Raw genomic sequence first — 144179 nt, 5'->3', positions numbered from 1 at the left:
TGGTGAGTGTGTGGGGGGGGCTCAGACCCTTTGCAGCTGAGGGCTAGGGTTGCCTGGGTGGTGCTACTTTGTGATGCTTACATTTGCTGCATGAAAGTAGGGGTGTAGTTGCGCCTCCCACTTGAAGTCATCAGGATAAGGCTGTGGCATGGCACAGGTAATACAATGTTGAAAGATCTCAGAGGTAGGGAAATGCTGCCAGTAATTTAAAGTCTCTCAAAACATGTTCCAGACCCTGGATTATCCCATTTTATGGAGGGTCACATACAGCAGCAAAATGATTAAGGTGGCCTGAATTATATATCAAGAAGCTCACTTTTTATGCTTGTGCCCTAGTGGAGTGGATGATTTTCTGGTCAAACCAACTGCTCTTTGCCTGGCCTTTGCAGGAAAGATTTCTATGTTGTCCCTAGACATTTTCCTAGTCCTTCCTCTAAAGGAAACCAAGGCCTGCCTTATATCATCTGATGCTTAGTCAGGTGTTTGCTGTTCAAGCACTTGGAGTCTTTTTGCCTCAGGAAATGTTTCTGAGGACCCTACAGGGTGAATACATCAAACCTGCTTTATAAACAGGACATATTTCTCTTTCCAAGCAGAGCTTTATTTTTATTTTATTTTATTTATGTATTTATTTATTTTGATGTCCTGGGAATATATCTGCACATATAGGTAGGGTTCAGTTCCATGCAAGAAAGGGCAACTTCATCTGAGGACTCACACCCTAGCCTCTTGTTAGTCATATGGTAGTGTTCTAGCAGTGGCTCTTGGGTGCCTCATAGTCTCTCCCCTCCTTCCTCATCCTCCATCCATTTCTGAGCTCACGGATATTAAACACAGGTGATGTAGATCTGATGGTCCTGTAGTTCCAGATTCTCCTCGTTTCCAGCTGCAAATCACATTTAAAGATGTTAACAATACACAAAATACTTTCAACATAAGACTTTCCTGTGTAAGCAATTGCTGGAGCTGTCAGAGGGGTATTATTAAATTGACAAGGAGAAGAAACACATCCCCTCTGATTCTGAATGGAGGGGAGGTAAGGCAGCTTCTCAAACAAGAGGTGGCCTACGCTTCAAAAGATGTTGAGGGCTTCCAGCTAGGAAATTATTTTTGTTTTAGGGAGCAAAGGCTGAGCAATCTGCTCCTATTGTATCTATTGGTTTCTCTCCATTGTGGTTAGTCATTAAAGTTACATTGCAGGCCAGGTTCTGTCAATGGAAATATTTTTTAAGCACAGCACAGTGACTAGCATCTTCTCCTGTTTAAGTTGCCATATGAGCTTTTTAAAACTAAAATATAAAGCAGCTTTGGGATACGCAACTATACCTTTGGGATAATCACAAGTAAACACATAGTTACCAGCATGTTTGCCGACCCTCTGAGACATTAGCCAACAGAAAACCAGGTTCTGTGGCACTAGAAGAAATATAACACAGATCTGTTGAGCAGTTTGGGATATAGTTTCATTCCTCTTCACACAGTGGATGAGAACTCACCACAAATGTTATGGGATGGTCCTATGTCACATATGCAGCAGAAGAGTTAGGAGTTCCAGTTTCCTATTGCTGTTAGCAAGAATATACCCTCAGAACTACAGCTAGCCACTGACCTGGCAGCCTGTGATGCCACTTGATGCTGCAGGATCAACAGCTTGCACAATAACTGGGTCGGGTCAGAGAGTATATTAAAGGAGCCTGTGCTGTGTTTTTCCTCATCTCAGCTAGCATATTAACTAAATTGCAGTGAACAAGAAGGAAAACATGGGGTAAGATACAATACTTAGGCTTCTGGCTTAATTTTGAAACTTTGTGAATGGAGGAGTGACTTAAAACTGGTTACTTCCGCAGACATAGAACAGCAGATTCTGGAAGTCCTCCTGTAGCATAGTTCTGCCCCTTGCTCTTTGGTTTTTAAAATAGGACATATTACAATCCAGTTATAAGCTGAAGTCCACTAGGGAGTGGAAGCTTGAAGCTTAATACAGTATCATAGAAGCAGAAAGCCTCTTTAATGGTACAGAAGGGACTTGGACTAGAAAGCATTTAACAGAGCCTTGGTAAGTAAACTGTAGTAATTGAGCTAGCAAAGACATTTAGCTTGAACACTTTGTATATGTATAACAAAATCAAATAAGCTCTGGGAAGAACTGTTCTTCAAAGGGATCATTTGAAATACTTTTATTCCCTCACCAAAGAGTGTTTATTTGTTTCAGCATGCACACTTCACTGTACCATGTAACTGCAGTGATTCCTGGTTTGTGAGCACAGAGAATTTAAACCACAATGAATTAATGTCAAACTTCATACCTGCAGATATTCCTAGTCCATCAGGGAATACAGTTCTCTAGCTCTAGAACTTCAAAATGAAAATTCAGCTGATCATGGCATCCTTTGGGATTAATCCTCCCTCTGCTTCTTTCAGCCCAAACTCTCTCCTTTCCCTGAGGATTGCTTTACCTCTGGAAAAGAAACTGGGGAGCTGAAAGATACGGGAGAGGAGAAAAGTAACAAGCATGAGCAATCTGTCAAAGAAAGCTTCACTTTGGCCAGCTGAATATCAGAGCCAGCAAGAGAAAAAGAGAGGGAAGACAGAAAGCTAAGAATAATACAAGCTTTAAGAAAATGACCTCTACAACCCGCAAAATTCTATTGTTGAATACAAAAGGTTGTTAAAGGTCTTAATAACAGTTAGGTCAAAAATTCCCATTGGAATTATTTATGTTCTCCTTGAATTGTAATCTGAGAATTAAATAGAATCTAAGAAGGAAATGGAAGTAAAAAACTGTTATACCCTGCATGCTGCTACAAGGCATTATGGAGGCTGAGCTTTGGTACTATGTAACTACATTCTCCTCTAGGAAGAGGATCTTGCTTAGGGAGGAGCTGCAGGTCTTAAAAGCTGTGTTTCCCACTGTGGCATCATTTAAAATTCTGCCTCCACAAAGTTGAAGCAAAATGTTCTAAGTTCTGTGCTTTAAGTAGAAACAGGAGGTGCAGCTTGAAATTTTAAGATAAGTTTTTCATTGTTATCAGTTTTTTGTAGAAAATCTTTCCCATGCTCAGGGTCAGCTTTATGTGATAAACTGTGATGAACAGGAACTCACTAGACATAAGTTTATTTTAACCTCTTCAGGCTTTCTTGACATTCAGGAGAATTTCAATTCACAAATTTTCATCTGAACAAGAGGAAATGAGATGAAACTGCCAACTGGGGAAAAAATCCCCAAAGCATAACCAAATTTTGGCTACAAAAAGAACTTGTGTGACCATAACTGCAAGGTTTTGAGAAGTGAGTAGATGACAAGTTACAGAAAAGGTTAAAAACAAAGAAGCGAACAGAGACAGACAACAAAGAAGACTCAGTAAAGTGAGAATAAAGGAGCCAACATGATGCAATGATGGGAGCTCATTTCAGAGAGAGACTTAAGTAAGAGAACCAGTTGCAACCTGGATTGGAACCAAGGAAAGCAAGAGACTTAGGAATATAAAGATTGCCACTGTGGTGGCTTTATTGGACCTTCAAATGCTGTAGGAAGATGTTCCTTACCAGCTTGGATAGGCACATCTTCAGATTTACACAGGACCAGCAGTGTTCCACAGAGGAGACTGGCTGATGACTAGAGAGCAGCATATTGTAGCTGAAATGGACAGAGCTACATCTAAAGTCGAGATACTGACGTTGAGTCCCTTTATTAAGCCACCAAATAAGGACAGACCCTGCTTCAACTGTGGAATACTGGGTTATTCGGGTACAGGTGCATGCAACAAACCAACATGTGATAGAATAAAAAGGAACACAAGGTCATTATTGCATCCAGCTTTCCCACTCCCTCAGCTAGCCAGGCATGCAGCTGGTAGCTGGGCTCTGACTGTTCTTTCTCTCCTCTGCTAAATGCAGTTTAGTGAATTTTCTCAGCTCTGCCATCCCAACCCACTACCCACCTTCCAAGAAAGCCAAAGCTCCAGTGATTTGTTTGTAATGTTTAATTCTTACTTGAAAAGCTTATGTTAGTGGGTTTAAGGAAAACAAAGAACACTAAACAACTTAAATGGCTAACATCTGACAAATAGCAAATAATCAAAGCATTCAATTCACACATAAATGAGGCCAGGGATTGCCTATTATTCCGTGTTTGTACAATACCTAGAAAACAGGCAGGGAGGGTGCATTCTTGGTCAATCCCTAGGCACTGTCATAATAAACATGATTAATAGGCTATAATTTACCTGCACAAATAATTCAATGAACAAATACAAAAAAACAAACAAATTTGGGCAGCCGCAATCAGATCTTGAGCAGAATAAAGCAAATTCACTAAATAAATTGATATCAACTGGTGCTAGTAATTGCATTCCATTTCCCAGAATGGCTCCTGGATTACTTACAGAGCCCAAAATCATGTCAAGCATTTTAGAAGCTATCTCCAGTTTATGCCTACTAGACTGAATTGGGCTGCCTACACCCAAATCACTAAGTGCCTGGATTTTCACTGACATTTTTAAAGGGTCTTTTTTCGCCTCGCAAGTGTTTTCTAAGGGGTGAAGTTTAAAATAGCCCTGGTTCTCCCATATATTTCTGATTAAATAACAGGATCAGACTAGGTTTTGCATTCTTTCAGCCACACAAATGAGTTAGTGGGGCCTTAAAACAAGAGCCCATGGAGAAACACATGCACAGGTTATAGACAGTCCCTCAGCACTGAAGTCGCTCTTCTTGTCATTTGTTCTCCCTATGTCTTTGATGTCCTGGGTTTTGAGTTTGAGTCACAACCCAGTAGAAGCCCTGGAAGTCTGTACTGTCTCTAAACAGCTCTGAGAGAGGTTAGTGCCTCTCTTTCACAGACCAATGCTCTGCGGTTGTTCACCGTCTTGTAACTCCCAAGCTGAGCGCTCACACTTTTGAAGAAATGCTGAATGCAGCTTTCCTGGGCCATGCATCCTCCCTCCTCCCCGCTTCTGCCAGGCAACAGTGCCAGCTGCGGTGGGTAAGTGTAGGTTCCACGACAAGGTAAGATAAATGGAGAAACATGTGCTGCAAGAGATGTTTATTGAGTGAGATGCTAAATGAATAACCTAATCAATGCTGTAATATTTAATTCAATACAAACTTCAGATTGAGAGTGTACCCCATTTATATTGTGCTGTCACTGAAATTGTCGTTCATTAGAGCAGGACGCTATCATTAAGAAGCGATTTTCAGGGAGGAGGGGCTAGCTGCAGGCTTTGCAACGGGTATAGCCTTTGCTAGATGATGAGCAACTGAAAGTCTGATACCTTCCTTCTCTGACAGGGGCTTTGAGGAAGGCAGGAGTCATTTTACCACTCTCTTCTGACATGCTCAAGCTCTCTGCAATGCATTGAGCCAGCATAACATTTTCTGCATATGGCAAGGAGCCCTTTGCAGCTGTGTCTCTACCCTGGATTACCTGGGCATGCCAACAATTAAACTGCCCTATATTCTCCCTCTCCTGGGCTCCCAGGCCACTGCTGGGATGCTGCCACTGCTCATGTTCTCAGCAGAGGGCTGCAGTTAGGGGCAGGGGAAGTAGGTGAGGAGCCGTGACATTGTCCTGGGAACTCAAGCAGTGCCAATTCTGCTGCAAAATGAGCAAGAGGAGGCAGAAAAATTCTTTGTGGGTGAAGTCCTGGATGGTAGACCTGTCTTCACTATGTGCTTCCTCTGTGTTAATGTATACATTTCCTCAGCACTGCAAGCCAACTGCAGCAAGGCCAGCTGCAGCATGCCAGCATACCCACCTTGCGTTGGGACTAGTTTGCAGGCAGCCCAGCCTGCTGGCATGCTGCCCTGCCTCACTACTAGCAGTGAAGTGCTCACCCTCTAACACATGTGCATTGAGATGTCATGGCAGGGTTGCCAGCTGGCTGGACACCTCTTGCTTGTAACAGGTGGCATGCTGTCTCTAAATCATCCTAACAATCCTTATTCACTGCACTGACACTCTGTCCCCCACATTTAGAGCTGCTACCCTCATAGACCTCAAATAATCTGGTACAGCTCTGACTCACCTTGTGCTTGATGGGATTTCCTGAATACACTGACCTACCAAATGGTGCCTACAACTCCTTCCCTGTCCCATGCTGCCTCTGCCTATTTTTATTCTGCCTGGCATTTCTCAATGGCCAGATTATGCCAGGATGAAAACATCATTTAAAGCATGGCTTGTCGTCACTGAGGCCCCATTCTTTGAACTGATTTATTCTTTTTTCCTAGGGATTCACATAAAAGCATCCTCAGGTAGCTCAATATTGATTTCCACATGGGTGTCTGAGGAATGCATTCATTCCAGCAAGTTGAATACCTTCAGTGGGTGTTCTTCAAAGCCAATTCCACTCTCAGAGTGATCCCAGTTATCTATTCATTCCCTCCTCAAAGTCCTTCATTCTTTCTTCTGACTCTCTCTGCTCTCTCTAGCAAGTCCTTAATTATCCCCATAAGTGTTACTCAGGTGAAGCAACTGAAAGCTGTCCTCCGATTACCCACAGAGGACTAATGAAATAAGAACAGATTTAGGGAGTTGAGATGCACATGTGTTTGCATACTCATTTAGCTCTCCCTTCATAAAGAAAACTGAATTCTGCTGGCCCCCAGTGAACTTCTCCACTGCTTTGAGGGGGGGCTGACATGGGCACAGAGCATATTTTTGTCAAGCCTCAAGTGTTCTGAAGGTTTTTAATTCAAGGTAATTTATGAGGAACTGTTTTGAAAGGAGAGCACAAAACCTCCATATTAATTGGGGGTGATCTAGAAGGCAAAGCATCTGTCATTGCAGAGATAACAATGTATGAATACAAACAGAAGCAACCCCCTACTCCTCTTTTCTCTAATCTAGACACCCATTCATCCTTCCTAATTCTACCTCCCCTTTTCACTTCTCTTACTTTTATGGCTGCAAGAATCATGTTTCATTCTCATTTCAAAGGCTGGTAAGTAACCAGAACTTTGTCAGCATCTTCATTTTAAACTGAAAAAACAAACAGCACCCCCCCCCTCTACCACCCCCTTCTCCCAGTCTGTTCCTGCCAGAAACATAGCAACCAGCATGCACAGCTTTCTGCAGGCAGCCTAGTTTGCATTTAATTAGTTCTGTGATATCCTAAACTTCTTTCAACCTCCACCCCCAGAACATCACTGTAGAAATCCTCACTCTGGGAATGGCATGATAGAGCTGTCAAAAACCCAGCATCTGTGCCAGGAAGTGTTTAGAGCACTTGGATTCCAGAATCGGGACACAACTTGCCTGGAATATACTCTGCTACTAAGAAATTGAAGCAATATAAAGCTCTGCAGAAGAACAAAGAAAGGAAATCTAAATCTCACTTTATTTGCTAGGATAAATGAACCGAAGATACGAAGTTACTTGTTCTCAAAGCATCTGCATGGTGTATCAGTAGCCATGCTGGGACAGAACCTGCTCTTTCCTGCTAGGAAGAAACAGGGTTCCCCAAGGTGAGGAGAGATCTTATGGGACAAACAGTCCTAATGCCTAAATCTCTTCTTTTCACAGCTATGCATCAGTGTGCCTGCTGTGACCAGGACCTCATGCATCTCATTGTAATGGGGTATATTTTCTTATTGACTACTTTTAGGTACTCAGTCTGACAGCACTGAATGGAACAGAGTAAGTTAACTCTAAAGGGAAGGGATCTCTATGTACCAGTAAGATAACACATCTGGGAACCCTATGCTAAATACTCTGTCAAATGAGAGTGCTTGGGATACTGATCAATATTCCTCCCTGCTTCAACTCACAAAAAACACCACCTCCAACCTTATGAAAGTCCCCTTTGCTCCATGCACTCTTTCACAGACTGGGATCCTTCGCTCCAAGGCCTCTGCTTGGACGCCACAGCAAAAGTAACTAAGAATAACAATACCAATCAGCATGTGATTGAATCATGCTGGCTGCTAGGAATCCTCTTCGCTTCTATTTTACCTCTGCAGTCCTGAAATTCAACCCACAGATCAATCTTTCCCACTCCCCCTCTTCTCAGACAACAACATTTTCTGAAAACAGTGTCAACCCCAGTGACTGTCTGAGATGGCAGATGAGATAGTCACCATTCCTGCCTCCCTTTTCCCTATAACATAACTGATGAATGCCAGCCACAGGAAACCATCTCAGAGTTTCTTGCATTTCTGCTAGCCCAAGCAAACTTGAAAGCTGGAAAGCAGGCAGAGCTAAAGCAGGCATCGATATTTTTAATCACTCCATCAGCTTACTAACCCCTTTGATGCTTCAACAAGGCTTACAGTTGGCAAGAGCATTGCTGACAACAGTACCAGCACAGAAAAAGGGGTCCTTTTTTTCATATGTGATTAGCGCAGTGGAGCTTCTTGCTCTGACCATTCCCAGCCTCTCAGTAGTGGAGGGCAACTGCATTTGCAGCCAGGGCTTTGGGAATTAAAGCACATAGAACAGTTGCCTTGTTTGACTGTTCCTCCTATCCACCTCCTGCCACTCTGGTGCTGTTAAACTCACTGCAGCTTCAGCTGCTTTATCATCTCATTTGCTTTCTGATCTGACACCAGCCTGCCATGCAAGTGATCAAAGGCAGAAACCAGAGTGCAGTCAGGCTGAGCAGCCCCAGAATTCAAACATGCCAGTTTGCATCGCTGTATGTTAGATGACTTCACTTTTTTCTGTGGTTGCCTCTTTTAATCTCTCCCTCCACATATACGCACCACCTTGCTTTCTCTTCATCCTCTACAAGCATTTCCTGTGCTGACACCTTTTTCGTTTCTTTTCTTCATTGTTCCTTTTTTTCCCCTTTCCTGCAGCCTCAAAAGTCCCTCTTTGTTTTCATGTCTGCTCTCATTCCTTCCTTCTCTCTCTTCCTGTGTTTTTTTTTTTTTTTTCACTTTTTTCTTACCTGCCTCTGTTTTTGCTTCTTTTTCACTCTTTTTGGAGATTCCATTGTTTCACAGTGTGAAATCACAGTTTGAGGTGTGGATGTAAGGCTCAGAAGAGGTAGCATTTCCTTCAAATCTTTGGGTGGGCTATTATTAGAATCAATATTATCTTTATTCACGTCCCTTGTATTAGTAAATGACCTTCTACAACAAAGTCCTTAATGCAGCAGAAGCATTTCAGCTCTTGAAATCCAGTCCAGGGAAGATGAAATGGAAAGGGAAAGGGAAAATATTCTTGACTAGTTTGGGGAGTGTGGACAGGTTGGGGAGGATGACAATAAATACAATCAGTTCATATAGAAAACTTGTTGTATAACGTAATTGAATACGATACGAATCAAATAAATCATGTATCTCAGGCTCTACCAGTGATCCTTGGAATCTCTGTAGTAATTCTTTTCATCATTCTCACAGGACTACAAATTAGTCCCAGTACTGGATTTGAGCCTAAGTTTTAATATTTCAGCATGGAACCAGCTATCGCCCCAAATTTGGAAGGAGGCCAGTTCAGACCTGTTTAGGTTAGGAAATAAATGTTGAATCTGACCCCCTCCGACAAGCCTCGGCTCCTGTCTCTGAGGGTAGACAAACCAGCTACACTAGACAAAGGCATAAGAAGTACATGTACAATAGATGAGATAATCCCATCTCCACATCCCTTCTCATTAGGGTTCAGACCAAGCTTTAAGAGTTGGAAAATGGTGTTCCAAGGCTCAAACTAATCTGCAAAGTTTGTATCTAGTTTGATCAGAACATCTCTAAGGTCTTCAAGCAAACATTTTGGTTTACACCTAGCTTAATTAAAGTATTCCTGGGTTCAATAAACTGAATATAATGGGATTAATTCACAATATGCAGTCTGATTTTTTTGTTACAGAAAAGTGAGCAATCGATGATTACAGGACTTAATACAGCAGGTCTTGCTGTTCCACTGGAACTAAAAAGTATTATGAAATCATGATACTAATCATGAATACCTAATCACGAAATTAGATAAATTTAGGCAGAATTTCTTGGGGGAAGCTGGGAACAGGAAGAACAGCTGTGGTTTTTTTTCATAAGGGTACTTTCTATTAAAAAAAATAGAAAATGCATTTTGTGGTACATTATATAATACAAGAGGAAACAATCTAAATTAAAAAATGTTTCTTTTTAATCAAAACTAAAAACACAGTGATACCAGGTATCTCTCCTCACACACACACACAAAATCCTTTTCCCAGAATATCCTCTAATAGAAAAATCTTTCAAAAGATAGCCGGAGTTTTTGTTTCAGCTCCATGTCAAGCCCATATTTCAAGGATCCCAATCTGTGGCACTGAGGTTTGTGGGGTTTTTTTTTTTTTTTTTTTTTTTTTTTTTTGGTATATACTGCCTTTGTGGACAATGGCAACACCAAGAAACAGTGTTGGCATTACATGCCTAACTGTGTGATGAAGCAGCATCCAACTTGGAAGTGACTTCCACACCACTAATAGTGCAAGGAGCACTTTGAAATTCCACCATCCATTTCACTCCTTGCTTTGGTGAAAAGAAATGGTTGCCTTCCACATGAGCCAGCTAGAAAACTTCCACTCTCAGCCTATAACTTGGGACTAGTCCCAGATAAAGTGCTTGTCTCAGGGCTTTGCTAGTCACGGTTGTCCTTTAGTTGAATAACCTGCCATGCATCACATTCTCTTGCTTAAGATCCATGAAGCCCTTTCCATTTACAACATCTTTCTATGGCAGGAGCCAAGGTAGTTCATTTCTATAACCAACAACCACTCCCTAGACATCTGTATATTCTACTGCATGACCATGCTCTAGAATTTATCCTTATGCATCACATTGGGGTATCTCAGCTTGTGGGTGCTTCTTTTGAACCTCCTGATGTTTCCAATTTGACATGACTCATGTATCATGGGACACTCAAAAATGCCCCTCAAGCCCCCAAAAGAAAAGAATTCATAAGCTATGGTCCCTAAATCCCAAGTTCTCAGCTTAATAATACATTTTTCAGCTGTGCAGTTCCAACATTCATAACTAGTGCTGAGAAAATAATTTACAGCCAGTAATTTGCTGAAAGAATTTAGTCCCTTTCTCTGTTCACAGATGGTCCCTGAGCAAAATCAAAATTTCCTCAAATGTACTCATTATTTGAAAATACTCAACACATTTTTGGCATGCTTTCCCCCCACCCCTTAAAAAAACTCCTTGCAAATTGATCACAAAAGCATAGCTTGTGTACTCCATAGTTAGTATTCTAGTCACGAACTGCTGGTTTGCTGTGATTAATCATAAGTTCATAGTATGGTTTTCATTGCTAAACTAGAGAAAAAACAAAACTCCCATAATTCTTATAATCAGGTAGGTGTAGGTCTTGAAGAACCCTTGGGGTTTTTATTTCCCTTGGGAAGAAGGAGCAGGTAAATTGTACTAAGGAACTTTAATCCTTTTATTCTCTGGCTCTCTCAGGCTTTTCCAGATCTCTCATAGAATCACAGAATCAGTAAGGTTGGAAGGGACCTCTGGAGATCATTTAGTCCAACCTCCCTGCTCAAGCAGGGTCACCTAGAGCGTATTAGACAGGGCTGCATCCAGGCAGGTTTTGAATCTCTCCAGAGAAGGAGACTCCACAACCTATCTGGGCAACCTGTGCCAGTGCTCTGTCACTCTCACAGCAAAGAAATTCCCCATCACGTTCAGGCGGAACTTCCTGTGCTTCAGTTTGTGCCCTCTGCCTCTTGTCCTTTCACCTGGCACTACTGAAAAGAGTTTGTCCCCATCCCCTTGACACCCTCCCTACAGGTACTTGTACACATTGATGAGATCCCCCCTAAGTCTTTTCTTCTCTAGGCCCAGCTCCACAGCTGTTCCTCATAGGGCAGATGCTCCAGATGCTCATAGCACCAATTGTTCCAGTTTCATGTGACCTCCATATAAGGTCTTGCAATGGTATGTAACAGGGCCACATGTTTGGTGAGCTTTCAGGGAGGGAGCATGCTACCTGCTGGCACAGTGCCATGTTTAGCCCACACCAGGCCAAGAAAGCACACCTGGCAGTTGGCAAAGTTGGAGAATGCTGTACTGTGAGCACATGAGGTATGGCCTTTGCACAAGGATGGAGACAGACACAGGAGTCTTATATCTGTGAGGCCTGACAAGCCTGTTTTTTAAAAGCATTACTCCTGAGGACAAATAAATAAGGCTTCAAATAATTGACTGACAGGCTGGACCCATCATTTACATGCACCAAGGAGCTATGTGCAAGGGAGGAAGTTGATATTGCATTTCAGCGCCTCAGTGGCAAGACTTAGAAAGGCAAGGCCTGTTTACTTGATGGCTTAAAAGGCTAGACTGGACCCACCAACTGTTGTCTCTCCTGATGTCCTGCTCACCCACTCCCTCTAGCTTTGAGTTGCATGTAAGGCCTGTACTCCTTTCTGATCTATTCTGTTAGCAGGTACACTGGAATTCACCCAGGATTAGGCACAAGCTAAGGTCCCAGAGCAGAAAGGATCAGGCCACAGCCTAGTACAAATCCTCTGAGTCATCCGCTCCATCTATCAATCTATCTGCTCCGTTCCTGTGCTAATGTGTGTTACTGATGCAAGCACAGACAGAACTGTGCCACTCTTCGCAGCTGCTTCAGGGAAGAATCACATTTACATTACTAAATGCAGCTTTCCAGCAAAAACAGAGTGAAGTCAGAAGACAGCCTTTGATAAGGAAGAAAGAGACTTTAAAACAAATAACCCACATTCACCAACATGTATTCAAATACAGACAAGAAGAACAGAGGTAAAAAAAAAAAAATCCCTGACATTTCTGCTTCAAGCAGCCTTTATCACGGAGTGTGCGGCTTTTATTTTAGCTGTTATCTTTCCTTTTGATAGTCTCTTCTGAATCACTTATCAAACAGATATTTCTCCACTTCCCACCACTCTGTGCCCAGAACTCTGTGGCAATGAGGGGTCTTGTGCTTTGCAGGTATCCATTGCAATGCCCAGTCCTAAAGGTGCAAAATGCTTTTTCATTCTCAGACTGCATCCCATGTCCACAGCAGAGCTCTTGTAAGAGATCTCTCTCTCTCTCTTTTTTTTTTTTAATCAGGAAATACAGTGCAGATATACTTGTCTTGCTGTAGCATGTATTGAACTGGACATTCTATGATCACTTATATACATTTTAAAAAATAGAGGGTTTAAAAAACAAATTACATTCACATTCAAATTAATTTACTACAGGGGAGATTCTCTTTGTTAACTGTATATAGAAAAACATCTTTCAAAGGCCCTGGGACCTATAAGACTCACAGAGAAAGCCTGGCTAAATAATTGAAACACATAGCCCCTACATTTTCTGTATGTCAGAGAATTTCTTTTTTAATACGTGTCTAGATAGTAGAAAATGATAAATTTTAGCAGATGGAAATGGGCAGCCTCAATTAGTCTCAAACAGGAAAAAAAAGGATACAATAGAAAACTAAGAGGAAACTAGTTATCAAAGATGGCATCAGTATGTTTCAGAGTTAGCCATTTATTGAGGTTGGTGGTGAGGTTCCTATTCTTAAGAGCTACTGGTTTTGAGCAATATTATAGAAAACACTGGTGCACAGAGTTATTCTCAACTAATATTCTGATAGTTATTTCAAGTTCTTTGATGGCAGAAAGAGCCTTGCAAAAATTGAGATGTAACAAAGAACAATTTAGAGATAGGAGGCCAACTCTGTAGCATTTTCCATGTCATTGGAGACAAAAAAAAAAATCCTACATGCTTTTTATAAAAAAGTAACTTTTTCATTGCCTGAAAATGGTGGGGGAACAATCCTGTTCACTGCTGCCTACCACAGAGGTGGCAAAGGGCACATGGGCAGTAGTGATCCCACAAGCCATCGTCACAGCTTTATAGGTTACCTAAAGCTCTACCCAAAGACCAGCATGTAGATAGATAGTGCCAGTCCCTGAGCCTGATATCAAGCACTTTTGAATAAGCAAGCTGCATAAGCAAAGTATTGCATTCTGCACTGGTTTTAGTCTTCGGAAAGGTAGAGCCAGCAGAGTTTTCCTCTCTTACGCCTCAACTCATTGCTGTGGCTGTGGGTCAGTTATCCTCTGTCACTTGTTTAACCTTCCCACAGCTTTCTCCCTCTTCTTTTCCACAGGCTATCCTCCACTGCTGGAGGAAAGCACAGGTACAAGTCTGAGTGGGGGGTCTTTATGGGAGTTCTTAATTTCAAGAAGTGAGAGTTCATGGCTCCAAATAGTTTTCACACTTCTTCCTACCCAAGTAAGTTTCTACTTATGACCGATCCCACTTACAAAAGGCTCATTCCTAGAACAAGACGTTGCATAACTGTGCAGCAGTTACCGTGCCGTGTCATCCCCAACGCCAGCAATCTCATCTGAGGCTTCCATGTAATATGGTCCCAGGTCATGTCATCATGCCTCATCTTCCAGCTACCTGGCCCTAGCTGATGGCAACCCTCGTTGTTGCAGAGGCAGGCCTGGCCTTCCACAAAGCAGTCTGCCTGAAATATTTAGAGGCCCAGGTCTTATTCAACAGCTTCCAGAGAAGGACCCCACAAATATACCATGCATAAACCAGATAAAGAATGCAGCCTCTGTTTTGAAATCCATTTTATCCATTGGAGATCAAATCATTTCTATTCCTTTATTCACTGTGCTGTGTCCTGGTAACAAAATCTCCAGCTCAAAGCAGTACAACGAAAGCTGCAGAAAGCAACAGCAAAAACCTCACTTGCTGCCTGGAACTGGCTCTTTGCTAAAAGCTGGAGCAATCTCTCGTCTGCTTTTGCACATGTAATTTCTCTGATGCTTTCTGACTAAACAAGACCAAGGCTCATTTATTCTCAGAAAAGTAGCCAGGTCATCTATAAGCCCAAATTTAAGTTCTGATGGAAAAGTTTTTTCTGCATGCTGCATCTGAAAACAGTCCACTTTCAAACCTCACTTCCTATCCCAAAGCACTTTGAGGAAGTTTTGATACAGATCTGAACTTTTCAGCTTGATATAGTCTCTCCCTGTGACTCATAGAATTGTTTTCATGAATATTTAATTTTTTTTAAGTTCCAAAAGGGAAAAAAAGAGAGGCTTAAATAGGGGAAGAAAAAGACTCAAACAAATACCATAGCTGCCAACATTTTGTGACAGAAAGTCAATAGCTTTTAAATCTGCATAAAATTACATACATTTCCATGAAATTACCTGCATTTGCATATAGTGAAGCTTGATGCTACAAGGGACTTGCAGCTCCTCCCCAAGACTCCCCAAATACTGGCTTCCTCCGCAAGCCCAGCAACACACTAATTCTGCTGTCCTTGAGCTCTGAGACACTGGGACAACCCAGAAAGGAACAAGAAAAGCATTTCCACAATCCAGTGGCTCTCTGATCAGGGATATGGGCCACAAACTTCTGAAAGTCTTCCTGACACCTCAGTCCCTTTCTTCTTCCCTTCTTACTCCTCTCATCCTCAGCAGCCCCAGGAAGAGGTTGCAGTGGGCTGGAGAGGACAACTTCTAGCTGACAGAAGAGGCTCTGTTCTCCTTCTTCTTGCCTCTGTTCCTTACCCTATGCAATGGGGAGCTGAACGAAAGGACAAAGTCCTTTGTGTCACCAGCTAGTTGTTAGCTCCATCCCTCTGGAAATCCCCAGTTCTCAAGCTGAGGAAAGGCCACAGTTCCCTGTTAATATCTCGTGTTGGGGAAGGAGAGAAATAGGGCATGGTGGATAAAAACGACAAGACATAGGGGTTTCTGGGATATGTGGAAAGGGAAAGTGCAGGCTGAGAAAGCATGGGGGAGTGTGGGGGTGTGCCCAGAGTGCGTATGCTTGAATTTGGAGCCAAATCCACCTTTGAAAGGACACAGGCAATACTGACTTTTATGCAGAGAAAGAAGGAAAGGGAACACTCAGATACAAGGTGCAGCAAGCCAAGGAAGGCCTGAGTGGCAGCAGTTATACATGGGCATATATTAGGAGTGTCTAGAGTATTGTAAAGAAGGGGGAACCCCAGGTACAAATTCACTTGATTTAAGGACTGCCACTACAAACCATTCACTTTGCCTCAAACGTTAAAAAAGCACGAAGATGGGAAACATATAAGTACACTGGGCTTACCTGCTCAGCTGCAGCATAGCCTTAAGGACTTCTGAGCTGGCATGGCCTCAGCCTTGCTACCTCCCAGCCCTACACTGCTCCCCTCAGTTGTATCAGTGTAGCTCTGTGTGGGGCTGCTATAAGAATGAGCTCCAGGAGTACTATCAAATTGCGGGTCCCAAAGTTGGGGGCCAATGTGGCTGTGGGCAGTGTGCCAGGGTGATGGGTGGGAGCCACTTACCTGGTATCTTAGTGTGACTAGAAATCATATCCTTAGAGACAGCCAGTGTCTGGGGTTAGAAAGAATCTTTTATTTTTCTTGTCTAGCAAAGATCAAGTTTAAATTTAATGGACAATTCTGTACTGTAACAGTCTCAAGTTGTATTTCTAGCATTTTTTTTCTCATTTGTAAACATATGACTTGCAATGACATCAGTTTTCCATTCTGCTGCCTTAACATCCCATAATTCAGTCATGTCTTACTAGTAAGAATCCAACCAAATCCACTACAGAAGGAAAAGCTGCCTACCATAAACCCAGTCTGTTCCATGTTTCCTGCCCCTGTCCTGTTTTTTGTATTTATAGTATTCAGTGGAAAAGCATAGGTTTCATCTGCCTTTGTTCCGTCTTGTTCTCCCCCTGCCTTTCCAGGAGCTGCCCTGCAGGCAGGACTGACAACTGTGGGATCATGGCATAACCTATCCCAGAAAAAGTGAGCATCCTGAACGGACAACTTCTTACATGGTCCTGTGTCAGGTTAGGAAGAGACCAGGGCATGCAGAATGGGAGCGTTTAGTTTTGTCTGTCTACTCATCACAGCATCTCAGCCCACTTGCTTGGTGTATTTAAGTTTCCCCCGGTGATATTTGTCTGATAAAAACGGAGGGAAAACCCACCAGTCTCCTTTCACAGAGGTCACGAGACAGGTTAGTAATAAATTGTATCAAACTGGGGAGTGTTTTGTATCCCACCCCCAGGCCCTGGTCTCCCTGTGTGTAACTGCTGTTGAAATAAATTTGGTAACACACTGAACGTATTTAAAGGGATTGTGGAACTGGCCAATTTTCATGCTAATTAAAGTGCAGTAGATGGAAGTGAGCTGTCTGAAATACATTACAGCACCGAGGAAAACATATTGTGCGCTATCACATATTTTTCAAGAGCCCATATTCAAATCCACTTTCAATCTGTGTGCACTATGCTTCCACTACTGCTTGTATTACCAATCCAAAGGCAGAGTCTGTCCTACTCCGGCACTGGCCCAGCCTTCGGCATGGGATGGTCCTGGATACAGAGTCTGTCCCTGGGGAAAGAGAGATCTAGGTCAGTGGTTTGGAAGGAGATGAACAGCCCAGGCTCCAGTATGGGGGAAGGCAGAGAAGGGAGAAGATCAGTAATCTCTATAGACAGCATAGCCAAAGGGGAAAATATTCATATTTCCCACGGCAGATGCTTGCAGAGGAGAGAGACCAAGCTTACAGCAGTGTTGTTCATGCAAGGACTGAGGGAAGTGCAAGGTTCAATTAAGTGGCTTAGAGATGGGAGAATAGATACAGAAGGGCATTTGCAGTGTGTGTGTGTGGATCCTTTCTTCACCTCCTTGGCTGTCTGCATAGCTAGATGGCTCACACATGCTGTTTCAGGTAGGCAAGACCTAGATCCGCACTCCTTAGTGAGGTGCATAGGTATAGTTTTAGATCTGGGTTTCAGCTGCTGAGCTTTATAACCCACTTTATCAAATACGAAGCAATTTATTTACCTTGCAGGTTTGTTAAGCCCAATTGTTTTGTCCTATTTGCCAAGATAAGTTTAGAAACTGGTTTCTTCGGAGGACACTGTAAACATGGCCATTTTGTTTTTACACAGATTCTTCCAGTACAGGAAGGGGCACTCTCAGAGAGCATGCTTGTGGATATGTGTTAGCTTCAGTGCTTGATTTGGGGAGAATCTGCCTGAAAATTGAAGGATGGGAAGGTCCTTGTGTACTTCCTCGGTTAGTGGCGCACGTTGAGCAGCCGTCCTGTTCCGCTCCCACTAGATGGCAGCGGGCAGCGGGTATGAACTCTCTAGGCACACGTACCCGTAGTCCTAGGAAGACTGTAGAAAGAAGAGTTCATTTTTGTGTAGACACGGCATAGCTGTAAGATTCTCTTCTATGCACAATTGCTCATATGTAAGCAATAGTTGGTTGTTTCCTTTTCATCTCTTTGTCCTCCCTCTCTTGTCCTCTGGACACGGAGGCTGCAAAGATATTTGTCCCTGGGTTTGAGGCTACCAGACTGCACTGTCAAGTGCTGAGCAGTACTTCTTCACCTTCAGGAGGAAACCTGCTTCCTTAAATATTTGTCCAATTCCTTGGTGGATATTTGACAGAGCATCCACTTCCCTGCTTACAACCCAGTCTCAATCAACATTCAGTGGCAGAAAAGACTTCTATCAGGGCACCCTCTACTCGCAAGCAAAGCCCTATTCCCTGATAGCAACAGATCTTCCTTCTTCTTTCAGTTCACATTTAACCCTTGTCTCCTGTGCTGTCTTCTATGAGGGTTTCACTTCCTAAACCAGAATTTGGAGAGACAGATGCCCAAGGGCTGGTGCACAGATTGCAAAGGTTAGGCAGAAGGTGAGGTGGTAACAAAGAAAAGTATTTCCCATTTGTATTCCAGAAAAGGATGGATGCAATGGAATAACAGCAAAAAGAACAAGTCTGTCCTTGTAAAATAAAGATAAGTGTCTCTCTCAAATGTTAATTGAGAAGTTTCTCCTTCCTTCAGAGCCTGGCAGGTGATCTGTGTGGGGGGTCAGTGGAAGATAAGAACTACATAGCAGTATCTAGGAACATCCTACAATTCCAGGGGTTTGGAAGTGGCTGCAGCTTTTAGGAGTCACTTGAAGTAAGCTAGGATGACATATGGGAGTAGGGGAATTCACTAGCTCTGCCAGATGCTGTTTCAGCTCTCCAGTGTGAAGCCCAGATGAAGTTCTTGGCTTTGGAGAGAAACCATCATCACTCTACTAGATCAGTTTCTGACTTAGCTCTATCAAGATGATATGGCTGACTGGCCAGTGCAGTAACAAATTCAAAGACAGATATTTGCATTAAGTCATCACTGAAGAGTCTCTGATAGAATACCCTGGCTTCATGAGCTTGTGGTAGGCTGTCTTTTAATAAGAATATCTAGGTTGCCTTTGTAACATTGGAAATCACTGAATACTTAAATCCTGCTCTACAGGTGCCTGGCAGCAACCACTTGAGTAGTAAATAGGAGTCCTTGCAGGAACAAAGAGATTGAATAATGAATGTTTCCCACTGGAGCAGAATGTAACAGGGTTGGCATAGATAGCCTGTGTATCAGGTTCACATTAAAATCAATAGTGTGATGCTGTCATGATCATTTCTACAGTGTCTTCTGTATGTAAGGGACAGCAAGACCTCCACTAATATTTAGGGTGTTCATGTTACTTTTTGTTTAAACAGACAGTTGAGAAGAACAGTATATCTACAGTGAGCTCAGAGGCTCATAAATTCTTCCAGATTTCAAAGATTATGAGAAAGTCAGGAGTCACAGAGTCTCAGGAACCTCAAGGCAGCTATTTCCAGGCCTTCATGCTCTTTACAATGCTCGGATTAAGAGCATAAAATAGTTTTGCCTTGAAAAACTGGTTCTGTGGCGGAACCACAGGTACTTACGCTCAGAGGCATCACCGTGCACTGTCACCCAAAGGAGGGAAGAATGCTCTCATATGGGATTTTTGGACGGCACTGTCATTGTTCAGAGTGCAGGTGGACTGAGAAGCTTGGCAGATGGCTGCAGCAAGATGTGGACTTTCTACAGATGGTGAATTCATTCCCTTCAAGATCAATGGTGGGCTGGATGACAGCCCAATATGGTACAGACTCCAAATGCCTGTATTCCCACACACACACATGGTTATCATGACATTTCCCTCTTTGGAGAAGGGAAAAAGATTTAGAGAGATAGACACAAATGGGTAGAGTGAAACCAGAGAAAATGGCAGATGGCATAGAAACAGGTATGTAGAGAGATAATCTCTCACTTAGAGAGATTGTCAAGATGCAAAGAGAAACTTATTGCTCACTAGCTTCCCTTGTGGACATTCCTCCCAGCCCCAGTCCTGAAGAATATGTCTTTGAGAACAAGGTCACATTTTTAAATACTGGCCAGCCCCAGTTACAGTGTTCATCTGTCTGAATTTTGATACAATCAGCTTTTAAGAGGCTGGAAGCATTTTGCTAGTAATTTCCAAATTGATGAAACAAGTGGAAATAGACAGCAAATGACTCCCTACTGTGAGGAGCCTCAGATCTGAATGGATCCCCACCTTATGCCTCCCATCCTAGAACAGAACATCAAATCTCAAATTTCCTATCAAATATGCAGCTTATTAGATTTTATCAAGGGAAATTTGTTAGTTTCTTAGTCTTCTTAAAGTCAAAACAGAAAAGTATTTCAAGACAGAAATAGCATTTTTACGAGTTTCAACTCTTTTTGACATTTTTTTGCAATCAAGAAATTTTTGAAGTCAGTTTTCTTCCACATGATATTTCAGGCATGCAAGACTGGAAAAGATCACCAAGTCTAGGGTTTTGGAAAACTACATCCTCATTCATTTCAGGAGGATCTTATGTTGTTTAATGGTAGTAGCAGATATTACCGGAAAGATGTCTGGAAACCCTCTGCCCGGTTGCAGTTCTAGATTCCACAGGTAACCTGTAGCTCAGATCTCAGCAGTTAGCATCTATCAGTCACAGAGAATCTGCCTCACACTTGTTCACATTAAATAGTATCTACGTAAGTTCCTTTCATTTCTGTATCCCCCCCAAGCTTGTAAGATGATACTCACAAGCATTAATACCATATTATCAGGAGCAAGCTTAACTTCAGCAGGTTAGCATTCAGCAAACTTTAGAAAAGTCAGCTGAAGGTCTGGGTTATGATACATCTCCTAACAACTCCTCTGCCCCCTGCACTGGAGATTGCTAGCTGAACAGCACATCCCTTGAAATTCATTTGCTTCAAGTTGAATTGAGTGTTTGCAAGGAAGTTTCACAAGAGGAGTTATTCCAAAATACATACTGCTGCTAGTTTTGGTGACAGAAAAAAATCGTATGATTCAGCATTCAAACACTTTTCAGGAAGCTCTGAAGCAAATCCATAAATAGTCCTCTTTAAAAAGAGGGAAAAAAAGAGAGAGAGAGAAAAAAAAGAAAGCATTTAATGCATGCTAGTAGATTTGGAAAAAGTATGGAGTAAACGTCTTGCTGAACATAAACTTGCTAGTGTGAAGATCTTAGTCTAACATTGATGCAAAGGTCCCTTGTGTTACACTGCTTCCTTGCGTTAAGGAAGTGTGAGAACACCCTGCAGGATCAGACCCATATGAATGGCAAATCCTCAACCTATAAGTATGGAAATGCCACACCAGTAATATTGTTCCTGAGACACTCTGTTTTGGGGAGAAATGCCAATGTTGCTGTGCAAGTTGATTCCCAGTGGAATGCTTCGGGCATTATTTCAGGGGTATTACTTTTAACTTGGTCTCTGAAGTCCGCTATATACTCCCCAATATGAAAACCACAGTGCCATAACGTTAAGATGCTAAAACTACACGAACGACGACAGAGGAAAGTGAAAAAAAGAGGTCAGAGCTCTCCAGTCATGCTCCTTTATCCCTTCCCAAACCTTTTATTCCAGGATATTTCCCACCACTTTCTAAGCTTCACCTTTAAAGAGGCAATGACTGGAGCTGCTGCAGCAAGGCATGCTGTTGTACAGCCACTTGCTCTTCTCAGGGAAAATTTTCCTCCCAGAGGACTGCTTCATTTATTTCATTTGTCTCCTTTCCATCTCCCACCCTCTTCTCAGGGGAATACAGCCCAGACAGATAAGCTAATGAGACAATTAGCTCTCTGCTCCCTGATTGAAGGGCTCTTTATTTCCCTAACCAGCCAAGCCAATTCTCAACATTGTGAGTGCTTGACTTTATTTCTACAATGTGATTCATCTTCTCTCTTGCTCATATATAAAGCTATCATAAAAGAATATTATTAATGTTGCCAAGTCAAGCACTTGCTTGTTAGTAAACACTTAGACCTAAGCTTACTTGGGAAACCTTAAATCACTCAACCCCAAAACCCCACCTTGTATGTGTATTTTACTATGGCCTATAATAAACCTGTCCTACAGCTGTGGGCAAACAGCCCATTCCGCACTCAATACACATATTAGGCAGTGATCCACAAGCACCCAGAACAAGATGCTATTTGGTTTCCTTAGTTGTTCCTGAAATTTTACTTGCTACCTACCTGTTATTGCATACTGGCAAAAAGGGTTATTGCAATGTAGCATACAAAGGTAGGGTACTGACATAGTATAAGAATCATAGTGAAATGTAACCAGCTTACCACAACTGCACTGGAAAAAAAAAAACACCACCACCACCAACAATACAACAACAAAAGCAGTGTTCACCCCAGACTCTGGCAGTAGAGGAAGCTGGAAGTCTGAGACAAAATTTAAGATTTTCTCCAGCTTCTCTTTAGCCCAAAGAACTATCTCCCAGGAGATCACATAGGAGCCCCCACTCTTCATGGCCATGTTCCTCTCTCTTCAAGTGGGAAGGAGAAGGAGATGGCTCAGGGAATTACTCCAGCAGGACTACTCTGTTTGCACCTTGGTGCTAGCAGAGGAGGCAGCAGTGTCCTGCTGCTCCTCTCTCTGTCCCACAAAGAAAGGAGCAGCCTTCCAGGGCTCAGGCTCCTCTGAGGTTCTAAAATGAGTTATAGAAATGGGGTCACTAACTGGATTTGGCCTCTTCTATACGTGGGGAACTGCAACAGTGCAATTTAAAGCATTTGCAGAATCTGGTCAGTAGCAGCACAAGGTCCTTGTTTTCCTACTCTTATTCTACCCTGCAATGCACCTCCTACAGAGCTGTAGAACCAGTTGTGACCCAGAACACACAGTTCTGAACCCAGAAAAATTCGGTTGGCAGCATATTATCCAACTATCAGCCTTTCCCTGGCAGCACTCTGCCTGCCAGGCTGGGAGCAGAAGGCTCTTTTATTTGCTCCTATACCAAGTGGGAAAAAGGACAATGGCAGATTACCTGTGCCAGGAGCATTGCTGTTAACTGCTCAGTGTTTGGTGTTGGTGGCTGACAGCATCCATCAAGCCCATGAGTTGCTCTGTGATATATGCTCTAATCATCACTTACTTTGCATGCTTGATCATTTAAGCTATGTTATATCCTTTTTGCTTTCTTGATGGACTGACCGCCGATTGCAGTCGGAGCTTGCAGTGTGGCCTCAGAGACACATTTGTCTAAGAGCATTCATGTCCTCCCATCTTTTGCAGATGGTCCATTGGAAACAAGAGCACAAAGGGAAGAAGAAAGGTAGAAGCCAATGTCAAAGTTCCACTCGATTCATCTCATATTTACTTAAATCTAAAAAGGACATTAAATCCAGAATAACCCAAATGCTCCAGCTTATTTCAGCCCCAGCCTTCTTCCTTGTTACTGGTTCTTTAAGCAGTTCTTGAAAGCTCACAAATGCCCTGCTGCACGATGAAGAAGGCTCCCACATCTGCACAACAGGAGTCAGAATCATGACACATCAGTCTATTCAGACACATTAGCATCTTTGCCCCCAAAACATCTGTCCAGGCAGAATTTGAGGACTTCGTACATTTAGCATGGAATTTCCAAGTGCATGAACAGTGACAGAGCATGCACTACAGTTCATTCACCATAGGCCCAACGCCTCATGGAAGAAGACTCAAAGCAAAGGTGTTTGTATTGTTTCCACTTTGGATTTCCCAGACAGGTAGGTAGCAAGCCTAGCTACTTCACCACTGTAGCTCTTTATGTGCATGCTATATTACCCTCAAGTATGTTAACTCCCTTCAACATTGTCAAAGGCCAATAGATGCACATAGACTTTTGTTGTAAAGTTACCAAGACTTTTACTACTACAATATTTAGTTTTAAAGGCCTAAAGGGGAGCAAGAGAGGTCTCATAGAAGTACAGTGCACTTGCAGATAGATTCAGTGGCCTTCGACAAGCCAGGGAGTAAGGACAAGAAGGCTGCAGAAATAGTTACAAGGCTTTGGAGAAAAACTTCGTTTTCTTCTAGTGTTCAACAGATGCAGCTCAGCAAACAGAGAGTTAAGGCTTTTCCCCCGATACACTGCAGCAAAAATGAGAGATTTAAATAGACTGAAAATGTAAATCCAACACTTACCTACTCCATAGACACAGAGAGGTAGAGCGGGGGTGGGGGGGAGCGAGTGAGGATAGATGATCACTGGATGTGTAAGAAGAGAGATGCATCACATAGTATATATTTTATGTGTATTAATATTCATACTAGTTCTTTCCTTTCTCCCTCCAGGCTCTGTCTGCTGCTTCAGTTCATCCATCCAGCTACAAGAGCAAGATGGATCTTTCAGCCCTTTCCTGCAACTCTAAGCTAGATACTAGGTGTCAAAGTAGCATGCAGTTCTGTTCTCAGGGACATTGCTTGAGACAGTTGGTGGTCATCGTAATAGAAATCATAGCTTGTAAGAGGGGCCTTCCCATGCCCCTCAAGGAAGAATCCTTTGAGCTTGACCAGAGATGTGCCTAAGCTGCAATATTCAGGAAGAGGAAGCAAAGAGAGTGGTACAAGTTCTTCCCAAGTCCAGATGGAACAATATAATTTGCTTTTCTGGGTGAACTGAGCTCTAAGAAATGCCTTTTCCTAAGCACAGGTCTGGAACAAAACGTGGCAGAGACAGCTTATGCCAGCTGTTCAGATACTGAGCTGTGGAATGGCGCTAAATATACCTTCTGAAAGAGGATGTCTTGCGCTCTATGATTGTGAAGTCATGGTAGACAGATCCATTAAAAAGACAGTATTGTCTTATACGGGTCTGAAAACAAGAAAATCCCTAGCATTGAGCAAGGGTGGAGGGCAGCATCATCAAAATCAGTAAATAATATACAAGAGATAGCGCGTGGAAAAAGAGTTTAAATGTACTGAAGAGAGGAGGACTCTGAAGATTGTGCTTTAAGACTGCTGCAGTATTTTCATTCCAACACTACTGAAGACTTTCATGAGAGAAAATCCATTTTCCTAACTCTGGAAGACAGACAGTAGCAGTCCTGGAAGACTGATGTTTCCCTCAAGACCCAGGTGCTTTGAACTAAGAAGACTTGATGGCCGTGCTTAAAAAGCACTATGTGCCCCAAACAAACATCATAGCAGAGAAATAAATTTCTCTTAACCAAGCCAAAAAAAAGGCAGATTTAACAGCTTTCTCACTAGTCTCTTCTACCTGACATGTTGGTATTCATCCCTAAGGAGCCTCCTGGGAATTCTTACCTCCTACTTGGGAATCAGAAAAACTAGACTTAGATGAGGAGAAAGCTGCAGAATATTATTCATAAAGAGTAATTTAATCCAGAGGAAGAAACGGGCATTAGGTGAAGTCCAGAGCAGACTATTGCATAGCAATGCAGGGCAGCCATTCTGGAAGCCATCTCTAAGCATTGAATAGAGGCAAACCCACTATAGAGAACACTAGGGAGCCAGATTTACAGGGGTAACATGAGCTATAAAAGTTTCTCCAGCTGAGCCCTAAAGATCTGGACAGGTAGCGTGTGCTTGCACTGTCCTAAAATGAAATGAAAGATTTTTTTAAATATTTGTAAGAAGGAAGAATTTCTCATTTTCTCTTACCAAATATCAATGCATTTATGTATTACAAAGAAGTGGTTTTCCACTATGAATTAGCTTTTCTGAATTTTAGGATGCATAAGCTAGATTTCAGAATGGATAAAAATCAGTGCAGCTGTTTATCTTCGGACACGGTAACTGATAGATGTATCCTGATTTTTGGAAAAGTATACCATCTTCCCTCCTACAGAAACTGACAGTGCTCACAAAATTAGCAACCAGAAGGTAAAAGATCAGATCACAACTGTCTGCCAGTTCACACAGTACAATTTAAGTCAGTGCCACTTTATGTGAAGGCTTTTACAGGAAGTGCTCAGAAAGTCTTTTGATCTGTAGATGTAAAGTAAGTACTTTCTACTCTTGCCATTATTTGGTGCAGAAGGAAGAGATTTTCAGCCTACCATGGAAACACAAATTTGTCAGTGCTGTTTGTATTAAAGTCACATCCAGGACCTCCCACTGTGGTAGTTGCTGAATAAACATGCAAGTGGGAAGGTCCACGCCACCTAACAAAGCTATCCAACAGGAAAGAAATAAAACATCTTGTCCAAGATTATAAAACAGGGAAGAGACTGCAAACAGTCCAGACTTCTTGGTCACATATATTACTTTGTTTATGCCATTGCTGTTTGAGGAAGCTAAGTATTTACTAAGTTTATAAAGGCATGTCTTTAGACAAAGGCAACATGCTTTAACTGGTGGGGTTAGACATGGATCTATTTCCTGGTTACTTCATTACTACTGCAGGATCCTTTCAGTGGAGTCTTGTTCTTAGCTGTAACTTCAAGACTACATCCTTACATTTAAACATAACCGAACTGGGTAGGAAGTCATTCCTGCAGGTCTAGAACACCAAGTTCACATGGTTTCATGAAAACGATTCAGGAGAATTAACAATCTAGTTTCCTCTGGGTTATGTTCAGTTACAAGCAGCTTCTCCGACTCTCAGTAACAGTTGATCAAAATTGTCATGTTCATCAAAATATGGCTGTTAACATTCCTTTTATTGTTTAGATTTAGACCTACATTTTCTTACTGTCTTTTTCTTTCATATCTTGAGAGATGGCTGTATAGGGAAAAGTTCATGCTTTTTCATCAGAAATATAAACCTAGAGGTATTCATTTCTTCTGCCATGCAGGAAAGAAGATGTACTTATGCTGCAGCCTTTCTCTCAAAAGAAAGCAAAACCTTTTCCTATCCATACTGTTTGGCTGAAATCAGACAAGGAGTTCAAAAGTTTTTTGAGGATGAGAGGAGTAAAAGTATTCCACAGACAGAGTATGCTTCATTTTTCTTATTTTCTAAGCATGCAAGATAAGACATACTGATTACATTTTTTCCCTAGACCAAAATGAGTAGGGATTTAATTTTCTAATTGAATGAGATTTTAAAATCCAAAATAAGTTTTACTGAACTTATTTTAATCATTTAAAAAAATCTCTGTATGAAATAGTTGGTCCTTTGCTGTAATTAGCATATATTTTTACTTTGACAAAAAGCTTCTGAAAGTTATTTTCAAAATATATTTTCCTTGAAATTTTGAAACACACCAAACTGAGCCCTCAGGCATTTTTTTTCAAATTGTTATTTTCCAGTGGAAAAAAAAGAAAAAAAAGAAAGCTTCCTCAAAACATTCCTGTTGAATTCTAATTAATCATGTTCTAACATTCACTAATAGCGTTTTTTTTTTTTTTTTTTTTTTTTTTTTTTTGCAAGAATGAGAGCTCTTAGCTATGTTACTACTGAAAAGCTCACTTTGGAAATCATTAATCCAGGTCCAATGCACGTGCACGTTTTTTGTGGTCTGTGACTAAACACTGAGGTAGAACATGCTTGGAAAGAAGGTATATCTGTATCTTTTTGGGTGCTGAGAGTATGTTGAGGGGATTGCATGATGACAGAAAAGGGCACAACATGTATGCTTGAAGTATGCATGTAAGAGGGAATTGGCACAGCTGAACGGATCATATGCATGTGTGGGCTGCTGTATGCAGTGACTGAGGCAATGATGAAAATGATGATGAAATTATGACCAGTACAAAATGCTTTTGAGTTACAGATTGTTGCTGTATAGCTAGATTCTTACTTGCAATTTTTCATTCCTCCAATGTTTGTGAAGCAAAAATCAGCTTTCCTGAGATGCTGGTGCTTGCAGTTCACACTGAGTTCACCGGGTAATGCTTCTGAAAAACCTGGCTACAAATTGATTCAAACATATATGAAAATAAAATCTTATTTGATAACTCTGTGTCAAGCTTGATTTTTAAAATATTATTTTAAAGAAAAAGCAATCTCCTGTTTAAAAATATTTCTCTGCTTGCATTAGTCAGAAATAGCCAGATCCATTTTGTCAAAAAAACCCTCCAACTCCTAAACAAATCCTTTGGGGTTACACTAAGCATGAGCAATTTCATCCTAAAAGAAGAATCACTGGGAGAGTTCAGAGAAATGGAAACAGAAGCTTGAACACTGCAACTCTTTCAAGCTCTGCATTTGGTGCGTGCTATGCTACTCAATCTGGCAGCAACACAAAGGAATCTGCAGCTGAATTGGCCAGTTATCAGGGGACAGGATTTTGTTTCCAGAGTTGTTAATACCACTAAAAAGAAGATGACAGAGCATCAAAAAGCAAGCCTGTGTGCGCGTGCAGATGTGGAAGCGCTTGGCCTTGGCTCGCTCACCCCGAGGCCAGCTGGCAGCTCCCATGGCTAGGAGCGGGCCATGCGGCTGACCCAGAAGCTAGGGAGGGGGCAGTAGGGGTGCCTTCCCTCCTGTTATGGAGCATTTTTCACAGTGAAGGGTCCAAATATGCTGCCTGGAAGGTTTCCTTTCTGTTGGAGGTCTGGTTTTCTCCAGGACCTGCAGGCTCATGGTGTGAACTAGACACAGCTATTTCAGACTACAGAAACAACAGGGTTTTCCTTTCCTTCTCTGCTATCTATACCTGACCTGGCATGACTCATTCACAGTACCTGTAAACAAAACACACTACAGCACAGTTCAGTTTTGTATTACACTGAATAATAGGTCTCCTGCAGATGGCTTAGTGATCTACTATAACCTGTGTTAAGCAAGTGACAGGAAGCAGCAAGGCAGTGCTGCTGAAACCTTGTACAGAGAATTACTTGAAGCCTTCATACATCAGGCAAACAAGACTTGGGGGAAGAAGGGTTATCTGAGCAGGTGTTTTCAGATTAAGTTTGAAGGGAGATGGAAATGAGAGATTGCAAAGCAGTTAGCTCTATGCAGTGACAAGATTACGTGAATGGGTCTACTGCTTGGCACTTCCCTCTCTTTCGCAATATGACAGATTTCAAGTTCAGGGACATCTTGAAAGGACAGTTGCAGCCAGCCAGCATGTTGTGTGCTAACTTGTTTTGTTACATTTGATTTTTATCTTAGAAGCTCAGATAAATTTCCTCTCAGTTCTCTGTACTAGTGGATCTTCATTATCACAAACCCTTTAGCTTTTCTCATACGCTATGCTCTTACATTTAAGCATTATTTTCGTAAGGTGCTGCTGGGCTGGTCTCAAAAGATAGTTCATCTCCAGTGTAAGCAAGTCCCACAAACCTCTCACTGTAAAACTGGTTTGGAACCACTCTCTCTCCCTCCTCCCCCATCAAATCTGAATGTCTCAGATTTTCCTGCCCCCAAATTCCAGATCTGAGCACTAAAAATTGCAACAGACTGAGCCATCACACCCATGTCAAAGCACTGCTCAAGACAAGAATTCAGCATGTGTCTGGGGCCTTTTCTGCATTCATTACAAGATTACTCTTTACATCCACAGCTTCAGGGACTGTAGGCTGTGGAAGAGCTGATACTTGAACGAAGTGCTCAGTTTTGAGCGAACAAAAGGCTCATTTACCTAAAGTGGGCGTGTTTGTGCTGCAGACAGTCTGAAGCCTTTGATACGATAACGCAGGAACAACTTGTTCTGAGACCATCCACTTCAGTGGAGGCACGTGAAAATTCAGCATCCTTGCTCCCACTGTTCGCTGTTCTTGCCATACTACAGTGAGTGTTAGCAAGAACTGGAAGTACTGCTCAGAGCCCTGTTAGAGATCTCATTCCTCTCCTCCAGGGAAATAGGTATATCTCCATTTTAACTTGGGTGTACTGAGTAGAGAAAGGAAAGGACAAAAACAGCAGTGAATAGTCTCACACTCTGGTCACCATGGAATAATCACATTTTCTGTGTCAGCCAGGAAATCTCTCTCCCAACAGTCACTGGTGGGGTCAGTGGGACTACAGGAGCCTCTCAGTAGATTTAGAGGACTTCACAAAGCCATACTTACTGATCAGTTCTCAGAAAGTTGGAGCTTTGACAGCTGCCTGTGCTGGGGCAGTACCAGGCAAGCCCACATGCTTACAGTACGGAGGACATAGAGAAGAGCTGAGGATAGGCCTGCATGGCTTTCTTCCATTTATTGTGAAAACTCAGAGGCACCAGTCCTCTCTGATGGCTTTCCAAAGCATTACTGTTCCCTTCTGGGGCTCTGTGTACTAAAAAGGCCTTCTCCTATCTCTGAGACTCCTGAGCCATGGAGCACAGAGCTGCTGGCTGGAGAGCAAAGAAAGCTCTGTGCGGGCACACAGAAGAGAGCTGCTGGGAGCTGCTGGGCACTGCACAAATTTGTTGCCATGAGAGAAGGGACTGAACACTAGAGACAGGGGTTGCACCCTCCCTGCCCCTGCAAAAGACACACTGGCAGGTCAGCATGAGCAGGGGAAGAGACCACCAACAGCCTTTTTACTTGGTATACCCTTGGTCATCCAAGAGAGGCATGATTTGTATGATGCTCAGTGGTTCACGGAGTTGCATGTGGTAATGAAGATGGAGGCAGTGGCCAATCTGTCACATTTGCCCTATTTACAACATGCTACAAATACGTGCTATTTGAGATCAACAGGAGAGAGCGATGAGAGACCTGGCTGCCCAGAAAATGCTCTTGCTTTACCTAGACCACCCAGGGAGTATCACTCAGTAAAGCACTGAAAGCACACAGTAAGTCACTGTAGATTACTGGCTAATGATATGACACCTTGTGTTTTGTTAAGTAATTGCCATTCTGCCTGCTGTTGGGCAGAGGAGACAGACATGTCCCTCTGTGCATCTAGCAAATATATGATCTTTCCTCTGCTCTCAGGGAGAGGAGGCAGAAATAAACAGCTCCACTCTCAGTTTAGATAAATTGGATCAACTCTCCTCTGCTACCGCTGGCTTTTGCCTACCATATTGAGCTACTTTGGCCCAAAGATCCCCCCTGCCAATTACTTCCACTGCTGCATCCATGGCAACATTAGGAGCTTAACTGCAGAGAAGTCAGCTATGGCTATCAGCCACTTCAAAGCCTATTCCCCAGCTTGAGGATCCTTGTCTATTTTAGAGCTCCCCCTGTTGCTATTATCAATGGGACATCATGAATACGGACAACAGAGCACAGGGAACAAGAAGCCTTGTACAATTCCCATCTCAGTTTACTGCTAGTCTCTAGCCTGAAGGCAAACCATTATTTCATCAAGGAGGAACAGTACAAGAAGCAGCAGAGTGTTCCCCTACACATACTCCTTTTGGCAGGAAATTCAAATGAGCAGGAAAAGATGGGGTCATGAGAGAAAGTCTGGTGGAACAGATAAGAGCAAGAAGTCAAAAGCATGAGTAATTTCATACGAATAGTCCAGGCTTGCTCCCAACCATGCAAATGAATGTAAGGAGCATCTCCTTTCACTAGCAAAGGATTAACTCTTTAGCAGTTAACTACCATCATGCCAGCCCGCACAGCTCTCAGCCTTCTTTATCATGGAATTTATGCTTATAAGGTTTTCTTTTCAGATGAAATGGACTGCTCCCAAGCCCAGGTTTCTGTCCCAAGCCCAAGTCTTTATTACTCCTTTCCAACACCAGACTAAAAAAAAAAAAAAAAGCAAACAATGATACTTACGTACAATAGTAGCACAGGACGGTGAATAATATAGGATTACAGGCTGCAGAAGTACTCCAACTTCATCAAGCCCTCCAAATAAAGGCAACCAGGCAGCAGATACCAAAATCAAAAACATCCACAAGAATTAGTACATTCCTTGGTATACTACCATATGCACTAATAGCCCTGAAGAATAACTCCTATTCCTTTCAAAAGGAAAGATGAAATTGAAAGTGCTAGCGATTTGGACCTTCTCAACAGCTAGGCACATATGGTGAAGAAATCTCTATCAGACTTTTCCAACATCTTGTAGTAGATGTGCAATGCCTGTGTAGCAAAACTATTGATACAGGTTTATTCTCTTAGTTGCCTTTTGCAAAGCCTTTAAAGGCAGTTCACAGATCTTCCCCCCTGCCGGTTTTGAGGGCAAGATCTTCCCAAGGCCCAAGATGATCCTGGAAAGTCCATCTCAGCCCATATAGAAATAAAGTGGTGGGGTGGAGTGAGCCCCTCCAAGGCCATGTCAATAGGAATTAGAAGAAATCCATTTTTTCAGACTGTAATTATTTCTTCAACTCTGAAGCAAGACAACATGAACCTAGGATTTTTTCTAGGAGCATGCATGAAATTTGAAACAAACCATGAAACTTGAAAGCTAACTCAAAAGCTAGGAAGAAAAACAAACCAAAACCCCCAAATGTCCTTTTCTCTTGTAGATGAAGCACAGATTAAATACAATAAGTATAGTACCCTTCACACCCCTTCCAGAAATTAGCATATCTAACACTGCAGGTTTCGCATCAACAATTTTAACCTCAGATTTATACCTGAACTGTCACAATTATTTTCATGAATGTGTCAGAATTCACAGTGAAACAGCTGAGGTTCCATACTTCCTCTATTTTTAGAGGTCCAGGCCATAGAGACATTTTTCTGTTGATTAGAGTTTTTCTGTTCAGTTCATTGATCACAAAGACCATTTACAAGGCTGAGTTATCTAAAGCTGATTTCAAGTCCGTAAAGCCCTAAGATGTTCTGAGGTGAGATTTCACATTGACTCTGAATACTGACAAGATGCTCAGAAAACACGAGCAAGGAGAAAAGTAACTAACCTAGGCAGACTTGTCATCTAGTGCTAATCTCACCAAAGTCCTAGGTTACCATTTGAGAATGTGCCTAATTTATGCTAAGGAGCAGAGCAGTCACTCCCCTCTCCCCCAACAGAATCAGACTAATTGTAAAAGTCAAGGGTATAATCCCTTTGAAATACTAGTTAAAACCTGGTACAGCTACATAGAAAAGCCATAGGAAAGTGATTTTGAGCAGAATTTGTATATTTTTCACTTCTGCAAGTGCTTATTAGACCACAGAGGCAAAAAGACCATTTCTTACTGGTTTGGAGGTCACAGTTACACTAGTGAACTACAGTGCTCACAGCCCAAGAAACACTGTCCCCTGCAGCACTGAACTGCTCACATGCTCCAGGCCAGTCATCTTCAGAGACTGAGAGTGAGCACAGGCTGGGGACCACTCCCAGGTAGCAGGCTGGAGGCAGTTACCTTACTTGGAAAGCTAATCATGCTATACCAGATGGTGTCAGAGGGCACTCATTGCTCCTTTTCTGTCTGTCCTAGTAAATAAAATTGAACATATCATCCTAGCATCTTTTCTGAGATATACCAAAGAGATTTTTTTTTGTTTTGTTTTAAACAAATTCTCCTATTTAAGTGTTGGCAATACTCAGAGGTAAAACCTGAACTGCAGCTGAAACCTTAAGCCCCCAAAACTACAGCTCCATCTTGGTGTTAACTCACAGGCATTTCCTATGCATAGCCCATAACTGAAGATACTGAACTATATTATTGTTATTATTTTTTATGGTAGTTTAGGGGATTGTTAATGGGACAGTAGAGCCTTTCACAGCTTGTGCACAATCCACATTCAGCATGTAAGCAGCTGAAAGTCTAACAGCGGGGTTAGAAAAGGCATGATAAGGCATCACCCACAAAGCTCAAAATCCTCTTACCTTTCTTCTCCCTTACATCTTCATGAAGGGTACATTAAAATACAGAAACTGGAATCACAGCCTGGATCATAAATAAACTCTGAAGCGCTCATGTTCACTTTCTCATTTATAGGTCATACTATATAGTACTCCTAAATCCCCATGCCAATTCCCTCAGTGAGGGAAATATACCTCAGAAAAGTATGAGCCCAAAGTACCTCTCTCCTCCATTTCCTTGGTCTCAGATAGAAAACATCACAGGTGTGACAGCAGCCACTGGCAGAAGCCCACATCTACTATGGGTGATTTCTCACCACTAAACCAGAGAAATTATCTGACCATCAGAAAAAAAGGAGGAAGCTAGACTAGAAACATCAGTACTTCTGAAGAGAGAAGACACATCTGCTATGGCTATTTCACACTCACTTCCCTAACAGCTCTCTCCTCTCCCTTATCACAAGCAGGAGACGGTTTCCTAAAAAGGCAAATCTCAGATTAATCTCACAGCCTCATAACTCCCTATTCCATCATAATTACAGCAAATTCTCTGTGTACTGCCTTAAAACCTCCCCCTTCTCCCCAACAACTCAATCCATTCCTCGAAGGAAGAAGAATCTGGCACATAATCCCCTTGCTCTTCTCCTCAGCTGTCTCTTAAGTGGATTCAGGACTCAGTTGAGGCAGGTGTTTGAGCTCCCTCCCCTGTCTCCAGGGTGGCCATTTAGTCTCTCACAAATCATTCAGCGGTATGCTGAGCCAAAGCACAGGTTCTCTCAAAAAAAGAAAGAGGCTATCAAGGCTACACTTACAGTACAGATCAGTTCAGAACAGTCATAATGTGAACTTCTTTTAGAAGCCAGTACTAGTATTTTAGTGCAGAACCCATGCCTAATTATTAACCCTGTAAATATTTCAGATTACACAGTACATCCTATCTTCACTTTATTGATATGTCCATTGATATTCAAATTAATCATTCATTAAACTAATTAATCATGATAGTGATTTGGCAATTATCTTTCGTAAAGTTAAGGTGAGACCAGTTGCAGCCTCTTCCAGTGCTTTTAAAATATGTTCCAGATCCTCACAGAATGCAAGATGGAAGGTACAGCTTTATCAGACCAGAACTGGGTATCTGACATCTCTCCCCTGAATACATATTGACAGCCTTGCTGTCTCAAAAGGCACAGACTGTATGACACCACCTCCAAAAACCTCACATGCACAAGCAAAGAAAGATATGCCTAGATATAACACATAGCGCTGTGCCCTTTTCATATTCCCACAGTGCCTGGAATTAAAGCAGAAGTTTCATCACAGAATCCAGTTTATAGATTGCCCAGAGAATTCATGGAGGCATTTGTTTCAGACACACTGCTACGTTCTTTGACTGGGGGAAGCTTACATCTTGCGCTACAGAATATGGTTTACTAATCACTGCTGTTGGTTTAAATGACTCAATGGATCAAAGCTGACTTTACTAAAGCCATTCCATAGTGGTACTGAATGCATTTGCCGTTCTGCTGTATTGATCATTAGGACATTTTGCTTATGAGGATCATACCGGGAGTCATTTCTTCAATGTGTGCAAACACATCAACACATCAACAAAGCTCAGGCTTTTGCTAGAGCTGCCTGGCTACAGGGAAAGAGTGCCACAGCTTTCAGGAGGGCCATTTCAAGACAACTAGAGCCTGCTTGTTCTGCCCCCATTTTTACCAGCCTAGCATGGGGCACATTGTTTTGATAGGCTGGAGATTTTCTTTCTGTGTTTTGGAAAAGCTCATTCAAGTTCAGCCATCACTCAGACCCTATATGGATTCATTCAGCAGCAGCTGACTTTGATCTTTGTCTTCTGTTCCCTGCTGCCACCTCTCTCCACCTTCATATAAGATAAGCAAAGTCTGCCCCTATGTGACTTTTAGTCACTTTGAATCAAATCTTTCTTCATTTTGAAATCAGTGTTAGTGCTCCCAGTGACTGAAATGGGAAGAGAATTAGAGTTTTAGGCAGCCAGCTCCCTTAAACCATGGTGGACGTGGTCTGCTCATGTTTATCAGCTTTGCAAAAATGTGTAATAATCTGGTTGTGTGTGACTGCCTCTTTCTCCTGTAAATGGCATACCCCAAGGAGAGTAGCTTATAAAAAGGGCTCTTACTTTAGTTATTAGGAAAACAATCACTGACTTCAGTAGACTTTGGACTAGGTCCTTGGCCTGACTTTTTTTCCTGGCACTAGAAGTATTGCCTGTAAGCACATGACAATGGATTCATTACAGACTGGATCATTCCACAGCCTGAGCGCTCCTGCAGTCTTTAGACCTTCTGGGCAAGTGTTCAGCACACTGGGCAAGTATTCATCTCCTTTCATGGCTGACCTGCAGAGAGGACATGACCAGTGAAGCAAGTTCATTGTCCTATTCCCATATTACATGGATAAATTTGAAACATGTATCTCCATTTCTGGCTGATGACTCAACTCTATAATATGCAGCCAAATGTGCAAATTGCACCTCTCCTTTCCCTATCCCATCCTGAGTGTCCACAAGGATTCTCCATTCCCAATTTGCATGACAACATGCTCATGTAAAGTCCATAAAAGAAAATGAGCTTTGTTATAGCAAATCAAAGGAATGGGCATACATGCAGGAAGGGGATACAACAGAACTCCACCGAGAGGGTAACCTCAGATTGAGCCATTCGATTCTGGCTACAGCTTTCAATTGTAAAGTAGGCAATAGCATCCTGGGGACAAGGGAAGCTGCTGGCAGCCAAATTCCTGGCTGCAGCTTTATGTTCTGGAAGAGAAAATAAAATCCCTGGGAGAGAAGAGAGCCTTGGAAAGACTTAGTAGTATACTGAGTTGAAGCATTTATCTTCAGGAAAACTTGTCATTGGATTTTGCTTCTTCAGCTTGGTAGCAAAGAAACTCAGGTGTGAACAGCACTGTCTGGGACCCCCAAACTCACTCAAGTACAGCTAACAATGACTGCTTTATCTTTGCAAAGTTGTTAACAGCATTTGTTGGCTCCACTCATGGTGAACTGATGTTCTCACTGTATTCATGTAACATGTAAATATTTGAGTGACTTTGCTGTTTCAGATGAACTCCCACTGCCCTTCTTCATTATTGAGGAGGAGGCAGCACATCTGGCTTTTGAAAAAACACCACCACCACTACCAACACAAACATATTATTAATATTTAAAAACTAGTTCCTGCATATGAATAAAGTTTATTATCATTTTTAATTGCATGGGCATGTGTAATGGGTTTATGTAATGTGTAGGCTTTTCTGCTGAACTCACCACTATAGGCTTTAAGAGTCTTGGAAACATTAAATAATTTAGCCTCAAAATACTCCCTGGTGATGTGGTTTGTGTAATTTATCTCCATTTTACAGCTAGGAAACCAATGCAAGACATGCCAGTGCTTTCCCTAAGTTTACTCGAGGTTCTTGTGGCACAGCCTCATGATCTTGTACCTCTACCAGACTTCTGAAAAAACAAAAAGACATTGGGTTAAAGCAAAACTCCCAAGTACTGCCATCTGGATTTTGGAGAAATTACAAGCTGCAGTCAAATTTCACCTGATTTCCCAGAGCTCCAAAAGATCTATACCACTGAAGTTTTAGTTTGAATCTAAATTGTGGTGCACATAGCTGAAATGTAACCAGGATGTAATGCTTTCAAAGTGATGAAACTGATGGTCCATCTTAAAAGTGGCTTTCTTCATGATAGTTAAATTGAATGCTGACATTCAACTCCCTACCCTACAATTAGACTGACGATTCAGATCTGGATCTGAAATTTGTGGATTTCTGTCCCACAAGGGATATAGAGCTAAACTTTGCAGTCCTGCTGGATCTACTTGTCCCAGCTTGTGAAGTATAAGTGTGTGCCTGTTCTGCTCCTCAATCTGAATCCCCCACTTTTCACTTACAAAAACCACAAAAGTGCAAAACAAATGTAATCACAGTAATTCAAGCTCCTATGGCAGGAGTGAGAAGAGTAGAAGCACACAGCCAAAAAGATATAAGTAGCATTAAAATAGACAAAATACAGCCTAAATATCAGAAAATAGAGTATTCAACTGGGGAATGACCTTCCTCCCTATGTGGAATGTGCAGCCTTGACAAAGCATTAGTAAATAGCCTAAAGACTTATACCACAGCTCTTGGAGGTTTTGGCATGTTTACAGACTTCATGACTCCACTTATACAGCCCCATCAGAGAGATTCTCTGTCCACTCCTGTTTAATATCTGTATGTAGTCTAACCTCTGGTGAGACAATGTGGACACAGATGCCTCAGTATTTGGACCTATAGAAGTCTGCTTTAATTTCACCACCTATGATGAATCTGTTAGGTCAGGGTGGCACCGCTCTTAGAAATGACCATGTCTTCGGGTGAAGATGAGAGTGTGGAAGTTGAACTTGAGCAAGATAGAGATTATGCTGGTAGGTGAAGTAAAGTATGTTGAATAGTTTCTTGGCACTCTGTGGTAGCCTTTACATATTGTGAAAAACCACAAACAGTCTGCTCAGGAAATGCTCTTGAAGAGTCCTCTGTCACAGGCAGAAGACAGAGGCAGAGCACTCTGCCATCCCTGTTTAGCTAGAGGACTTTACTTCATCCTGGAACATGATGTCCTGGTTTTCAGGTAGCCAAGCTTTTATCATCCTTTGTTTAGATTACTGGACTGCAATGACCCCTTGGAGATTCCAACTAATACAGCTCCCTATAGCAACATGAGCAACTTTGAGCATGTCGTATTTGTCTTTTGCTGCCTACACTGGCTGCCTGTACAACTCACAGCAAAGTTCATGATCTCGTTGTTTATCTCGACGGCTTAGACTCAAGCAGTGGTGTAAAAATACCACAGAAAGCTCCAGGATGCAGACGTGGTTCTTAGCAAGAGACTTTTTCACTATGGGAAAATGAATACTTCCCTGGTCAAGACTTGGAGCTTGGTGACAAGTCTTGATATGGTAACAAGTATTGATACTATGATTTCTGACAGCAGTTCTTCCACAGACCACCTGAAGCTTTATCACTTTTCATTCCTGATACCAAGTTTATTTCTTTAGCTCTGCTAGTTTTTAGCATAAATGTGAAGCAGCAGACTGTATGTATTTAAAAAGGGGAAAAAGAAAAAGCAAAGTCAAAAATGTATTTATGTTAAACAAGCCCCCAAACCTACCACGTGGAAAGCTCTTGAATGCACCATTCTGTTCAAAGGAACAAACTATACCTTAATTGTGCCAATAAATGCCTTCCTGGAAAGTGCCCGAGTCCTGTAGCAAGGACAGAGGTGAAAGATCAGAATAGAATAGACGCTTAATATTAGGTCTGAGGAAGGGTGCACAAGAATGCTCTAAGCACTTCATGACTAAAGTTTATTTTAGGCTGATACTTCATATAAGTGCTCAGATGTAAGTTGCCACAGTTTGTTGTGTGATACCTCTGCTGAGCTGTACCTAGCTGGTGAGTAAGGAAAAGCTCAGTCACCTTTGGTAGAGATTTAAGAAATCATGTTTTACCTGGCATTTGCTGTATATTAAGAGTACATGTAATTGACACACAGTAACTTGTTAAGCCAAACTGCAAAGTAATGTAGTTTCCTACAGAAGCCCACAGAAAACTGCAACATAACAAACAGCCCCTTATCACAACATAAAATGTTTGCTTCAGCCCAAAGCCACTTCTAGTATAAGGTGTGTGTCTCTCCTGGTTCTTCAGTAGTATGTCCTATCCCTCTACTAAAATTTACAGAAGCTGATTGTGGGGGGATGAGACACACTTTTGCTTGAACGAGTTTGTGCTTCTGAGCCATGAGAAAGGTCTCTTTTTCCCAGTCTCCTTGTTCCAGCCCTAGCTTTTCTGGACAGAAACTGTTCTGAGCTGTGTTGATCCAGTACTGTGTTTTGTCATCTGTCCTCTAAGCATATCAGATAATTTTGTACGAGTGCAATCTCATTGTTTCTGAGACTCGAAACAATGGTAGATGGAACTTTTATCTCCTCCACAGGCCTTCCAGTTTTAGAATTTGGAGCATTGCTGATTCCTGTCAGACACAGCTCGTTCTCTCCAGGCCCATATTATCAAATGCCTTTCTGGGGAGTTGAAAGAAATATAATCTGTAGAGAGGAATAGGTGTTCACAGCCATGCTGGGCATTGAGGAACTCTAAACAAGATAGATCTTGGCATTGCAGGAAAGGAATATATCGTGACAGAATGGCCCTGAATGAAAATGACTAGTGAGGCAATGGCCCTCTTTCAGCATAACGTGATGTCCCCAGAACTGGAATGACAAAGTTAAGCAGATCCTTAAAGCTTAGATAATGTTGCAGAAAAATACAGCCACTCATAGATGCCTGTTTTTTTCTTATGAACTCTATCTTTCAATATGAACACTTTTCAAATGCAGTTTCCATGAATGCTGGTGTGATCAATGTTTTTTCTTTTCTTTTTTTTTCCCTGAATACTTCAAAGACCAAGTGAATTTCAATGCCTTTCAAAGCCTTTGGCATCATGAGAGACATACCTATATATCTGTGCAAAATGGAAATGGATAAAATATCATATACTTCTTTAGAACAACTGCAGCAAACCAAAGCTGAAATGAAAAACTGAGTATTCTGAAAGGAATGTTTATGATCAGTAATTGCCATTCAAAATAGCATAACAAAATTTCCCACACTTCATTAGGGACAACAAAGACACTGTAGAAATGTTAAGCTAATCCCAGATATTCTTAGGTCTTTGCAAGGAATGGACTAAACAAGGCAAAGTTTGTAGGAGAAGGTACAATCTTTTAATAGACAAACTGAGAAAAGTGGAAAAAAAGTAGCAGACATGCTTTCAAGTGAGTCCCTTTTTCAGGCTGGAAGCAGAAAATTTCAAGCTATATTATCTTAGACCTAATATCAGCCTAATGAAAGACCTATTTCAGTTTGTCTCATAAATTTTTGCCTTGCTGATAGCCTTAGACCATCACAACCACACAGCTTCTTATACATGTCAGGTACCAGAATCTTTTTTCATAATCAAAGGGCCGGAAGGGATGGTGACAGGTCATCTAGTCCGCCTTCTTGACTACAGTCAGAATCAAATACACCTATGATATTCCCAAACTGTATTTATCTAGCGTGCTCTTAAGGACCGCTAATCATGGAGACTGCACTACCTCCTCAAGCTGTTTTTGTCTAAATTGAATGTTCCTTACTACAATTTAAACCTATTGCTTCCTTGTCCTATCCAGCAAAGCCATGGGGAACAGATTCTTCTCTTCCTCTTTGACACAGTCCACATCCTCACAATTTTCCCTTTTTAAGTTAAACAAACTTAAGTCTCCTAGAATTTTCTCATGTGTCTTTTTTTCCAGACTATTTCTAACTCTGATTTTATGAATTCCTAATTATTTCTGTTGTTATCTTATACACTACATTTGTTCTGATTTTTTCTTGTCATCCTGAAGTACTACTAACTCACCAGTATGGCAGATGCAGCATGACCCCAAAACAGAGTAAATATAGAGACTGAATTCCACTCTTTCAGAAACAGGTGACATTTCTAGCCTCAAATCAATACCCCTTGAACACAGCAGCATGTTTGAACCAAAATTTTAGATGAATATACACACTTTTCTCTTTACTTTTCTTTGATCCCAAGAGAAGGTAGTTATGGCAGACTCCAGCAGGGTTCCATTAAAGGGAGCAGTTCTGAGGCATCTAATAGAAAATAAATATTTTGTAGTAATAAGAATTTCAGTTTTCATATAAGTATGTTACAGGCTCTTAGCATTATGTAGGAGAGAGGAAGTTATTATTAGCATCAACCCTACTTATCAGATGGGAAAAGAACAGTACAAAGAAATAATGAGATGAAGCCCAAAGTCACATAATGAGAAATAAACATAAGTCAGGCTAGAGAAGAAGATTTCCTGATTTTCCTTTTTTCTTTTGTTTTCTTTCTCCTCTAGAATTTGGCACTGATTTTTTTCTCTGACCTCAGGGGAAGATGATTAAGCCTAAGTTCAGGCTGGAGTCCACTGATGGAGCAAGGCAGAGAGGCTGGATAAGCAAGGAAAGTGAACTTGCCTCTTGTACCATGACTGAAGTAATGCAGTCTATTTTGATGAAGCTGTATCGGGGCAATGTGATAGTATCCACCTTCCATCCAGAGCCTGAGTAATGGCTGTACCTTTTCACAGTCAACAGGAAGAAAAAGGTTCAGATTAGCTTTCCCAGGGTTTTGGTTCAAAACAAGTGTGTAAAAAATGATTTTAAGTGACCTAGATGATGCCTTTTCATATCATTGTTCAGCAATATCTGCCTCCGTAGATGATGTAGCTGTTAGTACTTCAGGATCCCTTAGGACAAACTCCTGTTTTAACGCATTTTCTCTGCACCAAAGCCTACATAAATGTTAAATGAAGCCCCTTTAAACAAATATAGGCAACAGAGGGAGAATAAGCCTGTTAACAGAATCAGCATTGCAGTCACTGTCATAATATTTTATTTATTTATTATCTCATAATACCTATAACAAAAGTAACAAGATGCTATAAAATAATACTTAGAGACACAGAAGTAGAAATGACTCAGTACGTCTAGCTCTTCATAAAAGCTCCTCTGACTCAAAAGCATACAATGAAACAAGGAAAAGAAAGTATAGTCCCTTTCCAATTCCAAATAATATTTAGCTGAATGCGTGTCTGAGCTGTAGTGTGTGACGCTCTCCAAACACAGCCTCCAAAAGAACTTTAGGCTCTACCACACAGTACTCTAGATGCAGACCTTCAGGCTATATGGGGAGATAAAAGAAAGAAACAAGTTTTTAAGTGTGGCCTATTGTCAGCTACTGACCTGAAGCAAGGACTATAAGCGGACAACAGGAAGGTTGATGGAGAAGAAGGGAACCAAAGGAAAGGTTCTCAGCACACCGACTGGAAATGTAGCACTATAAAGGGATCAGAAGCACAGTATTTTGTACTAAATGAAAAAACAAACGTGTTTTTCATTCGGTACAAAGTAAGAAGTGTGGGTATGTGTGCATCTTCAGAGTGAGGCTAAGGAAGGCACTTCTGAAAAGACTATCTGGTCAAATACAGAGAAAGGAAAGTTGTTTATAACAGGAGCAGCAAAGGAATCTAAGAGACCCTCCTAGGCTAATACAAACAACACTGGGAAAAAGTGACAATGACAGCTCCTAAACAGAACCTGCACATACAACTGCCCCTCTGTTATTCTAAGCAAATAATCTAATGTCCCTTTTCCTGGCTCTTCTGCTCCATCTCACCCAAATTCAGCCTCTCCTGTTTCTTTAACACTCCAAGCTCTGAGCTTGAATAAGTAGCAAGAGAAAGCGCAGCGAGACAAAAGTCTGTGGCCAATGAAGAAAGGCCAGTGAAAAACAACTTCTTTTAACCATCTCTTTCGTCTATGTCACGCCTTTTTTCTTTTTCTTTCTTTCTAAGTTGAGACACAAAAACAGCATAATGCAGAGGCACTCAAACGGCACTGCCAACGCAGTGCACAGGAAAACACATTCCCTCCCTGGCTCTCTGATAATTTAGCTTTGTTTTAGTTTCAATCTAATGAACATTCAGGTTGTAGCCAATCTTCAATTTATACCCATCTAGTCCAATGAACAATTATATGCCGAGCAGAAAACGCAGCTTTGACTCATAATAATAAGATTGGCACTGTCTGGCAGTTTTTCACATTTCATTTTCGTGCCTGCAGCCATATCAGTTGGGCAGTGTTTTTGTCGTATCTCCTAAACAAGGTCAGGCTGGCAGACAGAAGCAGAAGGTCAGGAGGAGACAGAGTATGGGAGCAGGACATCTTTGGAGATGTCCAGCAAGCTGCAGAAATGGATATGGGGAGAGACACTTTACCAAAGATATGTGCACTTAAAGAAAAGAAAAAAAAAGACATTTTCACTGTGCAAATTGTTCCACCTTCACTCTTGCTTGGAGCAGAATTCTCTTGTTCACATAATCCCACTGGGAAGTCAGACCACCCTTTTATTCATTTTTTCAGTGCAGACCTAGCCTCAAGGTGCACTGAGTGCCAGGTTGTGGTTATTGTGCTTGGAAGGCCATTTTTAAAATGAGGTTTAAGACACAGATGTTGTACGTTCAAGTTTCCCTGCCAGCTATTCCACCTTAAAAGAGAGTTGGTCTTGTGCTTATTTTAGAAGGTCGGGACATATGAATAGTATTCTTGGCTTTGCCTCTGACTTGCTATGAGATTGCAAAGACATCATGTAATCTCCTTCTCTCTGCTTCATTTTCTTCATCAGTAAAATAAAGTTAATGATATTCTTCTCTCTCCCAGGTAGTAGATTGTAATTTATGGAGTTGTAAACATGCTTTGAGATTGCAGAGTGGAAGGTACTTAAAAAGAGAGCTGAAGAAGAAAGAGGTCCTCTAGCCATTCTTTGGATTACTTTCGTTTCAGCCTATACAGCCATTCATTTTCTGTCTATGAACTAGCACAGAGTTGCTGCCACTAAGCAATGTACCAAAACAACTCCTGTTGAAGAAATCTGGATGCTGTTCTGATTGGAAGGTGGCTATGAACAGAAGGATTACTTCTGCTTAGTATTTTCTTTCTCTTGGCTTAATATCAGAGCCTATTGCAATCTCACCTGGTTAGAGTGTTGGGAAGCTGGCTGGTCCTTCATGTAACTTACATTATTTCTTTTTTCAACAACAGGAGAGTTCTTGCTTGGCCTCTTTAGGGGGGATTTCATACACAGTCGGTGGTGCCCAGAAGGGAGAAACAGATGCTGCCGAGATATTCATGGTGTCCAAAATAGAAAGCAATTTATATGGACAATTAAGAAGAGCCACACGGGACTTTGGTGGTTGGAAGCTATGATTCTGTAAGCAGGCAATTTGCAGGACTTTAAAGAAAAAGGAAAAAAAAAAAAAAAGTTGAATTCACCTGAGGCCAGCAAGGGAAGAAAAGTTATACAGAGAGAACAATTCCCAAGTTTATTCACTAGTGCATTAAGTGCCTGATTTGCAGTGGAAAAGTTGTATACGGTATCCTGTCATCAACAGGATTTAGAGGATAGAGAGTACAGTCATCACAAAACAAGTATGAAATGTCATACAAAGTAAAAGCAAAGCAAGCCAGGGTCCTTTGAAAAATATTAAAAGAAAAATCTCTAAAAGACTATCTGTCCTGACCCTCATCTGCCAGTTCCACCTATCATCTTCTCATTCCCTTTGCCTTAGCTCCTCCAGTGTGTTTTCTCTTTTTATTCATGGTATTACAAAGAAGAAGACCTGATGAAAGGAGAGCAATATGGTGGAGTGGGTAATATGCTTAGCATTTATTTTCATGTCATTGTTTTTGCTCTTTAGGCATTGGGCAGATGGGGAATGTCAGCCTTTTCCACTGACCTGACATTTTTCCTTTTGCTTCATCATTTAAGGGAATTTCAGTTGCAGACACAAAAGAGTTAAATCAATTTACTTCAGAACAATGCTAAGAAATCACTCAGCTCTTTAAAAAGGTATTTGGTAGAGTGGTGGCTGTAGCCTGAAGGAGGTGCAGGCTGAAGGCTCAGTAGCTACTGGGATGTTTTAAGACATAAACATTTCGGAGAGGGGACAGAAATTGTCTGATTTCAGCCTTTCTCTAGTTGACTACAGTCGACTTTCTCTAGTGCACTGCCTTTCCCCCAAACATTGCTGTGGGCTGTCTTGTTAATCACTCTGGGAATATGCTGCCTCACAGCAACACAACAAGCCTGAATAAGTTCCTCACTCATCTTTCCATAGCCACAGAGCTGGCGTAGGCTGTGCAAGAGCACTGTGAAATCATGCATTGACTCACTCTTCCCTTGCATATGTGAAATTGGGCCTGCTCAAAAAACCCTCAGAAACCATCATCCTGCAGGATGGTGTGAGGATGGAACTCCAGTTTTTTGGAAACTGAACCAAACTTTTCAACTGAATATTTCCAATGTTCCCAGCTCATGCATCACTGAAGGGAGTAGGGCTTTTCTCCTCTTGTTTCTTGAGTTAAGTCAGAAAAAAAACCCTCTGGAAACAGCTTTCCTGAAGCAGTCAGGCTCTTGCAAGGCTGAAACTATCACTTGAAGAAAAAAGGGAGATGAGGTTGTGGAACTGGGTATATTTGACCCAACTTCCATCATGTACTACTGAAGTTTATATTTCCTCTGCTTTTCTGAGTCAGGTTTCTATTGTGAAAGGGAATATTTGTTAGGGAGTGAAGGCTATACTTTGTTTCAGCGGCTCTTACTTGTCTGTCTTCACTCTTTCTTGCAACCTGGGTTCCCATCAAAAAGCAATTCTGCATGTTCATGTCCCTTTCCTGGCTGTCATGCGACTACGCCTTGGCATTGTCTGAATTAGAGTGTTTTCTTTTTTCTATTTTGCTTTTCCATCTTTCTGAGATAGCATGTGTCCCATTCAGCTTTTCTTCAATACTTTTCCTGACACAACATAGCCATATATATGGTAGAAGTAGGCATCTGTATTTTATGACATCTTTGGTTTCATGCTATACGCTGTTCTTTGGCATTCTGAACAAAAGTCTAACCACTCAAAGGTAACAGTATAATTTGGGGCACTTACGTGATATACAGTTCATGTAGGGTTTGAGTTCTTGGTCTGAATTAGGAAGAACAGGGGCCTGAAGTTGTCTCTCCCACACAAAATGAGCACCTTTATTAATATATTCAGCAGCAGAGCTCTCTCCTTTCCTGAGAAAACTTGCCGAAACTTTCTTTTCTTTCATTGAACCCCATACATTCCAATAAAAATTTCTCTACAAATGCAAATCTTCCAATGGAATATAAAATAAAAACAAGACTTTTGCAGCATAATTCAGAACTAACTCTACTACTAAGCAGGCCTTTGCAATGGAATGCCAAGAGAACCAGCAAGTCTTTTGGATACGTCTTACACTGTCGCTCTCCAAAAAAATGCACTAAAGAAGATTTTATTCCCTCAAATAAAAGGCTAGTGTGGAAAAGTAGAGTTCATGGGCATCATCAGAAATGCAGTATATCTAATCCCACAGCTCCACCAATTTGGTGGGCCTGTGAGATGAATAAAAACGATACCAGCCTGCTGCTACTCAGCAGAATTTCTTGGCATAAGAATATCAAACAGGATTCAGTGTCCTCTTTGTCCAACGACTTTTCTTATCCAGGGCGCAAGCACAAAGATTAGCCCTTGTTTCCTCATTTTAGAACTGCCAAGATAGATGTGAAGGTCAAAAGAATGAATTGAGAGTGATGTGGCATATCTCCATTCAGCATGCACGTACAAACAAGCTGAAAAGACTTATTTCATAGGGATAGAGAAAAAAGGTGAAAGTTATGTCTTTCTCCTTCCTGCCAAGAAGTATGTCTCAGCTGCAATACTTCTGAGTTCCTAGGATCACCAAATGAACCCTGCTCATGTAGACCCTGTATAAAGATGAGACTCTAGAGATTTACCATCCATCCCACAAGCCAGGGATATAAGAAGAGAACCATGCTGGACTCTGGCCATTCCACTGGAAAGCACAACTGGAGAGACTAAGCGCTTAGACCATAGGTTCTTTAGAGAACCTATACTTCATATATTCTTTGGAGTCTGAGTAGCAAACAATGTTTCATGATACTTGAGGGCATAAGACGACGGGGAGTAAAATGGTGATGCATTCTGGAGTCTCCCCTCTAAACTTGTTATCTGAACTTCTGAACAAGTAGCTTACAAACAGCTTACACATTTCTTAATAATCCAGTTCAGGTTTGCAGTGATTAAACTGCCAGAGATGTGGGTATTCGTGAAATATAGAGTTGGTTTGTAAGAGTCCCATCCTGATGAGATTTTGTGCACAAAATTGCCAGGAACGATGGACTTATCTAGAGAAAGGGGCTTACAGGCTTAAGGAGGGAAGTAAGAACAGTAAGAAAGAAAATATTGGCTTGCAGAGAAGGAAGAAATCTAAAGAGGAAGGTAAACAAAGCAGAAAGAGAAAGAAAGGAAAGAAAGAATAAAAGTAGAGGAAAAGGACCCAAATAACTCTAAAATAGTGTCAGAAGTAAAGGGCAGAGAAAATACTCATTCAACAGAGATAAAATTGGGGTGACTATATGGGTTATTAATTCTAGCCTCCAAAAACTGCAGGTAACAATAGAATATACCTTAAAGGGAGAAATATTTGTAACTTCTGCTTCAATCACCATTCCATCTCTAGGTAAAAAAAATCTCAGCTTTACAATATTTGATGCAAAACATCAAATGCCACAGCGACTGCAACGTGACAAAGAGAGACAATGGGATGGATCAAGGGCATTGGGAGGATCTTAGGTTCATGCAATACCACACAGGAGGACACATTTAGATAATTTTGAGTGGATCATGCTCTACTCAGCTGCAGAGGAAGATCAAATAAGCACTCAGTCTAAACAATTCTTGATCTCTAATAAGAGTTCTCTCCTGTTCTCACACCAAATGAACACTTTTGATTCAAGACACATCAGTCAGACAGGACCACTAGGAGCATCAGCACCTACTATCCTGTCTTTAGCCTTGGCCAATTTCTTGTTTGGCCAATTTAATGCTTCAAAGGAAGATCAAATTTGCCCTCTCCCCAGTCCTCATTCCTCCCACCCTTACATACACATCCAAGAGAATAAAGGACTAGGAAATGAAGGGAATTTCTTCCTTACCCCAGTAGTGGTCAGTGGAAGCTCTGAAGCATGAAATTAATTAATTAAAATATAAATGCAGTGTAATTCCTTCTATGAACTCAGCAAGCTCTACTTTTAAATTATTTAAGTTCCTTGCCCTTGCAAGGAATTGCCGTTACGGAAGGCCAGAACTCATCCCTTTGAAGTTTAGAAACCTTCTCTTAATTTCCAAGCTAATTTATACTCATTTGATCTTTTAGCATTGCTTTCTCTTAGCTGAAACAACTCTTACCCATCCTGATATTTACAAATAACTTATTCATGAAGAAAAACTGTATTCTTTCTCATCTTTCTTTTGTTAGTCTAACCACACCTCCTCCACACACATTCTAAAGATTTGCTGCTTCCCCTAATCATTCTCACAACTCTTTACTATACGTCACTTTCCTTTTTCCATCAGAAGTGACCCAAATTGGCCACAGTATTTTAAGTGTGGCCTCCCAAGTTCTTCATATCATAATACTAATACGTTCCTTTCTCAAATTACCCTTGCCTGATACATCCTGGAATTTCATTAATCTTTTTCAAGGCAATGTCATATTCCAGCAAAAAGGAAAGAAATTGTGAAGCAGCAAAGAAAGATGCAGAATAGAAGAATGAAAACATCTTGAGGAACAAAAGGCAACTCTAAAGGGGGGGGGGGAACAACTACTCTGCAAACATAAGGACATGATCAGCTGTGTAGAAAAGGTAATTCGAAGTAATAATGGACTGACAGAAAGCTCACGCAAGGTACATCTGTACAAAATCACTGTGCACCAGCTTGGTTGGACCTCTCAGCTTCAAGCCTGTTTCTGACACTGCTTCCTAATGTCAGCATTTTGGCAAAAGTATGGCTGAGTGTCACACTGGTGAGGGAGGAAGACTCAGAATGTGAAGAAAGCAGGGTTGTCGGATCTGAATCCCAAGTCCTGAACAGGCCCCTTACAGGAGAGTTTGTGGATTCCCTCTCTAGGGTGCAGTCTTTACCGTCTGGTAATTTAGGAATTAGCAGAGTGAGCGTATGCGAGAGAGAGAGTGCATGAGAGTGAGAGTGTGGTGAGAGAGAAAGTGCATGTGAGAGAGAGCGCACGCATGAGAGAGCGAGAGAAAGTGTGAGAGAGCGTGAGTGTGACAGAGACTGTCAGAGAGAGCATGAGAGAGGGAGAGTGTGAGCGTGTGAGAGAGCACGAGAGGGCACATGAGAGTGCGTGAGAGAGAGCATGAGAGAGAGTAAGAGAGAGAGAGCATGTGAGAGCATGAGAGAAGCAGAACGAGAGAGAGAATGTGAGTGTGAGAGAATGCGAGAGTGAGAGAGAGACTGAGAAAGAGTGAGAGTGTTTTTGATAGAGTGAGAGAGAGTGAGGGAGTGTGAGGAGAGAGAGAGAGAAATGGTCATGCCTTTCTTGAGTCCTAAAATTTTAAGGATAATGTTCTCTAACAAAAATATTTCAGTGTATATTGTCCTTTAAGCTGGGAAAGAAGATAATGGAAGATCTGAAAGTGCTTTAGGAATATTAATGAAATGTTACAATAATCCCGCAGAAGCGTACACTTATTTACTTCCTGTGTATTCCACAGGGAGACAAAGTAAGTTCTATACTTAGTCGCCTCACACTTTCCATAGAGTAACACACTTATGCTTCAGATAAACTTCAGCAGTAAAGCATTTTGCAGGAGAACTTTAAAATAGAAGATGTGGGGACAGAAAGCTCTGCATTTTGCTGATGTACTCTAAAGATAATGGGGTTTGCCTTGTCAAAAGATAAATAACTAAATAAAACCCAACAAATTTTCTCATCAGTGGTTCGTATAGCAGCACCTTTGTTTCTGTCAATACAGAGAGAAACCGAACTTGCAGCAGACATGTAATATATCAATTCCTTTCCATTGTATTGGCAACAAGCAACACACGAGATAAATCTATCTGATAGTCTTAAGAGCCAAAAATTCTTCTTCCAGCTCTCTCCTCCCCTCTCTGCTTTTCTCCATACACACATATGCACAAATAAAGGCAAACCTGTCACTCCCGCAAGCATAACATTGTAAAGTTCTGCAGTTTTATTGTGGGTGTTTATCATAAAGCATCCTTATCTGTTATCTGCTTAGAAAGGCGGCTTTGGTATGTTATTTCAGAGTAATAGCCGAGAGCGAGTTAAATTGCATTAACCTTTAAAGCTGGCATTAATGGGTAACCGTGTCAGGAAACTATATTACTGTACAATTTCCTTTTCCTATTCTTATTCCAGCTCTATGTGTAGAGTATTTTTTGCTGTTAGTGCGAACCTTACTTCACAGACTTTGAGCTCCACACATAGCACTTGTGTTCTGAAGAAGCACTCTGCTAAAATAAATGTTGCACTGGCTTTTTGTCCTCACCAATAGATGAGAGAAAGCAGGTTCTCATGGCTGACTTTGTCCATGTTATCCTTTCCCACAGTCAAACAGTTGACTTTGAGAAGTATTCCAGATGGGCAAACCCAATCTAATGGCAGCATGAATGGAGACTGCTAGAGCTACTGCCAGATCTATTACGATATAAATGGAACCCAAGTGTGGCCTACCAATTACCAGATATTTACTCCTATATATTATTTATACATGTTAAAGATCTATATTAAAGAATAAATATAATAACCACATTCAGAAAATTTTAACTGCAAACAACCATTTGTCAGTCATTTCAGATGGAGAGAAGGAGGCTGAGAGAAGGCAGCAGCCTTTTTGATCACATTTTGACTGAGAAGTCTCTTCATTACAGGTTTGGTTTTCCCTCCCCCTCATAACTCTTCCATCCTTTGTTACAAGCTGTTTTTCCAAAGAATATCTGCACCTGACTCACCTTCCATCAAAGTCTTTCCTGAGCTTTGGAGGAAGATCTAATAAGACAATACAGTGAAAGAAACATCTTCATACAACTGAGTCCAGGTTTCTGAAAGAAACTAAGCTGACAAGAACTAGAGGTCTTCAAAACGTTCACAATTGGGAGATTTGAAATCCAAGAACGTAGCTTACCAAAGAGATATTTCTTCAGCAAAGAAAAGGTCTAGAGTGAGTTCTAATACTTCTCAGAAAAAGGCCTGGTAGGAGATCAGACCTATCTGCTTCTTAGAGATCTACATATGGGATATACCTTGGGTAATGCAGAAAAGATGTATGTTACTTAGCTGTCTCAGAGATGAGCACAACATAAGAGCCTAAGCAGAAGAGAATATATTTTGTTATGAAATGCTGATGGAAGAAAGGTACATGTTAAATACAAAGCTGCTAGAGCTTCTTGCCAAAAGCTAACATTAATTGTTTAAATTAACACTGCAATTAACATGCAGCCATTTTTCTTTTTTCTTCCTAAATGGAACTCACAACTGAACGTTTCCTGAGTTTCCACTGAGAATACACACACTGTGCTACCCTTTAAAATGGAGCAGATGAGAGTCTTCTCCACAGCTGATCAGTAAGGCCACTCAATGCCAATTGGGGGCAAGGGAAAGGGGATTCCAGACCTTTAGGCACATCCAGCTTTGTGCTTTTCTTGTGAAGCCTTCTGCAATCAGAGATACATTCAGTGATAATCTTTGCCTTCTCCACAGAGAAGTCTGTCACAGACCGCAGCTAGATAGCCATGTTCCCACCTTTGAACTAGAGGATCTACTATTTTAGCTTAATTCAGCTTGAGGTATCAGCAGGATGGGAGCTGCAACAGCAATTGGGACTGGTCAGGGACCATGAAGGAGCAGGCTTCCTAAGCGGTAGAAGACATGCAACCTACCGTCTGACACATTTTGCCTGAAGCTGTCAGTATGCAGTCCTAAAGAAGTCTATTAAAAAGACTTTTCCCCCTTCCTCCCCCCCCCCTCAAACAGCAGCGATTTACCATATTAGTTCCAGAAGTGCCAGTTACAAGCTGCAGGATATCAGACAAAATGAGTATATGCTCACTTGCACACCAGTAAGCCCCTGAACTGGGGGAATGAATACTGCTCTGCAGCTCCACAGAGGGTTTTCAGACAACATGTTGCATTCCAAATAGTCAAAAGGATATCTCTCTCCCTAAGAAAAATGAAGGGAAAAAAATTACAATCATTGGTAGAAATGGTGTTGATTTTTCTTAATGATAAATGAAATGAAAATCTGGATGAGAATGATGGATGCTGCCAGTCAGAGTTCTTGTTACAGCAGCCAATGCCTCTTTATGTACCCATCTCATAAAAGTGTCAGAGAGATTAAAAAAAAAAAAAGCTAAAATTAAAATGGAAAAGAAAAAGTCATTTCACACATTTAATGGCATAATGAAGTCTTTTTAATGTAATTTTCTTTACTCTTCTGATTACATATTCACAAAGAGGATCTTCACTTCCATCTTTATTAGGCACTGTGTTTGTCATCATTATGGGTTAAGTATTTTCATAAACATTTGATGAATATTAACCATTTAAAATAAAAAATAACAGTTTATTTTCACTGCAAAGTCTGCTGCACATGGAGATATTAATATTAGAGCAAGTTGCACGAAATTGCATACCCTGGTATTCATTCCTGTGTGCAAGGAAGCAGTGCAGAGACTAGAAGACAGGAGACTTTCAACCTACCAACTATGCAGAGGGCCTAGGAAAGCTGTATCATATCTAAATCTATAATCAAGACTGGCAGTGATCAACCAAAAAAAAAAAAATCATTTCTCCCTGTAGGAAACTTGGCACTCCTGGATCTTTTCTACAGGTCACAAAAAGACTGACTGGTTCTTTGCCACTTTCCTAACATGACTACGTTTTTCTCTTCACTGCACTTTTAAGGGGCTCATCCAGTCCAGCATTTAGTATAATTCTGTAGTTAGTTTATATGTAATCTGTACTTGATACTAATATCCCAACAAACATATTTTTAAACATAGTCAGAACTCTACCCCAAGGCAATGGCTTCTTAAAATGAACAATTGCAGCACCAAGTATCACAGAAAGAGAAAGAGAAATGAACACTAAGGAGAAGGTCCATCGAGAAGAGGTTGACTGGAGTTGGGTAAAAACATAACCTGGTTAATCTGTTTTTAAACAGAATAGAAAAATGCAGACAAAGTTTTTGGGGTCAACCAATACACTGAATTTAATTATAACTAAATTTTATTATAATCCTTTCTTTATTTTTATTAAGAAAAGTTTATTTATGAATGAGTCATTTAAAAAAAGAAAACAGTAGCAGGTACCATTTAAACATTGTCCAAATGCTTTCCATCCTCCTGACTTTGTTTCTTTTGCACCTTCTTCTATTTTTCTTCTCCTAATCAACAAAACAAAAACAGCATTGATGATAATCTGATTTCAAGAAAACATTTGAAATCTCTTTTCTGACAGAATGTCATTCTGACAAAAATATCTGACCCGTTTTTTGGTCACAAGGCACCTATGTTCTTCTGCTGATCCAAAGGAAACAGGAGGCAGCTGCTACACTAGGCACTCTCTAACGTGTAAACTGATTTTAGTCATCAAGCACTGGTTTGCTCCTTGACACAGCCACAGCCCCTTGGGTTCTCATCAGCTTGTCCCAGGAGTAGGAAGCCACAGAACACATAAAAATAAATAAATAAATAAAAAGAGAGCAATATGTAAAGGGGAGAAAGTCCACCTTTTGATCTTATAATGCCCCTCGCCACCTACCCAACGCACAATGCAGTGTTTCCCACGCTGTCAAACCTTATTAGAAGGGGAGATATAGGAGGGAGCAGATGGTTACTCTTTTTTTGCCTTCCCAGTCGCAAACTGGGTCACTTTAAATCCCATAGATAGGGGAACCAGAACAGAAGGCTACAGAGCACAAAGACACATTTTAAAAAATTCTGACTAGGCCTTGGCTGGAGAGGGTTAATGGAAGAATTACTGGTGGACGTTTAATTAGGATTTGAGAGATGGGGATTCAGCCTTAGGCTCAGGTTTGTTTAGGGCTCACGTGTGCTCAAGCACCGATGTGATTTCACATTGTTCTCTGCTGCGCCCTTTGCAGCTCAGCCAGCACTCATTACAGGAGCTATACTGACAGCAGTTAGAGTAAAAGCTCCACCTGGAGACAGCAGGAGCCTGCCTGCTTCCCTCACGGCTCACGGCCAAGGCTACCAGTGAGGATTTGCTACGAGCGGAGGGGGCTAAAGTGTGTTCAGCCCTGGAATTAGCTCCTCTCTCTCACTCCCCTGCTATAGCACTGACATTTCTCTTGCTTCTAGCACTTAGCACCTCTAATTCCCTGGTCCCTCAGGGAGCCAGACACATGCTGTGCTGGAACATGAGTAATTGTAGGTGCCCAGCAGAGGGAGGGAAAAGAAAACCTTTCTTGAGCCAAAACCTCCTGCCACTCTTGGACATTGGCCATGGGAGAGGGCTGGTGCCTCAGAGTGCCATGGGGAACTAAGTTTGCATCCAGATCACATGCAGCCTCACTGATAGTAACTCTGTGTCACAGGAGTAGGCAGACACCTCCTTGCTCTATCCACCCTTCTACGTGCTGCAACATGCTAGTAATCAACATGATTCTGTCTCCAAGGAGAGGATCCCACTGTTCCCTGCAGCCACAAGAGAAGCTTTTCTGAGAAAATGAAATTAAAGCTGATTCTCTGCGTAGTTTTGAAACTCATTTTCTAACTCCTCTAATTCCCATCTTAACCGACTGCTTTCCCAAGAAAACTGCTGAGATCACAAGTATAGGAGGATGAAGAAGGAGGCAAGACAGAGTTCCTCGGCACAAATTACCCTTCATTCTATGGGCAACATTTGAAATCCTATCTGGAATTGAAGTTAGCAGTATAGTATAATGTTTCAGTGCCAGGACTAAGACATAACATGGTACTCAGCCTAAAGGTTCTGGATGCTGTGAAGCAAACGGTTCCTCTTCTTTCTGGCTAGTAACTAGAAACAGGCACAGGGAACAATCCTAGGAGTAGGAATTCAACCATTCACACTGCCAAATGGTTAATACAGTCCCTGGTGTGGTTTTGGTCCAGGCTGCTCAGCAGTACCCCAGAGAATTTCTGGGCATGGCTTATGATTTAACATGGGCTAGGGATCATTTCCCATAAGCAGTCTGCACATAGCCAACCTGTCTGGAGGGAAAGAGAGCTTTGTTATACAGAACTAGGACATTCCAGGCCAAGCAGTCTCAGTACAGGGCAACCTTTCTGAGACATGATCTCCTAGTATAGAAATAGGCTTTTCCCCTAAAGGTCTACTCAAGATCCTCAAGATTTTATTACTACTCAAGTAATAAAATGAATTGCCATTCCCCTCAGAGATAGGCCTTCTCTAGCTGGGCTAAGCCCCATGAAGGATTGAGACCTATTCCTGAACGTGCATAAGGCCTTTCAGACTGGGAAGGATATAAGCAGATCAAGATTAGTTCAGCAGTGGAAAAGGAATCTGAGATATGGGAAAAATATCTTTGTACAATCAAAAAGTAGGTGCTGTAGAGCCTAGGTTGCAAGAACAGAGATGACAAGGGAAGCATTCTGCTCTGGTTTGCATGCCCCTATCTGGAAAGCAGGTTTCAATATCTCTAAATAGTTCCAAAAGTGGACTGGTTTGTTATTAGTTAAAACCAAGCCCTTTCATGTTATTAGTCAGCAGATGGTATATAAACATGGTGTTGAGAACCAATCTAGCATGACCCATGGCAAGAAAGAGGATGATTAAACAGGGAAAAGAAATAGAGCCTAGGAATGTCGCAAAACTTTCAGCACAGAGGATCTTGGATCCCCAGGACCCAGGAACATGGAGCAAAGCTTTGCAAAGGAAAAAAGCAAGAAGTGAGTCTGTAAACAGAGGTGACCACAAGGAATAAAGATGAAATGAAAGCAGATTCTTTTACTATCTCACTTAGGGATTTTAAAAAAGAAAAAAAAAATAAAATAAACTCCCTTGCTCCAAGAACTGAGAGAGATGCTGAAGAGTGAGTAATACGTTACTTCCAGGAATAATACTCTAAACACTGTAACAGCTGATAGAGGTGCTGAAATATTGTGAAACCAGACAGACAAAACTTCAGAGAGATCTCTAGGTTAAAAACAAACAAATGAAAGCCTTCAGCAACAGAAAAGAGAACAGATGTTAGTGCCAAAAGCACTAGTACCCACAGGAAACTTTGGAAACTGCCCTCAGCAACTCCTGGTAAAAAAGGTGGGTGCAGCTCTCCTGCATTCTCTTAGAATAGAAACATGGTGGGTTTTGTTTATCCTTGCATACTCACAGCAAGTCCTCACCTTTCTTTATCTCTCCTAGAACAAATGATGGCCCTCAAGAACTAGCCCAAGAGGGCCAAAAAAAATCTTCCTTTTCCTCCCCTCACAGCTGTGCAAGAAACAGGGTATTCATCTTCCTCTGTTCTCCCACTGCTTCTCTGCTCCACTATACTTGATGTTCCCAACAATGTTTTTCAGACAGGTTCGGGATTGGTCGTAAAAAGAAATCTGTATCAGACTCCTCCCAGAAAGAATAAAAGGTATTTTTTTTTTTTTTTTTTTTGATATCTAAGGAACCTGAGGCTCTCCCTTCATTCCTCATTTAACTTTCAGGAAAGGTTTAGTCTCTACCTTCCACTGGCCCAAATGGCGCACTCATCCAGATGGCTTCAGGCAGAAGCCTCCTAACTTTGTTCTCTTGGGGGTCTCTCCTGTTTCGATGCCTTTAAGCAGGCAGAGAATAGGATAAACCAACTCCAGAAGACTCCTGACAGCATAGCTACACCAGGAAATCTCATGCTATATAAAGATACTGGAGTTAGATCCAAGTGAGCTCAGATGCACAGCCATATACAAAGGTACCTTCTGAAGTCTGGTCACACTGGTCCTGGCTAACTAACACTGCTTAGAGTGCTGATCCTAGACAGCTTGACAGCTCCCAGAACTAGGCACATTTGTCTCTTCCTTGAGTCTCTCTTTGGGATTCTGCACTGCATGATGTAAACGCATCTGTAGCGGAAGGTTCTCCAATTTGCAGTCTCTAGCAACCTGGCTCTGAGCTCAACACAGACCCAAGAGGAGGTTCTTTTTGCTGGTGGCAGGTTTATCTTCATTTATTTCTTTCCACATATATACATTTTGATGTATAATTAATGCTTTCATGGTAGTTCTTTGATGCCATATATGATTTTTATTCTTCCCATTAGTTTTCCCTTTAGCACATGCCGTTTTCATTCTCCACACCACCAACCACTCTTTTTCCTGATATCTCTTCTTCTTCAGTTTAGACCCCTCTCCCATCTCTCCAACATAGGCTCCTCTCTTGCCTTCCTCCATTGCCCTCCCTCAAAATAGGCCATTCCCTCCATCCCCCTTGCCCCCCGCCACTTTCTGTCAGCAAAACAGTTTGTTGGCAGTTGCAGTTTCATCTATCAGTTCAATTCATCTTTCCCTGCTGCCTTTAGGGCAGAGTGATAGGAAAAACCACAAGCTGCTTTCCTAAAGAAACCTGTGGCAGCCACGGGTATTAATATGAGAAGCTTGGGAAGGTGTCATTTTTCACTCAAGCTGACATTTAAGCTGTTTCATAAATATGAAATCAAACCATGGGCCCAGATGTGCCTCCACCCCCTCCTCCTTTAACTAAGAACGGCTATGATACTCTCTTCACCAGCTTAAAACGGGGATGACAAGAGCAAATCCCTCAGGGATGAAGGATAGAACAGGGACTATTCTCAGTGATGGCACCTGTGGTGTTTGCACTACGATCAAGAGAGCCACCAAGCAATACAGGAGAGTCAGAATCTATTGGTAGTGGCAAGCTTTCTGAGGTGGGATTTCCCTCTGAATGAACAGAGTAATGGGTGTGGGTATTTTCCCTGCTATCCCCAAAATGCATGGTGGATCTGTTTCTATCAACAGTTCTTTTATCACTGTAACTATTTCAACACAAACAGTGCCTATTTTTAAGAGAGAAGGAGATATCCATTCCTGTTTCTGGTTTGCTTTAGAAATCTGCCCTGCTTATGCCACTCTGGTCCCTATACAGGCTGTGGAACGCCTGTGAGGTTTGGGAGACCTTAAGCAAAGCACATCCCAGTGAACTAGCAGTTTTGATGAGGATTTACTAAACCAGTTGAGGAGGCTATAACTTCCCTCCCCCCTCCACTTTCATTAGGAAGGAACTCCTCTCATGGTTCAGCTAGGGAAGAGGTATCAAGGGCACCTGTTAATGACCATGGATCCTAGGAGCAAGGGATAAAGGTAGATTCTGTTGCTTCTTCCTCTTGGCATGGTATGGGAAGTCTCTGAGTCTGGCTGCAGTGTTTGCTTTGTTCTGCCCACTGCACAAGCACTACTTCAGACCACCATCCACTCCACTGTGACTGTAAATATGAATCTGTACATGCAGGCTGGGGGAGATGGACATAGCCTGAGGAGAGGAGACATGGATATGGCACCTATACCTATGTTACTAGGTATTACTGGACGTGATACATCTTCTTGGGATCTCAGGCATTAATTACAATTGCCCTGAAGCTGCTCACCGGGGTATATAGAATACAATAGCAGAAAGTATCCTCTTGAGGCATTGACCTCTGCCCTTTGGTTTCTCAGGGAACTATGTCATACTGTCCCATCCCTCAACACCACAGGCTCATAACACCCTATGTTCTTTGTTCCCACTGTGACCCTTGAAAGGCTGTGACCAGAGTACTCTCCTCTGTTGGACAGAAACTGTCTAATTTCCAGAAAAAGTTTAGCTGGAAGGTTTTTTGAGACTAGTGAACTTTAATTTAGGCAGCAATTTTCCTTCCCTTGTGTTTGACCTAATTACGTGTTTACAGAGAATAATCATCCCCTCACTGCCTCCATTTGACTAGACTGAACAAGGCAGGCTCATTTCCTCTCACAGGGTGGGCTCACCATTCCCATGTCAGTATCTGCTCCAGTTTTAATTCTTCTCTCTTGAAAATGATTGACAAGAACAGTACTGACTATTCCGGGTGATGGCTGTACCTCCTTCAAACAATAACCATGGTATTCCCCTGTTTCTAGTACATGTTCCTCTCCTGGCACATCATTGGATTTCATCTACCTCTTGTGCGGCCATTTTAAGTTGAAAGCTCATAACTGTACTCTGCAACAATAATTCTGTCCTCTTTTCAACTGATAAGCTTTCAGTACATAGGTGAAATTTTTGCTCACAGTACCCAAATCCATAGCCTTGCATTTCGTACTGCTGCATTCCCTCATATGCCTGTTAATCCAGTCCTTACGATACCCTATGTGATATTCTGGTGATTCTAGGCATTGATGATGCTGCCTGTTAAAGCTAACCCACTCCTACTGTAGGCAAAAGTCGTCACTGAAAACATTAGTCCCAAGACCAAGCCTTAAGAACTTACCAAGGAATCCCTTCCCGCACAGTCCGCTCCTTCCCTCCCTTCACCAGCTCCTTACTTACCCCACAGGTCTTGTACTAATCCTCATCTTCTCTCATTTAACTTAATAATTTCCCAGGTGGCACCATACCAAATTTTAATGAAGTACAGATAGAGGAGATCTATTGCATTTCCCTTCTCTAGAACATCAGTTACCTTATCAAAGACAGATATCAGGTTAGCCTGGCACAATCACCTTTTGATAAAGGCATGTTGCACTATATTCCATTTTCTGTTCCTTGTCTTCAATTATTCTTTCCAACATAATTTGCTCTGAATTCATCTATACCCTTGAGGCCAAAATAAGAAGCCCACAGCTGCCTAGATAACTATCCCTCTCTTTCTTAAATGTGGGTACAGGCAGAAGAACCCCCAGGGATTACATGTATTTATTAAAAATCTCTTCTACCAGACCTGTGATTTCATGGGCCAGTTCCTTTAGTATTCTGGGAATGACGATTTCCCAGGATCCCCAATTTGGGCACAGTAAGCTCTCTAAATTGTTTCCATCTTGCATGCAATCATTGCCCTTTCAGTATACTCATTCCCATTAGTCCAGCTGGCTTTGCCCCCATACTCAATACTACTGCTCTTAGGGGCAAAATATTCCTCTAGTTTGGAGCTGTACAAATTTTTTGCACTATGTAAAGAGGCTGCACTTCTTTTTATTTATAGTGTTAAGGATCCTTCTGCTGTTTCATTTCCTTTGCAGGGACTAACTCAGTTTGACTTCTGGCAATTCTCACTTCATCCCTGTACTTCCTGACCTTCCAGGACACACCTTCCTTTGCTGCTTTATCCTCTTTCCAAGTCTGGCTGATGTGCAGGCAGAGTAAGCAGTTGTCAAGAACAGCAGGCTGCTGGGGAGGGGTAATAAAAAGGCCACAGACTCATTGCTTGCTTGGCATATGCCAAGAGCTGCAGAATAAGCCTTGCTGCTATTGCCAGGAAGAAAAGGGTCAAGATGGCAGATACTACTGTGGGAACAGGCCCTCCAAACAACAGGAGCTTCTACCCTCTATTCCTCTGGATGGCAGCGAGAGTAGCAAGACTTCTCTCTCACATTCTCATCCCAGTCCAGCTTCTTTGCATCTTCCTCGTAGCATAAATCCCCTCAGTATCCCCCTTTCATACACTCCCCTAGAAGCTGAAGCCCATAAGGGGTAGCTGCTTTGGGGTCAGAGTGGAAACAGAATGCTTTAATTCCTTGGTGAGGGGGCAGAGGAGTGGGAAATAGTAGCAGGTCAGTATTTTGAGACCATAGTGCAAGAAGCCACTGCAAGTGGCTTCTACTATAGAATAGTAGAAGAGAGAAAGATTCCTCTCTAAGTATATCTCCCTGAAGCCTCCCACAACTTTTGCAGCCTCCCAGCTGATTTCAGCTCCACTCATTTCACATCTGATCTCTGCAGCCACCAAAATGACTTCTTCGATCATCTTCAGAAATGACAACGTTCAGGAAATTGCTAACATTGTTGAGAAAGTGCTGTCTCTGCCTTCCTCTGTTCCTTCTAGGCTTATGTCTGAAAAGTTTTAAAAGCTAAACTTCTAAAAATTGTTTGTTCAATCTCCTACAGGTTTGCAAATTCTAAACTAGTTTGAACTACCAGTTTAAATATATTCTCAAGCTCTTTCTCATTTAAAGTTTCTCTGAGTTCCCAAATCCATCTGATTTACTGGTTTCTTTGCTTATTCAAAGTTTGCCCTTTGGAAATAAAAAGAAACTCTCAATTATGATTCATTCTTATTTATCTAGCCATTCAGTTTGAACTGAACCATATAGCTGTAGGACTTGAATAGACCCTGAGAGCTCACTTAGTCCTTATCTCTGCATTTAGTCGTGGTCCAGGCCTCTATCATCCCTGACAGGCATATGTTTAATCTGCTCTTCTAAACCTGTAGTGGCAGAGGCTCCTGTAAGGGTGAGGCAGAGACACAACCTTGACTCCCAGGAGGGAGAGCTCCTCTAACACAAGGCACCTCGTGGTTGATACTGAGTGTTTATTACCTCTGAGTCTAAGTTGGTGTTCCCCAGAAGTTTCCTGGTCAAGGCAATAAAGGAGTGGGGGAATACAAGGCACTGCTGAGCATCAGTCCATGGCGAGGAATATCGCGGGGTTTGGGGGGGCACTATAAGCAATTTCTATGTACTATACACATGCACAGTATTGAGCTCCTCACTAATCTCAATTCAAGCCCATGTGTAGCACAGGCCCAGCCGCTGGACCATGGCTATGGGTCAACATGCCCTGTTGATGCTCTTTTTCCCACAGAATTGTCTGGCTGGCTTCTATTGCCTATCTCCTTGAAATTCTTCCACATTTCCCCATACAGCTCCATAACCTCTCCAAATGATCTATTCCTTGTATGACTCTCCTTACCCTTAGAAAGTGTTCTGTAATGTCTCATCTGAATCTCTTTTGCTGCAACTTAATACCATTATTTCTTATCCTCTCTACCACAGGAAAACAAAACAAAACAAAACAAAACAACAAAAATAACTTTTGTCTTTGTGGTAGCTTCCTCCTTCCTTGTAACCCTTTTCAATCTTCTCTTCCCAGATCAAGCAGCTCCTAGCTCATTTCGTCTTTGTCACTGATTGCAGTTTCTGCATCTCTGAGCAGTCCCATTTTTCTTCTTCTGGAATAAGTCCAGGTGACCCATATGTATCTTAAAATGCTGTTCACAAAATACAGTGCAGTTGAGGCTGAGTCAAAAGAGAATTACTTCACGTCTCATACGTGACACTCCTATCTATATATCCCAGTGTGATGTTTGCTTTCCTTGCAACAGTTGACTTACTATTGTTGACTCAGTTTGTGATCCACTGTAACACTCTATATCCTTCTGAGCAGAACTATACATGGTGACTCCCATCTTGTGCTAACACTATTGATGGTTCCTCAGTTCAGCACTTCGTGCTTTTTCTTATAGATCTGCACACCATTTTTTACAACTTTTTTCTCCAATCTGTCCAGATCATTTTGAATTTTGTCCCCTGGACTACACACAGGCCTTCCAATGAGATGTTCTATTATTTATTAAAGGCATACATTATTCCATGACCTAAGTTATCAATGACTATCGTACTCAGCTGATAAATCCTTCCAATCACACTATAAATCATGGAAAACTGGCTTATAAGTATGGTTTTCCAAACAGTGTTGAATCCATATTATAGTAATTTTATCTAGGCTGCAATGCTCTAGCCTGCTAACAGAAGTCTCGCATGAGTCAGTGTGAAAACCTAACAAGTTAAGGTGCTTTGCCATTGTCTACAAGGTTTGTTACCTGTCAGAGTGGGAAATCAGGTTGTCTTTATACAATTTGCTCCTGACAAAAATCAAATTTTCTATTATTCACCATGTTGCTACCCAATTCATGATCAATCTACTGTTAGGTCCCACATAAAGCTCTTCTGTAAAATTCCCTCTGCTTACTGAAATCACAGCTAAAATAGTAGCACTTCTGATGGGGCTCAGTGATTACTCTGTGATGAAGTCTTTTAGCTGTCATATTCAAGAATAACCAGGCCCTATTTTTATTAATAGCATTTGATTTACAATCTACATTTCAGAAACTAAAGCATCTACGCTGACACAATTCCTACTTACATTTTTTTTTCTCTCTGTCATATATGTTAAAGCAATTCATGATCCTGCGGAGTACAGCAGACATCCAGAAGTAACAATGATACCCTTTTTACAATTCCTCCTAAAGTGAGTTTGACCCAAGCTGCTTCTGTTTTAGTTTTGTTGTTACTTAGTTGCCCATCATACCACCAATATGTGCAACATAAATAAAATCTAACTAACTTTGGTCTTTGTTTCTTTCTTTCCTGAAGAGCACATAGCCTTTCAGTCCCTGTGTTCTAGTCATGACTGCTACACGTTCCTGATGTTTTCATAATAAACAGTTAATATTAATCAGGTCAACTGGAGGGGAGGGAGCTTAACCAAGTTTTAGCTACAAAAGGAACATGTGTGACCATAATTGCAAGGTTTTGAGAAGTGAGCAGAAGGCAGGAAAAAAGGCTGTCACAGTGTTGATATTATCAGGAAAGTTTAAGACAGCTAAACAACTGAGAGGCCTCCAAAAAAGTAGAATCATCCTCCAGGAAGAGGCTCCTCCTGTATGCCTGAGAGACTGATTTCTGGCATTGATGTAGCACAATTAATAAGGTGTTAGTCTGGGAAACAGGGTGTGAGTTCAGGGTAGGCTTGTATAGTAACTGTGCTTGTGTTTATTTAATACACAAAACAAACGTAGGTAAAAGAGATGGTCAGCAAAGTAAAGAATAGAAGTAAAAGACAGGAAAAAAGAGTAAAAATGTTGTTTGAAACACTGGTGAAATTGGTGATACTGTTTAGGAAAAACTTGTACATCATTTAGGTAGAACACTGGGCAAGATTAGACTGAAATGGCCAAATGCATTAACACTAGACCAAGAAACAAGAAAAACAAACTGAAAGGTGCTTCCATTCAGTCAGCAACATGGATCTGCAAGTGTCATAAACCCATTTCTACTCCTCGTGGAGAATTCTTCACTGAACAGAAGTGAAGTCTAGTGGCAGCAGATGAACTGTTCTGCAGAAAAGTTTGTGATAATGCAGAAAGCAAAGTATCAGTCACCTGAAAAGGCTTCTCCAAAGCTCAGAGATACAGGTTGTCAAGAAGTGTCTAACAGAAATTCTAAATATTCTTAAAAGAAAATTAAAGGAGAACTCCTCTCTAAATGCCTACCTCATAAATTATTAAAACAAAATGTTATTACAGGCCAGGAAAAATGAGGTGAGATCTTCCTAAGTGTAGCTCAGTAAGGAAACCAAATTATATTCCTATAGCATCTGGAACAATACATCCACAATAAGAGGCAGAGGCAGGAGAGATGTGCTATTAAAAAATTAAATTTAGAATCCCAGGGTCTCTGAGGAACAACAGACATACAAGTCAATTATGCTGCCTTAAAGGGATATTTTCAAATAACGTACCTAGCAGGAAATCACACAGGCCTCACTCCCCACAAGCTTGCAGCTCCTATGATCATTTCCATTTCACAAGGTAATTGTAAATCCCTCCCATTCTAGATTGGCAGCTATTTCACATAAGGTTTAAGTATAATAAACAGTAGTATTGTACACATCTAGTACAGTCATTAAACCTATCTGAACAAAGTTTGGAATCTCTATGCCAAGGGAGATTTTGCAATTTCAAATTTTCTTTTTTTTTTAATTAAAAAATTAAAAATGTAGAAAGTCCTAATTTAAGTCAAGTAAAATAGTTTAACTGTATTTTAACTTGAGCATTGTATTTGCAAACAGAAAATAGAAATCCAAGCAAGAAGTCATAAGAAAAGAAAAAAAAAAAACTAAATGAAACATTTCAACCTCCTGGAAGTGTTGATGTGTTTTCTGGGTGAAATTTCATCAATTGAGGCACATTTCCACAGTTCCTGAAGCTTTCCTAAAATTAGCCTTTATGAATGAAAACCTGTTATACATAACGAGGAGAGGGAGAGCAGAGGAGAGGAGAGGCAGAGGAGAGGGGAGATGAAGTACCTCTTCTGTTGAGTTCTTCAGTACTGGAAGTACAATCACTGTGGCTTGTGTCACTAAACAGCCGTGTAGGTGTGAACAACACACTCAGCAGTTCCTCCGGCCAGTCACTCAAGAGAGTAGGCTCATACTCATGTGATTTCACACTTGTGACCTATGGGCCCTTGCAGGTCCACCGTCTGTTTTTAAGAGTCTGTGAAAGGTACCTAAGAAACAAAGTGTTCTTTGATAGGTTTGAACTTATTTTATATGGTGAAATTTCTGCTGGAAATGTTTAGCTGTTTCTAATTAAAAAACCCAAATGAGCAAAAAAAAAAAACCCTCCAAAATGTGGCAGTCACCAACACTCAGCTGCTCCATAGGCAACATATGATCAAGAATTAACAGCACTGAACCTTACCCTGACTCAGAAGCAGAGTGTTGCAGGCAAAACAGTGACTTGGGGAATTTAAATTCATTTATTTTATTGCTAATTAACAAACATAATTATTGTTTAGGGTATTAAGAAACAAAGAAAATATAAACAATTATACAAACACTTAAATGCCTTGGAATCCCCTGGCTCAACTTTAGTCCAGTAACTCTCCTCCTCCCTTCCTAGTCTCCACTCATTTCTTCAGTTCAACGCATGTTGCACTCCCTCCCTTTGGTAAAGTGATGAGCAGTGCAGGACATTGAAGTCAATGCAAAATAGTCTCTCTCTGCCACTCTTTGCCTCACACTCTTCCCTTCCACTGCTCTGGTGTGGGTCCTCCATAGGCTGCAGTCCCCTCAGGGCTGTCTCTGCTCCAGTGTGTGTTCCTCCATGGGCCACAACCCCCTCAGAGGTTTTCCTCCTGCTCCCACTATTTATAACTCTGTCTGTGCCTCCTCTCACATGCATCCTCTGGCATCTCTTTTTCTCTTCCTCTTTTGGTTTTCTTTCTCTTCCCCCAACTCCCCATTCCACAGTCGTTACTTACTGCCTTTCTTAAATGGATTTGAGCAGAGATGCCGTAACTCCTCTGTTTGCATTTTTGGTGTGGTGGGCTGTCCCCATCTGTCACAGAGCCAGCTGGAAACAGGTGGGACTCGGCAGTTTCACGACCTCCTCCTGCACAGGCCACTCCTGCAACCAAAACCCTACCATTTATACCCAACACATTCCACCTCTCACCTCTGCAAAATTTAAAAACTGCTTGAATATGCTTCCATTATAAACTCTACTTTTGACATCACCACAACCCTAATATACATGCACTATAATTTCTACCCTTCCTCCCAGACAATAGAGGCTAACAGTGTAACAATGTGCACCTACACTCAGTAAAATCCCCCAACCCTAGGGAACCAGATTTGTGAGGTTAACTTTATTACAGGCAGAATAGGTACTCCTCACAAAACTCCACCCCTCATCCCTGTGAGCCAAACCACAAAGTTTAACATTGCAACAAACTGAATGCATATCTATTATAAACTTCACCCCTTGCCTCTGTAAAGCACAAAGCTAAGAACACTATAGTGTTTTCAATGTTGACTACAGCCTACAAGCTATTAAGACGGTAGCAGCAACAAGCAACATCACTGTTGGAGTTATTAATAGGTTTGTGATTCTGATCCCTGTAGGGTTTCATTCAGACCTGAAATGGGTGGTGAACAGTGCTCACTTGATGCAGGGAGGGCATTTCCTTATTTGGGAGTAAAATGATGCACTAAGTGTTTTTGATCTCCTGGAGCATGCTCCATATCCTGTAACAGCATTAACTGAACTCTGAACTTTCCTCTGTGCTTGCAATTCCTTAACTCACAATTCTGTATTTCTGTCTGATTTCATCATATCTTACCCCTTTTCCTTCAGGAACGTCCGTATGTCCCAGCATGCAGGCGAGGAGCACGGAAAATTTGTAGCCCTTCTTCCCAACTTTTTTGAGATTGAACATACTACTGGACTCTACAATATTCTTGGCCGTGATGCTAGTCTCACACTTGCCTTCTAGTATACCCTCCTCTATATGGTACATCCAGGTCACTGCTTGATGAGTTGAACATCTTACCAGCTTATTAGAGTAACCGTGACCAGCAGTCAGAGCTTTTTGGGCCGTGGTATTTCTGATCTCTACCTTCTTAGGGTCCCTTCTCGCTCACTTGTAAGCACATTCCAGCAATCTAGACAATTGCAGTAAACTACCTCCTTCTGAATCTCATTCACTGGACCAGCAGGACAGCACCATTGCTCCACTTATCTCTTCATCAGCTGATCCCAAAGCCCTCCTCCAGCATTTACAAGCAGCATAGGCCTGATTGCCTCAAAGCAATGCTTCCATGAGCTGTCAATTGTATTGCAGCAGCTCCAGTCCCCAAGCACTACCACAGCCAGTAAAGCAGCACTTCCCTGGGGCAGGGAGCAGGACTCATCCCAGTTCATCACAGTCACCTTCCCATCCGTCAAGAGATCTCATGGGAACCCTCAAACTCTGCGTTCCTCCCATTTTACAGTGTTCACACCTACCACCCCACATGCAAGGGTTGCGCCACCACCGCCACAGCACACCACTACGAAGGCCCAGTACTGGAATCAAGGCTCCCTCCTCAGGTTCAAAGTCACTGCAATTACTCCGACCCCAGGCTGTACCTGCCCCAGGTACTGCCCGCTTTCTCAACCAACTACTGTTGTGAGCAAAACAGTCTTTGACTTGGGGAATTTGAATCAACTTAATTTGTTGTTAATTAACAAAATTTTAACTACTGATTCACATATTAAGAAACAACCACAACAGAGAAGACAAAAGCAATTAAACAAACACTTGTAGAAATGCCTTTTCTTCTCTCTTCCCAGGCAAGGGCTCCCTCACAGGCTGCAGTCCCCTCAGAGGTGCCTCCTGCACCTCCTCAACATGCATTCCCCCTCAAGGCACCTGTTGCCTGGTGCCATGTGTCCCCATTCTGGCCACTGGAGCTTCTGCACATGGTGGACTGTTCCCATCTGTAACAGAGCCAGCTGGAACAGGTACCTGATGGTTCAGGACCTCCTCCTGTAGCCTCCCTACCCCGAAACTCTACCACTTATGCCTAACACACAGAGGAAGAAGGACAAGGTAGCAATGCAAGAGCCCCTAGAAAAATATTCTCTAAGAGAAAAATCTTCTGAATCTGGGAGCTGACAGCTGCAGCTTCTTTCAGTAACCACTCTCTTCCCTCTGACTCCAGAGCAAGCACAGATCTGAGGTTATTCTTCCCTTTGGCTTTCCCAGTTAATCTCTGCTGTGTCTCTGAAGTTACTCTACCTTCTTTGTTGTGCAGTTAAACTTTCCAGCATTTCTGGAGAATGACAAATGAATTAAATTAATTTCTCTGCCTATCAAACCTGGAAAACAGAAAAACTACAAATGTAGAAGATCAAACTACCTACAAATCCTAGCTGCTGAGATGCAGCAGATGAAGGACTTTGAAACACAGTGGCTGTACTGGATAGTTAAAACCTCAGTGAAATATTTAGGCTGTTGGTGCATCAGATCTATAACCCGTTTTCAACAAATTGTACACTGCCTAGGAAAATTTATTGAGAGGCCTAACGCACTGTCCACTGTTATCACTGAGACCTTTTTTGCTTTGTTCAGACATGACCAAGTCACACCTTTATCTTCCAGAGAGAAAGCACGTCATTTTAGATCATACAGTGATCTAGTAGCAGTGAAGAGCAAGTATGACAAAAAAATGGGTCACAGTCTAGCAGCTGGTGGGTGGACCATTAGGAAAATCACTATGGCTTGCATTTCTCTGACCATTTTGGAATGGATGAGAAGGATTAAGTGCAGTATGGACAGTGGGATTTATCTGAGAAAATATGGGGATCTATGGTGTAGAAATTTGCATCTGAGGAAACTGTCCTATGCTTCCCTTATAATCAGCAAAGACCTAATCAATATAGTCAATGTTGTTTTAGGTGCAGTTCATCTTGTGCTAAAATAAACATCTATGTTTTATCTGCTGATCCACTCTCCTTAGTATCCATTAACAATAATGCAGTCCAGACATCTAGCAGAGATATAGACATCTGCTTTGTAGATACCCATCACTAAGTTGGACAAGTCCTTCCCTGCATTCATTTCTGAACTATACGGGGGCCCTGCTAGGCCAGCGGGTAAGAGGCTTTATCTGTGCACAATTTGTTAGATAAGCTGACTTCACTTCTATATCTTCTTGCAGCTAATGCTCAAGTCCATTAATTCCTAAAGTTTAGGAGACCTTGTAAAGCTAAATAAGCACATTTCTCAAATAGAGCATGGCAAATACATGTATACACACATTCAGATATATGTGAAAGAAATTAACCCTTCCTCACTCACTTATTTCTCACTTAACCTGCAATGCCAAGATAAATAGAGTTCCAAAACTTCATACAGGCATAAAACAACATGAAAAATGTAGAAAAAAACAAGTGGCTGGCTCCTTTCCTGCTCAGAGAATAAAACCAATAATTATTTCCATATTAAAACAAAAAATAAATAATTTCTTATCTTTCATCCTTTTCTGTCTTTGTTATACCATCTCTTAAAATAAAAAAGGAAACATGAAACTTAATAAAAATAACCCAAATTTGATGCAAACGGAATAATTGGCAAGGCGTGAAAATACTGCTCGTATCCTGGAGACAGACTGCGTTGTCAGTCGTTTCTTAATTTTCACTCTATTAAGGTAATTTCCTGTGACTATGGCTTTTTTTCCAGCAGCCATCCTCACATGCTGTCATCTCTGCCTTCTTTGCATGCTGGAGAGCTAGTTTGTTGGGTTTTTTCCTTGATCAGGGAAGTCCGTTTTTGAGAATTCAAAAGGCAGGCCTGATGGTTTCTTGGTCCAAGTGTATGAAAAGGAGAGCAAAAAGAAATTTCCAGATTTAACTGCCACATATTGTAGTACTTGCCCAACAGCACCTTTACTGGCTATCTCCTTTGATAAACTAAGCTTTAGGGCCCCATTGTACACTAAAAACTTTGAAATTCTACCCAGCAAAATGTTTGCACCATTGCCACACCTTAACTTGGACTCAGATCTGGTTCTTAAGTTACTGCAGACTCAAAGCAATTTGTAACCAGGCTAAACCTGGAAATATGTGAAAAGTTGCTATGGTCATACTGACAGCCATTTGCAGGTTTTGTTCATTGTTTAGTTTCTTTCCTTGGTGGTGACGGGTTTCAAATACTCCCAATAACAGGAGATGCTGATACAATCTATCAAGGCTATTAGGTGCACCCACCCTAAGACAAGCACAATGGAAAGATTAGAACTAAATCTAGATTTTAATGAGAGCTGTTCCAGCTTGAAATGAATGGCTTGTTTTCAATAATGTCACGAGTGACATAAGGCCACATTAAACTGATTTTAGAACCACAGTGACATTCTCATATTAAATAAGACCAACACTTTTGCCTAAATCTCAAATTACTCCACCTGAAACCATTTTAGAGAGTTTTGGAAGTCTGTAAGTAGAAGTGTCTTTTATTTCTCCACCTCTTTTATTGTTTTTATTCTTACTTCCAGCTAGAATCAAACATGAAAGTGTGGAAATGTTTTAACTGGAAGGAAGAGGTATCAGACGTTCTCAAAATTTACTGCCTAAGATCAGAACCTGGCATAGAAGAGCAGGCAAAGCAGTCCTCCATAACTGTTTGCCCTTCCTCCTCTGATACTTGATAGTCCTCTGTTTGCACGTGTATGTGTGTGTGTGACTTTACAATGATTTTGAAAATCAAAATGAATTATTTTCTAGATGAATTATACACAAACTTCCCTGAATATTAGCTATTTTCCACAATATTTGTCTTGTGTTCACATTCACCTGTGCACAGGAAGAATTGATATGCATCCTGTTAGCTGGCATAACCTTTTGGTGATCTAGTAAAAGATACTCCCTTTCTTTACTAGCTTTGTTCCTCGGGAATTTCTTTGTTTGATCCTTGTGCCAGTGGTACCAACAGCTGATATTCTCTTTTGAGCAATTGGCAGGCATAAAAAAAAACAGGCAAATATTACTGAATCTACTTTCTTTTTCAGATGCACTGACTATAAGAGACAGTTCCTTTATTATCTGCTGCGTATTATTAGGAACAGGCATGATCTGGATGATGCCCCAAAGTGAGGGAAGGAGGAACTGGGTTCCATTATCAGCTCTTGTCACTGATATGAGATACAACCTTGCAGAAAATACTTCAGCTCTCTGCCTCCTTTCTACTCTCCACAGCGCAGTGCCAAATGGAAACTCACTATTCTATTGCATTTTCGGTTTCATAGGTCAAAAATACTAAATAAAGACCATATGTTCACTTGCAGTAGTGTCAGATTTTCTGTGTTCTCAATATTCCGAGGAGCAAAGTCACTTCTACCACTCAGGATTATACACAGACTAAAGAATAATACCATGTATATGTCTACAACGTACAGCAGTGTAGATTGACAGAGAACAGCCTGAAACAAACTGTTTTAGATTATAGAAACAAATCCAACCATGATGACAAGTGGAATAAATGAGCTAGTGAAGAGCTCTGTACAACTGGAAGCAGGTTCTTTTCATTACCTGAGGTTTAGGTAAAACCTAAACTACCCCAGCTCCTTGGATATACCTATTCATCTACAGTTTTTGCACTGACCTTGTTCATAGCAGCTGCCATTTGGAAGAGCAGAAGGTAGAAAAGAGGCAGAAAGAGAAGATAAAAGAGGATATGAAAAAGAAGGACAGAAAGCTAGTGATGAAATCGAAGGCTAGAAATATATCTAAAATATGATGAGGTAGACTTTTACTGCCATGTCTTGCAAAATTCCTAGAACAAAGCACAAACAGATAGGCACACTGGGGTGGGAGGGACCACCCAAGCCACCAAGTCCCTGCACTAGCTCCCAAGAATGCTTTCAGTATGGATGGCTCCAGAGAATATGTACTCCAGCCTTCCAGTCTCCTACTGAAATTCCACTCTTCTAAACACTCCAAAAGACTATAGCAACCAGGAGAGTGTTCATACCAAAGACAAAACCACACCAGTACCTACACCTAACCATGGGAAAAGAGATGGAAATAACAAGAGCATTTCCCAGATTTAGGTCCTAAATTAAGCCCAAAAGAGAATAAGTCAGGACATGCTTAGATGGTCCTTAGGCACAGACCTGTCCCATACTATAGAAGGAGAAACCTCTCCTTGAGCAACATAACTAATAGTCTATTTCTTATTTTATTATGCCATAGCTCCCTGACTTTCTGCAGATACACTGTCTATATTCTACAGATGCATTGTCTGTATTTTCCTTTTTATTTTCCTTCTGCTCTTTTCTGTCTTGTATTTCACATTCACTGTTTTTCACTTTATCTTACTTCTGACTGCCTTTTCACCTTATTTTTATGATAGCTGCTTTCTCTTTCTCACCAGTCTCTCTGTTTTTCTCTTTCCTAAGAGGAACATGGACTAGGAAACATCTGAATTAAAATGTGTGCACATATAATGCATGCATGTGCTTGATATGAGGCACGAGAAGTTTGCCACATCCTTAGTGATTAGCTCTTTGACTGCAATCTTTCTAGCAACAGGATTTTCTTCAAGAAGAAGTATATGGCACAATCAGTCAGCTCAATTAGATGAACCTGGGATAGATAAAAACCCACACAATCAAGTTCTGAAAGAGTGAAGGGAGATGTGTTTCTGGTATCCAGTCTAACTCAAATTATTTTTCAACACTGAAAGTAAAACATATCCCATTTAAAATGCAGAAAAAAATATCAGAGTACCATGCCTGATGTATCCTGGACAACTAACACTTAAGATGAGAATATAGATTTAGAATTAGTGTAAATTCAAAATGATTCTCTGATATCATATAAACAGTTAATTACCTGCATCAGTGAGTAGATCAAACAGCACAGAAACTGTCTACTTATTGAAATTAACTAAAGTGGGGGGGAAAAAAAGAGAGATAGCAAGACAGAGATGGAGAAAATATTTTTTTCCTGAACACCCGATAATGAATGGCATGCTGTAAATTAGTAACAGAGATCCCTCTCCTGCCAAGAGTTACACCTATATAACAGAGGGCAGAACTAGGCCCGAGTGATGCGGCAGGGATTTTTGCTGAGCCCCTGTAAAGTAGACTTGCTGCTGTCACCTTGTATTGCTTTTGTTCCTCTCCCCTCCTCCTTCCCCAGGAGAAAATCCTGAATCAGCCTTATGTGATCAAAGCATTTTGCCACTGTGCAAGCAAAATGGGGAGCTCTCAAATGCTCTCGTGGCAACTGTCCCACATCCAGCTAGTATATTTCAGCTGTCAGGTGGATTAAATACCATCCTTTAAGCAAACTCATGAAAATGTAGCAGCCTCGCCATTTTGTCTTTCCAAGATAAGTTCAGTCTTTTCCTCAGCTCCCTCTACTACTGTCAGTAGGGCCTGCCATCCCTCCTTCTAAGTCCTATTAGCCTGTCAGCAAACTCCTGCCTCAGACTAAAGGTGGGCAAGTGACAAAAACTTTGTGTTATTTGTACTTGTTAAATACCCAATGGTTTAAAAGTCACATAGTCAAGAGTTCGGATGCAGAGATATGTCCGATGAGGCACCCAAATAAAGGACTGATCTTTCCAAAGATTTCCACTCACCCCTTATTTGTCCCTGGCAGTAAATAGCTACATTTTGAAAGCTCTCAAACTCCATGCACAAGAACTGCAGATGCTGAGAGCTTATAAAGACCTTGCATAGCTGAACCACTCGGATAAATGATGATACCAGAAAGCTCATGCTGACCAGCAATCATGTCTCTTTAGCCAATACCAGAGAACTAGATTGGACTGTTCAGTGTTGCTCTGCAGATCCCATACTCACATACTGACAGCTCAGTGATACAGCTGCCACTGAATATGGGCTCCATTTAAGCCATTTAGATATGTAAGTACTTGATTGTGCTTGAAAATCAAATATTTAGATCTTCTAGAAGTTCTAACCTTGGGTGACAGAGAGAACTGCCAGCATGAAAGCACACTTCAGCTGAAAAATTGGCCCTTTGTTTTAAATTTTTTTTCAGAAAAGTCCATAATATTAGCAAGAATGGGAAGGTGTTTGCTTTGTGCTGGGATGCTCTATTTCAGTCTAATCACTCAGGGATTAATCATCTGCACACTGTCTAAAGGCCACTGAGGCAAGTTGTTCCATGCCAGCAGGAGCTAGGAACTGACTTTAAAAAATTGCGTCAGCACCATCTCCATCTCAGCATCCAGACACAAGGATGACATTCTTTCTAGGGCAGCAAAAGTCCTCGAGGACATCATACTCCACATACATAGGAAAGAGTCCAACAATGGGACAAAATCCTGCCACTTTACATTGGCCTACTTGGCCAAATCAGACTTTGGTATTAGTCCATGGGGAGATGGGTTTTTCTGTATCCCGAAAGAAAGCAAAACTCACTTGGAGTTACAGGCTTATGGTCTTGGAATCTTTCTGCTTCAGCTGATATATTGTCTAAATCTAAAACTTATTTAAAAACCTGTCTGGATGCGACAGCTTTTAATTAATCTTCTCATAGTTTTTATACCATATAGTACCTTGAAGACGCAAGATCAATCACTGTTGTATTGTAATGTAGAGTTGGGAGACAGAAAGATAAATGAGCTATCAAGTTTAGCATTTTGATAGCTAAGTTTAATTTTAACTAGCTCAGGAACATACTGTAGATAGGTGGATAGAGTCATGAAATGGAGCATTCATCTTTAGGCCCCAAGCTAGAGTCCATCAGAAAGGAAGGGAAAGAGTTTATTAATCTATGGTTAGTCTCTTGTGGAACTGGGTATCTAGGCTTACATAAGCTATTACGTTAACAAACATACATTGCTTATCCTTCAGCTCTATTGATCTTTCAAAAGCATAAGTAATCCTTACAAATGACAAATATCATCAAATAGTAAAAATAAAAATAGCACAAGTCTGATGGGATGTGAGGATGTTAGGTAAAATTGCATGTTGGATAGCTTTCATCCATGTAGCCTATAAATTCCACTCTGAAAAGACTCATTCATAAAGGCACTGGAACTATTTACAGTGCATAACGTTAGGCACACACAAGAGTCTTGGCAGAAACAGGTCTCAGTACTTTAAAAAGGGTGAATTCAGTTTCACGTGCATGATAGGAACAAAGAATGATGTCACTCAAGGGTGCAAAATGAGTCAGCGATAGAGCTGGCAGCAGAACCAAGGAATCCTGACTCGTCGTTTACTCCATCCAGGAGGCTATTCAGAGGGCTGCAAGTAAAGGATATAATAGCCAGCCGAATCATTCATCTTTCTGAAAGCATCTATGTAAGGCTGAGGCACATTCATGTCCTTGTGCCTTTCATGACTCATGGTGACTCAAATTCTTATGTGTTTAACAGGATCTATCATGGAAACTCTAATTCCAATGTTTTCTTCTTGGTCCATTGTAATGATTCTAATTCTAATGCACACCACACATCCATCACGGTGACTACTTCTAATGTGTTCCACCCAGCCTTACTGCAATGACTAATTCTAATGCATTGCACCAGTCTACAAGGAATTTCCATCATGCATCATTTTAAGATCACATTCTATTCAACAGAATGTTCAAATTAAGGCAGTTCTTGTATGTACGGTTGCTCTGAATCTTAACTCTGGCCTTTTCCTATTAGACTACTAAAAAGGTTGAGCAGGGGACTAAATGAAAAGCAGCTCTCTTTCTGTCTGTCTCTCCAAGACATTTAGAAAATACCCATCACTCCAGTTTCTGTATGTTGGGCAGAAGTGTTTTTTGCTGGCGGTTTATTCTGATCCACTGGGGTGAGAATTACTGAAATAACAGTAAACCAAAACAAATGCTGAAATCATTGCCTCTTGCTCAACCACTCCAGTGGTAACGTGTTAAGACTCAGTTTTGAGGGGGTTTGGTTTTTTGGTTTGTTTGTTTGGTTTGGTTTGTTTTTTTGGCTGGGGGTACTGCATAGTTGTAAATCCCTTTTCAATTCTGTAATTATCAGCGTAAAAAGAAAGTGTGTACGGTGGATATGACTGACAATGTACACCTCACACAAATAACTCAGTTTTCAGTTACTTCTCTGATACCCTACTGAGATTCTGAGCACATACTTAATGATACATAGTAACCATTACTCTAGCAATTGACTGAAAATGCTGGGGCTACATGACACAAAGAAACACTCTGGTATTAACACATTCAGTTAGTTCAAAATTTGTTAATCATATTTCTGTGGGTTGACTGCTCCAGAGGACTGTATATGGTATCGAGTATCATCTCTCCACCTCAACAGGCCAGCGTAAAAAATGTCAAAGCCATCATAAACTCTGTAGTATGTACTCTTACTAATTCAACAGACAGGTACTTGTGTGCCCACATCTGATTCAGATAAAATAAAAGGGAACCACAATTGATGCAGTAGGACTCATGGCTTTAGAGCTGAGAAAGACTATTTTCTCCCCAGCTCACTCCATTTCTTTTCAGGGACAGGATTATTTGCTGCCGTTGCACTAGTACAGGCATTGTAGCTAGTCTGTTGCAGACTGTGGTATATGATGGGGCTTTGGTACTGCAAATATCTTCGAAGGACCTGTCCCGAAAGAAGCCTTGTGTTCTGTAAAAGCAGGCTTTCATTGCGAGAGCACAGCTATTTTTAATAACTTGGAAACAGAATTTAACTTGGGCTAGTTTTACGCTCTGTTTATACTTGCTTTAGGGAGCAAGCGCACATGCAAAGCCTCCATGGAACAAGAGTTCACAGAGAGTAAATCTCAGGCCTGTAGCTTAGAACCACTTAATCACACAACAGACTTCATTTCTGGCAGAAGTAATTAACAAAGGTTCAGCCATCTAATCAGGGAACAAAAGCACGGCTGTGACACCTCATTGACCAATCATGCCACCTGAATATTGAATCACGAATATTGACTACTTACAGCAAAGGGTTTTGCAGGTAGCTCTCAGACCAAAATATGCATAAACTGAGGCTACAGGTCAGTCAAGGCAAACCCATTGCATAAAACAGCTACTGACTGAGCACAAACAATTGGTAAACAGAAAAAACAAGAGAGAGAAAAAAAAAGGCAAAACAAACCAGCAGCTAAATTTGCCAACTGCTGCAGATTCTGCTTGACTGAGCATAAAACAGAGACCAAGAAAAAGGATGTCAAAAGAAGAATGGGAAAGAGGGTGCTCCCAGAACATTCCTGAAAAACACCCTCCAGAGGGAAATTCAGAAGCGCCCGAGTTTGTAAAGGGCATGTTGAATTGTGGTAAATTCTTGCGTAGAAGCCTATCTTGCAGGACTCCACACCATGTACCGACCCCCCAGACAGCGTTCTTCATTCACTTTTCCTTTTTGCATGCTGGTTTTGTCCAGTGTCAGGAAAGGGCATGCTGCCAAAGCTGACTTTTTCTGCCCTCCTTGGGAGCTTGATCTTTTGCATAGTATCCAGGCTTCCTTTTCTACATTGAGAGGAACTGCACTAATGTGGAGTAAATAAAGCAAAGGGTGGAACAGGGGGACGCCTGGGGCTCAGTATTATGGAATTTCATATGCACTGACTTGTAATTGCTTGGACAGAACTGAGGTCAAACTGTGGATGTCAGCATTCCTATAATATAAGAAAGCTCTCATCCAGAACAAAGCATCACACTGTGCTTCTGCCTTTGCAGTGCACTGAATAACAACATTATCATCCAAGCACCCTGTTTTGGGGGTATCAAAAACAGACCAAACTGAGGAGCTTCAGGTTCATCCTAACTTACCACGCAATGCTGACTCCCATACAAACACTATATTCAGAAAGGATTTGCATCTTCAAAAAGTAGCCCCAGCACCATTCTGGGACATCAGAACCAAAACCAAGGAAATCCTGAAAGAGTATGGTATAGTGGAAGCATGTGATAATTCATTCAATTCAAGAGGATGTTATTTAAGTAGCAGTATCTTCCAGAAGGTCATGGTTACAGCCACAAGAAAGCTGTAGTACAAAAGATGACAAATAGAGAGTAAAGAGCTGAACAGAGAACCTAAGTTCATGCATCCAGGTACAGCAAGGTAGGCAATAAGAAATTCTAAGGCTAACCTGGTCTTGCAGTCAAAACACTATGTAGAGATATTGGAGAGCTGGGATTTATTTTCAACCCTGGCACAGTTTTTATGAATGACTTGGGCACTATCAGTACACCTCGTTGTAAATCTTTACCTCCTCAATTGCAGAGGAGAGAGGGAGAATGCCAATAAACTACTTAAAAAAAAAAAAAAAAAAAAAAAAAAAAAAAAAAAGCAGTAAGGACATGGTAACATTTGCAAAGTGTTCAGACACAGACATTGGGTGACTGATAAGACAGAAGGCAGGAAAATAGGACTTTCCCTGATCCTCTTTTGTCAGGATACAGTCAGGCATGGTGGGATGTGCTCATTTGGACACACAAAAGGGCAGTGTTGGGTCTTATCTGGCTGCTGTTGGTCATGTAGATTAACAACTGCGGTCTAGGTGCTAGGCTTGGTTTGCAGAATCTGAGGTCCAGTTCCGTAGGTATTAAGCCAGAGGACTAGGTGTTTAGCTAAGCAGGACTATAACATGCTGGGTTACACTGAAGGTCAGGAAGGCTTCAGCACAACTGGGTGAGCAGAATGCACAAATGAATGCACAAAACCAGGAGACCAGACCAAAATGCTGACAGCAGAACCAGGGAATCAATACATAGTTTCAAAACCAAAAAACATTTCATCTCTCTCCTCTCCCTAACACTCTTTCCCCCTGCAATGCGATAAAGAGGGAGGACCAAAGTAGAAAAGCAGAGTCTGATACACAGGTCTGGGTAACTGTGATGGAGACAGGAGGACCTGCGCACCCATGCAGCTCTTCCCAGCAATATCCAGTTTCATGCTGTGATATAAGGAAATAAGTGAAGAACTAGGACTGTTTGAATGCATTGTTGATAGTAATGGGATCTGAACAGAAAATTAATAGGGTCAGTCACCAGCATCCTGCAGAATCAGTCCTTCGGAATGAGGGTCACCACAAGAGTATGTATATAGGCAAACAGTCCTCTCATAGGGCTGTGAAATCAGGCAACTAAGAGGATGTAACAGAATTTGCCTATATGGAAAGCATCATTTCCCATTTTTTACCTCCCAAGAGTCTCTCCTCCTTTTACTTCTCCCCGTTCTTATACTTCTGGAAAGGAACAACTTATTTGATTTATTGCTTCTCTTAGCCTCATCACTTCAGCTGCTGAGGGAACATGAATTGTAATTCAGTGTCCTGTGCAACAATGCAGTTGGTACATGTCAATATCTTTGAATCAGTTCAAAGAGATGATCAAGCGAGAAGAACATTTCCTAGAGCCATTGCAGCTCACTCATTGCCAAAGACACACTGAGCCATTCACATGAGGACTTCACTGTTACAGAAGTTCTCTGTTCTTACAGAATTTTGATGTTTCTTAGTATACCAGTCATGACTATTTCTGAGGTCAAAAACAGCATAGCACCTTCCCTCCAGGGTAGGTGCAGAAGAAGAGAAGCTGTAATTGCCCTCTCCAGGTGATTATCCTACTTAGGGAACAACTAAATACTTTTAATTGCTGGTAGCAGTTCAGCTTCTCCAGAGCAGGAGCGTGAAAGGTACAACCAGTTCTCACTACTTCTCACTCTATCAAGGTATCATATGAAGAGAAATGAGACAAATAAGAAGGGGCAGTGTTTGCAAAAAAATAAGAAAGATTGGGATAAATAAAGTAAACAACAGCTGAAATGCCACATTGATTACCCCCAGATTGCTTGGCAGCGGAAATCAGTCAAAGAGCAAGTTTAAGTGGGGAGAGAAAGGGGAAGGAAAGCCAACTTTTTGCCTTCTGTTCCCTCATTAGCTCTTGTCTCCTGCTCACTTGCTGTAGCACTAGGGCTACCATATTGCTGTGGACTAGAGAACTCGATAGTGCTGCATAGGGAACACTTATGGTACCAAAGCTGTAGCAGAGAAGCTGGAAACCCTCTAGGATCAACCAGGAGTTCCCCCTGAGGCTGAAGGTGGGGAACAGCTCTTACTGCAGCAGTACTAATGTGGCCAGGCTTCTATGAGAGTAGTTTGGGGTCAGGATTGTGATGGAGAATGTGGTCTCTGACTGTGCCATCCACCTACATTTACATCAGGACTGTGTCTACCCCTGGATCCTACCCACACACCAAAGCTCACAGAAAATAAAGGAGAGCGCATGCCGTGTTGTCAGCTTTTTGCTGTGTGCCAGGATAAGGTGGTTCAGAGGCACAGTCAAAGACAGTGAGGAACAGAGAGAGAGAGAGAAACAACAGTTTTCAAGGATATAGCAACCTTCATACCCAATCAAACCAATTGTTCAACAGTTGTAACACCTTGTCTCAGACGGAGGCTAGCATCAAAGATAGATGTAAAACACTTAAAATGGGAATTAACTAACTAATTTGTCCATAGGGGAAGTTTCTTTATAACCCCAGGCAGTTAGTGGTCAGATTTATTCCCTGGATCTCAAGGGCTGATATTTCTTATAAATTTTTTATTTTCTCTAATGTAATTGTGAATGTTCTCACTATCCACAGAAATAGCCCTCTTGTTTTTTCTTTTTCTTTTTCCTTTCCTTTTCTTTTTTCTTTCCCCCCTTTTTTTTTCTCAGTCTATGGACTCAGTGAGTATTACCCTGTAGCAGTGAGTTCCACAGTTTAAGTGCGCCATAAAAAATTATTCTTAACATTTCCAGGTCTGTTGCTTTTTAGTTTCAAAGGATATCTTTTTGTCCCAGTACTGAGAACCTTTCTCATGATTAATTATTTATATCCTTCTAACATGCTCCTTCCTATTCATCTCCTCTCTGAATATCTTCCTTAATCTTTTTCAGTCTCTCCTTATCTGAAAATCCTTCCAAGCCACCAAACCTTTTCACTGCCTATCTCCAAGTCCTGCTATATTCTTCTTCTTAAGAAGGGTTGATGAGAAATTAGCTAAGTATGAAAGGTGAGGGTTTATCAGTAACTCTATGATGGTATTATATTTTTAATGTTAATTTCTATCCTACGCTGTAGATATTTTTGCTGTGCTAAGTCATGCTAAGTTCAAGGAAGGAGTGTGGGGGGGTAATATAACTTCTCTGAATGAGCATATCTGAGCAACAGCTATCTCCTGCTGCTTCCAATGCCTCTGAATACTGTTCTCATCTTCTGTCTTAATACATGTTATCAAGCTGTGCTTCTTGTTGGGGATTGTCATTAGAATGGTGACCTGCTAGGGTTATATAGCTGCCCAACTCATATCAATCAAGAACTTGAAACATTTTTCTGTTATTTTTAAATACAGTCGTGCACCACCTTGTTTAACTTTAATGTTCTGATTAAATGCATTTCTCTGTAGTCATCTAAGGGAATGATCCATAAGGAAAAAAACACTGAAGAAGTTGCTGTTTATTTTTTCCTCTCTGTTAAATGCTGCTCTGAACTAAGATTCAGAGAGGAATGACAGTGTAGGTGGCAGGACTAGTGCACCATGGTAGAAAGTTGAGTCTCTGTTCTGCTCACTCACATGACCTCATCACTAACCGAGGCTATGGCAGGCAATCATAAGTGACTGAGTTCCTGACACTTAGCAAGTTACTGTTGATCAGCTGAACTGTAGAAGTAAAGATGTCCACATTTCATGTCCCCAGAGAGAGCAAAATAAAATCTGTTCACTTAAACCACCATCTAGGAGCACACCACAGGGCAATTTAATCTGGCCAGATATCACTTAATCAGCTATGAAAATATGCCCATCCTTTCAAAGTTCACAGAATTACACAGAATCACAGAATGGTTCAGTGCTCTGTCACTCTCACAGTAAAGAATTTCTTCCTTGTATTCAGGTAGAACTTCCTGTGTTTCAGTTTGTGCCTGCTGCCTCATTTCCTGTCGCTTGGCATCACTGAAAAGAGTTCAGCCCCATCCTCTTGACATCCTCCCTTAAGGTATTTGTATATGTTGATAAGATCCCGTCTCCATCTTCTCTTCTCCAGGCTAAACAGGCCCAGCTCTGACAGCCTTTCCTCATAGGGCAGATGCTCCAGTCCTCTGATCATCTTTGTAGCCCTATGCTGGACTCTCTCCAGAAGTTCCAGGTCTCTCCTTTCCACACCTGTAATGATTCCCTAATTCACAAGAGAGTGGGGAGAAAGAAGTAGGAAAATCTGAAGTACATATATATAGAAAAATGTGTCACAGCAGCACTGCAGCCACATGGCTACATCTATATTGCATGCCTGGGAATATAAACTAGCAGTGGGCTAAGTCATCAAACAGATAGGCACCTCCTTTGGTCCCAGATCCCCTTCTGTCCTCCATTCAGTAAATATTATCTGAGGACAGTTGCGGGTTAAGACTGGTCAGCTAAAAAAAGAAGCTGTAGAGGCAGAGACCTTGGACCCAGGGTGATGCTCCTGACACTGCTGGGGGAGAATGGCAGAAAGCACATATGGTAGGATGGACTCACACCATCCCACCCACCTCTGTCCTCCCTTGGCAAAGCCCATGTAGAAGCAGATGCCACCTGCTGCTCATAGAGTCAGGCCCTCACATCATCCAGGAAAACCCACAGGTTAGCAAGCAGTATGACTAAGATCACCTCTTGGTGAGAGCAGTACTTTCTAGGAGCAGCCCATTTTGCCTATACTTGAAGCCATCCCCTGAGCTGTCATGACACAAGTGATGTTTGATTTGATGTGAAAGAGAAATGTGGCCTTGACAATGCTAATAGGAAGTGGGAGTGGGGTGGGGGGGGGGAAGAAAAAAAAATCTTCTCTGTATTGCTCCAGATTATTGTATTATTTTCAGTTTTTTTTTTTTTTTTTTTTTGTGTGTGTGTGTGTGTGCATTGGAAATAAACTTTGAGCTGTTTTGAAAACCCTTCATATTCAGTGCAAACATCTTATTTTATTATCTGTGGTTTTGTTGTTGGTTTTCTTTCTTCCTCCTCCTTTTTTTTTAATCCATTCAACTATTTATTGGATCTTCAATTCTCCAGTGTGCATTTCTTCTTTGCTACACTATCTCCTGCTTTTCACAGATAAACACCTCACACCTGGGAGACAAGCTCTTCTAATTAGTATTAAAACCTGAATTTTTTCCCATCCAGCTTTGAAGCTTTCTAGGATGCCTTTTTGTGAATAATAATGTCCTCAATTCAACATAATACAATGCTCAATCAAAAGTAGCTGTAGCAAACACTTCCCAGAAAGACACACTACCTCTTTCTCTCCCTCTGTACATCTGATGAGGCAAGAAAAAGTCCAGACTAGAAGATGTGATCAGAAGTGGAACTTTTTGCTTGTGACAGTCTGCTCCCCTCAGAGCCCTCTATGCAGCCGTCTCTTGGTCTTTTGTCACTTCTCCAGCTCTCGTCTGCCATTCTCCAGATGCCAGGAGTTCTGGCTGCCTGACCTACCAAATAGATGCCTTTGAACAGCAGCTCCCTCACAATCAGCTAGACTTCCCTTCTCAGCACCACCCAATAGTCACTGGTTACTGGACACCTCCCAGCTTCCCATCTCTTGGTAAGGACTGCTGTCTGCAAGGGCTCAAGACCCCAGGGACCAGTCTATGCTGGCTCCTGACTTGCTGTGCTCCTTCTAGGGAAGAGGAGCCAGAGTTTAGGCATATATTATTAAAGCATCTTGGCCCCCTGCAATGTCTCAGACAAAATCCTGCACTGAGACTGTAGGAGAAGGGAACAGAACAATCTATTACCTATGCAGCAAACAGAATAATAACTAAATGGGACAGAAAGGCCTCAGGTCATCCACAAATCTGCTTGTCCAGTTCCACAAACCACCTGCGGTCTAGGTCATAAACTGTTGCCCTCATGCTTCTACTTCCGCAGCTGCCTGCTGAAGACACCATGGTCCAAGCAGTCCCATGCTGCAGACCATTTCCAGTGGATTCTACTTTCAGGAATTCATAGCCTCTGCTATCTTCCCACACAGTATCTACCCTTCAATGTATAGAAAAAACAACAGTCTCCAACAGGGACCTGTTTCCCTGCACCTCTCCGAAACACTTTTATTCAGAAATTAGCTAGGGTCACTGCAGTCACAGCCTCTGCTCTCTGAAGCCCTTCAAGTGATACCAGAGCTCCCACAAATGGTATTGCCAGTAGCATGGGATCACTGTAGCTAAGGTTAGCTAATGGCTATTGTGACCTAGGGCATTTCTATTCCCAGGATCATAAGGATGATTATTCCCTGTATTAATGTTTAACAATGAATTTCTTTGCTTTATGTTTGCATGCATGTCCAAATGCATAAATAAGTGTTTGCAAGCATATGCTAAAACATTGACTGTGAAACTTGAATGCTATTGTAGGAACATTTATAATCTGGTATGCTTGATCAGGGATCAATCCTTTTTCCCTTATTCAGGTGGGATGGGAATTTCAAGAGAGTTTAAGTGACTTAAGAGCACCAGCCTTCCCCTTGCTTTCAATTTTCATTAGAAATGCTCTTCCAGTTCCATTCAGCTGCTTCCAAAAAGCCCACTGATTGAGCAAGGCTTTACTCTGCTTTACATAAGAACATTCAACTCAGTGGGGAAAGCTGCAAAGTGCTATTTAGAATGACAAGACCTACACCTATACTGTAAAAATAACTATGTTTTAGAATAAAATATCTAACTCAGGATAGTCTTCCACTGTGAAATCAAAGCAGGGGTCCTGACAATTCTTATTATCTACAGTAAATTTTACAGTAGCGGTATAGATTGCTACTTCTTGTCACAAATGGTGGAGGAGCCTACGAGGAAGGGTGTCTTGCTGGATCTTGTCCTATCCAAAAAAGAGCGACTGATTAGAGGTGTGAAGGTTGAAGGCAGCCTTGGCTGCAGTGACCACGAGATGGTGGAGTTCAGGATCCTACAGGAAAGAAGTAAGGCAACAAGCAGGCAATGTCATAAAGGTAAAGGACCACAAAACCCCACCTTCCCAAAGCCAGACACCAGCTTTTCTTGCCAGTGAGGTAGAACCTCTAAACAGCAAGATCTGTCCTTCAGTCTTTAGCCAGTCCTTAAGAAGAGTCCTACTAACTCCAAGTAGAATTTTTCTAAGATGTGAAGGAGGTCTTCAGTACAGGGCTTCTGCATGAATGGAACCTTCAGGACTACACAGACAGATCAGAATCTGTGCCTGAACAGTGTTACCTTCTCAGGTGCAAAATAACAGTAAGTCATGGCTCACAGCGAAGTCATGGTTCACAGTGCAACACAATGGTGCAGGAAAACAATCAGCTGTGAAGCAGATGTCATTCAGAGGATGGTTACCTCTGGCTCCAATCCCACAAAGCCATGAGGATCTTAACTTTCCACTGAACCCAAGGTGAACTAAGATCTAAAATAGAGGAGAGGGGAGACTATGTATTTTCTGGACCTGGAAGAACATGAATGAATCCTGCAGACATCTGGGTAATGATTTAAGTCTGTCAACATCATGTGACATAGAACCCATGGGAGAGGCCTGTCCTTCCAGAGCAGCAGCCAGGGGCAGCTGCAATGCCCTAGAGAACTGCTCGCAGGTGTCTTAATTGTTTCCTTAGAATCTGTAGGCAGTCAATGGAGAAAGGCAGTCTGAATTTACACAGTCAGATTTGTGCTCTGTGGGGTTTCTTGTACCTTCTTAGGCATCTGATATTGGTCATTGTTACAAGGCAAGATGCCAGACTGGACAAACTGCTGGTCTGATGTACAAAGGCAGTGCTGGATGCCAAAGAGCCTCACGCTTGATTTAAAATGCCAGGCGGAACATGAACACGGTACATATTTATTACATTTTGCTTTTCATTAGATGTTTCTTGCCATTTTTCCCCCGAAATAAAGAAGTAACTAGGCTCAATGCAGTTCTGAACATTATCTAAATGTCCACTGGGTTGAGGGGTCAGTTCACTAAACCTATCAGTTAAATTCTGGCTATTACCCTTTCTTTATTACTCAACCTAATCCCATATATCTAGTGAGCTGGTATGTGTTTTGGTGACCTCATACTCATTAAAATTCATATCATTAATTAGAGTGCAATCAACTCTGCTCTGATTTGCAGTCCTCTTCTCCCCACCACCTTCCCATTTCTATGTCCCATTACTCACCCAACTCCCGGTTCCCCTCACTCCTGCCTCACAGCTCCCCCTGGTACCGCAGTCCTGGGGTCCCTGTAGAGCTCTGCAATTTCCCTTGTTTTTCACTTGCTATTTTATCTCTCCCATAGCTGTCTCTCATCCTAAATTTGAAGCCTCTCTCTCTGCTTTTCCCAGGCCCTTGTCTATTAAACCAGCTGTTTTTCTAGAACAGAACCAGCTAATCACGTTGAATTGTGCCAGATTTTAATGTAGCTTCCTAACATAGGCATGTATCCACAGGGACCCAGGCTGAGAGTACCAAGCCATATCATCTTTGATCTAAGATACTACAAGGTTTAAACTCTTGATCATATTTCTAAAGCTAATTAATCAACACTTTCTCTTTCCTAATATATCTATGTCCAAGAACAGTGTTGTTGATTTGGTCAGAGACAAATTAATCACTATATATGCAGTATACAGTGGCATTTCTGTAGGAATGTTTAATACCAGTGAAATAGATGCATTGAATCAAAAATTATGAATTTTTCCAGCTCTCTTATGTTGTAATTCAGGGAGTCATTCTAATACTAAGCCTTCAAAAGGAGCAGAAGCGTTTTTATAATGAGAGTAAAATGTCTTCCATGAAAACCAGGGCCACTCAGTTCTTGGAAGAAGTCTGTGTTACACTCTAAGATGCTCGAACTCAGACTCCAGCCCTATAACACTTTATTACTTTCACAATTTTTACATATAAACAACAACAACAATTAAAAATTACAGTAACAATGCAGGTTTCCCCACTCCCTTTACTTTCGCTGAATGGGAACATTTCCCCTAGTCGCTAACAGGAGTCGCATCATAGTTCATGCTCTTATGCTACTACAATATGATCTCACATAATGAACCACATACAGTGTAATTGATGGAAGTCATATAACTCATGCAATCAAACAAATGGATGTCTAACAAATAAACACATTGGAAATGAACTTTGACTGTTTGTCTGTTCAGCTAAAATATGAATTGCATCAGTGGCAGATGACAGATAGGAAGTGACAGAGACTGGCAAGAGAAAATTAAAACATAAATACATACTAATTTAATCAGTTCTTCTCTTGTTCTTTATATGTTTGGTAGAATCTACTGACTAGCAATCTTAATTTAATTTACTAACATTTTGCGGGATCTAGTATACAGGTGTCAGTGCAACTCCACAGTTAGAGTTATGAATTGAGATTTCCACTGGCTGACATATAATTATTGAATTCACTTTTCAAATTTAGCACAGGGGACAAGTGGATTTATTAAATAATTTCTTCAGTCAAAGATTTAGAAACTCTTACAAAGCAGACATTCAAAGATGTCCATTGAAATTCAGGCCTGTTTTTATCATATTTCTTTGCGTTTCATTACCTTAAATCATATATGCTGCACACACATCACATTTCACCCAGTATCTCATCTTTACAATCTTTCAGACATTGGGCAGGTATTCGAATTTGAAATAAAGACTTTTAAAAGTTATTTCTATCATTTTTTGCAACTGCATTTAGCTTAGCAAAGAAAACAAACAGATGAGAGAGCTGTCATCAACACCATGCTCTGCTATGCATAAAGGTGTGAAAGATACCTTTGTGCACAATGTTGTTTATGGACATTGCATTCCACTTATTGAAAGGGAGTAAAATAAAGATGTTGTTTCCAAATGGCAGAGTCTCCCCTTGCTTCCCATTCAAGCATATTGTCAGCATAAATAGAAACAATTAAAGCCTAACTCCAGGTGGACCTTGTCTTTGAAAGAGAAAAAAAAAAGTTCTTAACTCACTGTAATTGCATAGATGTAAAATGCTTGTGAAGATGGAGCCATTTTCAGAAAGTGTAAACTGGAACTAGATACCAGCTACTTACTCATGTGAAAACAACTGCTTTGTTTCTCTGAAGATTTTCTCTCAGGTTAGCTACTGTCCTTTCTTGTCATGAGAAAATGCTGCCAGGAGAAAATACTGCCAGGATGTCTCTCAGCTAACACACAGCCGCAGAAAATGCTGTGGGAATCTGACTCAGACAAACATAAGCAAACAGCTGTGGCGGTCTCCAAAGTCACCTCCCGCAGCTGCCTGCTCCCGTTTGTGCTTGCTTGCCACTACTGCTTGCAGTGGAACTTGCCTATGCCTTAGCCACTGCAATGTCCATTGGCTCCCAAGCCTACCACCGCTAGCAGTTTCTGCTGGCGTTCTGGACTGCCAATAGCAGTGTTGAGAGAACAGATGTACCACCTCTCTGCTCTTTTGGTTCCTGGGGCAGATACATCCAGCAGACGAGTGGGGCAGGCACCAGGAGGTGGCCACAGTGACAATAACATCTGCCAAACATTAAACAGAATGGCAGAAACATCAGCTGTTAGCCACATTGAAACAAGAATCCAAAATCCCATCTGAGGTCTTGCCTGAAAGGGGAAGCTCCAGCAGTTATGCTAGTGGGGATACAGATGGACAGTCACAGCAGAATGAATCCTAGTGTGAACACCATTATTCTTATATGAGAACAGGAGAGTTGGGGCAGAGAGCTGGGTTATTATAGATGCTTTCCCAAGTGACGTGAGCTAACCTGAAAAAGACCCCTCCAATAGCCAAAGGAATGTACCCCATACAAGGATTATACCTGTAAACCTTATCAGTTTAAATCTATCTCTGCAATCATACCAGAAGATTGTCCCCACACAGACAGACTCTAAAGAAGGGATAAAACAGATGCCAGGCAGAGCTGGGAACATGGATGCCAGGGTCAAGGGGAGAAGGGCTGAAGCACAGCTTGAGAGGAAAATCGAGGGGCAGGTCTGACATACCAGCAATGAGGAATGTGTGGAAAGATAAAATGCCCTTCAGGAGGAGGTTCTTGGGGATTATAGCTCTATACCCTTGAGCACACCGCTGTACAGCAGTCATGGTAATAATTAATAACAAGGAAATGATTCTTGCCCTGTTCTGGTCACCCTATTAAAGTGAGGATATTGTGGAAATGGAAAAATCCCAGCAGGACAGCATCTGGGATGATATATGGATGGGATGCATTTTTAACAGAGCTCACTACATTTCAGGAAACATATTTCTGATGGGAGAGTGGCTGCAAAGCTTTTATACTGCTTTCCCATTCTGCTGCTATCAGCTGCTGTGAGAAACAGGATAGGCTGAGGCTAGGCGGACCTTAACACTGACCAACTGATGGCCAACTATGCTATGCTGTTTGGCCTTAAAATGCTTGGCTTAACCCAGTAACCTTGTCTTTATATTTTGTTGTCATTCTCCTTTGCACTTGAGGTTCTTAACTGAGATAAGGAACAGAAGCTGTTAAAATAATGCAAGCCAATGTCTGATGTGGCTCACAAAATTTAGAAAGAGATACCATTTGCCCTAAAGGACTCCTAAAATCTAGATTTTGACTGCTAGGCCAAGGTCTAGTTCCTAGTTTGCTGAGGGCCAGCAATTAAATCAGAGATGCTCTCAAGTGGTCTCAATGCACAAGCTGAAACAGGCTGTGGATAAATATTCAAATATGGCAAAGCCGAGCTAAACATAAACACAGGATTCTCCGAGTCACACAAACGCACACGAGTGGATAGTTTTAGCAAAGTTGCTCCAGCCTTTAATCATAAATATTCCCCTTCAGGGACTCTACAAAGCCCAGAGGTCACTTCCAGCTAGGTGTTTTCACAGTTGTTTGAAAGCAAACTAAGAGACCAGTAAAGAAAACTTTCTGTACAAGCTCTGAATGCTTTCTGATCTGTCCCTGAAAATGCTCCCTATGCTGCAGCTCCTCTTGCCAAGGCTTTCAGGTGGCATGGTGGGCTAACACAGAACAGGCCATTCACCCTGCTCCCCCTGAGTCACAAAGGAGAGACCTTTTGCAAGGATCTTTATTACAGTTGAAGGGGAGGGAGAAAAAAAAGGAGAAAGAAACAAAAGAAAGCCTCAGCCTCCAAAACAATTGAACAAATATCTCCCCTGGTTAATAAATAACAGGCTCAGCTGGGGAATTGTAATTGTGTGTATAATGTATCTCAGATCTACGGTATAATTACACTCTGGAAACCATTGACTAATAAAAGGCACCAGCCAGGGGAAAGGATGCCTTCTTGCCATGGGTTGACAGGCAAGCAACAAACAAGATGCACTTTTTCACCTTCTATTCAATAAAATTGGTGTATTAAATATGCAGCCAGAGCACCTCCATTAAGCAATTCACTTTCTTCCTTTTCTTTCTCTTTTTTTTTTCTTATCCTCTTTTTGTTTTCATCAAGAAGGGGAAGTTTTTTTTAAAAAAAAAACTATATATGAAACCCCCAGTTATATGTGATTTGTGTTTTAATGAAGCTACATCTTGGTCCCTCTGTTACACTAAGCAAACTTGTTCCTACCCCTGCAAGGAAAGGCATGGCCTGCCTGGGCCAAAGGGAACAGATCTTAGGGAATACTATGAGCCTTTTTTCTCTGCTCCCACTCCTTCATTCCCACTAAAAGCAAACTCTTCCCTTCAATGCATGACAAGTGCTTAGTCAAAAAGTAAGGTCAATATAAGCTATTTCCCTCCAACCCACCATGCATTTGGACATTTAGAGGAAATTAGAGATGAGAGAACTCATTTGAAAGTCATGTTTTAGTTTCAAAAACTTAGGAAATCACATCTAGATTTAAACAAAACAGCTAGCTCCTTCTCTCTAGCATGCTTTGAACCAAAGCTCTAGACTCAGGGGTGTACCTCCAGAGACTCTGGCCACTTATGATTTCAGCCTTGACATGAAAACTGAAGAAAAGTATTACATGAGTATTTTAAGATTCTGTGAAATGTCTGGTATGACACTTTGGTATGGGAGGCCCTGCATGATACAGAACAGACAACTTGAAGATTTAGTATTCAAGTATAACATAACTCCCTTTGCAGCCCTTCAGTGTATCATGAACCTGGACCATAGCCACATCTTTGCCTCTTCTGCTTGGGAGTCTAGGACTCAACTGCTGGTGTCATGTCATGTCTTTGCAAGGAAAGTGGGGGCCATATGAGCCAGCATGATTCCAGCTGCTCTCACACAGGCAGGAAAGAGAGCATGAACATGAATCATGAACAAGTGAACAGACCAAAGCAGGCTCAGCTGCTTCACCTTCCCCATCTCCCCATTCACCCGCTCAGCTTGTGACTATGGCATATTGTGTGTGTCGGTGCTTGCTCCTCCCTTACTCCTGAGGAGAAAAGCAAAAAACCCATGCTTTGCATAAATGGAAGAGTTAGTTATTAAACTGGAAACTTGCACACATATGCACTGAGTGGGTGAGCTGCTAATTGAGAAACTCCAGAGTTGGCTAGCAAGCACTTCTGGTTTCAGATGCTTCCAAGTGATGCATCTCATTTCCCACTTGTGCCTCCAAGAGCAAAAGACCATAATGACCCCACTGAGCTCCCCAGGTTGCAGGGCCTTGCCTTGAAAGAAGCAAGGGAGAACAGCTGAGCTGCACTTGCTGTCACTTCTTCCCTCCCCGAGGCCTGGGGAGGGAGCAATGAAAGAGCAGTTGAGTTGAGAAAGTTTCCTGACACAGCAGTTGTGTGTTCATTCGCAGAGGCGCTGCTGCTGCCACTGCTAATAGGCTGTGGTAATGGAGAGGCATCTCACAGGCAGGACGGTGGGAGGCTGATCAGCTCCAGTAGAAGAAGTGAGGTTAGTGGTAATGAGCGACAGCGAAGAGGAATGCAAATTACAGGAGGATTTATGGAGCAGTTTCTGCTCAGTGAGCAGATTCTAGATAAGTGGAGTGTTAATAAGGCAGGCAAGCTCTTTGGCTGTGCCAGCTGTTAGATGGAGACTGGCATGCTTTTTGACTGGCATTCACCCACAGCACGGACAACAGTGCACAGATATTCTCTCACTGCATACACATGGTGGCAACGTGTACACATGCTGACATGCACTGCAGTTCTCTGTCATTATGCTTGCAGGGTATGTACTTGTGCCAGCCCCAAGGGAAGCTGAGAGAAAGCAGAAATAGGTGGCTGTGGGCTGCTTACCAGCACGCAAGGGAAAGCAGAAAAAGAGTGCAATTTATCAGGCCTAAGCCCTAACCAAAGCCATTTTTATCCTCTCTTCTTTCTTTGGTCCCTCCCTCCTTCCTTCATCTCAGAACATACTGCAGTGTTAGATGAGTATCTCTCACTAATCCTTCACATTTTCCAGAGATGAAGTGACCTGAAGTTACATACAGCAAATCCTCGCAGAGCCACAAAGGGTAAGCTTACATTGCCCATCTCACACCTGCCTGGGCTTGAATCGCTTGGGAGCATTGCTGCTGTGAATAGCTAACAGAAGCTGTCATGGACTGTCCTGGGGAATGCCACACTCAGGCCAGACAGTTGTGAGTTGGTGAGTCTGTTCTTTTAGAACTTTTTCTTCCAAAAGCTGCAGGATTTGATCACAATAAGCCTCTCAGCATTAAGAGAACAGAATTTTTTCTCAACTATAGTACTGCCACCCTCAGCTGACTGGTGTGGTAACACTTCAGAGTCTACAAAACTTCCCTTCCCATTGCTACCTTTGCTTTTGCCTTCAAGCAGTCTGCCTGCCTGCATCTTGTTATGTTGTAGCCTCTGGGCTATCTAAGCCTCACAGACTACTGGCCATTGAGCACTCTCTGGCCTGTTCGTAAGGGCAAGTCTGCCCCAGCAAAGGGAAGTGAGCTGTAAGAGCTTTACAACGGCACTCACAGCAAGTGTTTTATGACAGTAAGTGCTTGTCATAAATCCTGAGCTGTGGCTGCCCCACTGGACTGTGCCAGGAAGATCCTGAATCAAGGAGAGGTGTTATGAGCAGTCACCTTCCAGCCATCGTCCACAGCCACAGGAAACAGCGAGGGACCCTGTCTCACACTGACCAAAGCAGAGCAAGGCCTGAGGTTAAGGAGGTCCTTCTCTGCCACCTCTGTTCTGGGCCAGCACACAGGGCTCCTTCAGACACGCATGTGCCAGGTAATGTGATAACGGAGCTGGGAAGCTCATGGATGCCTGAGCTCTGGGTCATTTGGCAGTGGTTACAGCACAGACTGGGCTACTTGCAGGACTGCATGAGCCATGTGTGCTCCTTGGCTTCCTGGCAGCACCAGATTGTGTAGCTACATTTAGACAAGCCTTTCCGGAGCAGCAGAGTGCTGTGGCACTGCACATCCGCATCTTAGGGTACCACAACAGGAGAGTGAGAGACAGGAACCAAATGAGCTAATTTCATTCTGAATACGTGAGTCTTGACAAGTTTATTAAAGAGCTGGAGCCTATCTTGTCTCATTATGAAAAACCAGTGCTGTCCTATAAAAATACTGGATACAGTGCATCTCTTAAGGTAAGGATGTCTTCAGGATACTGTCTTTTCTTAACAGGTCCTACATTATCAAGGATGTACATACATCAGGAATGAGCCAAGGGATTTGGGGACTGGGAGCTGGTACTTCTTGAGTTTGCCACTTTTGAGATACTTACTTTAGTCTACCCTTCTCTTTCTGCTTGAACAGTAGAAGCAGGAGTAGCCAAGTATGAAACAGACCAAAGAAGGTTTTTGCTTCTATGTTTCAATGTCTCACTGACAAATCCAGTGATAAAGAGATTAGGCTGGTTCAAACAGAAACAAAACTTTGTAGAGCTTTCCATCAAAATAAAAAAAAATAAACATTTCATCTTGGGCCAACCCAAATTAGGCCAATCCAAATACAATGTTTTTCTTTTCTGGGTTATTTAAATTGCTGCCTAATCTTTTTCTTTTAATTTAGATCAATGTTAATGCTGTTTCAAAAAGTAAAGCTATTTCTGTGAAAAGAATGTCAAAATTAAACATTTCAGTGCTTCATCTCTGAAATACTACATTCAAAAACAAAATGTTATGACATTTTCAAAAATTCTCCACTCTATTATTATCCTACATTTTTTTTTTTTTTTTTTTTTTTTTTTTTGGCTAAAACTCTTTCCAGATTTGGCTCAAGCATATCCGGAGTTTGGTTCTCCACTTCTCATCCCAGATCCTGCTCCACATTTTTTTACTATTTGTTAAAGATTTTCACCTAGCTCTATTTGCAAGGCTAAACCTTTTCATGGCTTTGGGGACTGATCCAGTGTAAGATAAGAGAAAAGCATATTTCACTCTCTCTCTTCCCCAGCACCTGGGAAAAATCCCAGAGACACAAGCATCTTAGTGCTATCTAAGATCTTTGGAAGTATGTTCACAGTTTTGCTATGACTATAGGAAAACAAGCTTATTATTTATATGGAGGCAAATGACCAACAGAAAAGCAGTAAAGAACATCTTTATTGGAGGAATGCCTAAGCCTAATGGGAAAAAGAAAACTAACTGCCCATGTTGAAGTTCAGCAAAGCCTTTCCAGCCAAGACAGTTGTTCTTATACTTGGGAGAAGGGCTGGGGCATCACATGCAATAATGGATGTGTGCTGGATTGGTCAGCACCTTCAGACAGATCTTCACCTCAAAAGGTTGTTCATTCAAAGTTTAATTCAGTATATTTTGTTGACCTCTTTTCTTAGAATGGAAAGATTTCTCCTGCCAGCTGCCTCTCTAGGAATATTGTCTTCAACACAGGCAGAACAGAGAACATGCATGACAGCTGGAAGAGCTCAGATAAACTAAAGTGCTTTGTCTCACAATAGAAAAATACAAACGAACAATTTGAGTACCATCAAAGTTGCTCTGTGTGTATGTGTTAGAGAGAGAGAGAGAAATCCCTTGTTAGAATCTGAGCTCCCTGGAATTAGGCCATGTTAAGAAGAAAAGGGACCAGTGTTTAAAGGATTCAGAGAATTTTCCGTTTCTTCAGGCAACTCTTTGACCTTCACAAAGAAAACTACAAAGAATCTAGAGTATAAAGAAATGAGGCTTTTCTGTCTTCCCTTCCCCTTCCCCTTCCCTTTTCCTTTTTGTTTTCCCTTTCCCTTTCCCTTTCTCTCTCCCTCTCCCTTTCCCTTTCCCCTTTCTTTCCCCTCTCCTCCTTCTCCTTTCCCTTCCCTCTCTCAGCATTCTCTACAGAAACAGATAATTGTGCTGCTGTTTTTTGGAAAGATGCAGTTCTCTCTCAGTTAGAGCTTCATATTAGAAGTGCCAATAGTACCCCCACAGGCCTGACAGAAAATCTAAATGAAGAATACAGCTGTATGAGAGCTGCCATGAAAAAAATGCTTCTGAAGTATGTCATGGACCAGAGGTGGAAAAGATCCATGGGCTGGGCTCACACTAACATAAATCCATTGAAGTCTAATGAAATTGTCCTAACACAAATGGACAGTAGCTACACAGTTATTATCTCTATTCAAATGCTTCATAGCTATGCAGGTATGAAATAGCCAGAGGCATGCATTTGAGTTCCTTATGAGCTGGTGCCTTGCGTCCACGGATGCTACAATCATTTGTTGAACCCAGGTGAGGCTTTTCTGTCAGTCTAGCACAAAGGTTTACATGACTGGAAGAAAATCCAGCAGTAGCTGGCTATAGAGAAGTACCTAGCAACTTTGTACATGAACTAAGGGGAATGGGGAGAGGATGGGGAGGGAAAAGAATTGTTTGCTATGGAAAGAAAGCGTATATCTCTTCCATAGGTACAGATATAGAGAGCACTGTGTGGTCCCAGGAACATCGAGCAAAACATACCCATCACACATATACAGAAATAAAGGTACTCTGTATGGTACCCCCATACCCATTTATACACAGTTTACACGGGCACACAAGTGAGTGAAAATACTCAGAGAGACACCCATAAACAGATGTAGTTAAAACCCAGACTAACACACTGACCATTATTATTAGAAATTCAAATATGCAGTGAAACTTCTAGGGGCATTTGGTCATTTACACAGGCAGAACCAGTTCCAGATATGTAGACCTGCAACCACATATACAAGCTACCCTTGCTGCTGTGTGATGGACCTCACGGTTCATCACATTACCCTCGGTAGTATTCATGAGTTCCTTTTCTCAACACTTACATATAGTGATTGATTCATAGCAATACATCAACACACACACCTGTTTCTGATACATTTCCACCTAGGCTCGGTAATAGACATCCACACCCATTTGGACAAATAATCTACATCTGCAGGTATTGCCAGCCACAACCTACATGTGTACAGGTGAATGTAAACACTCTTGGGAATGCTCAGCCAGGTGCAGAATAGTCGTAGGTGCAGGGATACTTCCTAGATGTAGACTTCTACAGCAGTCTACAGTTGATAAGTGAATTACACTTATCAACATGGATCAGATCCTCATTGGTGCAAGTCTGCCCAGCTCACAGAGCTCACAGTCTGCCCAGCCCATTTCTTGTCAAGATTCAGTTTCTTCATCATCTTGGTGTTCTTCTGTGTCTGCAAGGCTCTTTTCCTCCTTCCCTCTCTCCCTCTGAAGTTGTCCACAGAGTAGAATAATACTGCTGTACTAGTATCTTAGTATATAGTTATCTAATGCCCTTCCCTTCATGCCCGCCACTTACCCACACAGAAAAATTCACATCTAGCTGCCAGTTACAGCACAAACTGAAAAATATTAAGAAAGAAATAAAAGGAAGAAACACTTCATGGATAAATCTTTCACTGGGTGCTAGGCAGCTGAAATCAACAGCATAACACTAGGGCTGAACTTAACCCAGCATGTTATTTTGACAAACTAAACAATTAATTAACAGCTATCACCCTGGCAGATCTCTTCTTGTGACTGAGTATGTGAGGAACACGCAGATCCATGTAAGAACTCTATCGTCACCATTACATGCTGAAGAATAGCATCTAATTAATTATAATGATGGCAAAGATTAGATCCAAATTCCTCTACACAATGTGTACACAGCCCAAACAGACAAAATAAATCAGAGAGCTGTACCCTAATCCCCCAGCTTCAGAGGATTAAACAGGTGCATTCTAATCACAGGCTCAGTGCAGTCCCTTTCAATATGCACAGAGTTGCCCTGACGTGCAACCCTGTCTTTCAGGGATGCTGGGAAAGGTATCTCACTTCAGATGAAACACATAATTCAAGCCTTGCCCACCTGTAGTCATATAAGATCTCCTGGCTTGCTTTCTACATGCGGGTTTTAGCCTGTACATCCAAGACAAATTCCATGGGTAATAATTTATTTCTCTCTAAGCCCCTCCTACAATTTAATTAGAAAAGGCATTAGTTTTCATTGCTCTACTAACATGTTGCTGTGCTGTGCTGTCTAGCCAAAGATGTTCCAATTTAGAGGTGGCAGCATTTCAGACAAGGAATGAGAAGATTTCTTTTTCTATGATATTTCTTCGAAATGAAGATGTTCTGCTTTTCATAAGCCCATTAATATGAACTACATGAGAAGTCTGGGATTCCACTGATCATAAAGCAAGTAGGTCTGTTCACTGTTCCATCAAGACTGGTTTCAATTCTAGTGAAAAAAATTACTTTTCAGGAGTGTGGGGGGGAGAAAATAAAATGAAAATGAAACACAGCTTTTCATGCAACTTGGGTAAAATTCATTAATTGCATCACTAATCTTCAGTTACCTTCCCCCCAGGGGTGGCTAAGACTGAATCAATCCTATTATACCTAGTGTGAATTTGGGCTCTGATGCTAGCTGGGAATAGATCTGTGTGGTCCAGCCCTTGAAAAACACTACTATTTGTCAGAACAAAAAGCTAAATTAATACTTGTTTTTGCGAAGGAACAATTTTTTTGAAAAACTCAGCTGTAAATAAAGTCATTTTTCCACTTTTCCAATTGAAACCATGCCTTTAGATACTCCTTGTAGCCAAACATTTCATTTTGGTGTAACAGACTTATTTCTGTTTTCACTATACTGGAATTCATCTTCCATAATGTCTGTTTTGACCATGTACCATTCAGCTCCATAGTGGAGACGATCCACGGCGTACTATAGTAAATGTATTTCGGACAAGCAGACTAATCCATAGGAGAGAGTTATATGCAGAAGGCATCCAAACTACAGTTCCCATGAAGCACCATAGCTACTTAAGCAGGTGCCACTTTATATCAAAGAAATGTACAGCAAACTGCTTTGACTCATTTCAGCGAGTGCAAATGTTTGAACCAATACAAGTCAAAACATTCTGTTCAGTTTCTAACATTTAAAAGCTGTAAAATGTTGCTGTGTATTATTTATTATGGTAAAGAAAACGGTGTTCTCCCTTGGGGGATCATTTCTATGGGAAATTTCATGCCTGGGGAAGTTGTGGAAGCTAAGTGACTTGATAAAGACTCTTATTCTCTTTGACATAGGGGACATCTTTATTGTAGCTGCAGGGATAAATTGCAGGAAGCATGTACATACATAAGCTACCTCGATCTCACATGAGTTTGAGATGAGTAGTAATAAAATTACATGAATTTGGTAAAAGTCCATATAGAAACTGAGAACATAAGCAAACTGCTTATGTTTGTGATGTTGATACTCATAAAGTTCATCACTACTGACTTTAATTTAGCTAGGGCAGTTGTTTTTATCCATCCTGAAATCTGCAACACAGACATGCCATTCTTAAGCAAAATCCGTATCTGACAAAGAACTGGGCATATTGTTTAGGAACATCCTAAATGGGTGAAATGAGACCTTCCAGAGAAATTTTTCTGAGAATAGATACCCCACGTACAGCCGTATAAAAAAGGTGGCATGGTACTAAAGTAGGGTGAAAAGATAGTATGAATCATCTGGGCTCCATAATACACCTGAAGAACTCTATCCACTTCAGAGGGGAAAAAAAGGAGAAACTAAATCCACATGTTTCTGCATCTCTCCCATTCTCCTTTTGTCTTTCTTTACATAAAAGGTGTAATGTAACTATTCCTTCCATCACTTCATTTCAGCCTCATGCTGTGAACCAATCAATACTCTTTATTATTACTTATTACCATAAAAGCTGCAACACTAATCCATCAAGTATCATAGAATCATAGAATTGGCAAGGTTGGAAGATATCTGGAGATATCTAGTCCAACCCTCAAACAAGTGGTCCGTATGGGAATCGAACCCATGACCTTGGCATTATTTGCACCACGCTTTAACCAACTGAGCTAACCTCCTGTATAAAGTATGGGACAAGGTCCCATTCAATTTGGTGCTGTACAACTATACAACAGAAAGATCATCTTTGCCCCAAGGAGAATCTAAATATAAGACAAAAGAGTGAGTTGCTAAAGAGATAAGGAAAGATTCTTTTACTATGAGGGTGATAGAGCACAGGAACAGGTTGTCCAGAAAGGCTGTGGAGTCTCCAGCTTTGGAGATATTCAAAAGCCTTCTGGAGAGGGTCCTGAGCAAACTGCTCTAGGCAACCCTTTTTGAGTATGGGGGCTGGACTAGATGATCTCTAAGTGACCTTTTCAACCTCAACCATTCTGTGACTCTGTGTAATTCTGTGAGATGGAGAGGAAGGAAGTGATGAGACCACACATGTCACCATAGCAGGCAGACCTCTATATATTGGGTGCTTAACAGTTATCTTGGTTTTGGTTTAGGACTTTCTTTCTCTTTCTCTCTCTCTCTCTTTCTTTCTTTCTAGGAGTGGGGAAGATGTGTTTCAATAAAGTTGGATTTGAGGGTGGAACATAGAGGTGTCTTTGCAGACGCTGACAGGGAGCCAAGAAGAAAGTAGAAAGGTGCTCTCTGCAACCCTGACAACTGGGTAACTGGTGCCAGCACTGAGAAGCAATCAGGAAACACAGCTCACCTGCTGCAGCTGGGCAGGGAGGACATACCAGGCCCTGAAAGCAAAAGCAGGGAAATTACATTAGAAAGGGGCTAAGGAAAAGCTAGCGAGAGGAATGACATAGTCAAAGCAAAGGAGCAGATGGTAAGTCTTGCATCGGTGTTCTGCAAAATATTTTTCAAGATCAGAGCCAATAAGCTGTGATACCAACAGAAAGGGGAGGGCTTAGTTCTGAGGAAAGGTGCTGGCTTAGAGATGCTGTTCTTCATACGTTATCTTTGGCTTTCAAAACTGGGGGAAGGAATTTAATATTTTGCCCTTTAACCTTCGTGCTGGGAGTGACTATTCCCAAATACAGGTGGGAAGAGGGGTGAGGAAGCAGCATCTATTGTTTTTTTCTGAGGGATTATTTGTTTTCCACAAGTGGCCTCTACCTTTCTATCGATCTGAATCAAAGTCTTGATCCCAGCCTAGTCCCAGGTTTCAAGGGTGTTCGCTGCATGGGTCAAGAGTTCATGAGAAGGCTGAGAGCTGAATATTAGGAGAACAGCAAGCAAGGCTGGATAGCAAGTGCCCTGCAGTCATGATCAGGGCTTGTGTGCAGACAGCAAGAAACATCTTCTTCAGTGAGCACACAGAGCAGGCAAAAGGAAGTCAGTGAAACTGGTAGCTGACTCAACGGACCTTAACTGGCAGTAAATATCACTCAGGTTCAACACCAATAATCTTTGCATCAGAGCTGGGAAGACAGACATTGTACAATTCCAGGAGCTTAGAGGTCAGTAAAACTCTAGCAAACATTCCCTCCTCAGCTGCACTTCATGCAGGGTGGTATTGTCACCTTATCACCTCAGGAAAGCAAAGTGCAAAAGTGCTGGATTGACACTCAAAATGAATGGCGGTTTGTCTTGTCATTGCTGAGGGAGGCTTTCTAGCTGTGTAAGAAAGTTGCAGCTCAGTCCAGGGCTATCTTTCTCCACGAGGGCTGCTGCACTTTGATCCTGAAGTATGGGGACGCAATGGAGGAAAGAAAAGCAATGAGCAGAGAAAGTATGGTGAAAATAGGGCAGGTCTAACATTCACTGTCAGAACCTGGTGTAAGTGGAAAAATGCAGAGCTGAACAGAAACATATGTGGGGGCAACATGGATGTGGGTGAACATGGGCACGCTGAGCCCAAAATTGTAAAAGACAGAGTTGGAATCAGACTAGGAGAGGCTCATGGTGGACCAGCACCACAATACAAGTTGGCAAGCACAAGAAGGAAAGAGGGAAAGGGAATAGAGGTCATAAACAATATACACTGCAAAAAGGGAAAAGATGCCAGGATGGGAATAGCGAATTGGCTGCAGGGTAAGAATGAGGAGGGTGCATTTTTCCTAGAAAGGCACCTCTAAATGGGAAATTCATTCCATGATCTGTTTTCTCTTCTTCTTAATAACATGCACAAAAAAAAAAAAAAAAAAAGGAAAAAAAAAAAAGAAAAAGAAAGCCAGCCCAAAATCTGAGGCACAGAGGACTGTATTCTGAAATTTGAAATGCACTTTAAATAGGAACTGTCCCAGAGTTCTTTTCTGAGCTAAGCAGAGAAGCATTTGGGCTCTCTCCTTCTTTTTCAATCTTTCCCTTTCCCTCTATTTTTCTTTCCTTTGTGAGGAAACACTCAAAGCAGAAGGAACTCTAAGACACCAGGCCTGACCAAGCGTGGGGCAGAATCTGCTCATTCCAATTATTTGCCAGCCTAATCATAAAAACATCACGGTGCACGCTCCATATGTCATTTTTATTGAATTCATTCAGGAGTTTCTCGATTAATCTTTTATTATTCCTTTTCAAATCCCAAGGTTCCCATAACAGGGTCTGATCAGCTAAAGCAATTCTTGCACAGAGAGGCAACAGTAAGAATTATCTTGGCTCTCTCATCCATTTGTCATGTCACAAGAACTCCTTACAGCTTCTTCTTAGAGCGCCTCCTGCCTGAAAAAAACTATAGGCTCTACATTCCTCAGCACCTTGGCCTCCTGACTCCTGACTCCAGCTGGGAGAGCCTGACCCACGCCAGGTTGAGTGCTCACATGTGACCCTAACAGTGCCCCTGGTGAAATGAACACTGAGTACCTCTGAACACAAGACGTCCCACTCACCACCTCCAGGAGGAAGACAGGCCCGGACAAGCAGTGTATGTGATATATGCACTTGTGCCAAACTTAGCCACAGTGGCACAGGGTGAGTCCAATGCAAAGAAAAAAATGGGACCCTTTTTCAACACAGCACTTCCCTCCTCCTTTCCCTCCTCTGTGAAGCTTAGCTCTTCCACAGATCTATGGCGCCCCTACCTGCATGCTTTTTTGCTGCTTCCCTGCTTATCTCCATAGCAGCAATACCTATGCTGCCATCTGCTAGGAGAGGCTATTTCCTTCTTATTATCCCCAGCAAGAGCTTCTTCACCTATTCCAGCTCAAGAGAACATGGAATAAAGGAGCTTTCCACCCCACTTCTAGCTACCTGAGCCATTCCCTTCAACTGGGCAGTATGGGACCAAAAGGTGCTATGAGCTTCCCCAGATAGTAGTGTTGCTAGGAGAAAATAATACTGGGAGAACAGTAACTAACTATATGTTATCTCTGGGGTGGAGTATTCCAGTGTCGGTAACTTGTTTGGCATCTTCATCACTACCTCATTAAAGCTTCAGTTCATTAATTAAATATTTAATACATTAAATGAGGTTCTTTCTGTACTGAGGAGTTGAGATCTTGTTGCTAGTTTGCATGATGCTGTGTATCCTCCTGGGAAGCTCTGATTTGCCAAACTAATTGCACAGAGACTTTTCAAAAAACCCTATGCTGTATTTTCTGCTGCTGAGCAAATTGTACATTCCATCTCAGCAGGAGGAAGTCTGAGCTGGCAAACTGCACAGAAGGACAACTTACTCTTCTTCATGGCCCCCTGAGAAGTTTGCAGAGCTCACCCATCTGACAGGATCTGACAGGACACAGTCCAAGACAGCAACTCCAAGACTGAAAATAACCTCCAGTCCTCACCTACATGGATGTTCAGAAGGAGATAGAGCCATTCCAAGTTTTGCAAAACAAGAATGAGCCATGCTAAATCAAGCTGTTAGGTGGGAACCAGTTAAATCTTCTATTAACATTTTAAAAGCTTGCACTACCATCACTAGAAACTATTGCCCTCCCCCCCACCCCGCCCTTACATTGCAGCTGTACTACCCGTTCACTGAATGCAGCAAAGACAGAGAGAAACCTCTGGCGAGACAAGAGGTACCTAAAGGGGAAACTGAGAGAAAGGGAGGGATAAAGGGATGCCCCAGAGCAGATGGGCTAGTGGTGGAACAGACAGCTTTCCCAGCTGTAAACCATACTGTTGCCCTACCCTGAAATTGTCTACACTTTCTTTACTGCAGCCTGCTGTTTGCTTCCACTTCTATCTTTGTGGTGAGAAATCAACTAGTCATGTGGCTGAATTGTAACAGAAGGGTGTAGTGAGAGCACCTGCAGAAGATTTGATGAGGAGTGAGTGACTGGAGAGTACATGGTAGCAGGCCCAGCATGTGAAACTACACGCTGACTAAATTCCCATCAGGGCCAGGTATGCCTATTCCATTTTGTCAATAATGTCTAACTACTCCCTGGGCAGTAGCCGCTCAAGGTTAGCACAGCTGAGAAAAGGAAATAGTTCTAATAGATTTAAGGAGCCTTTATGAACAATGAGTTGGGTTCTGCCCGGATGCCTGACCTGTGCCTCCAATAGCTTCCCGTTGGTGATCCCTCATTGCAATTACCAGGGCTTCCCATGCAGTTTGTAATGTAAGTAAGTCCTTTATTAAATCTATCCTGTTCAATCTCTTATAAACTTTGAGTATCTCTCTGCTGGTATCTGACCCTCTCTCTCCCACCTTGTGGTCACAAGAGGGCTGATATCTCTGGCAAGATAATACAGAAAAGCTACTTATTAACTAATTAATTACACCTATCCCTGATCATACCTACAAGTAGAAATTAACAGCTCTCTTTTTATTGATACCCAGGTAAGGCTAAGGATCCAAATACCCTAGGGATACTGCCAATGATCTTAACATGTGGTTTACCTAGTAGGCTCATCTCCTAGATAGAAGCTTGAGAATATTGTTCTCAAAAACATATTCTGTTTCATGGTCATAAATGTAATTCTCAGTATTATGCTGGAGTTCTGTCAGAAGTCTAGCAGCTAGAACTGCAATGTCTGTGTAAGGCAGAGATTGTGACCTCGGGCTTATGGTATCAGAAATATGTTTTTTGTAAGACAAAGAAATTCTATGTGGGCAGATGGCAGAAGGAATCTGAAAGGGAAGAGTCTAGGCTCTCTGTGAGAAAAGATGGCAGCTAGGTGTGTGAAATTTTAATAGAGAACACTCAGGTGGGAGGATTAGGTAAGAGACTTACCATAAAGAACTTAAAAGGGTTGCTGGGTTTGAGATTTGAGGTGGGAGGGCTTTCCAGTGAGGTGAAAATGTAGGTGGATTAAGGCTTCTGTCTGGGAAGGGAGAGAAGGAGGAGGAGGAAGAACAGGAGAGAGAATATGGATTAGGATAATTGGCTGAAATAGTGAATACTGATTAAGAAACCAGCAGTAGGTATGAGGTTGTCTATCACAACCTAGGGCACTCTTTAAAGAATTGTCAGGCTACTGAAATAGGACCAACAATGGCCAATGATACAGGGGTCGTCTTCTCTGTGACCATCTGCAGCCTCAGAGAAGGTTTGTCATGGCTACAGGTCACTCTGCCCTAGGCTGCTCCTTCTGCCTCTGCTCTTCAATCACCTTTTCCAAGCTGAGTTCCTCACAACATGAGAGGGAAAGGCCCTTACGTGTCCAGCTCTCAAGTAGATGCAGCTACAACATCTCCTCCATCCTCTCTCACTGATCAGGGGACTGAGCTAGATGGTGGAGAGAGAAACATGTTACAAGAGCTAGGTCACTAAACAGGCCTCTGCAAACTACCCAAATGGACCAGTTATCAAAATATCAACTTCTTGGTACTCGAGTACAGACTTGTACTTGGTACAAGTACAGATAACTTTTGTTGGCTTCTTTTCTTTTTTGAGCTCAGCAAACAGAGGCATCAGTTTGTGCAGAACTGTCTGGGCTCTGCTTAAAACTTTTGAGGATCTTGTGGAACATTGTGGGGGCTTTCTGTTGACCCCAATGGAACTAGAGGGTGATTCCACTAACAGAAAAGGGGAGCTAGGCAAGGGCAACTGCAGGAGACCTTAACTTCTCCTGGGAGAAGATCTAGTGCCTAGCTCTAATTAGATGTAGCTATTGCTAACAAGCTGTCTTGATTGCTCCTGACTAGAGGAAGTTGAGGCCTTTGATCCAGGTGGTCTTTTATTAGGGTGGGTCAAGCATCCTGTGAGTCAGTGCTAGCTAGGGAGAGGCCTATATAAGAGCCAGGCCTAGAACACAGCTCCCAGAGTACAGTGAACAGAGGTAGCAGAGTGCACAGGAAAGTGCAAGAAGGCATCTTTGTTTCCAGTCTTAGTAGTGCCTTGTTCCTCAAACATGATCATGACACATCACGAAACGCATTTGTCTGTAGCTCCTGGAGTTGCTGCATCAGCTGTGTCAGAAGCCTTTACCCAGACAGAGCCTCTGACAGCAGATGCAGCTTTACAGGTCTCAGGCTGCAGGGAGTGCTTAGGGCCTCTGCAGGAGGCCTGGTCTGATAGTCAGCTCCCCTGCAGAAGGTATGCTGTTGTTGACAAGTCATGTCGTCAGGTAAAGGCGTTATGGGAGAAAGTCAGTAGACCGTGTAGCATCCACAAAAATGAGCAGGAGATAGACAGGGTGTTCTCAGAGTCTGTACTGCTCCAGGAGTCCCAATCTCGTGCAGCAGAGAAGTTGCTGGAGGGCTCTGTGCTGAGTGAAACAGCACATCACAAGGCTGTAGAAGAAGGCTAGAAACTGGTCACCTCTCATGGTGGGGAGAAAGGCCCTTACTCCTCCTGAAGACTTGCAGTTGAAGAACCCGTTTAGTGCCCTCAAGGCTGAGGAGGAGCTGGGCACCGCTTCAAGGGAAGCAGCTGGGCCAACAGACCCTGTGCCTTGCAGGAAAGCTCAGAAGAAGCGCTGAGTGATTGTTGTGAGTGACTCCATGCTGCAAAAGATAGAGGCATCTATCTGCCAACTGACCTCATGTCTAGAGAGGTTTGCTGCCTGCCAGGGGCTTGGATATGAGAAGTCATTGAAGGACTGCCAAGGCTTGTCCACATGTCAGGCTACTGCCCTCTAATGCTCTTTCACATGGGTGCTAATGATATCAAGGGCAATTTGGAAGCCATTAAGTGGGACTTCAGAGCTTTGGAGATTGTGATCAAGGGTCTGCAAGCCCAGGTAACTTTTTCCTTAATTCTGCTAGTGAGGGGAAGGATAGGAGAAGGAGTAGTGATTTTTTCGAAGTTAGCTGGCTGTGCCTCTGATGTTGGCAACAAGGTTTTTGTTTCTACGACCATGGGACCCTGTTTGAAGTAACTGACGGGAAGAGGTGGGATCCACCTTACTAAGCAGGGCATGTGTGTCTTTGACAACAGATTGGCCAGCCTAGTAAAAAGGGCCTTAAACTAGAAAGAATGGGGTAAGGGGAGAGTTATAAAGACAAGATAGTCAAAAAAAACCCACAGATCAAGTCAAGAGGCCTCCAGCAGGTACAGGCAGCTGCAGGTGTTCATACGAGACATGGCTATGGAGAATCTTCTCATCCCAGGAGGTACCCCTCCTGGGAAACCTGCATGCATAACTACCTTTCTGAAATGCCTGTACACCAATGCATGCAGAAAGGGGAATAAACAGGAGGAACTGGAGGCTTGCGTGCAATTGCAGGGCTGTGATCTCATTGCAGTTACAGACACATAGTGGGATACCTTGCATGACTGGAATGCTGTCATGAATGGCCACATACTTTTTAGGAAAGACAGGCCAGGTATTGGGGGCAGGTTTAGCTCAGTTGGCTAGAGCATGGTGCTGCTAATGCCAAGGTCACAGGTTCAACCCCTGTATGGGCTATGCTGAGGGCTGGACTAGATGATCTCCAGAGGTCCCTTCCAACCTTACCATTCTATGATTCATTCTATGATCTATGATTCTATGATTCAAGGTAAGGTGTTGGAGTTGCTCTTTATGTGAGAAAGCAACTGGAGTGTATTGAGCTCTGCCTAGAGGTGGATGAAGAATGAGTCAAGAGTTTACGGGTGAAGATTAAAGGGCAAGCTAACATGGGTGACACTGAGTGTTTACCACAGGGCACCTGACCAGGAAGAGGAAGTCAATAAGGCTTTCTATAGTCAGCTGGAAGTAGCTTCACAATCACAGACCCTGGTTCTCATGGGGGACTTCAACCACCCTGACATCTGCCGGAAGGACAACACAGCTAGGCACAAACAGTCCAGGAGGCTCCTGCAGAACATCAGTGATAACTTCTTGTCACAAATGGTGGAGCAGCCTACGAGGAAGGGTGTCCTGCATGTGTCCTTTTCCTAACCAACAAAGAGGGGCTGGTTAGAGATGTGAAAGTTGACGGCAGCCTTGACTGCAGTGACCACGAGATGGTGGAGTTCAGGATCCTGCATGGAGGAAGCAAGCCAATTAGCAGGATTTGAAACCCTGGACTTCAGGAGAGCAGACTTTAGCCTCTTCAGAGGCCTACTTGAAGGGATCCCATGGGTTAGGGCCCTAGAACGAAGGGGAGTCCAAGAGAACTGGCTAGTATTCAAACACCACTTCCTCCAAGCTCAAGAGCAGTGGATTGAGAACTGGCTGAAAGGCAGAGCTCAGAGCACTGTCATCAGCAGTGCAGAGTCCAGTTGGAGGCCTGTGGCTACTGGAGTTCCCCAGGGCTCAGTACTGGGTCCCATCCTGTTCAGCTTTTTCATCAGTGACCTGGATGAGGGGACAGAGTGCCTCCTCAGCAAGTTTGCTGATGCTACCAAGCTGGGAGGAGTGGCTGACACACCAGAGGGCTGTGCTGCCATTCAGAGAGACCTGGACAGGCTGGAGAATTGGGCGGAGAGGAACCTCATGAGGTTCAACAAGGGCAAGTGCAGAGTCCTGCACCTAGGGAAAAATAACCTCATGCACTAGTACAGGCAGGGGGCTGACCTGCTGGAGAGCAGCTCTGCAGAGAAGGACCTGGGAGTGCTGGTGGACCAAAAGTTGACCATGAGCCAGCAATGTGCCCTTGTGGCCAGGAAGGCCAATGGTATCCTGGGGTGCATTGGGAAGAGTGTTGCCAGCAGGTCGAGGGAGGTGATCCTGCCACCATACTCAGCCCCGGGGAGGCCTCATCTCAAGTACTGCATCCAGTTCCAGGCTCCCCAGTACAAGAGAGACATGGATCTACTGGAGAGAGTCCAGCACAGGGCTACAAAGATGATCAGAGGGCTGGAGCATCTGCCCTATGAGGAACAGCTGCGAGAGCTGGGCCTCTTCAGCCTGGGGAAGAGAAGGCTGAGGGGGGATCTTATCAATGCCTACAAGTACCTTAAGGGGGGTGTCAAGGGGATGGGACTGGACTCTTTTCAATAGTACCAAGTGATAGGGCAAGAGGCAATGGGCATAAACTGAAACATAGAAAGTTCCACTTGAATATAAGGAAGAAATTATTTATTCTGAGAGTGACAGAGCACTGGCACAGGTTGCCCAGAGAGGTTGTGGAGTCTCCTTCTGTGGAGATAGTCAAAACCTGCTTGGACACAATCCTATCTAATGAGCTTTAGGTGACCCTGCTTGAGCAGGGAGGTCGGACTAGATGACCTCCAGAGGTCCCTTCCAACCTCAACCATTCTGTGATTCTTTCTAAGCAATTCTTTTTTAAGGAATTTCTAGCAAATTTTCTTTCTTCCTTTTCTTTTCCTTTTCTTATTCTTCCTTTTAATGTTGTGATTAGAGGGGAAAAACAGGAAACTCTACTCCATTTAAAAACAAAAGATTGCAAAATGAGGAGGACATTAAAAGCTGCTGAAGCCTTTGGGGAAAGACTGCATTGATTGTCCTTTGGGTCTGGGAAGCCACTGAATGGCTTCCTGCTCATCAGAGACTTTCTGAGGCAACAAAGGGCTGCCCTCCCTGGAAACAGAAGGTAAAGGGGGTGCTGGTTTCTTCTTTTTGGATATCAAAATGGAAGCCAATTGCCTGGGCACCAAGCAGCACAAAGGAGACACAGAGACAGATACAGTGGATGAAGAAATTTTTCCACAACTAGTAAAACATGACCACAAACTTAATAATAATTAAGTGGAGCTTAATAAATAATATTTAGTATGCTGATAGTACACAACACTTCAAGAGCTATTCAGACGTGGGCAAGGACCATTAGCTACAGATGTAGGAAGTAAATCATATATATGATGCAGGCTTTCTCCAAGGTCATGTTGTGGATCAATGATGAAATCAGGGCTCTAACCCAAGTCTGCTGACATTCGATCTCCTGCTCTACTCACAGGAGCACAGAAGGGAACAGACAAACAAGTGAACCACAGAGCCTCAGGAACTGTATCATTTCTCACTAAATCCAAATGCCAGATGGGAACAATTCTCCTGAAGCCCATGGTGTTACACTGTTTTACATTTTGTAGCACTGAGAGGAATAATCGGAACCGAAGTTTTTCCTTAGCCCAAAAGACAGGATGGGGGAGAAAGAAAGCCTATTGGTAGGGCTAGGTCTGGATAATGGAAAATTTGCTTGTATGAAACTGATTATGTAGTAATAGGAGTGTATCAGTCTTCACAGTCATCAATTTGGCCTCTTTTACAAAAATAAACTTGCATGAAGCTATGCATACTTGAAAAATCTCAGTGATGGAACAGCTCTGGTGTTGCAGATCTTTCCCAAGTAAAACTGCTGCTGCAGTAGAGTCTGAATAGCTAATCACAGAAAGGCCTGATCCCTGTCTGAGGGACACAAACTTAAGGTCCTCTGTAACGGACTTTAGAACAAGGTCTGAGTATCCTGGATCACAGAATGAGATATGTTTGAAAGCGGTACCAAAATACCTCTTGTTATACAAAAGTGAATATATACCTAGATTTCTATCTGTCGAAGCCACTGTGACATGTACTGTCTAAAGCCACATTGTACTGGGGAAGAGGTTGAGGTTTTGCCAAAAATGCATATGATTTTTCCTGCTGTCTCTTTAAAAAAAAGGTTCACAGTTGTTACCACTTTGGATTGACACATTCTATTTGCTAGGATCTAATATTTTTCATACCCTTCCTGCTGCTGATAAAGCTTTAGTGCACAGCAGCAGTAATAAGTTAGGTAAATCCCAGACTACTCTTAAACAAACACAAACTTGAGGTTATGAACATTTCCTTCTCAGTCCTTTTGGGGAAGGAAAGCAGAAAGGGAGTTTTCTTTGTTCTGTCTCTTCCTTCCTGTAATGTTGAATGCTTTGAAAGATGATACCCATCATCTGCTTTTTATAATCTGAATCACAATTCTACATCTCCCTCCACCAAGAGTCTTCCTTTTAAGGCTGTTTTCTCATAAAGAACAGAAGATAAAATTTTCCCAAGGCATAACCTAGTGAGGTGATACCAGCAGAGAACTTTATCATGCAGAATTCTGAAGCCCATTAGACACCCAGCTCAAAGTCCTGGCTGGGGTCAAAAGCCATTCAGTCAGTGCCTGTGCTAAAATGACATCCCTGATGATACTTTCCCATCAACAGTCCATGCCCAATCAATTTATTGCATTTGGATGCAATTGCAGGCAATGACTTAGCTTCTAGCATGGACACAACAAATTACTTTCAGCAACATGTCAGCTCTCTATGATTAAATTGTGGATCTTAGAAAGTCCAGCCATGTGGGATCTGTATATAAGAAAACCCAACCTTGGGTGTCACCAGTGTCACATCCAGGCATGAAGTGGATAGGGCATGGTTCTGCACAGCTATGCAGCTGTTCCTGTGCCCCATGCCTTACGGTATGGTGTTAGGCAGAATTAATGAGGGGGGAATAAACCCGTCTGACCCTCTCCTTCAGCCCATGTGGGAAATCTATGCCTCTGTTACACAGAGAGATGCCATCTACCATTTGTTTAATCTAGGTCAAGGATATGCTACTTGTTGATTGGGGCAGTCCTAAGCAAAGAAGTGGAGTAGGGCTAGAGCCAGCAGCAGGGAGTTAAAAGGAACTGAATATTTTATGTTGTAGGTGGGAGGAAGAGGAGGAACTGCTAACAGAAAGGAGCATGGAGATAGGGCTTGCAGGACCATGGCTCTCCTGCACAGAGAATGAGAATAGGAGTGACGAGGAGTAGGGAGCTCCTGACAAGGGTGGACCCCTTGGCTGTGCCACAAAGAAATAAAATTAACAAACAGCTCAGGTACTGACTGTAATGGTGTTAGCCAGTTCAATTAAATCAATTTGAATGCACAATAATGATATTTATCTTGGTGCTTACAGGCTGCCCAAAATCATAGTACCTAACTGCTTCATATAGATGTTGGGAGACCAAGTTAGCCCCATGTTTGCTTACCTGATGTACTATCCATTGTACATTCCTATTCCATTGTATAGATGCCTAGAGAGAAGGCCGAGATGTGCGAAGCTGCTAGAAAACAAGATGTACAAGAGAAGATTGGATCAAACAAGTATAGCCTTCCTTTTTATGTCCATAAATGTCTGCTGTCATGCATGCATCTTGCAAATCCAGAGCAGAATTTGTTTTGCAAATGAACAGAAGCTGTAAATTAACAAAAGTCTAAGCTAAGAAGATGGAAGTAGTTGGAATTGTAAAGAGAGATATTCCCTTCTCTCCTGCACAGACAGCATGTAGCTAGAGAAAGAATAAAGACAATTCTAATCTCAGTTACTGAAGGCAGTCCAGTCTTTCAGAAGTGCACTGGCATGATTGTGATCAAAACCTACTCAAAGGCTACTAAGAGGATAACTAACTTATTTTCCTTAAATACTCTGGATCTTGAAGAATAACTGTATCTTCCTGTAGCAAATCTGCCTCTTGCAATACCTCTAATATAGAGCATTAAACTAAGCAGATAAATTACTAAAAAATTTCCCAGAATCTGTGCAGGGTTTTTTGCCCCTTCAAATGAAGGCCTAAATTATTAACCCCCAGTAAAACTCACGATTTCATTTTGATTGGATATAGCATGAACATTTATAACAAGGTCTACAAAAGAAAGTCTAAAGCCTTTCTTTGGCATGATTGGAAGTTTTGTGACTGAGTGAACTATGATCTGGCCTCCTAAAGTGCGAGATAGACATGATCTCTGCAAATAGTGGAGTTACTAGAAGAGATTACTGTCTTCAAGGCCTGCTACTGCAGAGCTACTGCAAAAGGCAGATCTGCAATGGGAATATATGTTTTTCTGCACCCTCTCTCTACTTGAGACCATAGGTCTGCTGTTGTTGTAACTGCTCTTTGAGATTTGGGATATTCAGAGAGACCTGGACAGGCTGGAGAATTGGGCGGAGAGGAACCTCATGAGGTTCAACAAGGGCAAGTGCAGAGTCCTGCACCTAGGGAAAAATAACCCTAGGCACCAGTACAAGCTGGGGGCTGACCTGCTGGAGAGCAGCTCTGCAGAGAAGGACCTGGGAGTGCTGGTGGACCAAAAGTTGACCATGAGCCAGCAATGTGCCCTTGTGGCCAGGAAGGCCAATGGTATCCTGGGGTGCATTGGGAAGAGTGTTGCCAGCAGGTCGAGGGAGGTGATCCTGCCACCATACTCAGCCCTGGGGAGGCCTCATCTCAAGTACTGCATCCAGTTCCAGGCTCCCCAGTACAAGAGAGACATGGAGCTACTGGAGAGAGTCCAGTGTAGGGCTACAAAGATGGGCTGGAGCATCTGCCTTATGAGGAACAGCTGCGAGAGCTGGGCCTCTTCAGCCTGGGGAAGAGAAGACTGAGGGGGGGGATCTTATCAATGCCTACAAGTACCTGAAGGGAGGGTGTCAGGGGGACGAGGAAAAACTCTTTTCAGTTGTCCCATATGACAGGACAAGAGGCAATGGGCAGAAATTGAAGCACAGGAAGTTCTGCCTGACTGTGACGGGGAATTTCTTCCCTGCGAGAGTGACAGAGCACTGGCACAGGTTGCCCAGAGAGGTTGTGGAGTCTCCTTCTCTGGAGATCTTCAAGGCCCGCCTCGATGCAACCCTGTCTAACATGCTGTAGGTGACCCTGCTGAGCAGGGAGGTCGGACTAGATGATCTCCAGAGATCCCTTCCAACCTTACTGATTCTGTGATTCTGTGATTCTATCATTTAAGGAAAAGAACTGCCTGTTACCAAACCCATAATGCAAGGTGCCACCTCCTCACATCTACCAGAAAAATTGCTTTTGTGGTTACTCCCTAACCCATGGCAGTTGAAACAAGCAGATTAGAGATAACTGGGATCGTTTTGATTGACAGAGCTTAGGCAAATTGCTCACAATAACATCTGTGTGGCATAGCTGGCTATAAAGGGTAGGCAACCTCTTCCACTGCTCCAGCTGGATCCAGAAAAGGACATCTGTTCTGAATCAGACAGGACTAATCTTCTTATTTCTGCAGAAGAACCAAAAATGTCCTTTTGGCTTAATCCCTTCATTTTTTCTGCTACTTTTCTGTCTCCCTGGACGCGCTGCTGCCAGTTTTCAGAGGAATGGTGACACATTCCTACAACACAGGGTCAGACTTGCATGAAAGGTTTCCAGATTACTTGCTACAGTGCTGAAAGATACAGAAGCTGCACAGGGGAAGCCCTTGCTATCTTTCCCTGTAAAGTTTATTGGATTCAGTTGCTTAAATATAGTCATCTAGAGTCATGGGACAACATTCACATAACCTCACGCTACCATTCTAGAAGGACAGGTGTAATCTTGTATAGTCCACCAGCCTCATCTGGATATCTCAGATACCCTAACCCTAGGGCACCTTCAGTGGGAGTAGGCAGCTAGTTTACACACCTGAACTGAGTTATTAACTCAGCAATTCCTAATCATTTTGTGACAAGTGATGGTCAGAGGCCAAAGGTTCTAGGCCACATTTAACAAATCCATCTAAAAACACTGATACGTGAAACAATGTGGACACCTGAGGAATCTAGATCTGCGTCAAAAGGCCAAAAGGTGCAGACAGATGTATATTGGGATTTTCAAAAGTGTTTGTCAATTAGTATCTCAAAGGCATGCTGGATTCCATCTACCAAAATCAATGCCAAGACACTTTCAAGCATACTTTTAGATACCTTAAGTGCCTTTGAAAAATCTAGTTCCTCACATAGACAGAGCTCCAAGTGGAAAAAGTCTTCACAAACCCCAGACAGAGGCCTAGTACAAACGCAGTCAGGCAGAACAGGCAGAACTCATAGCTACACCCTCAGGAGCTAGTGCTGCACAATGCTCTGCTTTGGTTGTGAAACATAGGCACCTAGACCATCCAGGCAAGGATAGAGCCAGCCAGCCAAACCAGGCAAGGACAGAGCCACAGCTCTGCTGCTAGTGTTACGCAATCTGCTCCAAGTGCGATGGGAAAAAATATTTCAAATCTTACTCCAGAATGTGACATGATTTTCTAGCAGTAGGGCCTCAAATCTTAATCCAATTCCCAAAACAGAAAAATCAAGCCTATTTCACTCCTCCTCACTCTTCAAATCATCCATTTCCTCTCTCAAAGCACGACAACTTAACAATGCTTTCTCCCTTTTATTAATTAAATCTACTCAACCAAAGACAGGGAAGAGGGAGGCCAATGCTACGTGAATGGAGCTGACCAATCATCCTTCATCGTGGCATTACCAAATAACAAATACAGTTAGGATACCCAGTTAGTGAGCAATTCGCATGTTACGATTTGTTCATAAGCAGCACTCATTCAATATGCTAGCAAATACATGTGTAAAAATTCAAGTTTGTTCAAGAGCAGATATACAAGCTGCATTGATTAGATAGTCTGCTGTTAAAAGTTTGTTTGTTTCTCATAGATTAGTCAAACAAGAGGATAGATAGACAGGTGAATAGGCTGACAGACAGAATTGTTTCTACAAACCTGAAGGTTGCATTTTCAGGGAGGCAGTTTGGGTGAAATCAATAAACCAATTTCTGGAAGCCAGAGTACTGCTGGTAATTAGAAAAAGGCCTCTGCAACCACCCCATGCTCAGCTGTGAGATCTGCCTTCATGGATTTCAATGAGAGTGAAATTGAGTGACTTCAATAATTTCATGCCGGGTTATGGGAGGGAGGTTAGGAAAGGTGAGTTCCCAACCATCTAATAGGTCTCTAACAGCTCAATAATTGGCCCATCCCGTGGGTGATTAAGGATGAAAATAACTAATTTCCGCTCATCTTACAGCCTAATCAGATCACCTCACCCCTATCATTTTCTTATCTATTTAAAGAGACAGTCTCTTTTTCTTTCTGGTATCAAAGGCTAGCAGGATGTGATCATTTAAGTTAGTAAAGAATCTAATTCAGACCAGGCTAGAATTAGTGGATTTTAGAGACCAGCTCTTCTATTGGCTGATGTATAATAAACCTTTATTTCTGATTTCTGCTGCAGCATTCCAGCCTCCTTACATAGAGGCTGTGAATTCTGTTCCATGTACTGAGTGCTGCAGACTAGAAGGGGAGAAGGATAGGTTCAAACCTGAACCAAAGCTGGATGTCAAAAGGCTTGGGAATCCACCCCTGGCCTTGACTCTTCCTACGCAGCAACCTTTTCAAAAGCTTTTGTGACAAGCGATTCTTTACCAGAAAAGGCCTTCCTTCAGCACTACTGCTATAGTGAACTTTTCCTCTCCAGTGCATACATTTAGTGCAGCTCCAGTGAGGCTTCTTGGTCACTGGGAGCAGGCAAGATGTTATAAAGATGATGTAAGGGTTGGGCAAACATCACTTGGACAGCGGATCTCATTTTATTCTTGCATCAAGGTTCTGTGCCAAATCCAGATTGTGTTACTTCCTATTTTGCACAGTGCAATACTACACGTTTTGTCCTTGTTCAGGCAGTCCTTTGTCTAGATTCACTGCTGTGCCTCTGTGGACACTGTGCTCTTAGAATGATTCACAGAAATGCGTCCTTCAAGTTCTGGCCATATACAAAGCTCCAAATAAGTACCCTTGTTCATACGGACACTAAGTAACTCCTGTTGCAGTTCCAAACTGAGTTCTGTCAGAGAAGGGTTGGGAAAATAAGTCTGGTCAGTACTCAAGAAGCAGCTTGTCTTGACTAATCCACAGTATCAAAGTCATAGCGAAGTCCTTCTTCAGTCGAAAGATTGAGACCTTTTACCTTCTTCATGGCTCTTGGGAAGAATTCATGAAAGCATCAGAGAAACATAGGAAACTCCCCAAGCACCCATATCTCACCCCATGTGAGAAGCTTGCACTACACTGCTCTGAATTGTCCACAGAATTCATTCTCAAGGCTCTGCAGGGAGCCTTGGAACAGCCCTTTCTCAGCAGGCTACAGCATGTGGTAACCCACGTCATTAAGGAAGAAGAAAGCAAGAAAAGGCAAAGAAAAAGCTAGAGAGAGAGAAGAAAAAGCTAGCTGACAGAGTCCCCTTCTACCATGTTTGCCACCCTTGCTTGGTACGAAGCATGCTCTTCTAATGCCTAGCAAAAGCAGAATATGGTTCATAGAAAAAACTCAAACACAGCTGTTTTATTCCCATGAACCTCTGTCAGGAGAACAGAAATCAAGACAGGTTGAGATCTCAGTGGTGGCCTTAGTACTACTGTTCCCTTGCACTGACCAATTAAGCAGATGGAGAACTCCAATCCTGGAGTTGTATTGGGACAGTTCACTGGTATAACCCTGATTATTTGCAAAGAATGCCAGTGTCAAACCCCATTTCGTTGATCATGGTAGAAACCAGAATGAACAGCAGTTTTCTCATTATTTTCAGGTCTGCTTTTCCAGTTAGTTCTGTGTCCAAGACATCCATTCAACTTTCTTTCAGTGCCACATTCACAACTGCTTCCTCCTTCGATCATATACACTTACAGAACATTCTCTTCCACACTCAATTTACCCCTGCTTTTACTGCTATAATCTGGGAAACCTCTTGGCCCTCATAACTTACAAGCTGTGTCTTAAGTGGTAGCCTTTTCTTCACCTCCAGCTAACAACAAAGGACAGTTCCTTTTTGCCTGGAAGCAAGGATTCAAGTTACAGCCACAGATTTCGATCAAACCTCTGCCAAGAAGGATGCCACTGTTTTAATTTCTCTGTGGGACTTCTTTTCCAGGTACGTCCTTCATTGTTTCTGCTTTGGAACTAAAATTTCTTCCTCTCCCCAGAACCAAACTGCTGATGTACACATAATGCTAACATCCGTGTCCTCAAGAGATGAACATGACTGCAGATATGGCAAGAAAAAATTTTCCACCATTCATGCAGCTCTCATCAAAAGCATGGCTGCGTTCAGGACATAACAGTTTCGTAACTAAAGTAGCTGCTGTTATTCCTTATTGCCACAGCTTCCCGATTTCTCACCAAATCTCCTCCGCCTCTAGCTACTACATACAGCCTGTGCAGTCTGTCGGCTCATTCTACACATGCTGCTCTACAGTGTTAGAATTTTTAATCAGGAGCATTTCTGGTAGTTAATGGCAAACATGTCCATGCAAGGACAACTCCTGCTGTCTTGAACTTCAGTCTGAGCTCATATGTGTTTACTAACACCCTTAGAAAGCCCATCAACAAAAATGATGGAACATCAGTCATTTGTAAGCCAGTGAGTGAAGGCTGGATTCAGCTTTACCAAGGTTTTGGCATCCATTACAGTACACAAGAACATTTGTGGCTGCTCCCTGGGCAATTGTTTCAGAGATTCAGAGAAACATAGCTACAGTGCTGTGGAGCTGTGACAAACTGAATGAGGGAGAAACGCGAGTGAGATTTTAAACTTCTCAACTTGGAATGAATGTCAAAAATACACCTCAAAACTGTAGTCTGAGAGAGAACTCTCTTGTCCCTTTCAAGGGCCGCAGAGTCTCAGTGACTATAGAAGGGCTACTACTGTTAACTATTTCACTGCTGGTAGATAAAAGGAGAAAGCATTGTGTCAAGAACTACAGTGTGAATTTAATCTCAGCATCTCAGTTTGTGGCTCATGGGTGAAGCTTGGGAAAACATTTTTGGTTTTATTTCCTTTTGGTTCTATCATGCCTGCAACATTCAGGTGAGTTTGAAAGAAGAACATAAATAGTCTGGGTTTCCCAAAAGGTTAATTTAGCCTTTGAAAAAAATCAAGGCTGAGTTCCAAGGAGAACTGAGCAAATTATTAATAATAAACAATTTACTCAATGGAATTTGAGTGTTTATTCCCATCATTCCCATAATGTCCATGTGCAAATGGCAATTTCCTCACATCTATCTGTTATTAGAATTTATATGAGAAATATCCATATTTTACCATATATTTCTGTGGTGGAGTGACCCCATATATTCAGTTTGTGAGCTGCAGTGCTTAGTTCCATCTGGCCAGATTTGTCACTTGGTAATGTCCTGTTTCTCCATCGGATGAGCTCATAAGCATTTCCTGTGTGAAAATGCACTTGTGGGGTTTCAACTAAATTCCCTTGATAGCAAATTATTTCTATGAGTCATGAAGTTAAATGAGTTAGCAATTCACTTTGGGGCTCTTCTTTGCTTCGGTAATACCTAGATCCTCCTGTGTTCACAGACAGCATGGTGAGAGAAAAAGAGTGTAGAGGAAGAGAGGGAAACTGCATGTTGAATGAGCCCATTTTGTGTTGAATGAGCCCATTTTGTACAGTGGAGGAAAAATTCACATGCTTTTGTAGTTGTATTTTTTTAAATGGCTTGCCAGGCTCCAGGGTGGAGTCAGCAGCAAGATAAGAAATGCAGGGAATTTTACCTACTTTCAGGTTTCCTTGCATATTTCTGACACAGCTCAGTAAACACTTGATTATGTGCTTAAAATTATTCCTGCTGGCCAGAAAGCTAATTCCAGCTTTTCCAGAAAGTCCTATGCATAAAAAGTCACATGCTTATGCATTTCATTGAATAAGGGAGTGCTGAATTGAGGCCTTCATTACTAATGTATGTATGTATATACATATATGTAATATACATACACATATATGCAGGAGACATGGATCTGCTTTGCCTATTCTGATACATGCAGCTGGGCTTGCATCCCTTCTCTAGTACAATGTGCCACATTCACTCACAGAATTGATCTGCCCTGAAAACCACTTCTCTCATATGTCTAAATCTCTTGGCATAAAACCTGTTATTCTCTTGGCATTAGGCTATTCAATACCTGTCACTTCCCCTTCTTAAAAAAATTGACTTCCGAGTGACATTATATGATAAGCAGTTATATACTGCGACTTCTAACCAGATGGAGCCCTTCTATCACTTGAGACAACTCAGAACACGTGGGATAAATGTTCCCTGTCGTACAGTCCCTCTGCTCACTGCCTAGCAGACGGAGCTGTTTGTTGCCTCGCAAAGCCCTGGCATCTGAAACCTGCCCCACAGCTCTGAGGAGCAGGCTGTCCACTTGGACATCTGTGATAGTCCCGGTGTTGGAAAGGCTGGTGCTCTCAAGGGAATTTTCACAGCCAGGTTCACCCTCTGCTTCTGAGATCAACTCAGGACATATGCTTTTACAGTCTCTCCCTTCTCCTGGTCCATCTTTTTTTTTCCATTGCCACTCAGGCAGTTAGACTGGTAATTAACTTCCCTTTTTTGCAACCAACACTAGGGAAGGGGAGTTGTGTTTTACCACTCTGTGACAGTGCACAGCTGGATTGATGTCTCTCGTCTCTTTGTAGCAGTCCCTTGTGTGTGGGCACATCTGGATTTGCTTCCTCTCTCTTGAGTACTCCAAGGCAGAGCACACAGCTGGACACACTCCACCCTAACAGTCCCTAGGTAAAGGCTCCGCTCTGACTTTCTCTCTTGCTAGTGCTTTGTGGAGTGGCTGGTAGATAGTTGCCTGTACAAGTGAGCAGCTGCACTGCCTAGCAAAAAAACAAAACAAAAACAAACAAACAAACAAACAACAACAAAAAATCTGGTTTGCTGCATAGGAATCAAACACAAAAATCTTGCAAGACTTTTCCCATTTGAAGATGGATATCAGCACCTGTTGAGGATACCTATGTTCATTTCTTTCTTTTCTCCTATCCTATTATTTTAATATATACCCTGTCTTTCAGCCATTACTGTTGAACATAAACCTGGCCCAGCAGCTTTTACAGCTGAAGCAAGACTCCACAAGCTGTTCTGAACCCAAGAATGCATCCATGGTGTATCTCGGCCTGAGGAAAACCACGCTTCTTTCGAAACGAAAGGATTAAAGAACATTCAACACAACAGGAAAAATGTGCCCACCTCCAGACTGCAACACAATCCAGAGCCACAATGCACACGAGATGTGTACTGGAAACAAAGCAGAGTTAGTATTTCACTAGAGGTGAACAGCAAACTGTAGAGATAGACTGGGTGTAGCCAAAGACATTAGGACTAAAACCCTAGGTTTCTGGTAAGTGAGTACAAGAGACCCCATAACACACTGTGCCAGCCTGTGGCATTTCTATTTGTACAGCTGGAAGAAATGCCCTCTACACACTCATGTCAGTCACACAACAACTCCTGCACCATCTTACCTTTTTACAGGAGTGCTAGGACCCCTCAGACTCTTTATGGTCACTAATAATATTATAACAATAGCACTCACAATAAGGAAAATGAACTAATATTCCTGCATCTTAAAGTAGAGTTTTCTGGGTTGTAAAAACAGCCCACCCAGCCAGTCGTTTGTCATGGAGCTTAATTCTGCCATAAAATGCTAATCAGCCTGAACAGTCACGTCCCCCTTGCGCCATATCTTTTTATGAGCACATTAACACGGTCGTTAGGGAAAGGGGACTCATATGGACACAAACACGTACAGCAATCATTTATTTCCCCCTCAAACTCCATCCCCAAAGACTCTAATTCATGTGCAGGAAGCATTTTTCCTTCCCTTTTGCTCATATGGTTTTTGGTTTCCACTGACCCAGACATGCCCAGACTGTTCCACTACGCTGTTGTGCCACTGCATTGTGTCATTTGCCCCCCCCCCACACACACACAAACATCACAAAAATAGGCAGAGCCAGCTCCTTCAAAAGACAGGTTACATATCCTCTCTGAGATGTTAATGTAGAGTCATGTCACAGCAAATGAACATAGGAAGGCAAGTAGCTATATATGGCCACCTTTTGTATGGAGTAAGGGCCTGGCAAAGGTTTGAAAAAAAAGGTCCCTTTTTCTTTTGAACATCAAAATTCATCCCTCTGTACTAAGGAGCTGGGAATAAAGTTTGGTAATTCAGCTACAGTGATACAGGTCACTGCCCTGCCTAGCTAAGAGAGAGCTAAAGTCAATTCTAGGAGTAGATAGCCAGTCTCTAGAGGGCACCTTCATACACACAGTCGATGGTGATGCAGGATAAAGGACAGGGAGTAACTCTTGCATTCTTGCTGCAAGGACCACAAGAATATTTGTCCCATGGGTGCAACTTACTCATTGGCAGGGAAGGCAATAACCCCCACATCCAGGTTCACAGCCTCCAGAACAAAAGCATTGCAAACAGACCTCCGATGTCACTGAGTCCCACTTGCATAGTCCCTTTCTTACCAGAGTTAGCAGCATCTGCCTGGGTGAAACAAGAATAAGGCAGTAGTAGCTTTAGTGCAAATAATTTCTTTTTTTCCTAATTCTTTCTCTTTTCCTCATCAGTGAATTGTCCCCTCCTTCCATCTCCTATTCACTCTCTATCTCACTGTATGCAAACCACAATCCCTCTTTTCTTCTTTCTGCTTTATTTTCCTGAACACTCATTAACTACTCACAAAGGACCGTGCCTGGCGGATCCGAGCTGCAATTATCTCCTGGTTCTGACCCGTGTTCAGCGGTCAGAGATTAGCATCAGCAATAATAATGGAGTGCTAGATGCAGGCAGCTGAATGCTGGGGATTTGACAAGTATTCTAGAGCTGAAGTGAGGGGAAGGCAATCCACACAGGGGCCTGTGTCCTCAGGAAGGCGGACATTTCTACTTTGTCAGGAGGAAATTCCAACACATCCCATACTCCTGTTAAGGGAAGATGATTAAAATCTCCAATATTCCAGCTGTAAATCCTGCCTCCACTCCCGCTCATTCTGATGTGCCCATGAACCAAAGAGAAGTTGAAGATCTTTCCTACTACAATGACCCTACTGCCTTTAAACTTCACACATTATTGTTCATTTGACCCATGCAAAAATACTTGGAAAATGGGTTGTCAAATTGTTGTAGATAACTAGCAAAATCATGTGTATTAGCAAGGAAATCTCCTAGACTGCTCAAATAAACAGCCCTGACTTTTCCCACCCCGGTAAAAGATACCAAAAATATTAAACTGGCTCTACCAGACCAGTAGAGTCTACTGACTCTACTTTTAGAGTGCCTGTGCACTGACAGTCTCAGTGCACCTTTCATCTTTTCAGTCCATTCACTCACCCGTTTAAGGCATTCATCCACCTCCACAGTCCCAAAGCACAGTACTTCAATTAAGATTCCCTAGCAGGTTTCAGAGTGGGTCTCCTTCTCATTTCTCTTAGATTTTGGCAGCTTTGTTTGCTAAACTGTGTGGTTTTGTTTGTATATGGGTTTATGATTTCTTGTCTTCAGTTATTGCAAGCAGGCTCTGACAAACAGGCAAGTCTTGTAATATGCTTAGAAAAATAGTTGATCTTTGGCTCAGTCTTATCTCCTCTATCCATCAACACTATTAGTGCTGTCTCTATGTCACATCCTTGGCTGAACCTTCATCACAAAAAGTCCAGGGTGTCAACATTTTTCCAAGCAATGTTGGAATTTGCTTGTCACTTAACGCCTTCTTGATACTGAAATATTTTTCTTAATGGGAGTTTTGAGACAAGATTCCAAAGTTTGGGAGCATCTGAATTCAGGATAAAGATTCACTTGTTTCCCTGTTTGGGAATGACATTATATGCTTAGCTATCAGGCAGGGAAAAAAGAAAAAACATACATACATACAGGCACAGATATTTAAAAGCTTGGCTCTGGAGTTTGTTCATACTTATTTCCAGTTCTGATGCTTGATCCATTCCTGACCTCATTTGAAATTTCCAGTCTTCTAGAAAATGGGGACAGAATTCTCATCAGAGCAAAATTTTTCAAGAAAAGACTTCAAATTCTTCCTGCTTTTGATTAGTTTAGAAATAACACAAGAATAAACCCTATCAGAGCATATCAGTGCTCTCTGAATCTGCTATCTGCTGGCACCTGGACATTTGGAAGCGCAGTGATAATGAAAAGAAAAAGATGAAAAAGTTAATTGAAACTTTCTGAACCTCAAAACCTATTCAGTTAGAGATTTGGAGAAAGTTCAGATTTTATTTGTATTCTAGCTGATTAAGCTTGCTCATCCTAAAAATATTCCAAACAATATTTTACAGCTTTAAAACATCCAAGAAAATAACGCAAAGAAAATGCTCAGGAGCTATTGCTCAAACTGCTAAATGAATGCAATTCAAGTAGACTCTCATCCACTTTTACACACTTACTGGCATAGAAACTTTCAACAAATAATTTTAACGTTTCACATGCAAATATGAAATCAGAAGCTCCTATCTTCTTGCCATCCTTAATAAAGAAACTATACTGTAAGTTACCTAACCAATCACAAATGTAGCTTGAATGAAAGAAATTGCTATGGGGCAGGAGGGAGGAGAAAAAAGAAAAAAGAAAAAAAAAGATAAAGCAGTGTCATTCCACTTTCTTAAGCATATATAAAAAAGATTTGAACAATGCTAGGTTTGTAATCATTTCCAATCAGCCAATTTCAGAAGCAAAACAGGCTCAAAAAGATTTGTGACAACATCTACAGTTTTGTACATGGAGGACACATGTTCCAGGCCAACCACAGACAGAAGCAACATGATATATTTTATCATGTAAACTTTCTAGTTATGGAAGTGAAATCATTTATTGATCATTTATTGCCCCCTTAGAAATCAACGATCACTACCTCTGCTTTTCCTTGCTACGTAAGGAATAGCAAGCACATCCTTGCTATTCAGAATAGCACAAAACTTTGTCATTGAATGGGCAAGGGAGATAACCACAGTCCTTCATATAGTTGCAGCCTTCTAGCTATAGTATGTCCGAGACACACTGACAGTACTGAGTAGAAGTCTGCACTCCCACACATTGGTTATTCTCATTTGGTATGCAAATAGAGGATGCTGCTTTGAAGGGCTGACAATCCAGCATGAAACTCACTTTAGAAAACTGTTTTGAAAGAAGAGTATATCTACATGGGGAAGGGGAGGGGTGGGAAAAAAATAAATCTCCTGGTACTTTAATTCATTATTTAAAGCAACCGTTATTTTCTCTCTCACTTTTTTGTTTCCAATTTATATCGAGCAGGAAGATTTCTTTTAGTAGGCACCACAAGGGGAAACAAAGCTTGTGATCAGAGTTTTCAGAGAATGTTTCACTGTCGCATTTCAGTCCAGAAGAAGTTCCAGAAGAGATGGAACAAGCTGCAACAGGGAATCTCAAAAGACTTTGAAATGCTACTCTGATCTCTACTGGTTCAAATCTCACATGCACAATTGCTTCAGGTGACTATGCATCTCATTCTAGAAATTAAAAGACAGGTTTCTCAAAGGAGTACTTCAGGTGGCACTGGGTGGGTAACCAGCCTCACCAGTAGATGCATTCTGAGCTCAAAACCGAACTGAGGACCGCACACAAAGTCAGCCCTGGTGATACTTGAGTGCAGTGCCATAACTTAACTTTTCAGCTGGTCCCAACCCTAATGAACCAAACAGGGACCCAGATCCAAATATAATTAAAAACTGATAGTTAGATCCAGACTGAGTGTCTATACTACTTTGCACATTCACCCTTTTGAGATCAGCAGTTTACTAGGGAGTAATTCACGCACCATCAACAAGGCCATCAGATGAATGAAGATTGCATAAACTGATATGCCTTGAAGAGGCAAGGAAAAAGCCAGTACCTCACGGGATCTCAGGTAGGGGATACTGCATCAGCAAGCTGGAAGGGAAAGTAAATTATTAATGAAGCCTTTTTCATTCAGCTACTGGATAACTGGCCAAGTGGAGCCTGGAGGACACACTAACTTGGCGCTTACACAGAATGGGTGAGACTTCCTGCCTGTTAATGGAGGTTCCCTTTGTAAAACTATTTCTCTTAGTGAGCCCATCTGTAAAACAGGATTACTGCAATTTCCCTCACTTTCTAAGATGCTTTGAATCTTGCACTTGGAAAGTATTAAGTGCTGGTATTACATCTATAAAAAATTACATCTATAAAGGCATTAAAAAAAAGTCAAAGTGATCAGCTTAGTTTTTATAATGAGTATTGAGCAAGACTAGGATCTGAGGGCATCTGATTAGATAGAACTTATAGTTTTCTTCTGCTGTCTGTTCTACCTTCTTTTGATTATCTTTTCTCCCCAGAAGGTTTATGTATGTATTAAGTTAATTTTGTGGTGGCATAAGATATCAGACTGCCAAGTCTCAAGAGTAAAGGGATCCTGTATGCATAGATCTGTGAGCAATGTCAGCACTGGCTTCTCTAGACAAAGACCCATCTCTCTTTCCCTTACTCCTTTCCTACCCTAAAAAAATAGGAATTAAAGTAGAGAAAAGATTCTTAGAAGGAAACAGAATTACAAACTCTGTGACCTGTTCTATTCTTGCACTTTCTGGCTAGCCTCCCACCAGTGAGGCTATTAACAGTAGCAGGATTTTTTCAGCAGGCTGATGAAGAGCTCTGCTGTATCCCATCTACTCACCTGATAAGCAACTAATCTGACATCAAATCAAGATGGCCTTCATACAGTAATAATGTGGAGCAGAGTCAAAAGCCAAAGGTGAAAAGCATTAGGTATCTGGCCAATCTGCATACATACAACCAGTTCTTGGGCTCTAGAGGATAAAAGGTAATATCCACCAAAGCATGCATGAATATTCAGATTGAGGGACAATGAAGACAACATCCACTTCAGCACACACTCAGCGCACCACTGCCATTGCAGCCTCAGAAGAAAAGGCCAATAGCTACGTAGGCTTTTAGTGTGCCATGCTAGACAGTTGCAATGCCAATAATATTTCAGGGCATACCAAACCCAAACCACTCAACAAACCTAAACTACTACAACAAACTTGTCTCCTTGGAAATCCCAGCTTCATTTGAGTCAGTACAGGGAGCTCCTGTGTTATTTATCACACAGAAAAACATTGCTCTGCAAGACCACCAATTCAGCATGAAATTCACTATATGAAAAGGAGAGGAAATCTGCATCATGAAAAACAAAGGCAAACCAAAATACCTCTTGCAGAAAGCTGACATCAGGGGAAGCAAAGATGTGGTTGTCACATCTCAAGGCAGGGAGGAAGGTAGTTTGTAGTGGGTGGGGGAGGAGAAAAATAAATATGCTAGAGGGATGCTTCTACAAAAACTATTATCAGTCAAGTTTCTGAGCAAAAGGAAAAAAATCTATTGGGATTAGCAATCTTCTACATACATCTGAGAGGTATCTCAGGCTGTTTCCAAACTCAGGTGGACCCACTACTTACCAGGGCTGATTTATGTGGGCTTGAGTTTCCCTTCTAAGCAGAATGAGAAACGCATAAGGCTTGGCAAAGAGCATGTCTTCAACAACCAGCCCCACCTCCTTTACACTTCTTTTGGCCACAGAGGCCTTTCTTTCGTGGCCCATTGACCTTAATCCTCCAAATCATGCTTCAGAATCTACTTTCTTGTAGCTTCCCAAGAAGCTGGTGTAGAAGTCATTCCTCTTAAGAAATAAAATGCAACAAAAAATATCCTGATGTGAAAAATGACATACGAACACCTAAGAACTATTTTGATGGATATCACAATGTGTTCAAGTAATCATTTGCTCGCTTCACCCATCATACTGCTGGCTCCTCTAGTCTCTAAAAAAGGATTTCCCCTTCCATGGATGAAGGAGCTTATATCACTCTTTCCCTCAAAGAATGGGATATGAGAACAGGAAGTTTCCTGGCTCCTTTCATTAGACAGCTTGGCTGAAAATAACTGCCCCCTAGCAATGAGAATCGTGGCAGCTCTCCACAGACTGCAAAGGGAGGCTAGGAAGATAAGTTCCAACTTAGACATCCAATTTGTAGATGTTTCAAGTCTGCACAGATGAAGCCCAGCCTCTGTCTCCCATGAGATGTGTTGTCAGCTTACCAAAAATTTGAACTCAGGGATAGAGTTCATTTTACCAACCCTACTACAATGACACTCAAACCACAGCTTCCTTGATTCTACAGCAGCACTGTGGCATCAGATGATCTTGGTTTTCAGCCTAAATGCTTCATTTCCTCCTTCAAAAAACTGTTTTCTGTCACCAGCAAAGAGAGTCCTATTTTCCAATCAGCTCTTGAAGAAAAACTGATCTGACAGGAGTCAATAGGCATCAGGGCTGCTTTGTACATCTTTATCCAGCATGTGAAGTGCTGTACACTCACCACAGAGCAGAAAACTAAAAATTAAGGGTAATTAAAGGAAGAAGATGGCTCTTGTAGAAAGTTTGAGATTCTTAAAAATTTCTTTCTTATACATTCAGAGAGCCTCATTCAGGAAAATAGAGAATAAGTGACCTGTGATTCATCTATACTTGTCTCTCCTCTTGCTGTGACTTACAGCTTGATAATACAGCAGAATTCTATTTTACTGAACTTCCCTCAGAGGGATCATTTTACTCTAGAGATCAAACCTAACTTCCCAAAGACACAGTCTCCACATGTGGGCAGATGTCTTTGCCCTGCTGATTAGTTAGCCATCAGCTGGATCAGATTAGAGGTGATTCCTTTTGATGCTTTCCAAAGGTAGGAAAGAATTTGACATATCCTTTGTAAAATCCACTTGGATGCAGGTATAGAATGTCACAGCTTGTGGGAGTGCTAATTAGAGATGATTAGAAGCCAACTGACCCATGCTGGAATTAAAATGCCTTGCACAACCAAACCCTGTCCTTGCAAAATAGGGATTTTGCATTTCTGCATACAGCTCATGGCAAGGGGGAGAAGAGGGAGGGAAGCTCACTGCTTTATGGATTCCCATTCTTTGCCTGTAATTCAAAAGAGTTCAAAAGGGTGCCTGGATGACATGAATCCTGACACTGAAATTCAGCTGTATATAGACTGCCAGCTTGCTCCAGCTTTCTGCATACTCCACAGGTCACACGGAGGAATTCAAGCTCACACACCACCTCAATGCAATCATTCTCAAAATGACTGTCAAAAGAATGAGAGCAAATACTCAGATCTGTCTCCTGAAAACCATCTACTATTTATGTAATTAACTACTTTTTAATTATTCACCTAACCTTCATTTCTTAGCACCACCACCACCACCTAAGCAAAAGTCACTTCACAGTGCTCCTGGAAATGCTCTGGACCCTGCCTTGCAAAAGTGGTAGGCCCACAGAAAGCCGTGACCTGAGAAAGAGCAATTACCTGTGTAATTATAAGGGAAGACAGCAGCCTAGAGCTGCTACTTTAGTACTGGCTGGGATTGCACATGTGCTCAGAGCCAGAGGTCAAAACATACTTAACTCCAGACTTAGAAGTGAAGGTGCAAGATATTTCCTCTTTTTCAAGCCTATATGTAAGTTTACAAGAGAAGCAAGACATGAATTGGGCTCTCTTAAGCTCTAGACTGATATACTAACCACAAGGTTACTTTTTGCTTTTACTGATTACTTCAGATGCTACTTTTGTTGCTGCTGTTACAGTGGAGGAAATAGTACAAAACAGTATCTGTAAGCCTTCATCTGAATAAAACCAATCCAGGCTATTTCTTAGGATTCATGGGCCCGTTTTCTTCCTTTATCTTCATTTCACACAGCCATTCAGACCAGGTAAGTTGCTTCTGCCAGAAAGCTTTTGGAAGGAGAAAGTGTCATGAGAACTGCTGCAATTACAGATCTAAACTCACACTAGCCGGATTGGTGTTGCCCTTTTGAAAAATTTTTGTGACTAGAACCATGTGTTCATATTCATATACACCTACTTTCATGCATGTTTATTTCTTCTGCTTTTCTTCATTAAGGCTACTACTCTGCAAGTTCACAATAGCTTGCTAGCAGACTAGGTGTTTGCAGTAGCGTGATGTTTGCAGACTCAAAACAAACTCACTATGCAAATTCTGTTTTATGGCATGTGTGTATTTTGGAGTGGTGCTCCCTGAACTATGCTCAAGAGGTCACGCAAAGCATTCCTCAGTTGGCCCACACAATTGCACTAAGCAATGACACACACAAATGCAGCAGGTAAGGTAAGGAGATAAAGAGGAATCTTGCTGAGCTATAGGAAGGGCTGAGTCTTGCCAGAGCTTTGTTATTGGTCTGGCTCTAAGCAACTACTTAAATATAGGGTTTCACCTATCCCGTTCTAGGAAGCCAAGCTTAAAAATAATCCTCTCTCCCAGATGTGCCTGTTTTCTCCGCTTACTCTACAGGTGAACAGAACTTTAAATCTACCATACAGTTCTCTTCCACAAGCTCACACTAACTGACAGCATGGCAGAAGGGGCAGCACAGGGGACAAGAATTGCTTAAAACTGCTTAGAAAATGCATAAAATACACCAAGGAAAAGCTATGCACAAACACACACAAGGACAGAAAAACAGCCTTAGGAAGACACATCCTTTCTTTATTTTCTCATTTGCCTACACATAGCTTCACCAAAAGGACAGAGAGTGCAAAATAGAGTGAGGTGGGCACAGCTCAGGGCAATTCACAGCCTGGGCAGGGGCCAAATGGAGTCATCAAGGCAGAAGTAAAAATGGAGAACTTGGTTGCTCCAGGGTGAGTCTGTCTCCTAAACCACTCCACATCACCTATGCTGTTGAATGAGCCTTGAGCTGGTTCAGGTCTGCTGCCTTAGAACATTTCTGAGGCGCTCTTCTGGAGCATGCTCTTGAGCATATCCTGGCTTTCCACAGCATTATGCAGACTCATCATGCAAAACTGTCCTGAATTCTATCAAAAAAAAAAAAAAAAATGGAAATTTGGAGATGAAAAAAACACCAATGCTTTCAAAAGGAGTCAGAGTCTGATTTATGGCCTTCTGTCCAGCCAAAGCTACCTTGGTATGGAGATTCAGAGTTTCTCCAAGGAGAAGCTTGTTTCAAATTCTCCTGAACATTTCTAAACCAGAAGGTGGTTTAAAAGAAAGCCTTATTGCATTTTGCTAGTGGCCTATGCAATAATACCCCCATCCCCACAGAGTGATTTGCTAGGCAACAGAAACAGAGGTTCAATCTTTCTGCATCAGCACAGAATACATATACACACACAACATGTTACAGCTCAGGATGGATCAGAGCAGGCTGTATGGACCTGTCAGAGCAAAAGCAATTTGCCAGGCATAGGAGGGCTTAAGGGTGCAGTGGCCCCACCTTTGCATAACATATCCACTCCAGATCAGGGTGCAGGGGAGATAGCAGCTCTGTGCGCAGTCAGCCTCGTGCCTACAGACCAGACAGGGAAAATCCAATGAAGATAGTGCAGGACTGGGGCCTTGACCCCTTACATGCATTTGACAGAGGTTGGTTTGCCAATTCATGTCAGCTGCTGCCCTCCTGAGCCTTGCAACAGACAGGACTGAGAGAATCCATAGCACCTGAAAACATATTAATCCTCTTGCACATTAAACACTGAGGGTTATTTTTACAGCTGTCATTTTCCCCTGTTGCTCTTCTGCCTGCCTTCATTGTTCCGTCTCTCCAAAATCTCACATCAAATGCTTGGATGAAAGAGTCTACTAAGTTCATTCTTGCCGCCCCTCCCAGTATCACTGCCTCTCTGGTACCCTGCTAACTGCATTGAAGCCTCCTATGAGAGGAGCATTCCTCAGGATATCTCAGACTTGCAGCAGGATGTACCTCACACAGACTGAAAGAACCTATTGGCTGCATCTATCTGAGTATGCTGTCCTTACCTGCATGCCCACCAAGACCCTGTCCATCCCCTGTGCAATATTCGCTTCAGAGATCCAGTCATTTTGTCCTCCCATAATTCTTCTAGAAATGTTGACTTACAGGGTGACAGGCAGAATGTGTGTGTGCTTGTCCCCTAATTCCCACAACCCTCCCTCTTTCTATCCCTGCCAGGCAGTGATGATGTGTGGTGGTTTCAGAGCAGTACTTTAAAACCTCATGAGTCAAACCCTAGTATCCCTTAATATTCGCTCCCAGCATGTAAGTGGTTGCCTCATGCTGTTTCCCTCCGTGACCTCAATATCCAATTCCTGTTCCCCTTGGTTGCTTCACTTGTGGGAATAATACCATCTGTGGTGAAAATAATACCCTGTAGCAGCTCCTAAGTACAGGCAGTAGTTCTAATTTCTTCCACCAAACCCCACTACAAGGCAGATTGAGGTGCCATGTGTAACTCACATGCTCAGCTAACACAAAAAACCTAAACAGCAGTTCTTTTAAAATCTCACACTAATCCTATTAACTCCTAGCAGCAGGTGTGAAGGGGTTGATACACCCAGCCCTACACCTCCCACAGGTATAGAGATGCATACAAATCTCTCATACCCTCACAAACACACAAGTGTTCCCCCACATGCAGACCTGCTCACACACCCCACGCAGGGCTCACATGCAGTTCTGCTCAAAAGTATTTTATTGAGAGAGATAAGCTCTACATATGTTGCTACTGCGCAAAGAGGAAGCAAAGCTTCAGGTCTCTGTCAGAGATAGATACAGGCTTCTCAGAACAAGGCTTCAAAGTGCAGTTGAGATTTTATCTCTTATGTCTTTTGTCATTAGCCTCAATTCTGACTTGATGGCATGCGGATAGCGTGATGCAATCTCTGTTGCCTCTCTTCTTTCCCTTGGGGTTAGGTACTGCTTTTTCTCATTACTTTTTGTTGAAAAGTGTTTATCATGGCAGATAATCTGAGAAAAAAAGCTCCTTCTTGAAGTCATTTTTCTTTGGCCATGGAAATAGGAAGTGTCTCCATTTCAGTCCCTTCTCTCATTTTAGAGCTGTTCTCTCTTATAGTTGTATACTACAGCTCTTGGTGTCCAGCCCTAAATTATGGTCTATGCTTTTCAAGGTGCAGCAAAAAACCTGTTTCGATGCAAAAATTTTGAGGATGCCCATTCCTTACTTCAGCTATCTGCTGGTCTAAGTCTACTGGACTTAGAGAGAGTTGGTGGATGTTGATGCCAGTCCACTCTCCATCACCTCTGAAAGATCGTGGAGAACTGGAGAGGTGCCTGAGAAATACAAGAAAGCCAATGTCACTCCAGTCTTCAAAAAAAGGCAAGAAGGAGGACCCAGGAAAATGCAGGCTGGTCAGCCTCACCTCCAACCCTGGAAAGGTCATGGAACAGCTCATTCTGGATGTCATCTCCAAGCATATGGAGGAAAAGAAGATGATCAGGAGTAGTCTTCGTGGATTCACCAAGGGTAAATCCTGCTTAACCAATCTGAGAGCCTTCTATGATGAAGTGACTAGCTGGGTAGATGAGGGAAGAGCAGTGGACGTTGTGTACCTTGACTTCAGTAAGGCTTTTGACACTGTTTCCAACAACATTTTCCTAGATAAGCTTAGGAATAGTGGGTGAGACAAGTGGACTGTGAGGTGGATTGAGAACTAGCTGAAAGGCAGAGCTCAGAGCACTGTCATCAGCAGTGCAGAGTCCAGCTGGAGGCCTGTGGCTACTGGAGTTCCCCAGGGCTCAGTACTGGGTCCCATCCTGTTCAACTTTTTCATCAGTGACCTGGATGAGGGGACAGAGTGCCTCCTCAGCAAGTTTGCTGATGATACCAAGCTGGGAGGAGTGGCTGACACACCTGAGGGCTGTGCGGCCATTCAGAGAGACCTGGACAGGCTGGAGAGCTGGGCAGAAAGGAACCTCATGAGGTTCAACAAGGGCAAGTGCAGGGCCCTGCACCTAGGGAAAAATAACCCTAGGCATCAGTACAGGCTGGAGGCTAACCTGCTGGAGAGCAGCTCTGCAGAGAAGGACCTGGGAGTCCTGGTAGAGGACAAGCTGATCATAAGCCAGCAATGTGCCCTTGTGGCCAAGAAGGTATCCTGGGGTGCATTAGGAAGAGTGTTGCCAGCAGGTCAATGGAGGTAATCCTGCCCCTCTACTCAGCCCTGGGGAGGCCTCATCTCGAGTACTGCGTCCAGTTCTGGGCTCCCCAGTTCAAGAGAGACATGGAGCTACTGCAGAGAGTTCAGCATAGAGCTACAAAGATTAGGAGACTGGAGCATCTGCCCTGTGAGGAGCAGCTGCGAGAGCTGGGCCCGTTTAGCCTGGAGAAGAGAAGATTGAGAGGGGATCTTACCAATGTCTGTAAGTATCTGAAGGGAAGATGTCAAGGGGACGGAGACAAACTCTTTTCAATAGTCTCATGCAGCAGAACTAGAGGCAACAGGCAGAAACTGAACCACAGGAAGTTCTGCCTGAACATGAGGAGGAATTTCTTCCCTGTAAGAGTGACAGCACTGGCACAGGTTGCCCAGAGAGGTTGTGGAGTCTCCTTCTCTGGAGATATTCAAGGCCTGCCTGGATGCAATCCTGTCTAACATGCTTTAGTTGACCCTGCCTGAGCAGGGGGGTTGAACCAAATGATCTCCAGAGGTTCCTTCCAAACCTACCCACTCTGTGATTCTGTGATTCTATTGGACTTCAAATGGTAATTGTGATGTTGGCAGAATTACAAGTACCGTTACCCTCAAATAACGGATATCGGCTCCACTGTTTCAAGACAGGGGTAGGTGTGCTGAGGTAAGTGGACAGAGCTCTACAGAATAGATTATGCTTTCATTTGGATTAAAGTTTTGAACTCCTGATGCTTTACAGCATAGTTTTCTGCTTTGGATCAAATGGCATAAAGTGTAATAGTCTTTTCTGCATTTTGATTAGAAAAGGGGAAAGAAAATGATTCTGTTCTGCAGCTAATTTTCTGGGAGTCACTGTATAATACAGAGAAAAAACAAGTAAAATTCACGTTTTTTCATGTCTTGGGAAATGTTAAGATTTTTTAGTATAAACTGATGATAAAAAATTGAAATCTCTTTTCTTTACCAGAACATTCAGAATGTTGATAATTTTGATTAAAACAAGGTTTTTTGATATTCCTCAAATCAAAGCGTTAATTTTACTGAAGTAATATGGAATGTTAAGTTTCAATTTGTTTTAATAAACTACATGTCCCTTGAACACAGCTGCTTACAAGAGTTGCCTGTAGGCTTGGCTTCCTGGTCAGGTTACAACTCCAGTAACACACTTATACACATAGAACTCCTATAGCGCACTTCCTCAGTAGAGCAGACAAAAATCACTGCCTTGCCTCTTGAGGATAGAGATCTTTTGTTGTACCTCAAACACAGTAGAGAAGGCAGGAGTTGAAAAGGCCAGCTGTGAAAGTAATGCACCCCTGGGACATAAAATTTGGAATCAGTTCAGAACAAAAGTACATTTTCTACTGGAAAAAAAAAAAAAAAAGCATTCCTAAGGAACATTTCCACACGGGTCTATTATGGATGGCACTGGAGGACAGAAGGGGAGCAGGAGCTATTTCTTATGCAGATGTAACATTATAGAATTCTGCTGCTGCTACAGCAGTACATAAAGTTTGCTACCTTCTAAAAATCAGCGCACTCTGTATCCTTACATGGTAGAGTGGACCGATATGCTACTTCATTTAGACGGATCCACACACAAAGGCATGCTTCTACAGGCATACATAGAGCAGAGCTCTCTGTGAGATAGTTTGGACCCACACCACCGAGAAACCTGCATCATTCACAGGCATATACACAAAAGTCAAGAGCAGGAATAAGATACTCGCATATCATTTATGAACATATATATACCCATATACACACACATATCTGTGTGTGTATACACATATATATACACACACACAGATATACATATATATATATCTGTGTGCGTATACATACACACACACACACCCCTACACAGCTATGGGTTTACACATGCACACACTAAAATGCATATAGGATTCAACACATTTTCCTATGTTTTCTAGGAATTATCCTAGGACACACAGACACACTTACTCATGGATTTAATCCGAGAAATACATAGCCTTCAGTCCTGCCATTCACAAACATCCTGGCTTCCTTGAGAGAACAGATCTCTCACTGGTGAGACAGAGGCTGTTTTATTCCGACAAGGAGAGAAATCCCACCAAAAACTTTAGGACAGCCTTGGGTTTATTCACATTTTCCCTTGTGCCTGAGGGGGAAAAAATCCAGCTGTGAATTTATTGACTCTCTCTTAAGAATCTCTGGAGCAGTAAATTCCACCTTCAAAGTGCCTGCTAGTTAGGCATTTATTTAACTCTGTTGCTGTTTTTTTAATGACTCTTTGCTGTTGTTTGAAGTTCACTGTCTATTATTTGTAATAAAAACCTGTGTCATATCTTTACTTCATTATTCCTAACAAATAGTTCATTTCCTATCCTTCCTTCCTTTACTTTCTCCCTCTTCTCACCATTCCCTGCCACTATCACCTTTCTGACTAGTGCTCCCAGAGTTTCAAAGACCAGCTGTTATCTTTTTGTGGATAGAGTGCTTTTGAGAAACTTCTGTCACGGGCTCCAGCACAGCAGGGACTGCTGAATAAAATATCAGCCCTTCAAAAGGGAATTAAGGTGGAGAACAAACCAGCAGGGAGAGCAACCCCCCTTCTACGCAGCAGTTTGAAACAGGGAGTCCTTCAGTGTCAATCTGAGACAGTGACCTGCAGATGCACAGGACAGCTGTGGTGGCCAGTCATTGGTAATTGTCTTCAGTGGGAGGAAGGAAGAACTAAAACATTCCTTTTATTTCAGGGGCATCAGACTCACGAATGCAAGTTTCATCTGCTCCCAACTTCAGCTTGCAGCATATGACTGCTCTCCAACTTCCTTACGCTTGCCTAAACTTCTCTATGGAACTATTTCTTCCAACCCAAGAAAGAGCTTCAAACTTCTTAACATGATACAAATCTTCTTGAACCACGGAATTAAAAAAGGGAAATGGATCAATACATCTGGTTCCTACTGATAATTTGTAGATCAGCAAATGTCATTCATCTTCATGAAGCACAAGGAAAAGGATTTGGGGATCCATAGGCCTGTTAGCCTTACCTTGATCCCTGGGAAGGTGATGGAGCGAATGCTTCTGGAAGCCTTTTCCAAACATATTAAGGACAGGAAAGTGATTGGGAGTATTCATCACAGATTTATGAAGGGGAAATCATGCCTGACCAACCTGACAGCCTTCTACAGTTAAACCATTAGTTCAGTGGACATGCGGAGAGCAGTGGATATTGTTCATCTGTACTTTAGTAAGGCTTTCAGCACAATCTTCCATAACATCCTCATAGACAAACTGATGAAGTACAGACTAGATTAGTAGACATCGGGGTAGACTGAAAACTGGCTGAACTGCCAGGCTCAAAAGGTTGTGATCAGTAGCACAAAGTCCTGCTGAAGACCAAGCACTAGAGATGAACCACAGGGGTTGATACTGGGGCCAATACTCTTTACCATCTTCATCAACTAAAAATGAGACAGAGCAAGTTTGCAGCTGATATAGAACTGGAGGGAGTGGCTGATACAACAGATGGCTGGAATGACCTCCTGAGAGACCTCAACCAGCTGTAGAAATAGGCTCATGCAAATCTGAAGTTCAACAAGGGGAAATTCAAAGTCCTGTGTCTGGAGAGGAATAACGCCATGCACCAGTACAGGTTGGAGGCTGACTGGCTGGAAAGCAGCTTTACCAAAAAGGACCTGAAGGTCCTGGTGGACAACAAGATGAACACAAGCCAGTAAAGGTGTCCTTGCAGCAAAGGCTAACGACATCTTGGGCTGCATTAGGAAGAGCACTGACAGCAGGTTGAGGGAGGTGGTCCTTCCCTTCAACTCAGCACCAGAAAAACGACACTTGGAGCACTGTGCCCAGCTCTGGGCTCTGCAGTACAAGAAAGGCATGGATATACTGGACTGAGTCCAGCAAAGGGCCACAAAGATACTCCAAGCAGTTGGAGTATCTGTCATACAAAGAGAGGTGGAGAGAACTGGAAATTTTTAGCCTCAAGAAAAGAAAGTTCAGGGGATGCTATCAGTGTGCATAAACACCTGATAGGAGAGTGTAAAAAGGACAGACCCAGAGTCTTCTCTATGATAGCCTGTGAAAGGACAAAAGACAACAGGTGCAGGATGAAATACAGTAAATCCCAGTTACATATATATATTTTTTCTTTTAAACACTAATAAGGTGGTTGAACACTGGAACTGGTTGCCCAGAAAGGTTGTGAAGTTTCCATACTTGGAGATATTCAAAACCTGACTGGACACAGCCTTCAGCTGCCTTGCTCTACTTGACCTTGCATTGAGCAAGGCAGCTGAACTAGACAGTGTCCAGAGGTCCCTTCCAATCTCATGCCTGGAGGTTCTTTGAACACTTAGAGCTTCAGCCAAATTTCAGAACTTTTTAATGAGAATTAGAAATCCAGAATTTTTTCCTTAATGTCAAAATGAGATGCCTGAACAAATTCAAAATAATTCCAAGTTGAGGAATTCATCAAAATTGACCCTTTTAACCATAGCTTTTCTTTGAAGATTTTGTAAAAGGAAAGTGACTCACTGAAACCGGTCCAAGTCTACTCTGCCCTACAGAGAAGGGCAGATTTCCTAGGGATCATAGGAAGAATGTTCCATAGTAAAGTGTTTTCACCTAGAAAAAGGCGTGTTAGCTCACTTGGAACCCTCGGCCACTGGACAATAGCTTCCACAAGGAGGGATAAGTCCCCACATTTACTGCTGCTCTTCTTCAGGCACATTATAACTCATACCACAGGATTTGTTCTGTCTCACCTGGAAGACCAGTCCACAGGTAAAGATCTCTCCATCATGGAACTTTCTGCTATCTGTCCTAAAACTCTTCATTTTAGCGTAGGCAGTTAAGATGCCTTAATCAGGCCTGTGCTTTCTAGGCATTACAACTCTCCAATCATATCTAGAGTATTAGTGCAGGCACCTTCTTCATAATTTAACCAAGCTGTACCTATCTAAATGTCTTCATAAAAAAAACTCTATGCCAACTCTTGATTGTGTTCTTGCTTTGCATTACATTCAGCCTTTCAGCTAATCTGGAAATGAGGCATCCAAAATGCCATGCAGCATGTTGTAAGTGATTGCACTAGAGCTGTGACACAGTATCTCCATACATGAAGCCCCAGACTGGAGCACTCTCAGACTTGCTATCTGCTTAGCAGTGCCTTTAGCTGTTTTCAGCATCAGAGGCTGTTTCATTTTTACTTCTTGCAAAGTACATGTAACATTTTGTATGGAAAATTATTTTATTTTTACATATTCTGATCTTTGAAGGGAAGCGATTTGGAGCAGAGTGTTTCCAGAATTCATGTCCACTTTACCCAGGTATACTGGTTAAAAAGCACTTTCCTATTTCAATACAACATCTCACTTCAACATATTAAAAGTAGAAAAAAAATGCTTTGAAACATTTTATTTAGAATTCTACTTATCTTTCCCTTAGAACTTTAAGGGTGCCAAAGCAAAGTATTTGATTTAGCATCCAAAATGTGTTCCCTTCCAGAACTGAAGCTTTTTTCAACTTCTCTCAAGATCCTATGAATTGCTTTAAAAAAGGAAAAATCCACAGTTTAAATACAGCCCTAGTTCTGTATTCAGCCTTCATTATTTATAGTGGCCTGTGTTTCCCATTAAATGTCATCTCACAACTATCTGTGTTTTGTAATGGTCTACCTCCTCTTTAGTGAATGTATGCTAGCTTTTCCACACTATTCAGTGCTGTAAAATTGACATTTGGAGCACCACATCTAGTCTAGGGATACCTTACATCAAGAAAGACACACATCAATGGCAGTTGTTTCAGTGGAGAGCAGCAGGCATTTTTGGAGGTCTACAAAATATAACTATGGCGAAATGTTAAGAATTGAGTTTGCTTAGTTAAAGAGATGAAAAGAGAAGTTGTTGTGTTGACACATAAGAAGTCATTAAAAAGTGGAATTATTAAACATTCTCTTATTCTGCCTAGCAGAGATATAGAGCCTACAGTGTTAAAATTGCAGTAAAAGATTTGATTTAAACATTAGCAAAAGCTTTGTTATTGGAAGAATAGATGGAGAATGAAGCTGATTACCTAGAGAAAGCACTGAGGATATACACCAGCACTGCGTAGGGCTGATAGTTTTGGAGCATGGTAGAATAGGAAATGTTTGAATGTTGTAGTGTCAATCTGAGCTCTCCTAGGAGAGGAGAGTGCCTTTGTGTTAAACAGAAGACAATTTCTCTTGCGCAGTCATTCCCACATATTCCTAAAGCACCAGACACATGACTGTGATTGCAATGGAAAGGATGACAACGGATGCCAATTGTCCAGATGTAGACTGTCTCTCGTTTTAGTCTGTCTTCCCCTCTCCCTTGCCACCCTTGACCTAGGTGTCCTGAGAAGCTGGGAAGAGCTGTGCTGGTGCTATCAACATCATACCATTCCTATAGCTTTTCTTCTATACTCTGATCTTCCAATTCCCTTCTTCATTCATACCAAACTCGGCATGTCTGTTAGCTCTCTGCAAGCCCTTCAGTTCTCTTGTATCCTTTTAAAGTTGTTTTAGTTACATTATTTTTCATGTACCCTTTATTGTAGCTCCTCTCTTTCTAATACAAGTAAAACGTGTTTTTAGTGTCCCTGGTTCTCTCACAACAATCAGGGACATCCACAGTAAGGATGTACAAGGCAGTCAGTGTCATGGATAAATTGGAAGGGGCCATCTCACAAAGTAGTGGGGAGCCAGTTCCTCAGACAGAGAGAAGAAAAAAACAACCATCTAAGAATCTCTCTCCCAAGATTATTATTTATAACATGTCACAGCCCAAAGGCACTTTCACACATTGTTTCCTGTTTAAGAACATCACAGCTAAATAGCTAAACTGAGAATGTCTTCCTCCAAGAGTGTTGGCTGGAGCACTTCTGTGAATACCAAACTAAAGGATATTACTCTCTCATAAATAGCTGGATGGGCATGGAGCGAACCAGAGCATAAAATCTTGCTCCTGAACAAGACAGACAATATGGATATATAGCAGCATGAGCACACATGGCTCTGTAGCTAGCTATATCAAATTATTTTCTGTAAAGAGAAAAGTTTAAAGGTTGGGAGATGTATTTGGATTTGTGACAGATAAATAAATAGGGGGCCACTTTTCTGCTTAGAAGAGAGATAAGCCCAGCACTAGAGCACATGGAAACAAGGTGATCCACACCAATGTGAACGGATCCTTGTGTTAGAACTTTAACACTGTTGGGGAAGGCAGAGTGGAAGAACCATTGACTACTCTGCCTATATCCTAACACAATACTTTTCAGCTTGATTCTTGGAGATTCAGATACTATTTCTGGAGGATCTGAGAAAGGTACTTTGAGAAGTAAGTTTATTACCAGTGGTGGTCAGTTCACTGCATAGGAATCTGTGTCACCACTGGAGTGAACACAATTGAAGTGTCCACAAACAGAAAAAGGTTCAAAATTGCCACTGTAATGATGACATTTAAATTGCTGATCAGATTGGGATTCAGGAAGCCAAAACTTCAGTTCCAAACATAGCTTGAGGCCAGAGCATGTCTGAAGCACAGGGCTGACAGAACACGCTCTAATAATACTTCGCTTACTAATGAGATTAAAGGGTTTTCATTAAATCAGTTGTACTTATAAGGCTTTCACCTTGATGCACTCACATCTTGAAAAGTCAGGCATTACTGCATGATTTGATAAACATGACTTAGAAAAGATTAACAGCTAGTTTGAACTCTTCCATTTAAAGTAGTCCAGTATCAAAAGCCTCACTTGAACCCTTAGAATTTGGGGGAGCGGGTGTTTTGAATTTGGGTATTTGGAAGTGAACACAGATCTTTCCTTCTGGCTTCTGATCAACTGACACGCTTTCCAAATGAAAGCTGCTTGTCTAAGTTCTTACAGGTCCGTCTATGAAGAAATTTGCCATGGCTACCCCAGATTATACAAGCAGGGAAAATGAAAAGAGTTTCAAGGCAACTCAGGTCACAAGCAGGAGTCTGGCAACAGAAATAGTTAAAAGGCAACCGATACGAAACCCTCATCAATTAGTCAAATGCTACATTTCCTCCTTTTCCTCCTCAGGACACTACACTTTCCATTACATCTGAGAGATGATCTACTGTCTTTTTTTTTAGTCTACCACTGGAAAAAATAATTCTGGAATTTCACAATGAATTTGATGATGAAACTCTTAGAAAGACACTGAATGTAAGATGAAGTACCTTGGCTAGTGGTTAAAGCAGATGAGGGAATAGATGAATCTAAACCTCAGAACTCTGTCAGCTACTCAGAGTGTGTTGGGTACCTATTAACATAAACATGCATATCTCCAACAGTACATTTCCTCAGGTAAGAAGAGGAAGGCTCTACTTTATCTACATAGCATTAAGCTTACACCTGCCACAGGAAAGATGTCCAGCGTGACAGTTGCAGCCTGACTAAGCATCTCAGGTTGTTGCTGAGCTACTAGCATTAATAGAATATGATACCTTTTTCACCGTAGTCTCTGCCTACTAAAGCTTTTGAGACACACATTAGAATGCAGCAAGATATACATGGAGAAGGCTTAATTTTCTATCAGAAAGCACCAAGATCTCCTCAGGCAGTCATATCAGCAACCGTATACTATTACTATACATTTAAGAAGAAAACAATGAGTATCTTTTGTGACAGTTCCTCATGGTCACAGCCTTAGCTACGACGGCTAGCCAGAGATTACCTAGGCTTTATCAAGCTGCCAGAAATTGTAACCCTATCACCATCTTTCCTTACCCCATCTTTGGGCTATTAGAATATAGATTCTCTGGCACGTAAGTGGCAAGGTAATAGTCTTCAGCCACTCAGGAGGAGCACAAGTTTTGAAGTGTCAGCAGATGTTTTATCAAGCAGCTTGAGTAATCTTCACAATACATGGCTGTTACAGTTAGCACAGTACAAAAACTGAATATGGAAGTATTTTGAAAAAAACCAGCCATTTAGTATGTACTACGAAAGTACTTCACACTAGGATTATGAGCTAGCTCCGGATGCCAGGATGCTCTGTGCACCCTATTCCATCCCCAGATGATTGCTGTCATCTGGCAGAGGGGCTGTCAGATCAGGGATCCCTAGGACTTCACTTGTCGCTGCAGTAGATCAAGACGACCTTGGGAACAGCCAAAGTCAACATTTGATACTGCAGACCGAAGTTCCCCGGAATATTCTGGAAGATCATTTTATAAAGGAGAGAGGACTACCTCCTGTGAGCCCTGCAGAATTCTTTTCATCTCAACAAGACCCTCTACCTCTCTTCACCTTCACAAGGGAAAGGCTGCCAAAATTATCTCTATATTCATTGGGACAATGAACACTCATACCTGCTATGAGAGCTGTGCTTTGGATGATATGTCATGCTTCAAGAGAGCTCCCAAATAACTACTGGGAAAAACAGGACTAGTCACTTCTATTGCTTGTGGCATGTCTTTCTTTTTAATCAGGGCATTTCCAAAGCATCGCTCCAAACACTTCTGTTTCTACAGTCAGCACTTTCACCCAACCACTGTGGCCTTTTGGCTACTGCCCTGCTTTTCAAGGAAGATGACCTTTGTCAAGGTATAAAGTGAAAAACTGAGCAAGTTACTAAAGGAAAAAAGTAATGTAGAAAAATAGTCTGAAGATTCTTCTGCACATACAACAATTTTTAGAAAGGTAACTGAGAGCAAGTCACTGACAGCAGAGGTGAGAGGGAAGGAAAGCATATTTCAGTGATAAGATTTATTAAGGCCTGTCTTTTCTTTAACTGCAGCAGTACACAAGATTGACATATCCTGTAAGCTACCTTTGATAAAGTCCCTAGTCTTGCTGCAGCAATGCAAAGAAGGCCATTTCATCCACAGTGCATTTACAGCTCTAGTTTACAGGATTTTCTACTTTAATATCCCAGCCTGGGTTGCTAGCTCTCTTTCAGGTCACACTGTTTTACTAGCTTACAGTTTGTCAGCTACGTCCTGAAGTATACACTTTCTAATAGCTCTTCCAAGACAGCAATGGAATAATAAAGCAGAGTAGAGTTCAAAACACAAATGACTCTTGAACCCTGACCCTAAATGGGAGACAAGCAAATATATTTGTGTTATACTAATCCTGCAGACTGACAAAAAATGGGCTGGTATTGTAAATTCTGAATATGCCTCCAATACTAGCAGCCTGGAGTGTGTCATAGTCAGAACAGTCTTGGTATTGTGGCAAATGTATGGTCCCTACCACGTAAAGGCAAGTTGAAAGTAGAGATGAGTGAATGAGAAGCTGAAACTGGAAGGTCTGAAAGCCACTACCCATTCTTCTCAAACACCAACTTTGGATTAGAAGAATGTAATCTCTTGACAGTTCATGAAAACACAGGGCTGGCAAGCCCCTCCTATTCCCCTTATGAAGGAAAATATAGCTCCTCCTATAATATTTCTGAAGGTCTTTATCTAATCAAGTTTTAAAAATAGGAAGTGTAGATGATTCTGTGGCTTTCCTGTGGCGTCTATTCTAGTGCATTATCCACCCTTCCTTCATATTTTCCTCATCCACACTGGGGATAAATTAGTCAGCATCCTCCCCGAGTCTCCAGTAAATAAGCCCTCCTTTTATATTCCCACCTCTCTGACTTTTTCTGTTTCCTCAGAGGGGCTCTCTTCACAATTCACCTATTCTTTAGGAACCATTTGTGCAAAGCTGTTACCAAGACTGAGCAGAATACTCCAGCTGAAGTCTCCTTAGACGTATTTCCTTCCTTCCCTATATACAAGCACCAT

This window comes from Rhea pennata, chromosome 1, assembly GCF_028389875.1.
Source record: "Rhea pennata isolate bPtePen1 chromosome 1, bPtePen1.pri, whole genome shotgun sequence".
Taxonomy (NCBI): Eukaryota; Metazoa; Chordata; class Aves; order Rheiformes; family Rheidae; genus Rhea; species Rhea pennata.
The sequence above is the reverse complement of the archived record's forward strand: the minus strand, read 5'-3'. Positions refer to the sequence as shown.